Source organism: Rhineura floridana, chromosome 1 (assembly GCF_030035675.1).
Source record: "Rhineura floridana isolate rRhiFlo1 chromosome 1, rRhiFlo1.hap2, whole genome shotgun sequence".
NCBI lineage: Eukaryota > Metazoa > Chordata > Lepidosauria > Squamata > Rhineuridae > Rhineura > Rhineura floridana.
Genome location: NC_084480.1, coordinates 136,432,204 through 136,554,099, shown reverse-complemented (window position 1 = coordinate 136,554,099; position 121,896 = coordinate 136,432,204). Strand labels below are relative to the sequence as shown.

The following is a 121,896-nucleotide window of genomic DNA, read 5'->3' as shown; positions in this document are numbered from 1 at the left end:
GGAGAATAAAAAGGAACATAAAGAATTTGAGGAGCACATTGATAAAAACATAAAGACCAAACACAAAAAATTCTGTAAATATGTTAAAAGCAAAACACTGTTTCTTTCAGAAGGTGTTGGATCCTTGGATGACAAGGGAGTCAAAGGTGTGCCAAAGTAGGATAAGGAGACTGCAGAGAAGCTAAAATGAATTCTTTGCCATCTGTCTTCACAGCAGAGGATATAAGGCAGATCCTTGTCCTTGAACTAACTATTGCAGGAAGGGAGTTTGAGAAACGGAAGCAAGTACTGGTGAGAAGAGATGAAGTTGTAGGCTTCAATATAAACAAATGTAAAATTATGCATATTGGAGCAAAACCCCTTAATTTTACATATATATAGGGACTGAACTAGCGGTGACTGAGCAGGAATGAGACCTTGGGGTTGTAATCGATACCTCAATGAAGATTTTGACCCAGTGTGCAGAAACAGAAAAAGGCAAATTCCATGCTAGGGATACTATAATGCTGTTACCTAAATCTATGATGCGGCTGAATTTGAAATACAGGCATACCCCGCTTAACGTCGCTTCACTTAACGTCGCCTCGCTATAATGTACATGCTCCATATGCCTGTATTTCTCCAGAAACACAGCTAGCAAACCACTTACAGGGTTAGGGTTAGGGTTAGGGAGAGGCGTGGCAGCGCAGCAGCAGAGGCTTTAGCACATGGGGGTAGAAATAGATGTGATCGTGCCACCGCAAATCAGCTGGGAGGTGCGATCGTGATCAGCTAAGAGGCACGGCAGCGCAGCAGCAGAGGCTTTAGTGCAGGGCTTTGAGGCTCCGCGTGAAGGAGAGGGGGAAAAGTTTTAAAAGGTAGTGCTTCACTTTAAGGACATTTTCGGTTTACGTACTCGCTCTGGTCCCATTGAGTACGTTAATGTGAGGTATTACTGTACCGTGTATAGTTCTGGTCGTCTCACCTCAAAAAGGATATTGTAGATTTAGAAAAGGTTCAGAAAATAGCAACCAAAATTATCAAGGGATGGAGCAACTCTTCTGTGAGAAAAAGTTGCAGCATTTGGGGCTTTTTAGTTCAGAGAAAAGGTGAGTAAGAGGTGACATAATAGAAGTGCATAAAATAACGTATGGAATGGAGAAAGTGGATAGAGAACAATTTATTTCTTATAACACTAGAACTTGAGGGCATCCAGTGAAGTTGAATGTTGGAAGATGCAGGACAGACAAAAGAAAGTACTTCATTACACAGTGTATAGTTATTATTTTATTTATTTATTTATTGCATTCATACCCTGCCTTTTTTTTCATCATAGAAACACAAGGCGGCTTACATATGGTTCCCAGACAGTCTCCCATCCAAGCACTGACAAGACCTGACCCTGCTTAGCTTCAGCAGAGTGCTGGCCTTATGTACCCTTCAGACCATGGAATTCACCCCCACAAGAGGCAGTGATGGCCACCAACCTGGATGACTTTAAAACAGGATTAGACAAATTAATGGAGCATAATGATATCAGTTGCTTCTAGCATGCACTGCCTTCTTAGTCAGACACAGTGTGCTTCCTAATAGCAGTTGCTTAAAACCGCAGGAGGAGAAAGTTCTCTTGCACTCAGGTCCTATTTGTGGGCTTCCCATGGGCAACTGGTTGGCCATTGTGAGGATGCTGGACTAGATGGGCCATTAATCTGATTCAGCAGGCTCTTCTTATATTGTGTGATCTCAGGGTATAGCTGACGCCTTGGTTGTCCAAGATGGGGAAAAGCAGCAATGACTATTCTCTCTAATTTTGTGTTATGCCATGCCCCTGTGGCAGCCATATTGTGACTGGTGCCCACAGCACTATCTCAAAATTAAAATGCCCAAACAGGTTTGTGAACCCTGCCCTAGGGAGCTGCTGCCAGTCAGCGTACAATACTGAACTATCTTTTTGTACAACCGTCATAAATGCATGATGACACCAACTGATAATTACAAATAGGGAACTAAGGGTATGAACCTTACAATAAACTTGAATCACCACAGCTCATACACATAAACATAGGAGATGACATTGAATTGCATCCGGTTTAGTACCTTGTTTGGATGCAGGACATTGTCAAGCATGGTGCCCCTATGTCAATACTGTATTGGTGTATGGCAAGATGTACCTGATCTATATTCCATTATACTGCCTCTGTACTCGGGGACAAGAGAGCCTTCGCATCTGGTCCATCCACTGCTTGACTCACCTTCAGCCACTCCCCTTTCTCTAAACTCGGGACGTTCCCTGTGATTTCACCAACAACCTTGGAGCAGCAGGTAGGTATCTAGAGCCACCAATATGGCCTTGAATTGCTCAGCTCTCCCTTTCTGCTTTGTAAATGCTGAGGGAAAGGGAAGACCAAGCTTCCAACAAGAAGGAAATCCCAAAATTGCATGTGGAAAATCCTTTAGTTATTAAGAAAAAGGCAAATCATCAACATGCATCACATAGCTTAATTTGCATACTTTATTTCATTTGTCTAGTTCAGCAGTGTCCAACAGTTTTTTCATACACCAAAATTGTGGTGAATGTGGTTAACATTTTTCCACATAACAAGAAAGCTCACTGTGTTTTTGAGGGTAGAAAAATGCACAATAATGTTTTAAATTACTTATTGATAGAATTAGTTAGAAATCTCACATCTTTTCATTAAGTAGTAGACATTCTTGATGCCTCATCCACATCTAGAGTAGTCCCCACTGAGGTGTCCAGTGCAATGTCTGCTGCAACTTCTTGGGAACTGTTTCAGTTGATGTAGCCTGATGATGTGGACCAAGGTGCTTGCAACGATGAGGCCAGCAACATGTCCTCTCGACCCTTGCCCTTCTTGGCTTATTAAAGCTTGCTGAGGGGGTTTGACCGAGTAGATCCAGGGTCAACGCATCATTGTGGGAGGGAGTGGTTCCAGCTGCCCTGAAAGAGGCGGTGATTCGACCGCTCCTGAAAAAGCCCACCCTGGACCCATTGGTTTGTGACAACTACTGACCAGTCACAAATACCCCTTTCTAAGGGAAGATGATTGAGAAGGTTGTGGCACAGCAATTGCAAGTTCTCTGGGATGAAACAGATTATCTTGGCCCATTCCAGTCTGGGTTCAGGCCTGGTTATGGGACTGACTCTGCCTTGGTCGCCCTGATGGATGACCTTTATCAGGAGAAGGATGGGGAGTGCGACCCTGTTATTCTAACTTGATCTCTCAGTGGGCTTTTGATAACATTGACCAACATATCCTTCTGGGCTGACTTGGTGAGATGGGTATTGTAGGCATTGTTTTACAGTGGTTCCGATCCTAATTCCAGGGTTGTTTTCAGAGAATAGCATTGGGTGATTGTCTTTCGGCACCCTGGCAGTTGTGCTGTAAGGTGCTGAAGGATACCATCTTGTCCCTCATGCTGTTCAAAATCTATATGAAGCCTTTGGGAGTGGTCATCAGGAGATTTGGGGCAAGGTGTCAGCAGTACGCTGATGATACCCAGCTCTATTTCTCTGTAACATCTGAACTGGGAGAGGCTGTGCAAGCCCTGGACTGGTGCCTGGACTTCATGGTGGGCTGGATGAGGGCCAATAAACTGAGTCTGAATCCTAGCAAGATGGAGATGCTGTGGGTTGGTGGTTCCTGAGTTCAGATAAATGGTCAGTTGCCTGCTTTGGATGGGGTTGTACTCCCTCTGAAAGAGCAGGTCTGTAGTCTGGGGGTGCTCCTGGATCCATCTTTGTCACTAAAGGCCAAGGTGACCTCCTTGGCTAGGAGTGCCTTTTCCAGCTTCAACTGATGACAACTTCAGCCATTTCTGGACCAGGATAGCCTGACCACTGTTGTCCATGCACATTACTGTAATGTGCTCTATGTGGGGCTACCCTTGAGGTTGGTCCAGAAGCTGCAGCTGGTGCAAAATGTGGTGGTGAGACTGCTCACTGGGGCTGGGTATCGCCAACATGTCACCCCGCTGCTGAAAGAATTGCACTGGCTACCTATTAGCTACCGGGCTAAGTTCAAGGTTCCTGTTTTGGTGTACAAGGCCCTATACAACTTGGGACCAGGATACCTGAAAGACCGTCTTATCCCTTATATACCAAGCCGAACACTGTGCTCTGTGGCCTCTTGCAGATACCATCTCATCAGGAAGTCTGTACTGCACAACATAGGAAATGGACCTTTAGTGTAGTGGCATCTACCCTTTGGAATTCCCTCCCCTTAAATATTAGACAGGCACCATCTCTGTTATCTTTTCGGCACTTACTGAAGACCTTCCTCTTTCAACAAGCCTTTTAAGTAGAGATCTTATCCCAGTCCACGTCTGTATTGGAATTGCTTTTTAATATATATTTTTTAAAATTTAAAAAGATTCTTTAAAAGCTTTTAAGAATGTTTTTAAAGATGTTTTGTTTTAATATATTTTTAATGGTTGTTCCTTTTTAATATGTTTTAAAGTCTGTTTTATGTTTTAAAGTGTTTTTAGTGCATATGTTGGCCGCCCTGGGCTCCTACTGGGAGAAAGGGCAGGATATAAATATAACAAATAAATAATAAATAGTGTGGGGAAATCAGGCATAAAATCAGTTAGACTAAATTCATTGCCGCCTTCAAATTTTCCTTCAATATCTGTGACCTATAATCACCATTTTTATTACAGATGAAGTTGATTGCAGAGCCACATTGAACCAAATATTGAAAACAATTTTGGAATAACTGTATTTAGAACCTGAACTCATTTTGATTTAAAATACAAGTCCACACCATAATAACTGAATCATCTCTCAAATGTTGAGTGCTTTGAAGTAAGATCACATCTGTCTCAAAAAGGTGCCTTTTCAAAAGAGAAGCCTCACAATCTCTTAAGATAGTTGAAAATTGTAGATGACAGAATGTGTTTTTCAGCATATAGGGCCCAAGGACTAATCTGTGATTGCTTAGGGTGAAGGATAGACACTTTTTTGAACTTGTACATATATAAAAGACATTTATTAAAACTGTTTAAAAAATAGGTTGTATTAATGAAGCTCTAATTTGCCACAAGTCAGTAGATTTATATTTATTTATTTGTTAGATTTTTATACCGCCCGACTAGCATAGCTCTCTGGGCTGTGTACAGCAGAAATACAGATACATACAATAAAAACCCATAATAATACAAGAACACATATAAGAAAATAAAAAATCTAAAATCAGTATAGCAAATTTAAAACTAAATTAAAATTAAAAACTAGATTAAAATGCCTTAGAAAAGAGGAAGGTTTTAACTTGGCGCCGAAAAGATAGCAAAGTCGGCGCCAAGCGCACCTCATTGGGGAAACTATTCCACAGTTCAGGGGCCACCACCGAGAAGGCCCTAGTTCTTGTTACAACCCTCCAAGCCTCTCTCTGCGTCGGAACTCGGAGGAGGGCCTTCAATGTAGAACGCAGTGTACGGGCAGGTTCATATCGGGAGAGGCGTTCCAGCAGATATTGTGGTCTTGCGCCGTGTAAGGCTTTATAAGTCAAAACCAACACTTTGAATCTGGCCCAGAAGCATATTGGCAGCCAGTGCAAGCGAGCCAGAACAGGTGTTATGTGTTCAGACCGCTTGGTCTTCGTTATCAGTCTGGCCGCTGCATTTTGCATGAGCTGCAGCTTCCGAACTGTCTTCAAAGGTAGCCCTACGTAGAGCGCATTGCAGTAATCCAATCGCGAGGTTACCAGAGCATGTACTACTGATGTTAGGTCCTCCCTGCTCACATAGGGACGTAGCTGGGCTACCAACCGAAGTTGGTAGAATGCATTCTGCGCCACCGAGGCTACTTGAGCCTCAAGTGACAGGGAAGGATCTAAAACAACTCCCAAACTATGAACCTGTTCCTTTAGGGGGAGTGTAACCCCGTCCAGGACAGGGTGTATATCCACTATCTGGTCAGAGAAGCCACCCACCAGCAGCATCTCAGTCTTGTCTGGATTGAGCCTCAGTTTGTTAGCTCCCATCCAGTCCATTATCGCAGCCAGGCAACGGTTCAGCACATTGACAGCCTCACCTGAAGAGGATGAGAAGGAGAAATAGAGCTGCGTGTCATCAGCGTATTTTGCCACATCTGACAGGTGGTGACCATGTTGGACACCAGTGGAGTAGTTGAAGATAATGGGATTTTCATAGCAGCTTTCTATATTTTTGTGCTTTATAGATTACAGCAAAGCCTTTGACTGTGTAGATCATGAAAAACTATGGAATGCTTTAAAAGAAATGGGGGTGACACAGCATCTGATTGTCCTGATGCGCAACCTATACTCTGGACAAGAGACTACTGTAAGGACAGAATACAGAGAAACCTATTGATTCCCAATCGGAAAGGGTGTGAGACAGGGGTGTATTTTATCATGCTATTTGTTTGATCTATATGCAGAACATATCATACGGAAAGCGGGATTGGACCAAGATGAAGGAGGTGTGAAAATTGGAGGGAGAAATAGTAATAATTTCAGATATGCAGAAGACACCATACTACTAGCAGAAACCAGTATCGATTTGAAACGAATGCTGATGAAAGTTCAAGAGGAAAGCACAAAAGCAGGACTACAGCTGAACATCAAAAAGACTAAAGTAATGACAACAGAAGATTTCTGTAACTTTAAAGTTGACAATGAGGACATTGAACTTGTCAAGGATCAATACCTTGGCACAGTCATTAACCAAAATGGAGACAATAGTCAAGAGATCAGAAGAAGGCTAGGGCAACTATGAGAGAACTAGAAAAGGTCCTCAAATGCAAAGATGTGTCACTGAACACTAAAGTCAGGATTATTCAGACCATGGTATTCTCAATCTCTATGTATGGATGTGAAAGTTGGACAGAGAAAAAAGAGTGTAAGAGAAAAATCAACTCATTTGAAATGTGGTGTTGGATGAGAGCTTTGTGCATACCATGGACTGCGAAAAAGACAAATAATTATAATTGGGTGTTAGAACAAATTAATCCAGAACTGTCACTAGAAGCTAAAATGATGAAACTGAGGTTATCATACTTTGGACACATCATGAGAAGACATGATTCACTAGAAAAGACAATAATGCTGGGAAAAACAGAAGGGAGTAGAAAAAGAGGAAGACCAAACAAGAGATGGATTCCATAAAAGAAGCCACAGACCTGAACTTGCAAGATCTGAACAGGATGGTTCATGACAGATGCTCTTGGAGGTCACTGATTCATAGGGTCGCCATAAGTTGTAATCAAAGGGACATTACAAAAGAAAGAACAGAAACAAAACCTGCAGTATCTCCAGCCCCCCAGATGGCCAGGATTCTGTGCACCTAAGGGGGCTTTGTGTTTCTGAAACGCCCTCCCACAATAGTATATTACAAAAAGTGAAGAAGTCCAGCCCTGGTCTACCACCCCACCCCAAATTCAAAGTGGCTTGGTTGCACAATATGGGGTGTTCATAGCACAAATATCTAATAATTATAAAATATAACATTTGTGATATTGTCATGGCAACACCTTCCCAGGGTTAAGGATATCAATGGGCCTTCCTTCCATTTAATATTTAGGAGTAGGTTATCTATAATAATTCTAACTCAGCTGTTGTTTTAATCGTCCCGTTATGCAGGGGGCAGTAGTCTTCTCTTTAGCTCATCTATCCATTGGTCATATAATCGCATAAACAGAAACATACAGACAGGTTGGGTGGGTCCTAGATCTTTTAAGTCTGTATGTCACGTATATTACCGGGGCAGGAGATGGGGAAAGTAAAGGAGCAAAAGTATACGGGCGTTACTCAACAAAACACTGGCGCATGCTCTGTAGAGCGGCCCCGAAGGCTACTACTCAGCGTCTTTAGTTGCTGCGCATGCTCATGCTAGGGCGAGGCGAGGTGGTGGTGAGTTGTGGGCGGGGCTTGTCTGACGCTCGCTCTTGTGCTGCTGGGTTTGCTGCCGCCGCTGTCTTAAAGGCTGGTGCGGCGCTTCTAAAACAGTTAGGCCAGTAGGGCGGACGCTGTGCTCTCTTCTCTCGGTTGTTGTTTCCTTGGGGAGTGCACCCTCCCTCACCTGCCTGGTTAAATCCGGCTTCACCATGGAGGCGCAGAAAGTAAGTAAGAAAAGCAGATTGGGCGAGTAGCGACGGCGTTGCTTGGTAGGGACGCTCTTTTCTCCCTGCAGGTCTGGCTGAGGGATAAAGGCAGGAAGGCGTGGAGGCGGAGGTAAGCAAGGCAGAACCTTTTCTTCTAGAGAAGCAAGAGAAAGGGCTTTCCCTTGAGAATGTCTGGAGTCTTTCCGGCAGCACAAGTCCTCAAACGGTTGTGCTCCTGTTTTGCGCGTGTGTGTGTGAGAGAGAGAACTGTAATATGTGCAGAATGACTGAAGATTAGTCTTGTATTATAGTGTGCTTAAGAAGAAACTATGCGTCCACGCCCGAACAATAGCAACTACAGTCGTCTTTTTGGGCACCTTGAAGACTAACCAATTGACTGTGGCCTTTAGGCTCCGAGGCGGGTGAATTGTGCATGCTCACGGGGGGGCGGCGGAGTTGATGCTGGATTGCCTGTATCTGGTCTTTTTCGCCTAAGTAGTGATTTTCTAATGTGGTTATTAGCCTTTCCTCAAAATCATCCTTGAACTGAAATATGAGGACCACTCCGGATTTTTAAGCTGTCTTTGTTTTAACCCTGCAGACTTCTGTGTTATCATGTGGAGCAATATCTTTTTCTTTCTCCCCCTTGTCTTTTTTGATTAACATCCAGCTTAATAAAGAGTTCTGGTGAATACAAAACCTTGCTCAGCATTTTGTGGCTTTTCAGTTGACCCTAATAAAGGTATTATGTTAACTGTTGTTTCTATTTTTGTTTTCTTCATTACTTTCGGTAGACTACTGAGTGTGCATATGATTGTCGTCCTAGGCTGCAATTCTAAACACGTTTACTCAACAGAAAGACCCACTGAATTTACTTCTGAGTAAATCTATACAGACTTATTTGGACATAAGCTCCATTGAACCGTGAGATTTCTGAGTTAGGCTTCCAATCTTCTCCCCATTTCCCCTTTTTTCACCTCTTCAAAACTGAAAAGAGAAAAGAGTGGTGAAAAGTTCTTATTCAATTAAGAGGAAGGGGGCAAACTCACGGTTATAGCTTAAAAGTAAAGTATTCCAATAAAGCCTGATCAGGAGTCTCGATGCCTATATGTGAATCATAAAGTACTCGTTTGACTTTTAACACTGTCATATTTCTTAACTTACTCCAGGAGTTTACCAACATACGTTAACAGTTTAAATGAAAAACTCTTTTAACTAAGATCACACGTAAAGGTTTTATATTTTTGTAATACAGATTTTTAGTGGAAGATCATTTTGTAGCAGGATTTTGGTGATTTTCCCAGTTCCATGGAACTGCGCATAGGAGGTACATCTGTGAACCTTCCATGTGATTTAAGCAGTTATGTGAGGCTTATCTTTCAAAGTTTTTGGGAAGCTAGTGATGGGGTGTGCAGCTTCTGGAGTGGGAAGGGGGGACTCATTGGTTACTATTTGTTTTTACATTTTTATTTAAATTGATTGTACTTTTTCCTTAGTTTCCTTGAGCAAATGTGGAAAGGCAGAATACAAATATTTATATATGGCTGCAATCCTATATGCACTTGCTTGAGAGTAAGCCCCATAATGGGATTTACTTCTGAGTTGGAATTTAAAGAATTGTGCTGTAATTTGACTTGCTATTTTAATATGCTAGTTAAGAAAATGAGTTGTGAACCAGAAAGTACTCAGTTAAAATTTTACGTTTGGCATGATTGTATTGAATGACCTTAAACCGGAGTGAACCAATGTGTTCCCTTCAGATGTTGGACCACAACTCGTGTCATAGGACATGCTGGCTGAGACTGAAGAGAGTTGTCCAAAGTGTTTGCAGGACACTGTGTTGGCTACCCCTGCCTTAAAGTACTTGTTTAAAGCACTGTAAATGCTTTTAAATATTATATAGGACTTTCCCTATTTTCCCAAGTACTCCACTCACATTATTTTCTGTCCGAGGGTAAGGATCATTGTCCTTGCTATTTATTTAAGCAACTGATAGTAAACACAGGCGCTGGCCATACAGAACTTGTAATCAAAGAATTCCTACTTGGATGTGTTGTTTGAAGGCTGTGGGGTTAACTTCCAAGTAAGATCCGGTTTTACCTGGAATGTTGGACTAGCTTCATTATAGTTAAATGATGTTAAACACAAATAATGAGGGTAAAATTCTTATTTTGGGCTATGTAAAACCTAAGTAGAGCATGTATACCCCGAATAGCTGTCTTATTTGTCTATTTCTTTATTTAACAGATACTTAGGCTGCAATCCAATACACGCTGAACTGGGAGTAAGTTCCATTGAACCCAATGTAGCTTATTTCTGAGTACACGCATACTGGGTTGCAGACTTAGTCTTCTTTCAGGGTAAAAATGTGGATCACAGCATACCTTAAAATACAAAATAAATGAAAAATGGGAAATGGACTGCCTTCAAGTTGATTCTGACTTATGGCGACCCTATGAATAGGGTTGTCAAAAGCAGATAAAGTGTTTGATAAAAGCACATACAGCACACTAAAATTAACTAAATGTGGAGTGGAATAAATAAGTATTTAAAATTCTCCTGAAGGCCAGCAAAGGGGCATTATGGACTTCTGGGGGAGGGCTTTCCAAAGATGTGGGGCTGCTAGTGTTTTCTGCAGATTAAGCAATATTTTTAAGCATGTGACTAAATATTGCCTTGCTGTTGATCTTTCTGAGCCACTCTGTCTGAAGAGCAGAGCAAAAATCCTTTGAATAATTTTAGAGGTAAGTTTGATGGCTGGCAGGAGGAGTGGCTGACAACGTCTGTATTCTCGCATGGGTTAGTTTGTAATATGAACCATCTCCCTGTAATTTCACCCCATTATATTCATACTGTGGGAGTTTGCCCTGTAGTGTGAAGTTAATGTATGCTCCGTTTATTAGAAGGATTGATGGATGTAGACTGGATAACTGGAGGGGAAACTCATGAAGCATCTAGTTGTCTAAATTTTGTTTCGTTCTGAAATGCTGTACTCTGGCTCTGCAAAAAGGGAAGAGGGAAGTGGAGGTGGGGGAGGAACAACTAGATGTGTCAGCAACTCTTCGGGTAAATGAATTTGTTAATGTTGTCCTCAATCATCTGACTTCATGGATTGGGGATCACTTCATGACAGACCCTTTAATATTTCATCTGAAGCCTCTAATACCAGATTCTTTCTAAGACTTCACTTGCACAACTGTATAGCACTGGCTTTATTTTTTCTTGATCACCATTACTCATCTTGGTAGAGTGAGTGAGGGGCTGGGTATTCTAACTTGTTCACAGCAGAAAGAACATCACAGGTTACAATTGCTAGCTGGCAATTCATACATTCATAGAAAAGATTAAAACTCCTCTGATTGGTTGTGTATGGGATGATATTTCCTTGATAACAATGGCATAACACTTTACCATGCAACATATTAGATCCTGTGTTGATTAACTACTGAAATAAAACATGCTTTCTAGCTTTGCTGTGTTTGGGCAACAAAGAGCACAGTTTTTTGCAGAGAGACCTCAGAGGTAATGTTAATGCCTTAAATCCAGAGTTGGAATAAAGCTGTTATTTTGGGATAAGAAAGGCAAACTGTTACTAATTCATTTATACTTGATATATCATCAAATTGTAATTTAAAAATTAATAAACTTCTACCTGTATGGTAGCTGGTCTATTAAAAAAAATCCAAAAGCCACAGAGTAATTGCCTATAAATATAAAATAGCGCCATTTTAATTGGTCCTAAAAAGATACTACTTTACTGTGGCTTTGGGGTTTTACCTGAGTCTGATATTTCACTTGTTTAACAAGGCTGAATAGCCTCTTGGGGCTTTAACCGTCTTACCTGTGCCATTCTCCCCGTCCAAATGTGCCCCCTCTGAAGCTGTGATTGGCCACAGAAGGGACAAAAAGACAGGTGCCAGTTCTGTTCAGTTGCTCATAGTAGTTAACAGCTTCTGAGGGGCACTTCCTGCTGCTGCCACAGACCTGATACAGACAGAGGGTATTACTATTATTCATTTGTTGGTTGCCTCATACCCAATGGTCTCTGGGTGACTTACAACAGATTTAAAAACATACAATATAACACATTTTAAAAATATGCAATATAAAAAATTAAAACACAAACAAAAGAAACTAAGACAACATACCTCAAGGGCCAAAAGCCTCAATGAAAAGGCAGGTCTTTGCCTGGCACCTAAAGATGGATAGAGAAGATGCCAGGCATGCCTCCCTGGGGAGAGCATTCCACAGCTGGGGGGCCATAGCTGAAAAGGCCCGTTCTTGTGTTGCCACCCTCACAGCCTCCCATGGAGGGGACACATGAAGAAGGGCCTCTGATGATGAGCGCTGGGTCTAGGTTGATTAATAGGAGGAGAGGAGTCCTTGAGAGGTTGAGGTCCTGAGCCACATAAGGCTTTACAGTTCAAAACCAGCGCTTTGAATTGAGCCGAGAACCAAATTGGTAGCCAGTGCAGCCGTGCCAGAATTGGTTTTAGATGTACCAACTGACTTACCCGTCAGCAATCTGGCCACCAAATTCTGCAGTAACTGGAGTTTCAGAGCCATCTTCAAAGGCAGCACCACTTATAATGTATTGCAAAAGTCTAACCTAGAGGTTACTAGAGTGTAGACAACCAAAGTCAGGCTGTCCCTGTCCAGATAGGGGCGCAGCTGGGTCACCAATCAAAGCTGATGGAAGGCACTCCACGCAGCCTCAAGCAACAGCAGTGGATCTAGGAGTACTCCAAAGTACATACCTGCTCCTTCAGGGGGAGTGTAATTCCATCCATAGTGGGCTACAACCCATCCATTTGGTCTAGAGAACCACTCACTAACAGTGTCTCAGTCTTGTCTGGATTAAGTTTCAGTTTATTGGCTCTCATCGAGTCCGCTGCCGAGGTAAGACACCCGCCACACCTGCAGATCTAAAGGAGAAATAGAGCTATGTATCATCAGCATATTGCTAACAACGTACTCCAAAATTCCAGATGACCCACTTAGCAGTTTCATGTAGATATTAAATAGCATGGGTGATAGAATTGAACCCTGCAGGACCCCACTTTAAAGGTTCCATTGGGCCAAACAGCATTCCCCAAGCACCACCCTCTGCAAACAACCATCCAAGTAGGACTGGAACCACTGCAAAGCAGTGCCAGCCACCCCGAACTTGGACAGCTGTTCCAGAAGAATACCATGGTTAATGGTATCGAAAGCTACTGAGAGTTCATGGAGAATTAACAGAGACACTCTTTCCCGACATAGGTCATCCTATAGGGTGACAAAGGCAGTTTCCTTGACAAAACTGGGCCTAAACTCTGAAATGGTTCCATAAAAATGGAAAAAACTATGGCTGTGTAGTGTAGATTTTATGAGAGTTGGGTTGATAATCCTACAAAATCCTATTTAAACTGGTGTTTATATGTGAATATATTGTCCTGATAAAGTAGGGCACTGTGCTAGGGAATAGAAGAAAGTCCTATTAATAATTCAGTATATGGCAAGTTGAGCAAGGTTAAACATTGTGCAGCTGGAGGAAGAAACATGCTGCCATCAGGTCACTGGAAGAGGACGTTGCTTAGGAATGCCACAGAAAAAAGCATAGTTTAATCAAATGAATTGTTTCAGATACTAGCTACATGAGTTCCTAGAGTAGAGTTAGCAGCACTTCTGTATTCTAATTAATGTGATAACCCAAACCCTTTAGTCCTGAATGCAAGTCCTGAATGCAGATTACTTTTAAGCCTTGGTTTTAATGGTTGTGTTTGCTGCTTAGGTCATGAATAGTGTAGGATTTGCATCGGTTTTACACAGTAAATTAGCCTTGAAATTTACTGAAGCTGTCGTTCAGTGTCTACTTTCGTTTGATAAAGTTCATATTTTAGGCTAACTTAGGCTTCATTCTCAAACCTTGTTTATGGTGAGACAGTTGGTAAGTGAAAATAACACAATGTGGTATGTTTATATTTTAGGAGTGGCTGAGTAATGAACTGTCTTAGCACCTTTCAAATAGAAACCTTTGCCCTCAGATTAGCTATTGCTTTTCTGTACATGGATATAAAATTATTTCCATGTGGTAAGACTAAATGGGTTCTGATAAATCCAAATAAGAGTCTTGAGAGTTTTCTGACTTGCACAAACTGACAGTTACATTTATAGACTTAAGTGTAAGCTGTTAGACACCCTGCTCATCTAGGGTCTGGCAGGGGGTAAAAGTAGCTTGTCAGCCTAAACTAAGGAAGTGTGATCAAAATGACAGTTTTGCAGTCCTTCTCAGGTGTAGTTTATAGAGTTTGAAATTGTGACAATGTGCCTAAGACCAGGAAGTGTTAACTGTAGGCATTTTTGTAGCATACGTGAAAGCATATGGCAGTGTTGGAAAGCTTTATACAACTGATGTACATGGATTTGAACTGAATATTAGCATGTCACTTTAAGGTACAACATAAAGTTGACTTTTTGATGTGACTTTAGACATAACCTGCATCTGACCTAGGTTGGTACAAGTGAGGTTAGCGAGAGATGCTAAAAGCAACAAAAAAGCTTTCTTCAGGTACGTCCATAGTAAAAGACAGAGAAAAGCAATGACGGTGCAGCTACTCAATGAAGAAGGCAAAATGATAACAGATGACCAAGAAAAGGCAGAAGTGCTCAATTCCTACTTTGGCTCAGTCTTCTCCCAAAAAAGGGCCTATGACCCTCCTGGGAAACATGAAGTAGAAGGGGCAGGATTGGAGCTTGAGATTGATAGACAAATGGTCAAGGAATACCTAACCACTTTGAATGAGTTCAAATCGGCAGAGCCTGATAAACTGCATCCTAGAGTATTGAAGGAACTGGCTGAAGAACTCTCAGAACCACTGTCTATTATCTTTGCGAAATCATGGAGGACTGGTGAAGTGCTGGATGACTGGAGGAGAGCTAATGTTTTCTCTATCTTCAAAGCGGGCAAGAAGGAGGAACTGGGGAACTACAGACCAGTCAGCCTAACATCAATCCCTGGAAAAACTCGGGAGCAGATTATAAAACAGTCAGTCTCTAAGCACCTTGAAAACAATGCAGTGATTACTAAGAGCCAACATGGATTTATGAAGAACAAATCCTGCCAAACTAATCTCAAGTCATTTTTTGGATCGGGTAACCTCCCTTGTAGACTGTGGGAACGCCATGGACATAATACATCTGGACTTCAGCAAAGCTGTTGACAAAGTGCCCCATGATACTCTGATTAGCAAGCTTACTAAATGTGGGCTGGATGGAACAACTATCAGGTGGATCCACAGTTGGCTCCAGAATCGTACTCAAAGAGTGCTTATCAATGGTTCCTTCTCAAACTGGGTGGAAGTAACAAATGGGGTACCACAGGGCTCAGTCCTAGTACCACAGGGCTCAGTCCTGGGCCCAGTGCTCTTCCACATTTTTATTAACGACTTGGATGAGGAGGTACAAAGCATGCTTATCAAATTTGCAGATGATACAAAATTGGGGGGCACAGCTAATACCATGGAAAACAGAAACAAAATTCAAAGGGACCTTAATAGGCTGGAGCATTGGGCTGAAAACAACAGAATGAAATTCAACAGGAATAAATGCAAAGTTCTACACTTATCAGATGGGGGATACTTGGCTCAGCAATACGACATGTGAGAAGGATCTTGGAATTGTTGTTGATCAAAACCTAATATGAGCCAACAGTGCAATGTAGCTGCAAAAAGGCAAATGCTATATTAGGCTGCATTAACAGAAGTATAGTTTCGAAATTGTGCGAAGTGTTAGTTCCCCTCTATTCTGTACTGGTTAGGCCTCATCTTGAGTACTGCATCCAGTTCTGGTCTCCACAGTTCAAGAAGGATGCAGACAAACTAGAACAGGTTCAGAGAAGGGGAACAAGGATGATCAGTGGACTGGAGACAAAGGCCTGTGAGGAGAGACTGAAAGAACTGGACATGTTTAGCCTGGAGAAGAGAAGACTGAGGGGAGATATGATAGCACTCTTCAAGTACATGAAAGGTTGTCACACAGAGGAGGGCCGGGATCTCTTCTTGATCGTCCCAGAGTGCAGGACATGGAATAACGGGCTCCAGTTGCAGGAAGCCAGATTTTGACTGAACATCAGGAAAAATGTCCTAACTGTTAGAGCCATATGGCAATGGAACCAATTATCTAGAGAGGTAGTGGGCTCTCCGACAGTGGAGGCATTCAAGAGACAGCTGGACAGCCATCTGTCGGGAATGCTTTGATTTGGATTCCTGCATTGCTTAGGGGGTTGAACGTGATGGCCTTATAGGCCCCTTCCAACTTTACTATTCTATGAAACCTGCAGCTTGATAGGAATCTAGGAATACAGACTTAAGAAATTTGGTTGGAGTTGTAAGGTCTGCTGGACTGTTGTAAACTTGCCTCTGTGGATAGGTGTTTCACCCTTTATTAAATATGGATCAATGGTTCTGATTTTGATGTGGGATTTTGTGATAATGTGGGATATACTAATATATAAGAAATGAACTTGATATGATTTATATCGGTCTTCTCTATGAGCCAAAAGGTGGATTATATGAGTAGCTTAGGAACTAGGAATGACAAGGGGTCTCCTGGCTCTTCTGCTGAATGATGAGGTACTTGCAGTCACATGTACAGATATGGTGTTCAGACAAAACATGTATCTGTCCCTTTCAGTCTGGGATGGGTTTGTCTGACAAGCTGAGAATTATGTATGGGTGCTCTGAATTGTAGAGAACTTTGGGAATGTGAGGGACACTAAGCTTTGCTTGTATGCCTTTGAGTAAGACCTTCAGTACATCAAACCTCCGACTCCTCTATTTTTCTACTGTCCGACTCCGACTCCTTTATAAATGGCAAATGTATATTAATTTATTAATATTAATAAATCCTCTGTGGCGCAGAGTGGTAAGCGTCGGTAACGCAGCCAAAGCTCTGCTCACGGCCGGAGTTCGATTCCAACGGAAGGAGGAAGTCGAATCTCCGGTAAAAGGGGTCAAGGTCCACTCAGCCTTCCATCCATCCATGGTCAGTAAAATGAGTACCCGGCATATGCTGGGGGGTGAAGAAAGGCCGGGGAAGGAACTGGCAATCCCACCCCATATATACGGTCTGCCTAGTAAACATCGCAAGACGTCACCCTAAGAGTCGGAAACGACTTGCACTGTAAGTGCAGGGACACCTTTACCTTTTATAAGGTCATCTGGGTCGCCTGGTTGAAATTCTACTTTTGGTACCACATCCTACAGAATATCATAGGGCAGTAACACTGAAAGCAGCCATTTTCTGCTATTGCCCCTTTTCTGTGGAATGTCCTTCCCTTTGCCATACATGAAGCGGGAACCATCGGTTGTTTCAGACGTCTTTTAAAGATGTATCTTTTTGCCCAGGCTAAGATTGGTCCCTGTCTTCATTGATTATTCTTCTTACTTGTTTTTATATGTCTTCCTGTGTCTCTATATTTTGCTGGGTTTTAGGGTGTATCTTTTATTCTAAAGGTAATTGTTTTTGTTGTACACAGCTTATGTGGATTCTTACAGCAAATCTTATGAAGTGACATGATGTAGAAATTAGATTTATTTTCTAAAATGCTGAATCCACCACATTGTAGGCCTGTTTAGCCAAAAATTAGGGTAGAAATGTATTTAATTAAAAAAAACCCTTACTACTGGATCACCAAAACTGTAAGGTTAAGACAGCCAGTCTTTGTGTCTTTTGTCAGATATGCCAAACCATGTTTTGTGTTTTTCCCAGGAGATAGATCCATGTGTACTTTGCCTTACTGAACAAGATATATACTATAAACAGCATGTATATTGCTGTCTTGCAAGTGGAAAAATATAAAGTCTGCCTGCATAGTCCTATGTAGCTTTCATTGTTGGTTGTTCAGATTAAGTGTCCTGGTTGAACTGTTATTCACCAAACGGTGACTAACTGGAAGGCTAGCATGTTATGCCTAAAAATGAGTTGATATATATTAATTTGCTCTTTTAATTTTAGGAAGCTCTGCAGAGGATTATCTCCACACTAGCCCACAAAAATGATGAAATCCAAAACTTCATTGAAACTCTAAATCACACTTTGAAAGGAGTTCAGGTAAGTGGTAATACTTGTGCAAATTACTATGTTTAAAGCTGACGGTGCCAGTTTCTATAATACTGTATTTGAAAATCATATAGGCCAAGGCCCATACTAGATATGACTGTGCAAGCCATGTGAGTTCATTCACATGTTAGTTGCACTCACATAAGAGAGAAATGGGGTTCCAACTTGAACATAACCATTGTGAGTGTGGGGAACTGAACCCTTCCCATTGTATGTGCAGTCAATTACCCCAGGCTGCCTCCTTCTAGCTACACTGTGGGGTGGGGCCGAGGGCATATGCTTGGTGAGGATTCATTGGCTCTCATCTACATGTCTATGAGAAAAATTGAGCTCCATGCTTATTACTATTTATAATTTGTGTTGAACTAACAAATAAGTAAAATCTGACAGCACAATTCATATACATTTTTTTTTGTTTACAGGCTAATTCTTCCAGTGTAATTGCTGAGCTGGATGAGGAGTTTGATGGCTTATACTCAATACTTGATGAGATGAAGGAGAGCATGAGAACTAGTATAAAGCAAGAACAAGCTCATAAAACCCAAGAACTTCAGGTAATTAGGTTTATGATGAATTCGAAAGAAATACTAATTTCAATTAAATTAGTGGACTGTCACTTATAATTAGTTTTTATGTAGTACAAGCTTGCTTTCTGAAACATAGAACATCTGAATTTCTGTACGCTTGTGCAAGCATTTCAGCTGCTTTGCAGTTGTCCAAGTATTCCCTGTAATACTTCTGTAAAAGTTCTGAGTGTGTTCTGAATGTTGACATTCAAATAAGCACACAGAATCTTTGAGTTTTTTGGAATTCCAGGTGAGCAGGGAGTACTTGATGTGCCTTTATCCATGCCTATTAGATTCCTGGAGCTTTTATTTCTATAGTACTTCTACCACTGAGTTCAGAGTGCAAACTAAAACATTGACATTCAGATTTGGGCCTATGTGCATTGCAGGCAAGACTTGTCAGCTTTATGTGGGCAGCAAGAATTTGTAACTGGACTACAATATTGGTTCTGAATCTGTTCTAGCTTTGTGACAGACTTGTAAAATGAAGACAATTACTAATTGATAGGTACAGTATGCAAAATACTTACTCATTTTATAAATGTATTTTATCTGAATCAAATTAACTTGACCTGTGCTGCATTATTCTGGAGGGAAATGCAACAAAGACCAAAGGAGCCAAAAACGCTAACTGTCCCATACTAGATTGTACAGAGCAAGGCTTTATACCAAACACATCTTAAATCCCCATATTGGCACAGAAATGAAATGGAAGCCAGTAGGCTTGAGTAGTTTGGGCAATTCAGTTTTAATAAATGAAAAACAGCTACGTCATCCAGTCTTTGTCACTGCACTCTCAGCTTTCAGTTGGCACTCATGTTTAAGAATTTGATACATGAAACAAATTGGTTGTATCCAGTTCTGTTAATTGATTTGAACTTTGCACATGCATAGGGAGATCATTGTCTTCAATCTCCTTCACATACTATTTAATTTTCTGTGGTAAGTTCATTCTGATGCTGTGTTGGCTAGATTCACTTGGCTGTTTTCTTTTGTTTTCTTCCTTTCTTACTAAAATATTTATATCCCACATTTAAAACAAATAAGTGACTAAGGCAAAAGCCAAATAATAAACCACAGAAGGGGAAAAAGACATCGAGATGCTTGGAAAGTTTTGTACCTAGAAGTTTTTTAAAAAGCATTTTGGAATCCAGTTCTTTCTCTGTAATGCTGAATTTATACAACTATCCCAGTGTTCTTCAGAAAGGACACTCTTCAGTTTCTGACAGGGAGCCTAATACAGAGGCTGTGTGGAAAGTGAAGAAAGGAGGGACCCTGCCTCCATCTTATTCTTCAATGGTTGTGGAGACTATGGACACAGTGTTTTTACATACTCAAAGTTCAAATGTGACCTGCAGATGGAGATATGGAATTACTGGCAAATGTGAGACTTAATTAGGGCTGTGTGTGTTCTTCCTGTCTACCGCTTCACTGTGAATGAAACTGAGTATGAGAGAGATGGCATTTGACTTGCCTTTGTAGTCCTGGTGGCCTGTGGAGACTCAAACTGGGGGAGGGTTATAATGTACTTGTGTTGCTTAAGAGGTAGAGCATAGTTTTCAGGCTTTGCAAGTAGCCACTGGTCTTGTGTTCCCATGGTTGCATTAGTAACCATAGGTAACTGCTGTACCCTTCTCTGAACCCATTCCTTGAAAGAATTCCAACTTCTTTTGATAGCCTAAACCTCATGACATGGTAAAATGTGTTAAATGTATACAAACCTAGCTAGGCCAACTGCAATCATGTCCCTCTGCTGCAATTCAGAACCCAGGTGTATCAGATGTTAAAAATAACTCTGCATCTCTTAAATCATTGGCACATATGCAGCTTTCACAGAATAGATACAGCAACTGATCACTCTCTACAGTGATGAGTGCAGATATCATATTTTTTTGAAGTATAAAACACACAACATTTAGTTACATAGTAAAACTTCTGGTAATCTGCCTGTGCAGTAAGCAAGGAAAAAGAATTCTGCTTCATGAACTGACAAGGCTTTCAGATACTGGAAACCTTGTTTGTGAATGGTGTACTACTGTAGTGAGGAATGTCACCTAGGTCTTCAATATTGTATGCCTACATTGCCATTTAATAACAAATGACATCTTTTGACACTTTTAGTCAGCGAATCCAGTGCAACGTAAACGGATAGAAACACTATCATGTAGAGCTGCACAAACTTAATGACAGGCATTCTAAAACACAACACTTTAGAGTTAAGAGCCACTTTTCCAAACTCCATGCACTTGCAGGAGCAGATCATAACTTTATTGAGCCTAGTTAATTGGCTAAGATAAATAGAATACTGTCTTGACTTTGTCTTGATTTATTAGCAATGACAACAAATGACTATAGTGATTTGCAATGTTTACCTGAACATAACGTACCAAAGTACACACTACTGAGACAGATTTTTTTGTGAGTGTCTTTTTATGTTTATACTTTTATGTACAAAATTATGGGCTACTTCTTACTGAAGTGGTAAACCTGTGTGTGGGTGTACACCTGATTGCAGAGATTGAGGAGGCTCACATGACTGAATTGACTTCCATAGAGAGATTTCCACCTTATTTTCTCTGCCAGAAAGGGATTTTTTAATCCTGCATTTTAGTGTTTTTATTACTATTAAAATTTTATTTAGTTTTGGACAGCCATATCTACAAAAGCATCATGTAGGGGTAGAAGTATTCTGATATGCTTTTTTTTTAATGGCGGAGTGCTCATTAGCCTGTTAAATGGGGATGTGAGAAGCAAAAAGGGGAAGGTATTATATATAACAAATAGACAAGAGAGATTTTCGAGTGTCCTTGAGTTCATTAAGGACCAACACATTTTAGAAGTAAAACTTGATTCAGGGATACTTTATTGCCAAGAAGCTTGCTCTCTCAGATTGTCTCAGACTTCTAGCACATGTTGCTTCAGAGCTAGTCTGTCAATATCCAGTGGCAGGGTACAGGGAAGGGTGCTGTCTTTTTATAGTAGCAAAAGTATCTTGGGCGCATCCTAAGATTACCACACACGCCACAGGGTACTACCATATATTTTATTTTTATTTATTATGTAGTATATTTATATGCCGCTTTTCATCACCAGGTGATCTCAAAGCAACTTCTATAGTAATAATAAAATATCATAAAAATAATTCAAAACATAATAAAAAACAGCAACAGTATCAATAAAAATATCACAAGAGGCTCAAATCGCTGTAAACATAACCTAGCTTCCAAAAGCTAGAAAACAAATACGTTTTTATCAGACAGTGGAGCCCCACAATTATTACGACCATCCATTTCTCTCCAAGAGGAGAAAGTTCTACAACTGGGCCACTATCCTTCCCCAGGTCCTCTGGAGAGAGTGATGTAGCTGCCATCTAGTGATGGAGGTCTTTCAGGTATTCTAATGAGCGTACAACGGCAGCCATCTTGCTTCATAGTGGCCACCCAGAGAGACCTACTTATAAGCATAAGCCCTCAGTGGCACCAAACAGGCAGTGCACTCTGGCACTGCCCAAGGCCACTGCCTTGGACTTCTATAGCTAAATATCTTCTTGTTGGGCCACACCTCTGAGAGCTGCAGGTAGAGACAGTTCTGCCGGTAAGCAGGCAGTCAGGCAACAGGTAGGTGCTCACAGGATGCAGCAGATGGTTAGCTGCGTCCCTCTCCAGGTCAGACGGCTCATCCAGCTAGCCCAGTATGCTGTACTTTGATTGGCAGTAGCTCTCAGGCAGAGTCTTTCATAGCACATGCTATTTCTTCCTCTTTACTGGAAATGCCAGAGATCGAACCTGGGACATCTTTTATTCAGTGAATTATTCCACTAAACAAGGCCTCATATGTTTGCATTTAACATGTAGCTGGAAGCAGAGAGAGAAGACAGCCCTGAAATATGTTCTCTAATTAACAGACACTTGTTATAGGCTGGCTTATTGAGCAGCTTTCTATTCTTTTCCTAGAATCAACTTAGCCAATGTGGTAATGCCCTGGAGAATTCTGAAGAACTGCTAGAATTTGCTACTCGCTCACTGGGCATAAAGGACTCTGAAGAATTTTCAAAGGTATACAATGCGGCTGACGTAAACCAGAAAAAGTGCAGTGCTGCTTAATTGCATGTCGTATGCCTGCATCTACTTAACAAAATAAGGCATGGTGGTGGAGGACTTGTGGAGCAGATAAATCCGGAGCAGATTTAGGTGGTATGCAGGGAGAGGAAGGGGAAGTTCCATTGAACAGTCAAAATTGCTTGCGCTAGCAGAACAGTTTAGTTGGATAGATTTTTAATAACTACATAAGGTGAATTGGTCTGTGCCATGGTAGCATAGAGTGTTCTAAGAGTGTCTTATTGCTAATAATGTTAGAATAAAAGTAAGACAACATAAGTGTTGCATAACTCTAAGCACACAGTAAGCATTTTGTGATCAACATTAATAGGGTCATTGCTATTATCTCTAGATTGCAAGTTTGTTTCTGGGCCTAGTTCCAGGTGCTCATGTTAGTGCTTAAAGCCCTAAATGACTTGGGTCCCAAATACCTAAAAGGCTGCCTCCTTCCTTCCAGACCCTCTCGGGTGTTCAGATCAGTGGAGGGGGCCCTTTTGGTATTTCCACCACCCTCAGCAGTTGGGGGGCTTGCCTGGGAGAGGGCATTCTCTGTGGCAGCCTCTAAGCTGTAGAACTCCCCACCGCAGTGCATCTGGCAACTTCATTGTACAACTTTCAGCAAATGCTGAAGAGGCTTCTCTTTACCCTAGCCTCCCAACACCTGAGATGTATATTTTGAGGACCCACCATTTTCTAGGTTGTTTTTAACTGTGTTAAATTATGTGTTTTAAAACTGTTGTAACCTGCCCTGGGACCTTTGGTCGAAGAGCAGGTAATAAATTCTAATAATAATAGGTCTCTAATGTAGGGTTGAATCTACAGCAGGGATTCCCAAACTGGTCCGTGGACAGCCAGTGGTCCATGAGTTTCATTCAAGTGGTCCATGGCATGTCTGTGAAGAATACTTATAATTTGAATTCTATGGAAATCTGTGAAACTGAAATTGTAATACAGTAAAATGCAAGATAAAAAATAAAAGAAGCAATAAAATACAATTAAAAATCATATAGCATCTAGCACGGTGCATTACAATTGCTACAGCAGGCAGAAAAAATCATTAAAGTGGTCCACCAAGACCCTTAGCCATTTACAAGTGGTTGCTGAGGGGGGGAAAGCTTGGGAACCACTAATTTGGAGAAACACTGGCAGAAGGTGAGTTCCCTGTCCTCTCTTCCCTTGGCAGCCCCTGAGGTTCCCTCTCCCCATGCAAAAACCTCAACAGAAGAGCCTGCTGAATCAGACCACTGGTCCATCTAGCCCAGCAAGATCTAGCCCATCTTACTCTCACAGTGGCCAACCAGTTGGCTGTGGGAAACCCACAAGCAGGACCTTCCTGTGGTTTCCAGCAACTGGTATGCAGAACGTACAGCCTCCCTCTGTGGAGCCAGAGCACAGCCAACATGGCTGGTAGCCTTTGATAGCTTTGTCCTCCATGAATTTATCTAATCCACTTTTAAAGACATCCAGGTTGGTGGCCATTGCTGCCGCCTCTGGGAGCGAGTTCTGTAGCTTAGCTATGCACTGTGTGAAGAAGTACTTTCTTTTGTCTATCATGAATCTTTCAGCATTCAGCTTCACTGGATGTCCCCAAGTTCTGCTGTTATGAGAGAGGGAGAAAAACTTTTTTATCCATTTCTTCCATGCCATGCATAATTTTATACACTTCTATCATGTCACCTCTTACTCTCCTTTTCTCTAAACTTAAAAAGTCTCAACTGCTTCAGCCTTTCCTCAAAGAGGAGTTGCTCCATCCCCTTGATCATCTTGGTTGCCCTTCTTTGAATCTTTTCCAGCTATACAATATCCATTTTCCTGAATAGAGTGGCTGAGGTGGGTAACCCAGTTAGAGAAGGAGCTCCCAAAATCTGTTGGGGGCACTTTCTGTGTCTGGGTTATCCACTCGTGGAAGGTGCCTTTGTCTGGTATATGGTACTCGATTCACCAGGGTCTTCTGACCTGAGGGGAGACTTTTTAAGGTGCTGCTGGGGGAGAGTTACCTCTCTTTCACCCTCTTCTGCTGGTATTTCTCTGGATCTAAGCAATAGAATGATAAACTAGTGAACTGGGTATAACGTGGCAATAGTAATCTACTTCAGATACACAAACTTGGCAATAGAGTAAATTGCCACTGTGTATTAAATGGATTTCTCATGTTGGCTTTCCCAGTGTTTCATACCTCCAGCTTATGTGTATTAAAAATGCCACCTTGAATCCAAAACCTGTTTCTTGTAGTCTGCCAAATTTTCATTCATTGGAAAGGAAGCTGAATGCTCCAATCAAGAGCAGACAGTAATGCTTTAAAACTGATACTTGAAGAAATTCCAAAGGATAGTTCAAAATCTGAATTTGTTCTGATCGTTGTGTTAAAGTGCTGTGAAGTTAAACTGTTATTTTATACTTCTAACAAGTCTATCTGAGGTTGCCGGAGTTATTTGCCTGGAGAATAAACCAAGGTGAAAATACAATTGTAAAACTTGCTCCTCAGGTTCCCTTTGTTTTCCATTATTGCCCATCCTAGTTTTCAACTCAGGTTAACTCATGTTTTTCACTCTGATTGCAGCTCCTTTCTGTCAGCTCTACAGTGTTTCCCCTGGACTTCATTCGGATTCCTAGTCTTAAATTCTTGGATTGTTTCCATCTCACTGTGCCTAACAAATCCTGATTAGTGGATTCTGTTGCACCATGTTTTTGTGCTTGCCAAATGGTCATAGATACGAAATAGTTTGGATCTGTAAACTTTTTAAATACATGAGGACATATTTGAAAAGTTGCTCTTACAGCCATTTCTGTATTAACAAGTTATGTGCTGACTACAGCTACAGTTAGCTGTCTGCTAACAAGTTTTATTTGGCTTTCAAAATATGAAATCATTCTAGTGATGTCACACTGAGATTTTCTGAAGAAATTCTGAAAACGCCCTGGTTCAAATGAGGGATGGGGTGGGTCAGGAAGAGTAGGATCTTGATCCCTGCGTCTTTTGTAGTCAGAATAAATATTTGTTAAGAAAGTAGACTTCAGATTCCTTTTAAATGGTTTTCTATAATTTATGCTGTTCAGCCTTGTATTGTGACTAACAAAATTAATGGTTAATAAATATGCCATGAAAGTTAACTGCTGAGATAGCAGAATATACTTTGCTTATATTACAAAAGATTACTTTTCCTTCCAGCTAAATTCATTACGGGTAATATCTTCTTTGTTCTAACTTCTGTTAAATAATAATGCAGCAAGCAACTTAAGCAATCTGTGTGTGTGTGTGGGAAACCTTCACCTAGACCTTCTGTCCTGTAACCTGCATTTTAAGATGGCCTGACTAGAGACAGGAGAAGAAAGTAACTTGGAAGCATTCTCTTTATGGTGCAGAGGATAGCATTAAGTTTGAGTATGAGAGGCAAGAAGCAACAATTGCTAATCTGAAGTTCATTGAGTGATTTGGGGCAAGTTGTTGTTGTCCAACCTACCACAGATGACAGGTGTAAGGATTTTTTTCTTTTTTGTTCTGACTGGTCAGCTAAGACACTGTGTGTGATAGTGGTGGTGATGTATAAAATCTTAACCCAGTCTGTTAACATCTAAATGTCTGCAAAGTTTTCCCCTCGCCCCTGGAAGGTACCACAGATCAAATCAACAAAAAAATCAGATTTTTGTTGTCCTGCAGAGACAGTGAATTCTTAATTGTTTCTACTGTATTTTTGATAGCAGTCATGACAATTTTTATCTGTATGTTAGGCTAATGTTTAGATTTTTAATTCGGATGCTGTGCTCTGTCACTTATTAAAACTATTTTGAAATATTAATTATGTATGCTCCAGATAAGAAATCCTATCTAGCCAAGTTTTGTCCTATTTAAGAACTTTCTGGGCAGCCTCTAATAATACACCTCTGTGCAGAGCCAAGTGAAAGATAAAACGCCTTGCTTCCAAAAACTGTGCTTGGATAGGGGCTTCTGTTGAAAAAAAAATACTGTGTCCAATAAATGTGGCCGGGTGTGTGTGATGAGATGAGTCATCTCTGGCACAAATCTAACATCTACTCACTTTCTAATTGCTGATGTGCCCAACAGAACACTGAAATTTCATTTGATATTTCTGAATTGGGCTGATCACTTTTAACATTACAGAGTATAATACAGATACTTGATGACATACAATATGGAATTGGTTTAGTGTGGCTTGTTGAAATGACTTTATAATAACATTGAATTAACAATGCTCTATGAGGCAAATCTTCAGTGACAATTCTGGGTTGGTTTTGAAACCAAGCTGGGCATCTGTGAGATTGTACCTAACTCTTGCATGTTGCTGCAGATGAAGCTTGCATGAAACCATTAACTACTTTCTCTCTCTTCTTCCGGATGCACCTCAAGGCTGCCAGACAGATCAAGGATAGGTACAGTACCAACTTCTTTGTCTCTGTTCCATGTTTTTCTTAATTGCAGTTGAGGACTTTTGAGTCATTTTTCACTGTTTTTATTTAAGATTCATGCAACCAAAAGATAAAATTGAGTTCTGCATGCGAATAAGACACACTACTGTGTTTTGGCTCTGCACTTCCTTTTGTTTGTGTAGTCACTTCCATTCAGTGACAAAAGAAAATGGGCACATTTTAAACAGAAATGTGGTTGGAAGAAAATATCCACATGAATACTGATCCCTTAGAATGGGTGCCATTTCACATTTAGTTTGGAAGTTGCCCTTGTACAGAGGCTGAAAAGGTTTGTTTTTCTATAACACTTAGGTCTCACTTATGGAATATCAGAACTTGATAGGGCACTGATACATAACTCGAGAGAGATGAAGTTTAGTTTTCTAAAATAGCATGGTTACTAGGAAAATCTGAAAACGGGACACTTGTACGCTTGCCCTTAATCTGTTCCCCAAATCTGTACCCAAAATAGATGATACACTTTCACATATGTACAATTGGAACTTGGTAAAACCCAAGACATTTGGAGTACAGAAACGCAAAAATGTCCAATTTTAATTTCTAACACTCAACTTGAGGCAGGGTTACCTCATAATAGAGGTAAGCCCTGAGCAAGCCATGATATATACAGTAATACCTCGCATTAACATACTCAATGGGACCAGAGCGAGTACGTAAACCGAAAATGTCCTTCAGGCGAAGCACTACCTTTTAAAACTTTTTTTACCTCTCCTTCATGTGGAGCCTCAAAGCCCTGCGCTAAAGCCTCTGCTGCTGTGCTGCCGCGCCTCTCAGCTGATTGCGATTGCGCCTCCCAGCTGATTTGCGGTGGCGCAATCACATCTATTTTCACCCCCACGCGCTAAAGCCTCTGCTGCTGCGCTGCGTTTCTGGAGAAATACAGGCATATGGAGCATGTACGTTATGGTGAGGTGATGTTAAGTGAAGCGACGTTAAGCAGGGTATGCCTGTATAAGACACAATAGCAGCCAGTCCATTTCATGTTTCTTTGTCATACATCTGAATTATGTGCAAATTTGGGCATGGGAAGGGAAGACTTCCAAAAGCAGTCAACATGTATCTGTGCTAACAGAATAGAAGTTTCACTTTAATTGTGTTACTATAAGAAAGCAGTGCCAAGACTCCCAACTCTTTCATTTACTCACTTTATGTGTGTTAAGTTTTGCCCACATATAGATTTTTCTTTCTGAAATAAGTCTTGAGTATTAAGGGTCAAACCAGACGTTGATCACCAGAGGGATGGTGCTGAAAACTGCCTCCTGGTGGTCTGTGAGAACCACCTTGTGTCAGATACATTGTGTGCAGCTTGACTATCACATTGGGGCTCTTCATGTCTTTTCAGAGTGGGGTCATGGAAAACTGCAAAGTGACTGCTGAATAGCATGAACATGCTTCTAGAGGATACAAGTCTAATGAAGCTTCCACAGAGTGGTTTTTAAATTACATGCTCCAGCCCTAAGGTGGGGCAGGAGCAGAAGATGGTGGCTGGAGAGAGAAGGGCTGCAGAGGCGATCGTTTTCTTTTATTTATTTAATTTATTCTGCTCTTCCTTGTAGTAGGAGCAAAGTGGCTGAGAGGTCTGAGATTTGTTCTAACTCCTGATTTACCAGCAATACTCGATCTGAAGAAATGTTTCAGTATATTTTGGCAAGGTGTCACACTCTGAAATCTGCTTTACTTTCTATCTGGACTTCCTTGTGTTGAAATCCCTTCCTTCCCTATCTGCTGCTTTGGGCTCCTACTTCAGTTAGCACTGTAACGTTTCTGATTCAAGTTTTTAAGGTTGTGATTTCATAATTTGTAAGAAGTGGAGTTACCTTGTCCTAAATATGATTTGAGTTGGGTTAGTGCAGAAGGCTCTCTTCATATAAATCTCCACACTGCAAAAAATGACTTGTGGACTGTACTCTGTGAAAACTTAGCCCATCATCATTCTTTTTATTTGTATGCTGCCTATCTACAAAAAAATATGCTCAAAGGGGCTTACAACAAAGTAAACAATTACACAATTTCATAATAACAAAAATAATAAAACAGCAGTAATAAGAGTAACATCACAGCAAGCATAACCTTTTCAAAACTATAAATATAACATTACATCCATTAGCAGGCATCATCATATTACTTGGCAATATAAAAAAATAAAAGGAAACTAATCAGCTTCAACCATAATATACTTGTTGATCTCTACAATACCACAAGGCCCTTTCCCCCCCTCTCTCAACAGATTAACATAGCATGTTTCTGGAATTCATTTTCCCTTCAGCAAATCTTTGGTCCTTCAGAGGCCTTCGCTCATGGGTTTGGGCGGGGGCATGGAAAGGTGATTTATACTGATTTCCACAGCACTGCATCACACACTGTTTCAGAGGGTTTTTCATCCTCCTGAGCAGGTTTGGGAGGGAAGGAGAAATTGACAAAAATTGCTTCCCCCTTTTTTCTACTTGCAAGCACCTGGAGCACCCTTTCCATAAATAGAACTCTACTCAGAGTCCATCTCTTATGCTTTGTTTGCATAATTTGTAAGCAGTAAATGGAGATTCCCCTTACTATTAACCAAGCAACTGGATTCTCCTAATTTTATTAACCTGATGGTTAAGCTAGTAAAGATTTGGTTGTGCAATAAGTGGTCTAGGTGATGGGGGTTAAAATACTTGTGTAGAAAAAACTAGACAACTGATTAACATAGAGACTCAGGTCTGCTTGGAAGAAGAAAGCTGTGATTGCAAATCAGGTATTGTCTAGCTTTAAAAATCTGCCTGTACACCAAAATAGGTATATCAATCTCCATTTACATTAGTTGACAGGAATCTAAAATTGCTGACACTGGAATACTTGAATTCTTTTATGTTCTTGGAATGAATCGCTTGTAAAACAAGTTTTGTTCCTATGCTTACTATCTCATTGGATTAGTACACATAGAAACCACATAGCCACTGTTTGCCAGTTCCATCATGTTCCTATCCCTGGTATAAACATGAATGCTGAAAACTATACCAGTTGAAAAACTGTCACTTAACAGCTCTTAGAATTGTTCTACAAGAATGTGTAATAGAGTATGTGTCTCCACCTGAAATGCACAAGCATCAAAGTTCTATGTATCAAAACATGCTATAGACAATTCACATATTGCAGATCAGTGGATATTAAGTGAAGATTTATTTAAAGCATGATCATTGACTGGTTTTGGTGAGTTGAAGAATTTTCATCTAATTTCTACCCTTTAGAGTCACAATGGCTCCAGCATTCCGCCTGTCTTTGAAACCCAAAGTGAGTGACAACATGACACACCTGATGGTGGACTTCTCTCAAGAAAGGCAAATGCTCCAGGTGCTAAAGTTTTTGCCAGGTAAAAATAGCTTGTACAGCAATGAGCTATTTGGAATACTGTTGCCATGTTTTCAAAGAGGTACATCTTCCCTGCTTTTATAATGATGCATATGAGTGGGTGTGGAACACTCTCCTCCCACTTCTCACAATGTGTCTTGGTGATGTATATATTTCATCTGTGAGGGTGGGCGGAAGGACAACACTTTTCCTATCCAAACAGGACATACTTGAGAAAATAGAATGGTAGAGGTTAGTAGTTGTGTACATTAAACTGTATTCCTTGGTTTGTCCAGGGGTGGCTAGGTGATGGGGTGTATCCAGCCCATAAAAGATCTTGTATGGCGCCCAAGGCAACCACATTTTTTAAAAATTAACCACTCCTGTGGGCCCCCACCATCATGCCAAAAAGTTATTTTTTTAACTGACTGCTCCCATACTTCCCCATTTTTGGACACTCCCAAAATCTGTCCCATTTAAAAAAAATTAAAACTGATTGTTCCTGTGGGTTCCCTGCTGTGAGACAAAAGGTTTTCGTGATGCCCTGCAAGGCGCCCTGCCAAATTTTCCTGAACTTCAAAACTAATTTTTATTGAGTTATGAATAATGAATTATAAACGTGATTTGAAATGGAGTAGAATAGCTGATGGAAAAGCCTTAGCTAATGGAAGGCACCTTCAGAATTTCATTTCTTACCATGCCCACTTTGACATGCAGCCCCTGGAGGTTTGTCTATGGGTCAGTGCAGCCCTCTGCCTGAAAAAGTTTAGCTACTTCTGGTCTAAACTGATGGTTGACAGGTACATTACTGGAGCTTCTTCGCTAAAGCAGCCAATCAAATAATGAGGACAGAATGGGAGTCGTAGCTAAGGTATCATTTGTGCAATCCATGAAACTCAGGATATTGCAAATGTTCCTCAGTGGTTTTTACAAAGACACAAGTCTCCCATTAGGCAGACCCATACCCAGTGCTTAGTCACTCAGTTAAACTTGTTTTTTAAATGATCATCTTCTGCTTTGCACAGCTGGTTTCCAAGTAATGAAGTGTCTGTTTGCTCATGGAAAGATAATCTAAGACTTAGTATTGAAATACGAAATTAAAATGGTCAGGATATCAAATCTGATTTCATTTTGTGAATGATGAATTGCTTGGGATCTTTTGGTATAAGTTCCAAAAAGACTTAGAGCAGTTTTGAATGTTTACCTTGGACATTAATTCTGACTGATAGCTACAAACAGTGCAGCTTTAAATGATGCTGATGAAACCCCATGTGAATCTTTTCTTCTGACATTCTCAAATTTTGACATTTAAAACTGAATAACTTGCTGACATTTATTTATTATTTGATTTATATCCCACCCCTCCTCCCAACAGGAGCCCATCTTAGTCCAAATACCTAATGATACATGCAGTTGACAATTCATTATTCCTGCTTCTCTTCCTCCCCCTTACTGACAAAACAATAGTGATAGAGCCAGTCCTCTCCTTACCAATTGTAACCTCAAGTCTGGAGTTGAGTGTAACAGTCTTCTTTAAACATTGGCAATGAAAATAAAGTGTGGAAATCTCTGGGACCGATATTTAGCTAGTAAAAGCCTCCTGGGGCTTGATTTTTACCTCCAAAAATGGGGATGATCCTATTATGCTGTGTTATAGAGAGCGACTGAAAGGAAGATGTTGCCTTCCACATACATGGTGGCATTCCTGCCTTTCCTATACTCTGACAATAATTTTTTTAAAAAAACTTGGAGTACTTAGATAGTTATCTAATCATATTGTGGTTTAAATCTTTTTAAATCAGTGATTCTAGAACACTTTCTAATTCCTCCTGTTTTACCTTTCATTTGCTACCTTGTGTGCCATGTCAAGGGTATTAAACAATGATTTGATTCTTAAAATACAAATACGTTAATCCTGAGTGGGTGAAAGGGCTTTCTCGGGTTCTGATAGAAAAAATCTATTTAAATATGTTCTAAGCAATGTTACCCCCTCAAGGATGCACACCTTAACGTGGTGAGGGGGTTTGAAAGTGTTGAAGAAGCTAAGAGCAATGCCGTCAGGACTGTAGACCAAGAGGCTAGACTCCTAGCAGGAACACCCAAGGCTGAGACACCAGAATAAGATGCATCCAAACTCAGAGGAAGGCAATTGTAAACCACCTCTGAATATCTCTTACCACAAAAACCCTATGAACAGAGTATCCAAAATGAAACACGAGATAGTGCTGGAAGATGAGACCCCCCCAGGTCAGAAGGCACGAGCTACTGGGGAAGAACAAAGGACAAGTAGTGACATGACTAATGATGCAGCTGGGTCAAAGTTGAAAGGAAGCTGATACGCACAGATGTGAAAGGAGAGCTCAGAGTTGTATGATGCACACAATAGGAACGTGGAATGTGAGAAGCATGAACCAGGGAAAGTTAGAAATTCTCAAGCAAGAAATGGAGCATATCAATATTACAATATTTGGTGTGAGTGAATTAAAATGGATAGGAATGGGACATTTTCAATCGGGCAACTACAAAATATTTTATGAAGGAAATGAGAAATTAAGAAGAAATGGGGTTGCTTTAATAGTGAGAAGTGATGTAGCAAAAGCAATTAGGAGCTATAGCTCAAGGTCTGAGCGAGTGGTATCAATGAGATTAAACAGGAAACCTATTAACATAACCATCATCCAAGTCTACGCTTCATGCAAAAGTAGGGAACAGAGAAGATCTAGTAATTGTGGGGAAATGGGGCTTAGGAGACAGAAATGAAGCAGGAGAAAGACTTACTGAATTGTGTGAAGCCAATAATTTTTTTCTTGCAAACACATTTTTTGAGCAACCAAAAAGGCGACTGTACATGTGCACATCACCAAATGGTCAATATAGGAATCAAATTGATTATATAATTAGTAGCAGAAGATGGAGAAGTTCCATACTTTCTGCAAAAACAAGACTAGGAGCAGACTGGTACAGATCATGAACTGGTCATATCGAAAATCAGAGTAAAGCTAAAGAAGAACAAGAAAACAATCATAATGCCAAAATACAATTTAAATAACATCCTAGAAGAATATAAAGATCAAATAAGGAACAGATTTGAGGCTTTAAACTTAGTTGACAGAGAAGCAGAAGAACTATGGAGTGAAGTCGGAGACATTATCAGGGAAGAATGCAAAAAGACAATACAGTAGGGCCCCACTCATACAGCGGGTTACGTTCCGGACCCCCGCTGAAAAACAAAAACCGCCGAAAAGCGGAACTCATTGAATAGAATGGTGCGTGATGCCCAAAAACCTCTGTAAAAGTGAAACAAGTGCCGTATGAATGAGGCTTCAGTCTAATTGAGACCGCTGCATTAGCAAAGCACCATAAAGTGGGGCCCTACTGTACCTCTAGTTAAAAAGAGAAAGTCCTCAATGGATGACTGATGAAACTCTTAATATGGTTAAAGAGAGAAGGAAAGCAAAAGGAGACAAACATGTATACAACCCTAAATGTAACAATACAGCGACTACTATGCACGGACAAAAAACTATTACAATAGTTATGTAAAGAAATAGAGGACAACAAAGGGTAGAAAAAACGCCGTATTCCAAAAGAGAAGAGAAATGAAAGGGAAATTTAAACCAAGAATTTTGAATAATCAACGGGAACACACTGACTGCCCTAGATGAAATTATCAAACTATTACCTTAATACCCCAGGCAAGTAAAGTTATGCTCAAGATTGTACAACAAAGGCTCTTACCATATATGCAGTGAGAAATGCCAGATGTCCAAGCTGGATTTAGAAAGGGAAGAGGTACCAGAGATCATATCACAAGCATATGTTGGATAATAAAACAGACCAAGGAATTTCAGGAGAAAATCGCCCTGTGCTTTACAGATTACAGCAAAGCCTTTGATTGTGTAGATCATGAAAAACTATGGAATGCTTTAAAAGAAATGGGGGTGCCACAGGATCTGATTGTCCTGATGCACAACCTATATTCTGCACAAGAGGCTACTGTAAGGACAGAATATGGAGAAACCGATTGGTTTCCCATCGGAAAGGGTGTGAGACGGGTGTATTTTATCACCCTATTTGTTTAATCTATATGCAGAACATATACAAAAAGTGGAATTGGACCAAGATGAAGGAGGTGTGAAAATTGGAGGGAGAAATATCAATATTTTAAAATATGCAGATGATACCATACTCTTAGCAGAAACCAGTACTGTTTTGAAACGAATGCTGATGAAAGTTAAAGAGGAAAGCACAAAAGCAGGACTATAGCTGAACATCAAAAAGACTAAAGTAATAACAGAAGATTTATGTAACTTTAAAGATGACAATGAGGACATTGAACTTGTCAAGGATTATCAATACTTTGGCATGGTCATTACCCAAAATAGAGACAATAGTCAAGAAATTGGAAGGCTGCTAGGACTGGGGAGGGCAGCTATGAGAGAACTAGAAAAGGTCCTCAAATGCAAAGATGTATCACTGAACATTAAAGTCAGGATCATTCAGACCATGGTATTCCTGATCTCTGTGTGTGGGTATGAAAGTTGGACAGTGAAAAAGCGGATAAAAAAAAATCAACTCCTTTGAAATATGGTATTGGAGGAGAGCTTTGCACATACCATGGATTGCGAAAAAGACAAATAATTGGGTGTTAGAACAAATTAAACCAGAACTATCACTAGAAGCTAAAATGTTGAAACTGAGGTTATCATACTTTGGACACATCATGAGAACACATAAGTCAATAGAAAAGACACTAATGCTGGGAAAAACAGCAGGGAGTAGAAAAAGAGGAAGGGCAAACGAGAGATGGATTGATTCCATAAAGGAAGCCACAGACCTGAGCTTACAAGATCTCAACAGGGTGGTTCACGACAGATGTTATTGGAGATCACTGATTCATAGGGTCGCTGTAAGTCATAATCGACTTGAAGGTACATAACAACAAAGCAATGTTAATAGCCATAAATACCTTCTAATAAAATCAGGCTAGCTTTATTATGTTGAAATTCAGATTATATTCTTGTAGTGAGCAACAGCTAGGATTTTGGGGTAATGTTAATCCGGTCCCAGAATTATGGTTAATTTTAGCTATGGTTGGCTTGTATGAAACTAATTATTGTGTTGGTCTGGACCAGCCTTTCCCAACCAGTGTGCCTCCAGATGTTGGACCACAACTCCCATCTTTCCTGACCATTGGCAATGCTGGCTGAGGCTGATGGGAGTTGTGGTCCAACAGCATCTGGAGGCATACTGGTTGAAAAGGGCTGGTCTGGACAGTACAGCAAACGGATTAAGCAGGAGGAAGAGTGTGTGAGCCTGTGGCTTGTTCTGGCTCATACACATGGATAGCCAGTGTTGTGCCCTTCAGATGTTGGAATCTCAGCTCTCCATGGCCAATGGTCAGGGATGATGGCAGTTGTAATCCAACATCTGGAGGGCACCACATAGGCTACCCCTGATTTAGTGTGATGTGTGAACATGGCCAGGGTCTTGTGATCTAACCTATCTAAAAGGGTGGTTGCAAGAAAACCCTATGAGCTTCTGGGGAGTGGGAGAGAATGCAATGCAAAAAGATTAAGTCATCACTTGTGTCTAATTTTCCTTGGTGTTGAGTTCAACACAGATGCAAGCAGCTTTCAAAAGCGCATACAAATAAACTGAACTTCATCTTTTGTAGAAGTGATGTGCTATGTTTGTTCTATCTCAAGTGTTGGAAATGTCTTTTACATGAACATTATCTATGATATTTATGTAGAAAATACGTAGGCAATGGTGAGCTTTGGTACTAGCAATTTAAGAGACTAGTTGTTTGCACAGAGAATTTGGAGGTGGGAAAATCAGTGTTAAGTCAGATGTTGTAGACTTGTGAGAATGCATAATGTACAACTTGAAGATGTTCTGGTACTAGATTATGGTTATGTTATGATACTGATGCATTAGATTTTAGGTAGCTAACTTGTACAAATATCTACTAACGTTTAAATGTACCATTGGTCTCACCTGAAAGGTGATTTTCATAGGAAGGGGCCATCACTGTGGGTAACAGTTCCACCTATCGTGCGAAGGCAAGAATGTTTTTGAAGTCAAGACTAGGGACGTCATGCCCCTCCCACTCTCCAGTTCATTCGTAGCGAGTCTAAAAGAGATATCTAAAAATACAAGAAGAAGGCCAACAGGCCCGCCAGGAAAATAACATAATAGTCACATGCATAACAACATGACTCTAACCTAACTACATAACATAACAGAACTAAAAGTCTTGACTTCACTCTTACATTTAAATATAATATGGAAACAATAACATATAACCCATTGATAAAATCACTAGTCATCCTCCAACTGGGAGGGTCGTGATGGCCCCTTCCTATGAAAATCACCTTTCAGGTGAGACCAATGGTACATTTTCCATAGGAAGTGGGCCATCACTGTGGGATGTACCAAAGCAACCCATATAGGGAGGGACCACCCACATGTTAATCCTCATTAAGAACCTGTTGCAACACTCGTCTGCCAAAAGAAGCATCAGCAGAGGCATAACGATCAATTTTATAATGTCTTATAAACGAGTGTGGGGAAGACCAGACTGCGGCCCTACAAATATCGGCAACAGGAGCATTAGTAGCAAAAGCAGCCGAAGTGGCAGCTGACCTAGTAGAATGAGCTGTTATACTAGCAGGAACTGGCAACTTCAGGGACTCATATGCTAAGGTAATGCATGCCCTTAACCAACGGGATAAGGTAGGATTGGATACTTTATGCCCCATAGACCCTGGATGAAAGGATACAGAGACTCCGTTCATCGAATCTCTTGGGTCCTAGACAGGTAGGTCTTGAGAGCCCTCCGGACATCCAACGAATGCCAAGCCTTCTCGAGAGGATGGGTAGGATTCGGGCAAAAGGAAGGCAAAACAATGTCCTGGTTGCAATGAAAAACTGAATCGACCTTGGGACGAAAGGAAGGGTCAGTCTTCAGCACAACAGAGTCCTTATGGAAGACGCAGAGGTGTCTAGCGGAAGACAATGCGCCCAACTCCGAAACGCGTCTGGCAGATGTGATTGCAATCAGAAACAGGACCTTGAAGGACAGAATACGTAGGGGCACAGTTCTGATGGGTTCAAACGGAGGGCGTTGCAAAGCCTGCAGAACTTTCGGCAAACTCCATGAGGGGAACCGATGGACAACAGCCGGAGAGCGTAGGGCGACTCCCCTCAAAAAACGTTTGATGAACGGATGTGAGGAAATATGATCTCCAGGAGAGGACACTGAGAGAATGGATGACAGAGTCGACGCATGTCGACGTAGAGTGTTGGGTCGAAGTCCCATCATAAAGCCACTATGGAGAAATTGGAGCACCTGGTGCACATTGGCCTGGGATGGATCGTGGTGGTGGGACTGACACCACTTGGAGAAAGCCACCCAGGTATGTTGATAAATGCGAGTGGTAGATGGTCTTCTCGAGGCCAAAATAATATCAATCACAGCGTCAGACAGTCCAGCTGACCTCAAGTGTCTCCGTTCAAACGCCACGCTGTTAGATTGAGCCAAGTAGGGTCCTGATGCAGTACTGGACCCTGGGATAAGAGGTCTGGCGTTACTGGAAGTGTCCAAGGGTCCATCATTGACATTGCCAGAAGATCTGAGAACCACGGTCGGCGTGGCCAAAATGGTGCTATCAGAACCAGCTGTGCCCTCTCGGTTCGCGCCTTCCTCAAGGTTTTGGCTAACAATGGTATGGGAGGAAAGGCGTACAATAGACCGTCTGGCCACGGTGTTGTCAGAGCATCCACTGCTTCTGCTGTTGAGTCCAGGTATCGGGCAAAGTACCTGGGAAGCTGGCAATTGCGACTGGAAGCAAACAGGTCGACTGAGAGGGCGCCGAACCGACACTGGAGACGATGGAACATGGCTGGATGAAGTTTCCATTCTCCCGGGAAGACCTGTTGTCTGCTGAGCCAGTCTGCTGTCACGTTCAAAATCCCTTTGAGGTGCTCTGCTTTCAGGGATTGTAGATGTTGTTCTGCCCAGACAAAGATGAGGGAGGCTAAGTCCTGCAGAGGACGAGACCTGGTGCCCCCTTGTCTGTTCAAATGTGATTTTACACACGTGTTGTCTGTTCGAATGAGCACATGATGCAAAGGGAACAGAGACTGAAAATGACATAGAGCCAAGTGGACAGCCTTTAGTTCCAGCCAGTTGATGCTTCGAGCTCGCTCTGCGTTGGGCCAAACCCCCTGAACATACTGGGAGTTGCAGTGGGCTCCCCAACCTATGAGGCTGGCGTCTGTGGTCACGACGGTTCTGCGGGGTTCTCTGAACGACGTGCCCTTGGAGAGGTGTTGAACCTTGGTCCACCAGCGGAAGGAGAGGCGCAGAGCGGGGCTCAAACGAACTTTGCGATGGTTGGAGCTGGCAATGTCTTTTTGAAAAGGCAACAGAGTCCACTGAAGGGGCCGAGTGTGAGCTCGAGCCCAGGGTACAATGTGGATTGTGGAGATAAACATCCCGAGCGCTCTGGCGAGAAGCATGACGTCTGCGGATGTTTGTTGCATCAGGGACCTTGCGATGCTTGTGATGGCAGTGATGCGATCTGGAGACAGGAAGACCATTGCCTGCAGGGTGTCCAACATTGCCCCAAAATGTAGTAGGCGTTGGGTTGGTTGGAGATGGCTTTTGTCGAAGTTGACCAGCCAGCCGTAGGTCTGCAAAACATTGAGGGTGATCATTAAATGATGATGAGCCAGCTCTTCAGATTTGGCCCGTATAAGCAGATCGTCCAAATATGGGTAGATATGAACCCCTTGGGTCCGAAGGTAAGCCACTAGGATGAGTAGCACCTTGGAAAATACTCTTGGAGCAGAGGAGAGGCCAAATGGCATCGCTCTGTATTGAAAATGTTGGTGGCCAAAGGCAAACCGAAGAAACTTTCTGTGGGCTATGCAAATGGGTACATGGAGATACGCTTCCTTAAGGTCGATAGAAGCCAGGAAGTCTCCTTCATGCAGACTCTCGGTAATCGAATGGAGAGATTCCATTTTGAACCTGCGGTATGTTACAAAACGGTTGACAAACTTGAGGTCCAATACCGCCCTCCAAGATAAATCTCGTTTTGGCACAGCAAATAGGAGGGAGTACACCCCTTCCGATCTCTCAGTTGTGGGAACTGGCTCTATTGCCGCTATGTGCAAGAGGTGATGTATAGCTGTCTGCATGATGTTGTGCCTGGCTGGTGCCCTTGGGCAAGGAGACGGGTGGAATCTGTCTGACGGGGTTGCCCAGAACTCTATGGTATAGCCATAAGTGAAGAGGTCCCTGATCCAGGGGACCGTAGTAAGGCGCAGCCATCGATCTCCAAAATTAAGTAATCTGCCACCTATGGGGATGGCGTTAATACTACTTGTGTAGGTGAGGACCTCCCCTATATGAGGACGATGAGTTGCCCCTGCGCCCTTGGTACTGACCTCTGCCCTGGGGGCGTCGGTTCCAGGAGCCCCTGAATGCGTTGGAATCATAGGGTCTGAAATCGCGGCCTCGTCCTCCTGGTCGCGTTCCTCGAAAGGGCTGGTTAGAACGAAAGGAGGGAAATCGCCTGAGGGGCCTGTGGTCGATGTTCTTGATTGTGGCTAGAACCGGTTTGTGGGCGTCTTTTGGATCAACCAGAACTGCCTTTAGAGCTTCCTCACCGAAGAGTAGAGATCCGGAGTAAGGAGCCTTGGACAGGTTCAATCTAGCCGCTGAATCAGCTTGCCAGTGGCGAAGCCAGAGGGTGCGACGAGCGACTATTTGAGTCGTCATGGCTCGTGCCCCTAATTGGGTGGCATCTAAAGTGGCATCGGCCACAAAGGCTGCTGTCTTACGTAACTTCAATAGTGCTCTTTTGAAGGCGACAGGATCAGGATTATCGTCCTCTAGAAGGTCATCCAGCCACATCATAGATGCTCTGGAGAAGATGGAGGCTGAGGCAGAGGCACGCATGGCTAGGGCAGTGGCCTCGTGGTTCTTGCGGAGGGCGAAGTCTATTCGACGTTCAGTAGTATCTTTTAGGTGGGATTCCCCTTCCCTGGGCAAGATAGATCGTGAAACGAGGCGAGCGATCGGTTCATCTATGCCAGGGACATCTAACTTGGTGGCGAAGTCTGGGGCTAGGGCGTAAAGTCTGTCAGCCAGGTTCTTGAAGCGTCGAGCTTTGAGCGGGTGGGCCCATTCTTCGGAAGCTAATTTGGCAATTGGGTCCGGCACCGGGATGTAGTGTTCAGTAGGTGCAGGGGATTTGAGGACCTTGGCCCCTTTGAGAGTTGGAGCGGACGAAGTTGAGGGCGCAGTCTGGTGACCAAGGGTATGAAGTACCCTACGTGCGAGCGGTTGGTAATCTGAGGTATTGAACAAGCGATACGATGTATCCTCCTCATGATCTGAATAGTCGCTCCAGTCGTCTCCTTCAACATGGTCAGTGAAAGTTAACTCCTCCGCATACGAGGCTTCGTCCGTACATCTGCCTCTGGCTAAATCGAAGGGATCTGGCGAGCAGGAAGGATGAGCAGCATGGAACGCGCGTTGGTCCATGTTGAGTGGGGGTCTGGCAGGAACCTGTGGTAGTGACTACATTTGTGTGAAATAAGCCAGCATGGCTTGGAGTTGGGAGAGGAAATCAGGAGACAGCTGCAGACCAGATGTGTGAGATGTATGTGCCTGGTGGGCTATTGGAACAGATGTCTGAGGCGGTAAGCCAGAGGTAGGTTCGTTAGGCGAACCGTGAGGGGGAAAGCCAACAAACTCTTCCTCGTCAGAGGCAGGAGCAGGAGAATGGAAAATATCACTTATGTGTGTCTGTGCTGTGGTGGTTGTTGGCACAGAGACATAACGAGGGTGCTTTGGTTTACTATGGCTGGAAAGATGTTTTGTCTTAGCCAGTGCTTTGGCATGTCTGGTCTTAGACGTGTTAGTATGTTGTGGCTTGGCTGATTGTGGCATGTCTGGCTGATCTGGCACCATGTGTGTTGATGGTGACATGCCTGGCTGTTCTGCCATCTTATATGAACCTGGGTGCAGTACACTGCCACGGAGGGGGCAGGATGTAAAGACCCGAACTGGCACAGCGTACTACCACGGAGGGGGTAGGATACACTGGCAGATGGCGAATGCACTGCCACAGAGGGGGCAGAATGCACAGAGGTATCAACGTTAATATAATATAGGCTGTTTTAGAGTTGGCACACTCAGATTAGTGCTGTAGGCTGGGTTTTTGGCTTGTTCACGGCCCCATAGGGGGCAGGATATGTAATGTAAATCAGATTTAGTACAAGTCAGCCACTGATATTAAAGCTCCAGCCTTGATAATGTAATCCAGCCACTAGGATTAAAGCTCCAGCCTTGATAATGTAATCCAGCCACTAGGATTAAAACTCCAGCCTTGATAATGTAATCCAGCCACTAGGATTAAAGCTCCAGCCTTGATAATACAATCCAGCCCACTAGGATTGGAGCTCCAGCCTTAATAATACAATTCAGCCACTATGATTACAGCCACAGTAAAAATGTGTGTAAATCAGCCTTGTGTAAATTTGTCAGCAGCACATATACACAAACATACAGATAGATAGCCTGCAGGGGAGGTATCCGATGCTTAAAAAATGGTAACGAAAAAGGCGGGAATTTTGAATTTCAAAAAATGGCGCCCAGAAAAACGGGCGGGAAAAAAACGATCAAAAGGGGGCTGAGGAAGAAGGAGCAATGGCGGCCGTCGGAAGCGAACTGGGAGAAGGGCTGCCCAGCACGGACTCGCCGAAAGCCGCAGTAGCGGCTCTGGAAAAACTCTGGAAGGGCAGGTAGAGGCAAAAAACGGCAGCCGCCGCAGAGAGAGCCGCAATAGCGGTCTGTAAAGCCCTTCGCAGTGGGATTTAAGCCACGTAGCGAGGGCGATCTGCGGTAAGGAGTAAGAGCGGGAGCCGCAGCTGCAAGCTCCCGCTGAGATCGGATCAGCCGCAGCCGTGGCAACGATCGGGGGGGGGGAAGGAGGGTGGATTCCCCTTCCCTCACAAGCGATCAAGAGATCGGATCAGCCGCAGCCGTGGTAACGATCGGGGGGGGCGAGGGAGGGGGATTCCCCTTCCCTCACAAGCGATCAAAAGCGATCAAAAAGAGAACCGCAGCCGCGGTCACTGAGGGAGCCCCCTGGCTACGGATACGACAGAGCCGGGGGGGGGGAGGGGGCTTGAAACTGCCGAAACAAAGAGAGCCGCAGCCGCGGTCTCAGAGGGAGCCCCCAGTCAAGGAAATAAAAGAAATTAAATAGCCTTGAGGAAAGGGGGAAGAGAGCCGCAGCCGCGGTCTCTGAGGGGATCCTCAGTAGGCTAGACACAAAAAACGGAAAAAAGGAAAAAAGGTTTTAAAGAGAGATAGACTTAGCTAAATGCTACGTGAAATTCCAATCTTGTTCGTACGAAGGCAAGAATGAACTGGGGAGTGGGAGGGGCATGACGTCCCTAGTCTTGACTTCAAAAACATTCTTGCCTTCGCACGATAGGTGGAACTGTTACCCACAGTGATGGCCCACTTCCTATGGAAAACTATTTTTTAAAAAAATATTGTTTAGCATTGCACATTTGTTCCAATAGCTACTACAAGTTCCCTTAAGCACAAAGTTTACTGGCTTATATTTAAAGAAAGGTCAGCCTAACCAGTACTTCCAGAACAGAATAAAATACAATCAGGCCAAAATAATTTAAAACTAATGGCAGACTGAATGTACACAGTTTAGAACTGGCATGTGAACATACAATCCAGCGTACACTTCATCCCATTAAAGCCAGTGGACTTGATTCTGAATGTTAATGCATAGGGATCTGACTGTACATATACATGATCAGAGCAAGCATGAACTATAGGATTTTGTTGTACATCTTAGCTGTATTAGCATGTCCTTTTGTGCTTAAGTGTGTTCAACAGTTTGGATCTTGCCCAGAGTACAAGATGAGCATATGGACGTCAGTTAGGGTTATCAATGATCTGTTGCCTTGTCTTATTTCTTCAACAGTTCCCAGAGCTCCAGAGATAGTTCTAGCAGATTGCTTGGTAGCTGACAACTCTGTAACAATATCATGGCAAATGACAGAAGAAGACAACAAAATTGATCACTATGTATTGGAATACAGAAAAACCAATTTTGATGGGCTTCCTCGAATAAAAGATGAGCGGTGCTGGGAATCTGTAGACTACATTAAGGGCACTGAATATACATTATCAGGTAATTTTTATGTTCTGTTCAGGTTGACTTGAGTTGTATATGAACTTCCTGCTTTTTCACTGGAATATTTTACTGTCTGTTCCATCATAAATGAGACGTCTGCATTCACAAATGTTTTATACTCAGCATTATAAAACTGACCCTATATCTTATTCAGTTTCCTTGACATCAAATACTATTGGTAACCTTATTTGTCTGTAGCTGTTAGTGAGGGGCAACACTATAAAAAAATTATGTACCGTATATTCCGGCGTATAAGACGACCCCCAACTTTTCCAGTTAAAATATAGAGTTTGGGATATACTCGCTGTATAAGACTACCCCTGCTTATGACATGCAGGTACTTAGCAGGAAAACTGTCACTTATAAATTTATAAATATTAATATTTGGATTGTCCAGGTGTTTTGTTTTTGTGCCTAGGAATTACCACCAAAAACTGGGGAAAGATGTGAGAAATCTTTTTTTTAAAAGCAACATTAAATGCCTAGACTCTAGTTTCCAACACTATGGAGTATTTATTGATTGATTAAGAGAATTTATATCCTGCCCTTTTGCTGTTAAAAACAGAGCTCAGCACAGCTTACAAATATAGTAAAAACAATAAAAATACACAATCAGAGAAAAACAAGCCAAAATGTTAGGAAAAGGAGTCTTTCACACCACATGCTCAGTTCTAAATACTGTTGCAGCAAGTTTTACAAGTTCCTCCAGTATTCCACTGGTGCAGGCACTCAGACATTCAAAGTACTGTATGTTTCTTAGGTTTTATAAAAGCAGAGCTTTGCTTAACTCAAAATTTCTTCTCCCTTTGATCAACCACATCTACACAGGTTCCACCTCCATACTCAAAATGAAACTGAGCCTGGAAGTGTACAACAACCCCACACATACCTTGCTAATTCGATTATCAATGCCAGAGGATGTCTGTCTTATCGACTACTCTCCTGCTCCCCCCCCCCCCACACACACACCGGGCATCATGAAAGACCCAGTCCTGGGCTCAGAAAGAAAATAAATATCTGGTCCTCTTCAAAGTATTGATAAGCCTCTTGTTTTAATTGAAATAATAATTATAAATTCTTGTTCTTATCACTAATGGGAGTTAATTATCTTGCATATGCTGCTGTTGCTTCTATGGCTGTAATGGAGTGAGGTTAAAGATAAGTGAAATGCAAATAGGGGAAAAAAATACAGGAGGCAGTAACGCTTTCCTAAATGTAATACCATACCAACCACAACAAGATTCCTATAAGGCAAAAAACTAAGCATCTCACAACCAGTCAGGATTCCTAACCAAAAACCAAAAATATGATAAATGAAGAAATATTTATATAAGCATAACTATCAAATACATTTATTATTTACACAAACTGTAAAGATATTTATAGTGCAATCCTAAATTTATTTATTCAGAACCAAGTCCCAGCGTATTCAATGGGGCTTACTCAAACAGGGACAGAACTGCAACCTCAAGTGATAAGCAACTTCATTCACACAACCCAAAATTCCAAATCATGCCACTTTACACTGTTTTGCAACTGTTTATACTTGTTTTTATGGTTATTGGATTTTAAATGGCTTTATTTCTTGTTGTGAGCTGCCTTGGTTTCCAACCCTACCTCACAGGGGTGTTGGAAAGACTCCATACACACACACACACACTGCAGATGTATAAATACATACAGCCCATATAATAGTTTATTGTCAAACCAATTGGTCATTGCAGAAAAATCAGTATTAGTTTTTAAAAAATCAGTATTAGTTTCCTACAGAATAAAAACTGCAATACCTAAGTAAGCCCTGCCTACTTGCTTTAAAATAGGACTGGGGGGGGGGGGCAGAAAGAGAACACAAACACAATTCTTTTTTACATTCACTCCAAAGTCCCATTGATTTTCAGCACATTCATAATCATGTCTACTCAAAAGTAATTCCTACTGAATTCAATAGGATTTACTCTGGACATATGGGATTAGCACTGTTTTTACCCCCAAAAGCAACTATTGGGAAGGTAAACACTGCCCAGGATCTGACTCCCACACACAACAGGGGGAAAAACTGAAATGTACATACCTACCCAATTTATGAGATTTTCAGATAAACAGGAGGGGAAACAACCATTTTCTGGCCTCGCAATTGCAGACACTGCCACCAAACAAACACTTCACTGATTGGCTGAAATCCTGAACGGGCGGGGTTAAAGCTACGAAGTGCTATACAGTACTTTAAAAAAAGATTTAACCGGGGGGGGGGTGTGCCTGACGTTTTTATATATATCTCGAGAACCGCACCGCCTAGAAACTTAATTTTTTTTTTAAATGAAAGCTGAGAATCCGGGCCACCTAAGGGGCTAGCCGGGCGCCGGGTGGCATGCTTAGAATCCGGGTAAAACCCAGCTATCCGGGCAATATGGCAACCCTAATAAGACGACACCCGGCGTATAAGACGACCCCCGACTTTGGAGAAGATTTTCCAGGGTTAAAAAGTCGTCTTATACGCCGGAATATACGGTAGATTCCTTTCATCCTTCTACTGCTATTTTTTTGTTAATCATAATGGTACATGTCTGAAGGCTTCTGTCTTTCAGGTCTGAGGTTTGACTCAAAATACATGAACTTTCGTGTCAGAGCTTGCAACAAGGCTGTGGCTGGGGATTATTCTGATCCAGTGACATTAGAGACAAAAGGTAACATTGTATAGAACTAGCCCTGTATAGGGCTTGAATATCAGAAATGTAGGTTTAGGACTCATCTTGGCTATGAAATACACGGGTTGTTTTGGGGCGGTAGCTGTATCTAAGCATAATGTACTTCATTAGTTAGGCTAAAATGTTGATCTGAGTGAATTAGAGATGTAATAACGTAATAGTCCCAGGCTATGGTCTGAAGGCACATGAGGCCAGCACCCTGCTGAAGCTAAGCAGGGTTAGGTCTGGTCAGTGCCTGGATGGGAGACTGCCTGTCAGGATGCAGGATTGGGGTCCTGGCACTTCAGAGGATGAGGAGGGGGAGGAGATCATTTTCCCAGAGTTGTGTGAAGAAGAACCAGAGGAGGGGGGAGGAATCCCAGAGTTAGTGTTGCCCAGCAGTAAAGACCTTGAAACTCTAGCCGACACAGACACAGACTCTTCCCAGGAACTTCCCACGCTCACCCCCCTTCCCAGGCCAGAGCAGTTAGAAACGGAAGGAGGGGGAATTCAACTCCCTCCTCAGCCAGAGAAAAGCCCGCCTGATGGGCATGGCGTCCACCCCCCTCTTTCCCCAATACCAGAGGTAGAATCCTCAGAAGGGGAGGGAGCAGCGCTTCCCCCTTCACCACGAACCCGGAGAAAACAAAAAAGAGCAAGGGGGAGAGAGAGGAGGGGTGTGGAAGAGAGCACCTTGAGGCGGAGTGAGAGAATTCGTGCCAGAAATCCCCCTTTATAAGAGTCAGGGGGAGCAGGGATTCCTTGTTCTGTCAACTCTCTTGCATGTCGCTGGACACGTGTTATTGTGTTGCTTCATGAGAAGGCATAGCTTCTGTTTGGATATTACTTTAATAAAGACTGAATTGCTTTTACCAACTGGTCTGGTTCCTGAGTCCAGTCCTGGACACGACACTGGGAACCACATGTAAGCCGCCTTGGGTTTCTATCATGAAAAGAAAGGCAGGGTATAAATGAAATAAATAAATAAATAAATAAAATAATGGGAATAAAGATGAATATAGTACTTTCATTGTCTTAAGGATCACTATTTAAAATTGTTGACATGGTAATGGTACCAGGAAAAACACTAATCTTGGCGCACGTACTGCTTCTAAGCAAACTCTGGCCTGGGGATGGCACTGATTTCAGATTAAAATGCTAAATGGTGCCTCTCCCACTTAATAAATGGTGCTGGGTTTTTTTTCCCCTAAATCCCTTCACTGACTGTGCTGTGGTACATCATTGATGGGAAACTTTTGAAATTATAAGCCATCAACTCTTAGTATAAAACACTTTTAACTGCTTGGACTATTATAGAGCTATATCCATGTAATGTGAAAAGCCTGTTGGTATGTGGCAGATATCAGGCTCGTATTCTCTCACAATGTTCAATGCTTATGTTCTGATTCTTAAAATGCCGTTCCCTAGGTGAATGAATGAACACATGCATCCGTGTTTGAAAACCAGTTGCACATAGGTGGCATAATATGGCTGTATAAGTATTATCAGAAGTTTTACTAGGACCCTCCCAGCAGGCTGGTTCACACCTAGTCGATTTCTTCAGAACAGTCAGGTTGGGACTTCCGGGAAGGGTGACTTCGCTTGTGCCTGCTTTTGGGACGGGCTCCCGCCTCAAAAGAAGCTTATTCAGATATAAATCAGTCAGAACATTTTTTTTTTGACTGATGAAATTTCTCCCGGGCAGGGAGAAACGTAGAGATCAACCTCAAAAGCCTGTTTTTGTTGGGAGGACTGGATTTCATTAATTTATGAGATAAGGTCCAGCCAACAATGCCGGACGGACTTCCGAACAAGCTCTATCTGTTTAAGCGATACGTTTATCTTTTCTTTAAAGAGAGAACGGACTAACAGGCAAGCACCCTTCTTTCTATTATTTTTTTTACTTGGTTTAAATTGTTGCAGCAAAAGGAGATTTGTCAGATTGATCGGCTTTGGACAACTTCTGGGTGAGCTATAACTCTTCTCTGTTATTCACGAAATTAACAGCTTATCTCTGTTTCTGTCGCAAAAAGCTGTCCTGGAAGTGCATTCTAAAGATATAAACAGAAGAGGGATTTCTATTCCTGATTTCTATTCCGAGGAATATTATATTGTTTGGGACTATTCTCTTTTTGGTCTATTTTATTTTGACGAATCTGCTTCTTCACGACGCCACTAACTGTTCTGATGCTGGGAACTAAATTTGTTTTGCATTCTTGAACATAGAGAGATAAGGCAGGTTGCTCTGTTTATACTGTGATGTCATCAAGCCTGGAATATTAACCCAATTGTTGCTGAAATAAGAAGTGGTTCTTCTTTATTTTTGTTTTGCTTTGTTTTCGTGGTTTTAAAAATGGCAATCAAGAAAGTGGCTGAGAATCTGGAAGTAACTATGTTTCAGAAAATAATGGATGAGATTGAGATAACGAAACAAACCCTGCGACAGGGTAGTAAGGAGCTGAAAATTGAACTGAGCAAAATGACGCAGGAGCTTAAAGAAATAGGGGATCCTGTGAGAGAGGAGAATGAGATCAGAGATGAGAAAAGAAAAAATAAAGGGAAGATACAAGCCCTGGAGATTGGAACAAAAGTGGAATTGGAAAAAGATCTGGAGTTTATGGATTTTAGAAATAAAATCTACTGTTTGGAATTTAACGTTATCTCTGAAGAAATTAATGAAGATATTAGAGATAAAGTTATCAATGGCTTGGATAATCTTCTGGACTGGAATGATGTGATGGAGCTTGATATAGAGAAAATCTATGGAATTAACTGCAGCCATGTGACAATGGAAAAACTCTTAAGAGATGAGCCAGTGCATTTTGTAAAAAAGAAGAACACAGATATGACTTTACAACAGTATTTCAGCAACTTATTCAGAATGGATGGCAAGAAAATATTTGGGATAGAGGAAATTCCCATCAGACTCTTATTATATGACTATGGTTACAACAGCAAGATTATTATGGAATACTGATAATGGAAGATTGGACACTGAAATTACTGGACTTAACAGGACTATTGAAGATGGAAGATGGAACTAATAGGGATAATGGAATAATGGCTATTGAAATTATTGGACCTAACAGATTCTGATGAGATGGATTAATCGAAATGTTTATTTGGACTATGGTTATGACAATAAGATTATTATAATTATTAACGAGATGGATTAATTGACATGTTTATTTGGAGAAAAATTGATAGATATATTTCTTAAAGAATTGAAACCTCTCTTTGACTTTTTGTGGAAAGAATAAAGTAATGTTTATGAGATTTGATGATTAATTAAGATAACTACTGGAGGAAAGTGATTTTATAATATGATTTAAGAGACAGGATTGTTATATATTGTAGACCTATAACTGATTTGATATGTGACAAATGGGAAGTCAACATTTTATTTTTTTTTGTTTAATCATTTTTGTTTTGTTTTGTTTTTTGTCTTTGAATGTTATGATTTTGTTTTCTATGTTTTATGAAAATTTGAATAAAAATTATTGTAAAAAAAAAAAAAAGAACAGTCAGGTTGTTGCCTATCTGCGTACTTTCCCATTTCTGTTAACTTTTATCTTGAAAAATTAGCAGTAAACCTCATTTAAATGAAAAAGCAATACCAATGTAGCCCTGTTGCTGAAAGGCATGCTTTGTGATGTTATTGAGCAGTTTGCAAAGTGCACTACTCAAATGAAAATAGAACACTTCACATAAGGGCCAATTCTCTCAATCTGTTTTGGGGGTTATTTTCAATTTATGACAACTCTTACAAGCCTAGATTGAATGTGAACATATTGAAGATGTCACTGATTGTGGGGGATAATGTACAGATCAGTTTACCATCTGAAACAGTTGTGTGCCTGTACTTGAACTTCAGTGAAAAAAACTCTAGAAAGTTTTTAGTTGTAAATCGTTGCTATAGAGAGGATAAAAACATTCTGATTTTTTAAATTTAAAGGCATCTTTGACGCACTGGATTATAATCCTAGCAGTAGAGCCCATCTAAAAATGAAATGCTAGGCAGCAATCTTGGTAGATGCTTTGTATTTAAAAAGAACTTGGCTCATTGACAATTGAGTTTGCAGATGAATATTTGTAATTGGTTGTATTGCCACATGTTGCTCTCCTAAGATTAGAAGTACTGACGAACATTTTCAGAGAGCTACACTGCTTAGCTTTGCATCTACTATCTTTGGGCCTGCAATGGAAGACACACTAGTGAGAGCAAACTATCCATGTCTGCTGTATAACCGCCGATAGTACTGTTGGCATTTCAGCCTATGTCACTCTTTACAATTGTACCTTTTTCTCATTTTAATTATAGGAGAGCACTTCTGATTTACCTTTAAAACTGTGTGTTCACAGTGCTGTTAGTATACTGTATATTTATATTATCCAAACATCTTGTTGATGTTTCAGAGAGAAATTTCAAAGCTTGTATGCTGTGAAATACTAAAGAGCCATCTCCAGTGCATTCTAATTGAATGGGTTCTGTTTAGTAAGGAAGCTGTTGTTCTGCTTACAAAAATGAAGGCAAGCACTGCAACATAGCCTCAATCATTCTGCTTAGTTGGCAGTAACAAAGATTAAATTTACCTCCAACCAAATTCAAATGAGGAACAGTGACTCAGTCTGACTGCTGAGTTGTATTAAAACCTCCCAGCCTTACATGTAGGTTCTCCTGAGGTAGGGATTTGGGTGATCTATTTCAAGATAACTTCCTTCAGACTTTGCATTAGGGAAAGGTGTGAATAACCTTTTGATTTGCACCTTGTCTTTGGGCAGCTCTTATATTTAATCTGGATGGTTCATCATCTCATCTTAACTTGAAAGTTGAAGATTCCTTCGTTGAGTGGGATTCCACAGGAGGCAAAAGTCAAGAAAACAAAATAAAAGGAAAAGAGAACAAAGGCAGGTAAGGAAAACTGAACCCCTTCTCACATAACTTGTAGATGTCTTATAAAAGTCTGACATAGTAAACAGAAATTTCATTTATCGGGTGTGGTGTCTACATATGCAGAAGAAATTAAAAGTCGTATTGCCTTAAGTGTAATGAACCAGCTCGCACTAAATGTGATTAAATTGATAGTAAAGCTACCATTTTAGTGGTAGTAAACTTGGTAGGAAAGTAGCCAGCAGCTACTTGCTGCTAACATTTTGAGGCAGCCGTTGAAGCAAATAACATTGAACCTGTGTTAGAAATGAGGAATTCACTTGTTCTGGAAAAAAGTAACATAAACATAGCAAGGTTATTAACGTTTGATTTTTCCCCTAAAAGGGTACATTACTAAAAGTGATTCCTCCTCTGCTGCAAAATAGGGATATAATATTGGTAATCATTTCAAGAACATGCCCCTTAGGTGATTTGGTCATGTGGCTCATGCTTAAATGATTTACTCCCTAGAAGCATCTTTTTCTGCATAAGCTAGAGGTATGAAGGAGCACAAATGAAGTTTCAATCAATTAGGAATTTAAAAAACAAACATTAATTTTATACTTCCAGTGAGATAAAGTCTGGACTGCAAAGAACAATTTCTCTTTTGGAGCTTTTCTGAGATGTTATGGTAAAAAATGAAATTCTTAAACTTCTTTTAAACAGTTTTGCATCTAGCACATTTGTGAATGGCGGGTATCTGTCATCCAGCAAAACAACCCCAAAATTGGACTTGCTTGGCATACCATATATTTCCACAAATGCCAGATTCCAAAAATAACCAATTAATTGGTATGAGGAATGTGCCATCCTGCACTATAGGAATAGCATGGTTTGGGAGCAAGCAGATGCGTTCCCATCGAAATACCAAGCCATTGAAGCAAGTGATAGGATGCTTATGGAGAAAGTGGAAGGCAATCTGGGAAAACCACTGAGGGAGGGGAGGGTACGGATAGTGATCTGCATATGTATGTTCTAGTAGTGCAACTGCAGGCACTGTTTGAGAAACACTGGTTTGGTCAGTGTTTTTCTGTTGAGTGTGTGTTAATTAAACAAGCCTTTTCAGATGCTGAAAACTAGTTTTGTGTTGCAAGTATGACTCAGATCTTAGAGGGCATACAATGATTGCAAAGACCAGTGTTCATAGGCTGCCTAGAAGAGTTCTGTGAAGTTCAAATTGTACTTTTACCAACAATGGGTTCTGTAAAAGGCACTATAAGCAAATGGTGCATGCTCTACTTCTGTGTAGTTTTATATTCCTGACATTACTACTATGATGACAAACTTTCTGTGATGACTTCTGTGTCCATAACAGGGGGTTTATAATAGATGCTATTGGAGGTTGCTGATTCATAGGGTCGCCATAAGTTGTAATTGACTTGAAGGCATATAACAACGATGCATGACTTCCATAATCATAGGAACAGTATATAGAGTCAGATTAGTAATGCCTATAGCTCAGTACTATCTACATCACTATTCTTCAGCCTTGGGTCCCCAGATGATGTTGGACTACAACTCCCATCATCCCCAGACAGCATGATCAATTGTAGGAGATGATGGGAGTTGTAGTACAACCTTGGGTCCCCAGATGTTGTTGAAGAATACTGATCTACACTGGGTGATGGCAGCTTTCCTACATTCAAGGCCTGTGTTTTACCATTGAGCTACAGCTTACTCAAATGTTTGACCATGTTTTCATTTTCCAGAAAGTGTTTTCTGTATGAGGGAGAAGGCTCCATGCTTTAGGAGCATTATTATTATTATTATTATTGTCTTTATTTATACCCCACCATTTTCCCAAAACTGGGACTCATGGTGGCTTCCAGATAAAAATACATATAATTAAAAACATACAAAGTCTACATTAAAATAAGATTAAACTATTTCCAGTATTAAAACCATACACACATATAGCTAAAAAAGTTCAAACTAGTTTAAAAATTATATATTAGACATTAGCAATGCAGCACCCTTCACGCCCTATCCTTAGCCTTCAATTCCAAAGGCTTGTTGGAATAGGAAGGTCTTTGCTTGTCGGCGGAAGGACTGCAAAGAGGGGGTCATTCTTACCTCCCTAGGAAGGGAATTCCAAAGCCTAGGGGCAGCCACCGAGAAGGCCCTCTCACGCGTCCCCACTAGTCGTACTTGAGAAGATGTGGGTATCGAGAGAAGGGCCTCTCCTGAGGATCTCAGGGCCCGGGCAGGCTCATACAGGGAGATGCGGTCTGATAAATAGCCTGGACCTAAGCCGTATAGGGCTTTATAGGTCATCACCAGCACTTTGAATTGTGTCCGGAAACAGACTGGCAACCAGTGCAGCTTTTTTAACAGGGAGGTAGTATGGTCCCTGTAACCAGCCCCAGTTAGAATTCTGGCTGCAGCACATTGTACCAACTGAAGTTTCTGAACAGTCTTCAGAGGCAGCTCCATGTAGAGCATGTTACAGTAATCTAAACGGGATGTAACTAAAGCATATGTCACCGTGGCCAGATCAGACCATTGCAGAGCTCTGGTCCATAATAACAGGACCTTCATCCTTTATTTCTCACCTACCCCTCCCCAACTGTGCAAAAGGAGCCAGTAATGCAGTGAGTTAAATCAATAAAACTGCTGTAAAACTCAAATAAGGTTTAACACATACAAATATATTTTTAAGGAGATTTCTCCTTAAAATATTTTCCATTAATTTGTAAGCAAGTAGTGTTTGTTATTTGAATAGCATGCGGATACTGTAGTTATCAGAAAATAGTTTTGAAGTGGTTTTAAATACTAAGGATTTTTTAAAGAGTCTGTATGTGCCACAGAGTAGCTTTTTAACTACCTATTTTTGTCTGACAGTTGCCAGATTACCCTTCTGAAGAACAATACAAGGTGACAGTGTGCCTCTTCGAGCCATAGGGTTCAGCCTCCAGCTTTTAATCTCTAATATTTTCCTTTCAATTCTTGCTCTCCTCTGAAGTTAGCATGAATCAGTCCAGCAGCCTTTACCAGTAGACGTGCCACTGCTTCTGTGTAAATGCATCCAAGCCAGTATATAACTTCCAACAATTTACAAAATGAGAACCACTGACACTAAATGTAGAAAATTGAAAATGCACTATTCTTTCCCCCCAAATAGATAATACTGATGCCTCCAAAGTATTTTGTAGTGTGTAGTGGGTCATATCCTCCGCTGTGATGGGACTGTAGGCCTAGTCTGTCACTTTCCAGTTTGTAGTAAATGGATACTTTTCCCTATGAGTCCGGCCATCACAGCGCGATGTGTTAGCTCCACCTATCGTGCAAAGGCAAGAATGTCTTTGAAGTCAAGACAGGGGCGTCAGGCCCCTCCCACTCCCCAGTTCATTCTTGCCTTCGTACGAACAAGATTGGAAAACTTATCATTGAGATCCTATCGCGTTGCATTTAGCTAAGTTGTTTTTGTATTTGTTTATTTGTTTTGACTGGGTGCGAACCCAGCGTCGCTTGTGTGTCTTCCCAGTCCTTCTTTCCCTACTTTCACTTACCTCTGTTGCTTGTTAGAGGTTTTTTCCCTCAAAGACCGCAGCTGCGGTTCTCCCTGATTTGGCTTTAACATTTTATTTTCGTTCTCTCTCCTGCTTGTCTGGCGACCCCCACAGAGACCGCGGCTGCGGTGTTCTGTGTTTTTTGGCCGTTTTGAGCTTCGGGAGATCGCAGCCTTTTCTCTCCCGTAGCGGTTCTGCTTTTACTCAAGTCACGCTCTGTGGAGCCCTTGAAGAGACCGTAGCTGCCGTTCTCTCCGAGGCGGGAGCCTGCGGCTGCGGCTCCCTCCAACCTTTTTTAACCTACCAGGGTTCTGCCTCACAGGCTTTTCTCGGCATGTTAGTTTCGCCGCGGCTAACCCTGTTCCCGGCAGCGGCTTGCCTCCTGCTGCCTTATCCCTCACAGGCTTCTATCTGCACTTTCTTTTTGGGGGTTTTTTGGAGCCGCTAGTGCGGTTATCGGCCCCGCGGCTCCCCCTGCTAGTGTGTGCTGGACAGCCCTTCCCCCCACTTCGTCCCCAGATGGCCGCCATTGCTCCTTCTCTCTCTGCCTTTTTTTATTGTTTTTTCCCGCCCTTTTTTCCGGGCGCCATTTTTTGAATTCAAAATTCCCGCCTTTTTTGTTACCCTTTATTAACCATTGGATACCTTCCCTGCAGGCTATCTATCCGTATGTGTGTTATATACGTGCTGCAAACAGACTTACACAGGGCTCACTTGCACACAAATTTACTGTGGTGCTGCAAACAGACTTACACAGGGCTGACTTGCACACAAATTTACTGTGGCTGTAATCCTAGTGGCTGGATTATATTATCAAGGCTGGAGCTCCAATCCTAGTGGCTGGATTGTATTATCAAGGCTGGAGCTTTAATCCTAGTGGCTGAATGGTATTATCAAGGCTGGAGCTTTAATCCTAGTGGCTGGATTGTATTATCAAGGCTGGAGCTTTAATCCTAGTGGCTGAATGGTATTATCAAGGCTGGAGCTTTAATCCTAGTGGCTGGATTGTATTATCAAGGCTGGAGCTTTAATCTTAGTGGCTGACTTGTACTAAATCTGATTTATATTGGTATATCCTGTCCCCTCTGGGGCCGTGTACCACACCTGAAACCCAGCCTACAGCACTAATCTGAGTGTGCTAAGTCTAAATACAGCCTATAACATATTAACGCTAATACCTTAGTGCATCCTGCCCCCTCTGTGGCAGTGCACTCCGCCATCTGCCAGTGTATTCTACCCCCTCCGTGGTCGTACGCTGAGCCAGTTCGGGTCTTTACATCCTGCCCCCTCCGTGGCAGTGTACTGTACCCAAGTTAATATAAGATGGCAGAACAGCCAGGCATGCCGCAATCAACCCATATGGTGCCAGATCAGCCAGGCATGCCACAAACAGCCAAGCCACAACATTCTAACACGACTAAGACCAGACAAGCCAAAGCCCTGGCTAAGACAAAACATCTTTCCAGCCATAGCAAACCAAAGCGCCCACGTTACGTCTCTGTGCCAACCACCACCACAGCACCTCAGGCACACATAAGCGATATTCTCCATTCCCCTGCTGCTTCCTCTGACGAGGAAGAATTTGTTGGCTTTCCCGCTCAGTATTCGACAAACGAACCTTCCTCCGATTTACCGCCCCAAACATCTGTTCCAATAGCTCCTCAGGCACATACATCTGCCACATCCGGGCTGCAGCTGTCTCCTGATTTCCTCTCCCAACTTCAAGCCATGCTGGCATTTTTTACCCAAATGCAGTCGCTACCACAAGTTCCTGCCATACCTCAACTCAACATGGAACATCGTGCGTGTCATGAAACTCACCCTTCCTGTTCACCTAACCCCTTTGATGTAGCCAGAGGCAGATGTATTGACGAAGCCTCGTATGCGGAGGAGTCAACCTTCAATGACCACGTTGAAGGAGATGACTGGAGCGACTATTCAGATCATGAGGAGGATACATCATATCGCTTGTTTAATGCCTCAGACTATCAGCCCCTGGCACGCAGGGTAGTTAATACTCTTGGTCTCCAGACAGCGCCTTCAACTTCGTCCACCCCAGCTATCAAAGGGGCCAAGGTCCTCAAATCCCCTGCACCTACTGAACACTACATCCCGGTGCCGGACCCAATTGCCAAATTAGCCTCTGAAGAATGGGCCCATCCACTCAAAGCTCGACGCTTCAAGAACCTGGCTGACAGACTTTACGCCCTAGCCCCAGACTTTGCCACCAAGTTAGATGTCCCTGTCATAGATGAACCAATCGCTCGCCTCGTTTCACGATCTCTTTTGCCCAGGGAAGGGGAATCCCACCTAGAAGACACTACTGAGCGACGAATAGACTTCGCCCTCCGCAAGAATCACGAGGCCACTGCCCTAGCCATGCGTGCCTCCGCTTCAGCCTCCATCTTCTCCAGAGCATCTATGATGTGGCTGGATGACCACCTAGAGGACGCTAACCCTGATCCTGTCGCCCTCAGAAGAGCACTATTGAAATTGCGTAAGACAGCAGCTTTTGTGGCCGATGCCACTTTGGATGCCACTCAATTAGGGGCACGAGCCATGACGGCTCAAATAGTCGCTCGTCGCACCCTCTGGCTTCGCCACTGGCAAGCTGATTCAGCGGCCAGATTGAATCTGTCCAGGGCTCCTTACTCCGCATCTCTACTCTTCGGCGAGGAAGCTCTAAAGGCAGTGCTGGTTGATCCAAAAGACGCCCACAAACCGGTTCTGGCCACAGTCAAGAACAGCGACCACAGGCCCTTCAGGCGATTTCCTTCCTTCCGTTCTAACCAGCCCTTTCGAGGAACGCGGCCAGGAGGATGAGGCCGCGGCCGCGACTTCAGATCCTATGATCCCAACGCATTCAGGGGCTCCTGGAACCGACGCTTCCAGGGCAGAGGTGAGTACCAAGGGCGCAGGGGCAACTCATCGTCCTCATATAAGGGAGGCCCTCGCCTACGCAAGTAGTCTTAACGCCCTCCCCATAGGTGGCAGATTACTTAATTTTGGAGATCGATGGCTGCGCCTTACTACGGTCTCCTGGATCAGGGACCTTTTCAGTTATGGCTATGCCATAGAGTTCTGGGCAACCCCATCAGACAGATTCCATCCGTCCCCTTGCCCAAGGGCACCAGCCAGGCACAACATCATGCAGACAGCTATCTACCACCTCTTGGACATAGCGGCGATAGAGCCAGTTCCCACAACTGAGAGGTCGGAAGGGGTGTACTCCCTCCTATTTGCTGTCCCAAAACGAGATTTATCATGGAGGGCGGTATTGGACCTCAAGTTTGTCAACCGTTTTGTAACATATCACAGGTTCAAAATGGAATCACTCCATTCCATTACGGAGAGTCTGCATGAAGGAGACTTCCTGGCTTCTATCGACCTTAAGGAAGCGTATCTCTATGTGCCCATTTGTATAGCTCACAGGAAGTTTCTTCGGTTTGCTTTTGGCCACCAGCACTTTCAATATAGAGCGATGCCATTCGGCCTGTCCTCTGCTCCAAGAGTGTTTACCAAGGTGCTACTCATCCTAGTGGCTTACCTCCGGACCCAAGGGGTTCATATCTACCCATGTCTGGATGATCTGTTAATACGGGCCAAGTCTGAGGAGCTGGCTCATCATCACTTAATGACCACCCTCAATGTTTTGCAGGCCTACGGCTGGCTTGTCAACTTCGACAAAAGCCATCTCCAACCAACCCAACGCCTACTACATCTAGGGGCAATGTTGGACACCCTGCAGGCAATGGTCTTCTTGGCTCCAGATCACATCACTGCCATCACAAACATCGCAAGGTCCCTGATGCAACAAACATCCGCAGACGTCATGCTTCTTGCCAGAACGCTCGGGATGTTCATTTCTACCATCCACATTGTGCCATGGGCTCGAGCACACACTCGACACCTTCAATGGACTCTGTTGCCGTTTCAACAGGACATTGCCAGCACCAACCATCGCAAAGTTCGTTTGAGCCCCGCACTGCGCCTCTCCTTCCGCTGGTGGACCAAGGTTCAACACCTCTCCAAGGGCACGTCGTTCAGAGAACCCCGCAGAACCGTTGTAACCACAGATGCCAGCCTCATCGGTTGGGGAGCCCACTGCAACTCCCAGTACGTTCAGGGGGTTTGGTCCACTGCGGAGCAAACTCAAAGCATCAACTGGCTGGAGCTAAAGGCTGTCCACTTAGCTCTACGTCATTTTCAGTCTCTGTTCCCTTTGGACCATGTGCTCATTCGAACAGACAACACGTGTGTAAAATCACATTTGAACAGACAAGGGGGCACCAGGTCTCGTCCCCTGCAGGACTTAGCCTCCCTCATTTTTGTCTGGGCAGAACAACATCTACAATCCCTGAAAGCAGAACATCTCAGAGGGATTTCGAATGTGACAGCAGACTGGCTCAGCAGACAACAGGTATTTCCGGGAGAATGGAAACTTCATCCGGCCATTTTCCATCGTCTCCAATGTTGGTTCGGCGCCCTCTCAGTCGACCTGTTTGCTTCCAGTCGCAATTGCCAGCTTCCCAGGTACTTTGCCCGATACCTGGACTCAACAGCAGAAGCAGTGGATGCTCTGACAACACCGTGGCCAGACGGTCTATTGTATGCCTTTCCTCCCATACCATTGTTAGCCAAAACCTTGAGGAAGGCGCGAACCGAGAGGGCACAGCTGGTTCTGATAGCACCATTTTGGCCACGCCGACCGTGGTTTTCAGATCTTCTGGCAATGTCAATTATGGATCCTTGGACACTTCCAGTCAGGCCAGACCTTCTATCCCAGGGTCCAGTACTGCATCAGGACCCTACTTGGCTCAATCTAACAGCGTGGCGTTTGAATGGGGACATTTGAGGTCAGCTGGACTGTCTGACGCAGTGATTGATATTATTTTGGCCTCGAGAAGACCATCTACCACTCGTATTTATCAACATACCTGGGTGGCTTTCTCCAAGTGGTGTCAGTCCCACCACCATGATCCATCCCAAGCCACTGTGCATCAGGTGCTGCAATTTCTTCATAGCGGCTTTATGATGGGACTTCGACCCAACACTCTACGTTGACATGCGTCCACTCTGTCGTCCATTCTCTCAGTGTCCTCCCCTGGAGCTCCTATTTCCTCACATCCGTTCATCAAACGCTTTTTGAGGGGAGTCGCCCTACGCTCTCCGCCTGTTGTCCATCGGTTCCCTTCATGGAGTTTGCCGAAGGTTCTGCAGGCTTTGCAACGCCCTCCGTTTGAACCCATCAGGTCTGTGCCCCTACGTATGCTGTCCTTCAAGGTCTTGTTTCTGATCGCAATCACATCTGCCAGACGCGTTTCGGAGTTGGCACCTCGACACCTCTGCGTCTTCCATAAGGACTCTGTTGTGCTGAAGACTGATCCTTCCGTCCCAAGGTCGATTCAGTTTTTCATTGCAACCAGGACATTGTTTTACCTTCCTTTTGCCCAAATCCTACCCATCCGCTCAAGAAGGCTTGGCATTCGTTGGATGTTCGGAGGGCTCTCAAGACATACCTGTCTAGGACCCAAGAGATTCGAAGAACGGAGTCTCTGTTTGTATCCTTTCATCCAAGGTCTATGGGGCATAAAGTATCCAATTGTACCTTATCTCATTGGTTAAGGGCATGCATTACTTTAGCATATGAGTCCCTGAAGCTGTCAGTTCCACCTAGTATAACGGCTCATTCTACCAGGTCAGCTGCCACTTCGGCTGCTTTTGCCACTAATGCTCCTGTTGCCGATATTTGTAGGGCTGCAGTCTGGTCTACCCCACACTCGTTTATAAGGCATTATAAAATTGATCGTTATGCCTCTGCTGACGCTTCTTTCGGCAGACGAGTGTTGCAACAGGTTCTTAATAAGGATTAACACGTGGGTGGTCCCTCCCTGTATGGGCTGCTGTGGTACATCCCACTGTGATGGCCGGACTCATAGGGAAAATGGACCATTGGTCTCACCTGAAGGGTGATTTTCCTATGAGTACGGACATCACGACCCTCCCAGTTGGAGGATGACTATATATTTTTTAATGTGTTGTATATTACTGTTACGCTATTATATTTAAATTTAAGAGTGAAGTCAAGACTTCTAGTTCTGTTATACCGCTATGTTGCAGTCATGTTACTATGCATGGTACTATTGTGTTATTTTCCTGCTGCCAGGTCTGTTAGCCTTGTTCTTGTATCTTTAGATATTTCTCCTTAGACTCGCTGCGAATGAACTGGAGAGTGGGAGGGGCCTGACGCCCCTAGTCTTGACTTCAAAGACGTTCTTGCCTTCGCACGATAGGTGGAGCTAACACATCGCGCTGTGATGTCCGTACTCATAGGAAAATCACCCTTCAGGTGAGACCAATGGTCCAATCTGATTCAGCCAGAACTAAGCAGACATAATTGCTCCTTCAAAACCATCTTGTATAGTCTATTTTCTTAGGGAAAATCTAAAAATCTGACATTCTCTTCATTAAGTAATTTTCCCTCATGAAGGAGTACTTCAGGCTGGAACTAGCTGTTTGACACATAAGGGGATGTCGCCAAAAAACCACACCCTCATCTAATTACCCTCTTCCATTGACTTCAGTTAATGTGTAATGTTGTCACACTGAGAGCAGTAGCCAGTCAAGTGAGGTGGATATTCTTGCAGCATGATGATACATTTTTCGGTCATTACTGGAGAAAGGGACAAGAAGACCATGGGTTATCCGTGTATCTGCTGCAGTGTGGATTTCAGCCTTGGTGCATTCTGCCTTCTGGAGATGTAGCTAGAGTTAGACATACAGAATTGGTAATTAATCTGGCTTTCCTGACCAACCCTGACCAAATGAATATTTTGACTTTGCAATTATAATGCATGTTTTCTCTGAGAATGCATGTTGGCTAAAGAACTACCTTATTCTTTTACTTGACTTGAACAAATAAAATGCTACAGAAATGGCAGTGGTACTTATACAGTCTTATACTTACCAAATCAAAACCCTGGCATAGATCGTGGCACTGCTAAAGTACAATTAAATACAGGGAATTTGGTTTGTATTAAATCATGTAGGTGATAAATGGCTTCAAATGTACCAATATAAAATACAATAAATGCAACTGTGTGCTTGTAAAGGCTGCTAATATCAAGGACATCTCCTGGGTGAAGGGATCTTAGAGCATTTACCTGAAAAATAGCATGTCACAATTTGGGTAGATCTGGTGGGGGGGGAGAGTTAATCTGAGTCTGTGCCTTTCTTGTATCAAATGCAGCAACTTTTGAATGAACATGCTATTTTTCAACATTTAAAACATTGGCAGCAAACCTAAGGTTTCTTTCATGGTAGAAAACAGAAGGTAGCAGGCTTCATAGTAACAATGTACTTGGAGTAGGCTCAAATGTTGTTGTGTCACCTTTCTTTCTCCCCTGATTATATGCTTTTAATTTCTTGGCTTTGCTGTCTTTTCATGCTTCACTTATTTCTTTTTTCTTTTGGTAAGTAACTTTCTTTCTATTTGTTTGATCCAAAGCCTTTTCAGTGTTGTGTTAAATAAATGTCTTCAGGGTTCACAGTAGAACTTCATTTTGAAACCAGAAATGATACATCTGCTTAAACATCTCATGCACTTGGGCTATCCACCAGAAAACTTTTTAAACTGAGGTATATTGACTGCAATCAGTGCAATTCCAAAAGCTATAAGATTACACCAGAGGCACAGAGAAGACTGCTAATGTAATATTGGGATTGCGTGTCTGTCTGGTTTGAAGATACTCAGTTCTAATCAGACCAAACTTGGGCATTTTTTTTAAGGATACTCTCTTTCAAAATGACACTCCATACTCATTCATTCCTGCCCTGCACATATCCCTCCCAGACTTCAGTAACTTTTCTGTTGCCTTAGTATGGTTTTTCTACTGTCCTCCTCTTCATGGCTGTTTGTATGAATATAGAGACTTTCAGCATGGCTAGCTGAATGAACCCCTCTAACAGCATGTGAACATACATGACTATAAATGCTTCTGTGAAACTTGGCATTTGTTTGTTTAATCTAGTGTTCAGACTAACTTATTACCATTGCCTCTGTTCTGTTGTATACAACAGTTCAGTACAAACTCATTTTTTGTCATCTTACAGAAGTGGGACTCCATCTCCAAAGCGGTCATCAGTTAGCTCACGCTCACCTTTGATAAGGGGCAGCAGAGATAGATTTACCGGGGAATCATACACAGTATTGGGTAAGTGTCGTTTGTAAGCCTTCTTAATTTTTATGAGAACCTACAGAATACCAAAAAGAGTGGAGATTTTCACTGGCAAATGTAATCTGTTCTCATGAATGATGTTTCTGATTCTTGAACAATTTGGGTGCGCTCTTAAGCTTTGGGCAGCCTGAACTTCCTTGAAGTGTTCATTGATGCTTCTCTGTTTCGTTTCAGGAGATACTACTATTGAGAATGGACAACACTACTGGGAAGTAAAAGCCCAGAAGGACTGCAAATCCTACAGTGTGGGAGTAGCATATAAAAATTTGGGGAAGTTTGATCAGCTAGGAAAGACTAATACAAGCTGGTGTGTACATGTAAATAACTGGCTGCAGACTACATTTGCAGCCAAACACAACAACAAAGCAAAATCGCTAGATGTCTCTGTTCCAGACAGGATAGGAGTCTATTGTGACTTTGATGGAGGTAACTGGAGTCTTCAAAACTGTGAATGAGAGAGCTAAAATAACATTTGTGAACCAAGTTTTGGAAATGCTTGGATTTACAGGCTGCCTTTTTCAGAGTACAACAAGAATATTGTGCTTAACGAAGATGGTTATAACATAAAAACCATGCAAATTCCTCACAGCTTTCCTCCTCATGGTGGAAAACAGCTGATGGGTGATTTTCAGCAGAGGAGACTTGCATGCCAGATTGCAATGTCCACATAAATTTACATTTTGTTTAAAAACTGGGTAGGAGGGCACTACATGTGGTTCGGAGTTGCATGCAGTTTGACCCTCAACGGTTTGAGAAAGTTTTGTTTTCTAAGGGCTAACCCGCTTAGTCACTGCTAGAATTGGGGGGGCAGGGAGGTCGGGGGCAGGGGAGTTAATGGCATTCACACACACCACCCTTGACCCCCCCCCCCCATTTTTACCGATTCGTGGCACCCCTTAGCTGGAAAGGTTCTCGGTATGGCTTACAAATATCCCTGCCCCAGGTTTTCATTCTAAAAGACATGATGCACAAAGAAAGGGATGAAGTGGGAAACGGCAAGAGATGGGAGCAGTTTAGATAAATCATTCTGCTGGCCACACAGAAGGAAGGGGGTGAAGCATGTGAGGCCAATGTTTCTGGTACTTACTGTTGTTTGTGCACCTAGCACTAAATCTGGTTTAAAATTACATGCAAACTAAGCCAATGTTGGACTAGACTGATTTTTGTTTTTATAGAAACAACTCCTTGGAGAATTACTTAGGAGTTAATTCTGTATTCAGTAACCTTTACTCTGTCCTACACTTCTCTTTTGGAAGCAAGACTTCCTAGAATAACTTGTTACTTGCTGATGGTGAATGAGGGCTGTCAGCAAATGTTCTTCTGCAGGGACTGAATCTTGTTCCTAACTATAAAACCCAAACTGTTGAGAACTTGTATTAATAAATATATATATATATATTACATATAAGCTGAACTTTATTAGAAGTATTAACCTGCTTTTCTCTCTTCAGGTCAGCTTTCTTTCTATAATGCCAGCTCAAAGCAGTTGTTGTATACCTTCAAAACAAAATTTACCCAACCACTATTACCAGGCTTCATGGTCAGTACTTACTTAATGTAACCCTTTTCATAATTAGTGCCTCAAGGGCTGTTTTCTACACTTACTCATCATTTTCATAATGTGGAAAACATACACAATAAATGTTGCAGATGCTTGGGCTCCTTTCAAGTTCATGACATGCTGTTGTCTCATTTATGAACATGCATACATGCTTAGAAGATAAAAGCTGATTACTTCAGGAAGAACTGGTAGTCCTTTCAATAACTAACTCCAGAGTTCTGTGTCCGCCTCTAATAGGAAAACGCAGGAGTGCTGACCTGTGGCCCTCCAGATATTGCTGGACTACAACTCCCATGATTCCTGACCATGCTGGCTCAGACTGATGAGAATTGGAGTCCTGCAATACCTGGAAGGTCACAGGATGCACAACTCACCTTCCTGAAAACCTATAGCTTACACTTCTTAAAAAAGCAAATGTATAACTCTTCCCCTGATATTTGAAAAACAATGTGTGTATTTTATACAAAATTTGGATTGCCTTGATACAGAATTTTGTTTTACTTTAGATTTTACATCACTGACTTTCTCCTTTCAAATAAACATCAATGGGAGCTGAAGCAGTATAGATCTGCATGCTTCACAACGTTCTGTTGAAGCATGGCTATTTTTTGTTTGCTTGCCCTGTACTAGAAACTTGAAAGCGATAAGTCATTATTTATATATAGGGCATTTCCCTGCCTGAGATTTATTTTTGTGTTTACACCAAATTTTGTAAGTAGAAAAGGTAACACAAATGGTTCAAAGCCGTTTCCTCTTCTCCCAGGCATTTTAGCATGTTTTTAAATTGTTTTTTACAATGTGTTTTTAAATTTGTATATATGTTTTTAATTGTTGTAAACTGCCCAGAGAGCTTCAGCTATGGGGCGGTATACAAATGTAATGAATAATAATAATAATAATAGTTTTAAAATGTAACTATTGCTAATTTGGTTTTGAGCCTGTAGCTTTTCAAAAAGCAACAAGGTGGCACTTACTGTTGATCATCATTTTTATTGGTCTTTCTGTCAGCTGTATGGTGAAACAAGGCCAATTATAGATAAGACAGGGGTTTCTCCATATGCGGGGGATGCCTCTTTATATAGGCATAAAATTCAGCTTGTGAAAAAATGTTAAGACCCAAAACAGTTTTTCAAGAACCCATGCTCGGTGTTTTCCCGGGCCTACAGAATGTTGCAGGCAGTTGAGTAACAGTTTGTTGAAGGAAAAACATGAAAGTGAGAGGACTGGAGGAGAGGAAATTTGCCTGCTTGTGTCCTAAGACTAGGATTAACGTTCAGGAATGTGTGCTGTCCCAGTCCATGGTATTTCTTGTTTTTAGGAATCTAAAACTCCCACAGCAACTAATAGGATTGGAATCAGAGTGCTTCCTTAGATTCTAATTGACTCCAGAAAGACTTTCAGCTGTGAATAGTGCAGATCCCCAGTGGTTTTTAAAGTACCCAAGAATGGGGATGAAAGTAGGATCTGGGAAGGTGCTACGAGGCACACATTCCATAACCCCAATCTTTCTCAATGTTTCCATACAGCATAGGAGGGAGGTAAAAATACCTTCTGTTATGTACTACTTGGGGTTGGGGTTGGGTGAAGGAAAGAGAAGATTGGACCTAGGAAAGCACAAAATTGCTTTATCTAGACCCATATAGTATGGTCAGCTAAGCTGTTATGAAGCCAAATCTGGTAGCTTCCTTTTAGCTCTGATCACTACAGACATAAATCAGTTCCATCTGTGTCTTAACCTCTTTCCTTCCATCCCTGGAATCCCATGAATTTATACCCCTACAGCATTACAATTGGGTGACTTGAGGGAAGGTTCTGATAGCTGAACTTGTTTACAGCTGGCCCAGGTTGATAGCTGCTTAAGAGTCAATATACAGGTAGTCATCGGAAGTTATCAGTATTCTTATTTTTGTTATGTGTATTGTATGAAATCTCTAGCTTGTTTAGAACATACACTTGATTCTAAAAAATAAAATCCTGCCTTTGGTACTGCATTAACATACATAGCAGTTCATTCCTGCTAGGAAAGTAAATGTTGCATTTGTGAAAGCACACAAGGCTGTTCTTGGATGTCACAAATGGTGGTTTATCCTGATAGGAACAAACCTAACCACTCTCAGGCTCATGTGTTCCCCATCCCTCTTCGTCGTTAAGAGGCGCTTGAACGCTTTTGCTTCTGGTTTTGATCAGCCACAACTGGTTTTGCCCAAACCCAACAAACTGTGGTTAATTTTACCTATGGCTTGTTTCAACAAATCATAGTTAAGAGTAACCAGTTGGTTATTTTAAAAAATGGAAAATCTCGCGGCTGCACCAGAGGAGTAGAGGGTAGAGCAGACAAGCCCAAGATTTGCTGCCGTTTGTTCCAGTTAGAATAATCTATGGCTTATTGTGATGTCCAAACATAGCCATGGCCTTAAATTGGCTTGAAGAAAGAACAGAACGCAGCTAACTCTTCACCTTTCGTATATTGGTTTTCTAGGTCTGGTGTGGTGGTCTCACATTGACAACAGGGCTGCAGGTGCCGACGGCTGTGAAAACACTGCAGAAGAATGAAAATGGATTAAGCGGTTCAGCTAGTAGCCTAACCAATGTTACCCAATGATGTTTCCACTTCTTAAGTTAACTGCTTTTTTTTGCAGTTATTACTCAAAGAGCTTGTGAGCAGTGGTTTAATGTATTCTTGCTACTTCTAAGGCCTGAGCACCACTAGTGGGGCTGAACTGAAATGTTAGCAGGAGTGTACTGTGAATCTGCAGTGTAATAGGAAAATAGACTGTTCTTTTTTTAAAGAGAATTGGATATTTGAGGTTGTAGCTTTGTACTACCGTTAGACTAAGTTTGACTACTTGTCCTATGGATTCTTGACAGATCATTTCAGTAAAACATGGAGCAAAGACAAGTACGATCTTAGTCTAAAGGCCCTCATCGTTTTTCTTCTCTCTAGGTTTCTGACACTCACTCCTTGACCTTGGAAAAGGAGATGAGCTGGTGGGTAAACGCAGGAGCTTTAAAAATGAAGACCATCTAAAGCTAGTCTAATTTTCCAGAACTCATTGTAATGAAAAGGTGGGGTGGGGGGTTAAAATACTTAGGTTTTGTTTATTAATTCAAGGTAGCTTTTACACAGCTGGGCACCATGGCTAATGTTACCACGGTCTACATAATCCCAAGAAGTGCATTTTAAACTGGTGCTTGGACACAGTGTCCATTAACTATGTAAAATGCTTTGAGGAATGGAAGATTTCACTTTTAGTTAACTATTGTGAGAGCAAAGTATTTCTGACCAGTTTTCCTCTGTTAAATCTCCAGCATCTGTGTTTAGTAATGAGGAAATTTAAGACAATTTTTGCAGTTACCCATGCTGATAAAACAGTCCTCCAGCTTTTCTGAATGTGTAGAGTTCAGTACACTTATTTGAGGTAACTGTACACTCAAATCAAGTCATATTTATCCCACTATTTTTATGTGTAAACTAATGGCTTGTGCCACATCTTGGTTTTCAGATTGGGTCATGAATTACTCAGTGGACTCAAAACTATGTATCTGGTCAACTCCTGATTTGTAACATGGTAAACATCCAGAATGATCTTACCTTCAAATCTCTAAAGCACTTTTCCTTATATGTCAAAAGTGGATTGTACATTCCAGTTTTAAAGGCTTCTTAACTTCTGAGTTCCTTCCGTGATGTTAGAAGTATATCAGGCTATAGATGGCATGTTCACGTTTTATACTAACATTTTGAACTTGGCATCCTATTCATTTATCCATTGTAGGACTTGGTATTAGGTTTTTCATATTCTGTGATCTGCTGGCTCACTCTTGAGAAATTTCACAAAACAGTATGAAGCAAACTGCTTTTTTATTAAGGACATTTGAGTGTTTTCACTTTTAGAGAAATGGATACATGCAGTTATCTTCAAAATGTCAAAATTCAGTTTGAATGTTCAACTTTTCAACTGAATAATGTAAATTGCTTCATCAGAATTCCTGTGGCTACTTTGATCTAATCAGTTTTCTCAAAATGTTCCTCTTGCAAAAGAGTTCCCTAGCAACAACTCAGAGTAAAATTTCTCAGATCCCTTGAGTATCATGTTCTACCCAGTCTTATATTTTCTAACAAACAATGAACCCATTATTTATCTCATTGTAACATTCTATACTGGAAGAATCGTCCTATCCTTCTGATATGTATAGCTTTGTAGTTGCAGCACTTAAATTAACTTTTTTATTCTTTGCACACTTGACTTGTGAAATAAAGATGTTTTGATAACTGGTTGGTTATGCCCAGTGAAGATAAATGCCACCATGCTGCTTGAGAGAAAATAGAAAATGCTAAAAGATCTTACTGATGCTTTGAGTACTGTAAATGAGCATCAGATTACTCTGAATCATGCTGCTATACTTGTAAAATTGGAATTACATGTTGAAGGTTGTTGCTCTGTCTATGAGCAGTACTGTCTTAATATGGCTTGTATTTGCTAACTGAAGTGATCTAAAATCAGAGTTGACTGAATAATTTACATGCACAAGGTCTACTGAATTATGCAGGCATCTGTGTAAATTTTCCACAAATCAACTGATATGCAGTTTTTATTCCAAGTGTAGTACTAGTGTTTAAAGATTTGACATGTATCAGGAAGCATAAACTTAGAATGGTGGGTTATTTTTACCCTTATGGAAGGATCATTACTGTGAAATCTGAGGCACAGGTGCTTAGTTCTGATGGCTGCTCAGCAGGGTAGTCCCATATCACTTTAATGAAATAGGGTATGTTGACAGAGGAAATGGCTTAAGCACTTTAGACATTGTTTATGAAACTTGAGCTAACACCACTGATCGGTTCTAGTTCTATGGCAGGCATGCAGATATTAGTGCAATAGAGCAAAACGATTACTTGATTTGATTGCATTAACTCTTCAGGTAGATACGCTAGATAACAAACAAGACATAGTGTGTATATAATTTGCCTGCTCATCCCTTGTAAAATTAAAGTATTTTTATATTTGTAGCGAATTAAAGTTTGTTTTGTATATTTACAGGAAGAAACAAATATGTATTGCTAACTTAGTTTACAGAAATTATGGAACCATCTACTGTAACATAATTATGTAACAAAATGTGACTCCCTTTTATGTTATAGAGTAGCAAACAGAATACACAATTGAACTTAAATCCAAAACTATGAGCTTGTTTAGGTTTCAGAAGAGCAGCTAAAAGCCCAAGCCATACATATGGTAATATGAATGGGATTTTAAGGGTCTAATATTTGGAACTTATACTATGACTATATGAGATAGTCTAAGAATTCAGTTTAAGTTTGAGGACTATGTAATGAATCCATAATACATCCTTATCCTTTAACTGAATGAAGCAGAAATATTCATATAAGATCGCCTCTGTTCTCTACCTTGTCTCCTAGGACCAGATTCATTTATGTGGTGCAGAACAGTTTTGAGGCAATCTGTAATCTAGCAAATACTGGCATTTTAATTATGCAACTTATAACTTAGTGTGTGGTGTATCAATAAAGTTTATTAGTGTGTGACTGCCACACTTGTTGACCTTACATTTTATGGTCATTACTTTTGTCCTTGGCATTAAACTGAAGTGTTCTGGAACCTTACTGATTTAAAAGGGAAATCTAAACCTGTATTCTCAGTACTGTACAATGAGCAGTTTCTCTCCATAAGTGGACTGTTCATTTTCACCACTGATAAAAACATGTCTGCATGTGCCTTCTCAAAGTGGCTCCCTATCATTGCTCCGGCATAAAGTATTGAGATAAGAATGCATATTAATTTTACATTCACACTGATCTTACTAAATGTGGACACTGCATTGACAGTACCTCAGGTATTCAGTGCTTCATTCTTTATCCTAGCCAAGTATTCTCAGACAACAGGCCTACCTGCCATAACACTGTACAACTGGGGTGCTTTAGAGCCCATGGGGTGTTTTTATTTGCTGTGTCTTTAAGTCAAATACGTTTTGCAGGGGTTTTGTATTAATAAACTTATGAAAACTCGTAAATCTTTTGCTGTGTTTTTTTCCTGAGAATCATATAGTACTAAGAAGTGTAGGGAACCACTTTTCTTTGGCAAAGGAGATGTTTAACCTGAACACCAATGTAAAATGAACTGTAGGAACACTAAACCTGCCCCCCAAACTTGCCATAAAACATTACCTGTAGGCTATATAATCTTCTGTAGGGTTGAAAGTAGGAAGTGCTATAACTGGGCTCCTGCTGGGAGGAAAGGAGGGATATAAATCAAATAAATAACTATCCTAGACAGTATAACAGGCAAATAAAACCTTGTCTAATAAGGAGGGGATGGAAATGTTTTGTTCACCTATTGCAGATGGCAATGTTATCTGAAGATGGATGGGCAATGATGCTGTATTTTTAATTTATGGCAATTATTCATCAGGGACTTACTATAATATGCTAGTAAAATTGGTAGCAATGAAAAACTACTGAAACGTTTCCACGGTAGTGGATATGCTAGTCTTTTCAGATCCAAGGCCCGCTTTAACTCAGCTATGTATTGGGGGACCCATTTCTTAATTTTTAACCATGTATTTGTATGGTGGTGGTGCCGTTGCGACCCACTTTACGTCACGCCACGTCACGGTATTTGTTCTCTCAAAGGCTGATAGGCCAGCGTGTTTTTTTCTTCAAACGGAGCTTTTGTAAGGTAGAACATTCCCTCTACTGTTTGATTTAGAGGTGTAGTTGTCCGTCAGTCTAAACGTGAGTGTTTCCTGGGGAAGTTTAATCGATCTAGCTGGCCTAGGAGCAGGGGCGGTGCGGCAGGGGCGGGCCGCACCAGGTGACACCACGAGACGGGGGTGACACCCAGAGCCGCTGCGCGCTTTAGGCACCGCCGCCGGCAGGCGGAGATCTGCCCTGCCCCCCGCCGCGCTAACAACACGTGGAAGGCGGAGGGGGAACAGCAGGAAGCCCGACTTCAAATACCCCCCTCTCTCCCTGCTGAGGTAGCTACTCGGCATCTAATTTTAGTGGTGTTTGTGCCAAAAGGCCAGCAGGGGGCGATGCAAGCAGGCGGAACTGCCTGAGACGCAGGCGTTGGGGTCTCGCCGACCACAGCCATGGGCAGCTCAGTGAGGAAGGGCAAAGTGGTCCTCCAGGTGTCAGATGCCGCCGCTAGCCAAAAGCAGAGAACTAAAGCCACGCCCTCCAAAGGTGGGTAAAGCCACGCGGACCTGTTGCTGCTCTTAGAACGGAGGGAAGGGGTCCTTCCACACTTAACACGTTTAATTAATTAATTTTTATTGGTAGTGTGGCTACGTTTATATGCACTTCATTCATGACTTTAAAAAAATTTCTGTCCTTCCTCTCTAAGTATATTTGTTTTAATGGTATTGCTTATTGTTTTTATGTTGTGCGCCACTTAGCGTTTTTAAAAAAATATTAAGGGGTTTAGAAATGCCTTTAAATACACTTAAAATATATATGTTATATTTATTATTTATTTTTTTAAAATCCTGTTCTTCCTCTAAGGGGCTCAGCGCAACATAGAGTTCTTGTTCTCCCCCCCCCCCCCGCGTTTTTATCTTAACAACCGCTGTGAGGTCACTCAGTGAAAGCTTCATGGCTGAAAAAATCAAAATAGTGTTTGATTGAGGCTTCTTTGTATAGCGCAGTCTTTGCCAGCGTGGTGCCCTCCAGATGTTTTGGTTTACACATGCTGGCTGGGGCTGATGGGAGTTGTAGTCCAAAATATCTGGAGGGCACTAGGTAGGCAAAAGTTGGTACAGCAGTTTTGCAGTACAATCCTATGTAAGTTTACTTGGGAGCAAGTCCTGCTTCCTAGGGAAGGGCACCTGCTTTACATGTAAAAGATCAGTTGCCAGCTAAGGCTGGGAATGTCCCCTGCTGAAATCCTGGAGAGCTGCTGTCACTCATAAGAACATAAGAAAAGCCTGCTGGATCAGGCCAGTGGCCCATCAAGTCCAGCATCCTGTTCTCACAGTGACCAGCCAGGTGCCTGGGGGAAGCCCACAAGCAGGACCCGAGTGCAAGAACACTCTCCCCTCCTGAGGCTTCCGGCAACTGGTTTTCAGAAGCATGCTGCCTCTGACTAGGGTGGCAGAGCACAGCCATCATGGCTAGTAGCCATTGATAGCCCTGTCCTCCATGAATTTGTCTAATCTTCTTTTAAAGCCATCCAAGGTGGTGGCCATTACTGCGTCTTGTGGGAGCAAATTCCATAGTTTAACTATGCGCTGAGTAAAGTACTTCCTTTTGTCTGTCCTGAATCTTCCAACATTCAGCTTCTTTGAATGTCCACGAGTTCTAGTATTATGAGAGAGGGAGAAAAACTTTTCTCTATCCACTTTCTCAATGTTGAGAACACTGAACTAGATGGACCAATAGACTGACATGGCATATGGCAACTTCCTTTGTGTGTGATTGGACTTACTCCCAGGTAAGAGTGCATAGGATTGTGCTGTTTAGCATTAAACATGTTGTTTCACATAAATTAGTTCATTCTAATCCTTCCAACAACTTTGTAAGGTAGGCCAGACAGACAGCTGAGGACAAGAAGGACTAGTGAATTCATGACAGAGGTGAGCGTCAAACCAGGAGCTTCTAGATTTGTAGCTCAGCCTCTTAACTGTTATGCTACAGTACCTTTCTCAGTGGCATGATAGGCAGAAATTTAAGAGGTGCAGTTCTCTATCACTATATCCATATCACAAAAAGTTTTCCTTGCAAACTTCCTGCAGCTTTAGAATCATATAATAGAATCATAGAGTTAGAAGGGGCCTTGTAGGCCATCAAGTCCAACCCCCTGCTCACAGCAGGAAATCCACAGCTAGAGCATCTCCCACAGATAGCTGTCCAGCCTCTGCTTGAAGACATCCAGCGAAGGGAATCCCACCACCTCCTTAGGAAGTCGGTTCCATTGCCGAACTGCCCTTACTGTCAAGAATTTCCTTCTAATGTCCAATCTGAATCTATGCTCCTGCAACTTAAAACCATTAGACCTAGTCCTACCCTCTGGGGCAGCAGAGAACAAATCTGTACCCTCCTCTATGTGACAGCCCTTCAGGTACTTAAAGAGTGCAATCATGTCACCCCTCAGCCTTCTCTTCACCAGACTGAACATGCCAAGTTCCTTCAACCTTTCCTCATAAGACTTGTTCTCCATACCGGCTATCATCCTTGTCGCCCTCTTCTGAACCCGCTCTAACTTGTCTATATCTTTCTTAAAATGAGGCGCCCAGAACTGAACGCAGTATTCCAGATGAGGCCTGACTAATGCAGAATATAGTGGGACTATTACTTCCCTCGACCTGGAAACTATAGCTCTGTTTATGCAGCCCAAAACCGCATTTGCCTTTTTTGCCACAGCATCACACTGCTGGGTCATGTTCAACTTCCAATCCACTACAATTCCAAGGTCCTTCTCACACACACTACTGCTAAGCTGGGTATTTCCCATCCTGTACCCGTGCATTTTGTTTTTGTGGCCTAAATACAGAATCTTGCATTTGTCTTTATTGAATTTCATTTTATTAATTTCAGCCCAATTTTCCAGTCTATCCAGGTCCCTTTGGATTTTATTCCTGTCTTCCATTGTGTTAGCTATCCCTCCCAGTTTTGTATCATCCGCAAACTTCATAAGGCTTCCCTTCACCCCATCATCTAAGTCATTGATAAAAATGTTGAAGAGTATCAGCCCCAGGACAGAACCCTGTGGCGTTCCACTCGAAACCTCCTTCCAGTCCGAGGCAGAGCCACCGATGACCACTCTTTGAGTACGGCTTTCCAACCAGTTGTGAATCCACCTGACAGTATTTCCATCTAGTCTGCATTTGACCAGTTTGCTAATCAAAAGGTCATGGGGGACTTTGTCAAACGCTTTGCTGAAATCTAGATAGATGACATGTACAGCATTTCCACCATCTACTAATGTAGTGACCCGATCAAAAAAAGATTAGTTTGACAGGATTTTTTCTTGACAAACCCATGCTGGCTCCTACTAATCACAGCATTGCCATCTAGATAGTTGCCAATGGACTCTTTTATTATCTGTTCTAATATCTTTCCTGGTACTGAAGTCAGACTGACCGGCCTGTAATTCCCCGGATCTTCTTTTTTACCCTTTTTAAAGAGCGGGACGACGTTTGCCCGTCTCCAATCCTCCGGCACCTCTCCCGTTCTCCATGATTTCTCAAAGATGATGGCAAGAGGTTCTCAGAGTACATCCGCAAGTTCCTTCAATACTCTGGGATGCATTTCACCAGGCCCTGGAGATTTGAACTCATTTAGGTTAACTAGGTATTTCCTGACTATCTCCTTATCAATCTTGAACAGCAATCCCGACCCCTTACTGAGATTGCTACCGATGCAAGGTTGCACACTGTTCCCTTTTTGGGAGAAAACGGAGGCAAAATAGGCATTGAGCATTTCTGCCTTTTCCTTGTTATCTGTCAACATTTTGCCATCCTCATTGAGCAGCAGTCCCACCGTTTCCTTGGTCTTTCTCTTGCTTCGAACATATCTGAAAAAACCCTTTTTGTTGTTCCTCGCTTCCCTCGCCAGCCTCAGCTCGTTCTGGGTTTTAGCTTTCCTTACGCTATTCCTGCAAGCCCGAGCCGCTCGTCGGTACTCTTCCTTGGTGATGCGTCCTTCCTTCCATTCTTTATACATGCTCTTTTTTACTTTTACCTCCTCCACCAGAGGAAACACCAGGAACTTGACAGTAACAAATGTGGCTACTCTAATATGAATGTACTAATTTGCATTTATTAGATGAAAATACATGGCTTAGCCAGTGCCGGCTGGTAACCACTAGACCTGGTGAGGTGGCTGGGTGTGTGTGTCACCGGAGACAGGGTCAATTTGTTTTGTTTTCCCGCCATCCTCCTTCCTTGTAAAGATGCTGTGGACACTTAAGCAATGCAGTAGTAAAATTACTGATAGGGCTGCCCTGGTGGCCAGCTTCCCATGGGTTTAGCAGTGTGAAGCTGACTGAGAGTTGGTGACTTCCCAAGCTCACCCAGTGAGCTTCATGGTGGAAGAAGAGCTGGGAGTGGGCCATTGCTCAGTGGTAAAGCATATGTTTTGCATGCAGAAGGTCCCAGGTTCAATCCCTGGTATCTCCGGTTACAAAGATGAGGCAGCAGGTGATGGGAAAAGACCTCTTTCCAGTGGTAGCTGGTGGCTCCATGCCAGTGGGGCAGTGGAATCCACTCTGGGCTGTAGTCTGACTTTGGACAGCTCCTTGAAATTTCAGATTAAAACCCGGAATGGATTCCACTGTCCCACTGACATGGAGCAACCAGCCTGAGACACTGGACATCCACTGCTGGTCAGACTAGACAGTGCTGGGCTAGGTGTATAAAAATAGTCTGACATGATGCAAGGCAGCATCTTAACAGAAATTTGAACACTCATCTTACCAGTTCCAAATCTGGCACTGTATTCACTATGCTGTAGTCACTCTTGTTTGTGCATACTGGACTCAAGAGAGAAAACAATTATTATGCAAACAATAATTGAAAATTATTTATTATTTTATTTATATCCTGTCCTTCCTCCCAGCAGGGGCCCATAAAATTATTATTTTGAAGCCATTGAAAATGGCTTCCAGACAGTGGTGTGTCTGTGCAGTTGATAAAGGCTTATTTTGTACTATTCCAGAGGGCAGGAGTAGATCTAATGGGCTTAAGTTACAGGAGGATAGATTTTGGCTGAGCACTAGAAGAAACCTCTAAACGGTAAGAGCAGTTCAACAACAGAATCAGTTACCTCGAAGATGGAGAGCCATCCAAGGGTGTATGCAAGTGGAAGGGCAAGCCTCCCCCAGAATTCTAAATGGAAAGGTGGGTGGAGTGAGTTGCCAATGGCCTGTCGTAACAATTCATAGACCTTCCCCCTCCCCCAATATTTCTGCAGACACTCTTGCAGCCATCTCTTGGATGTTCTACTTCTGAATTTCCTACACTGAGCAGGGAGTTAGACTAGACAGTCTTCAAGGTCCTCTCCAACTCTATGATTCTATAATGCAGGTGTGGAGAAATTTTGGCCCTCCATTACCATGCGTAATGTAATGCATTTCAGTCATGACCCCCCTTAGCTTAGTTGCCCTTTTTCTAAACTAAAAAGCCCCAGACATTGTAAGCTTTCTTCATATGGGAGTTGATCCAGCTGCCTGCTAAATTTTGGTTGCCCTTTCTTGCACCTTTCCATCTCTACAGCCAGACCATCTCCAAATTAATATGACAGCACTCTTACAAGAAAGTTAGAGAAAATGTAACCCACTATATGCATCTCACTTCCCCCCAAATAGCAGGGGATTTTGTTTTACTGTAATCTAGTGTGTTATATATTAAAACAATTATCAACAGCATGAGTGATCCTCTTATATTCCTGATGTCACAAAGAAAGTGTGGAATCTTCATCCCACTGACTCTCAGTATGCAAATATTAGTGTGTGCATTTATCCATGAAAATATCTCCATCAATCAACCATTTCAGTATAGTTTTTTGGATGAATACCAGTTTATCCAAATTTCATGTGCCGGTCTTATCGAGACTTTTCTGGCCAGTCTGCTGTAGCCCTTGGGCTGAAAAAAGGTTTCCCACCCCTGCTTTAGAGTAAAGATGATGATGATGATGATGATAGACCGCTTACTGTCTAAAAGATCTCAAAGTGGTTTACAATAGAATACAGCTTCATGACACTCCCAGCCACACCCTTTTTGCTGCTGGGTTGAGAATGAGATCCTTGTTAATACCTTCTCCCACAACAACATACATCCCTAGGTGCCAGTAAGCATGAAAGGGGGGAGTGTTGGCTACTGAGAAGGGTCTTCTCAGTGGCTGACTCATCTCATTTCACTCTGCTTGTCTCCAATCAGCAGGCAAGGACAAGGAAGCATGTTAGGAGACTCTTCTCAGTAATTTACACTCCTTTCAGGCTGATTGGCTTGTAGGGTGCTGGAGACATAGGGACCCTGCTTCCAAAAATCAATGGGTCTAACCTCCCCCCCCCCCGACCAATGGAGCACCTGTGAGCTTTGGCACTTTTTTTTTTAGAAATTTACCATTGCTGTTAGACTTGGTGCAGTATGATACCCAGTGCTTCATTCTCAAAAAAAGATAGGTTTCAGTTCAATTCTGTGTGGAAATGACATTGCCTCTTCTGTCCCTGTAATCCTTGATTTGGAGATCCTCTGAAGCCAAAACAAAACTGTGTAGACTTGGGAAGGGGACCTATTGAATCAGGATTTCTACACCCCCTGCCCTGCTTCACTTGTGGCTGCTCATTAGAATGGGGGGGGGGAAGGATAGCTCAGTCCCAGAGACCAAATGTGGCCCTCCAAGCCTCTCTAACTGGCCCTCAGAATTATCCCCAGGCCAGCAGAACAGTGAGTGCTTTTCTACCCTATATCTCAGTGGTAGGCTGAGCATGTGCTTTGCATGCAGAAGGTCCTGGGTTCAATCTTTTGCATGTCGTTGTGAAAGGGAAAAAATGTTCTAGGTTTGTGTGACGATCCCACAGCCGGCTCTGTGTGTGTGTATGTATGTGTGCTATTACATTCAGTGATATACGGGAATTACAATTTACAAGTAACAGTACAAAAACATTATTAAGGATTCTGTATGGTCTGGTACTGGAGGAGGTCCATGGGGGTGACACCATGAGTTCCTGCACCGGGTGACACCAACCCTAGTGACGCCACTGCCTAGGAGTGTTGATTCCATAATAAAGATTAAGCCTTTTTGAGGAGCCACGGGACGCACGAATAAATGTTGACTTCACCACGATCACTCCCTCACAACTCGGGGAGGAGGTGTGTGGCGTTCCTCTTTTGTAACACAAGTTTAATCCGATTTTTGAAACTACAAGTGTATTAAATGGCCACCTTGAGCAAAATAACACAAAAATTAAAAAAGAAACTGAACACAATCTAGTCCCCCATTTACTGAGGGATAGTCTAAATAACTTCAGCTATTCGTCATTACGTAGATCAGAGATGCTAACCTGTAGCCTTCCAGATGTTATTGGACTGACTCCATTAGCCCCAGCACAGAACCCCACTGATGAGAGTTACAGACCGACACTAGCTCTCATCGGCGTGAACAGCCGACATCTGAACTGTTGCGGGCGCAATATTTCCCCCCTTCCACCCCGAAGCAAGTCGTTCGTACACGCCGTTTTTTTCTAGAGGCGCAGTTTCAATGAAACCATAAGATCTTCGGTTCCCAATTGAAGGTGCAGCACAGGACTTCCTCCTGGGTTATGTCCCTCCCCGCATACGGAGGCATTCGAACAGCAACCGGAAGTGAGGCGAGGGTACTGTGTAACCATAGATTTGACCGTAGGGTCTATCTTTGTAATTTAAGCGGCCTTTTCCTCCCTGTCTCTATGCTCTTTTCGCACCACCCCAAATCAGCTACCGCCGGCAACGTAGCAGAGTGGCCTTGTCTTAGTGCTGCAAAAATCCCATCCTTTGGCTTTTAAAAGGCTTCTGCGGGCGCCCGGCCAGTAACAATAACGGGGAACTGAATTGCGAAAAGCGGTGCAGGGACAGAAGGGGAGGAGGGAGCGGAGGTTGCTTACTTACCTTCCCTCGTGTTCAGCTTTCAACATCGCACCCCCATGACAATCATACTACAGGGACTGTGAGTGTACAGGCGGTTAAACGGAGTGGCATTTATTTAGGTACCTGCATTTGCTGGGTTTTCCCCCGGTTTTCCCATTTTTGTGTTTCCTCTTATATCGCATTTGACACAGTAGACGTTGTGATTTTATAATGTAAACCTTTTTTAAGGCATCGGTGGAAATACGATATGCTGTTATGGCGACTAAAAGTTAAAAAGGAGGGTTCTACCCCGATGACCTTACAGTCTTCATTTTGAGAGGGTTAGGGAATCACGGATGTGCGTGACTACAGCGGGGCTTTCAACTGCGGAATTGCGCCACTGGGATTGTGAAGACAGCGTCTCTCTGACAGGCTTGGGAAGAATGTATTTGCTTAAGGATTTCTTTGTACCTTTGATGGTGTGTTGCAGGCAGGCATTCAGCAGGTGTATCTCCCTTATTACTCAGTCTCTCCATGTTTTAAAACAGGGATATCCAACCTTTTAGCCCAGAGGCCTGATATGACCGACCCACCCTGAGCAAGACCCCCACTGATTTTTAGCAGCGGCTGCAAAAGGGGGGGATTAACACAGACATAGCGCTGGGATTCATCTTGGTTGAGAGGTTTATCCCTCTCTGCCCAGCCCAGCCCCCTGATAGCGATGCAAATTATCTGCTCCCTGGTCACTAGGTTGATAATTTGGTGAGTAATTATAGCCCATCTCCTCAACTGATCAGTGCAGTTCAGCTGAGGAGGAGGACCATGTGTGTACAAGGGTGTGAGGTGGCAACACCCAGGCGGTTGGCCAAAGGTGAATTCCATGCTCGGGGGGAAAGGGTTAGCCACCCCAGGTTCAAAAGTTCTGGTGGCGAAGAGGAAAAAAATATTGAGAACCCTGACTGAGTTATATTTACTATCTGACAGGGATTAACACAGGCAGTTCAATGTTTCTCTTTGTTAGGATGACCTAAAAGCGATTTGAATAAATGTTATGCTGTAGTTTCCACAAAACAATTATTCTTTTTTGTATAACTTGTAAAGCCATTACAAGCACTTCACTGAATTTTTTTACGTTTCTGCAGCTTTAATTTCCATAGCAGAGACCTAAGCCTGCTGCTTGAAAAGATGAGAAGAACCAAGCTCCTGCTTTCAAATGACAGTCAAGAGAGCCCTGAAGACTAATGCAGAGAATTAACAAGAACGTGGTTTTGGGCCTTCTTACTTTGACAAGTTCAGTCTTTCTCCTTTTCCAGTTGTATTATTACAAGTATTATTTATCTCCAAAGGTAAGAACTGTTGCAATTCACTTAGAAAACAAACAAACTTACACTCAGCAGAATAAGTCGAAACAAGCATTCCTAGTGATTTTAAATGGTTTGTTAAATAGACGGCAGAATTGAGGTCAAGGCTTCATGCTTGCTTGATAGTAAATCCTATTGAAATCAATAGGGCTTATATCAAGTAAATGTGGTTCGGCTCAGGCTTCAAATATTAAAGTTACAGTTTGGCCATTTGCTGGTCAAGTGGAGTGGAGCTTTGGTACAAATTTTGCCACATTTCTACCTTGGCTACTGTCTTTGTGGTTCAGAATCAATCAAACATAGACATCTACACATTGAGATTACGAAGGAGGACCATAGTTGGTTTTGAATCTAAGGTTGGATTCCTGTGCACTTAACTAGGAGGAAGTCCCACTCTGTCCAGTGGATCTTGCTCTGAGTAAACATGCACAGGGTGAAATTGAATTAATGTTGTAAGTCTCCTTGTAATGAATAGCCTTCAAGTTTTGCCAGCCCTTTTCAGGATATTTTATAGCTGTGGTGGCAGAATGAAGGGAAACCTACTTTGCTAGTTCTGTAATAACCGTGGTTGCAAGTATGCTCTTCCCCTAGAAGCAATTTTTAGCCATCATGTTTTTTTACTCTGTTACTTCCATAATTTTTAGATTGGAAGGCATCTGCCTTTAAAAAAAAAAAAAGAAAGAATAGCACAACCTCCCCAGGTATGGGTTTTATTTTATGATTACACTTACATATATATTTTTTATTTTCGCAACAAACCTTTGAGGTTTGTTGTCAGGGAGTGTGACCGGACCAAAGTCACCCAGTGAATTTCATGGCTGAGTGGGGATTTGAACCCTGGGCTTGCAGGCCATAGACCAGCCCTCTAACCATTATACCATGCTCTTCTGTTCTGTCTGTTCCAAGAAGCTGGCTTCACCATAAATATGGGGGCAGGTGAACCTATTGCCACTTCCCACACTGTCCAGCTTGGTGCCCTTTGTTCAAGAGGTACAGGAAGAGGGCAAACGACAAAGTGCTGAGGGAAATCTGCTAGGAAGCCAGCAGAAACTGTGTTTAGGAACATCAGCTTTAAATTTTTTATTTAACAAAATTTATATGCTGCTTAATTAAAAACCAAAAACTTTCTAAGTTTGTATTAAAAATATAAAATGTTCGTAAGAAAATACCAATAAAATCCATAGTTTTTTAAAAAATACATAATAAAACTGCATGTCTAGGTAAACAAACAAGTTTCTTGCAGGCATTGAAACCGATACAACAAAGGTGTCTGCCTAATGGTAACGCAAATAATATTAAAACAATTTCTTTTCATATACACGATTGAGAAATTCAGTGACCCCCAGAGAGTAAGCGGAAGACAATTGCTAATTGGAACACATCCTTTCCCCTCTATTTTGGGTTGCAGAGTCCCACTGAAGCTGCTGCAGGGTTTTCAAGCAGTTTTTAAATTTTGAAGCAATCAGATTGGGTCTCACTTGGACTCCCCCCCCCCCCAACATAGCAGAAACAAAGCCAAGAAGATCCTTGTCTGATTTTGACTAAATGGCTCAGGCTGGGCTAACCAATGAGCAGGAAGAGGCAGAGCAGAGTTGGCAGGGTAGGATGTTCTCAGGGTACGATCTCTTTGATCAGATCACTGCCTTTAGACTCTTCTTTTTGCTGTGTAGCCCAGCCTGAGCCATCAGCCTCTGGCAGAAGACTGTTCTTCACTTTTCATAACTTTATCATGATGGTAGAACTTGGATTTGACTTGCGAAGCCTCTTCTCTCTTGTTTGGTTTTGTTAGAATGCTGCTGTTTTCCCCAAGGTTAAAGGGAGCAAAGCTGGACAAGACAGTAGTCAGTGGGTAAGTACTACTACTCTGATGTTATTAGTTTTTTAAAAATTCTTACCGGTCCTAAAGACCTCTTGCAGAACTGCATTTGCTGGGTCTTATTTATTCCAGCTGAAGTCATTGTAGCACTGAAATACAATGTGAAAATCACTGCCCTAAACGAAAGAAGCATTCATTGCTCCTTTTCCAAGTTAAGACCCGCACACGGTCTCTTACAGATAAAGTTATGCCCACGTGTGAAGAATTTTATCCCATTGCCATTTTGTGTGTGTGTGACATCTGCTCTTACTTAAACTCCAGTTTGTATATGGTGCAGATGCAGGACACTCCCAGAATACAATCCAGTCAGAGTGGCATGGATAACCTTCAGTTGGTGCAGCCTGAGGATATGGATCGAGTGCATAGGGAAAGCCTGTATGTTTGACTCTTGCCCATCCAGGCCAGTGTTAGCTAGCTGTGTGGGGGCAGTCAGGTGGCTCTGGGAGCTGCTTAATGCCTCTCCAAAGGAAGGGCTTGCCCCAGCTGCTTTTCCCAGGTCCTGTTGATCATGCATCTTCCCTTTGTTTAGGCATGGTGTTTGAACAGGTGGTGGTTGCTCACCGGCATGATAACGACTTTTCTAGACTAATGTCAGTCTGGCTTTGGAATTGAAACAGCTTTGGCCATCCTGTTAGCTGACCTGTACCAGGAGAGTGATGGTGGAGTGTGCCCTTTTGAGTCCATCGGTGGTTTTGATGCCATCAGCCATGGTAACTTTTTGGACTGGCTGTCTTGGATGGGAATTGAGGATGACTGTATTCCGGTGGTTCCACTCCTACCTGGTTTCAGAAGGTGATGCTTTGGGACTGCAGTTTGGCACCGTGACATTTGTGCTGTAATGTGTGTGCTTCCCATGCAGTTCAACATCTGTATGGAACTGCTGGCAGAAGACGTTTGGAACTGGGTGATGTCAGTATGCGGGATGACATCCCACCCTTTCTTTCTCTTTCATTGCCTCTGGATGTAGTCATGGAGGCCCAGAGTCAGCATTGGGCTGGATAAGGGCTCACAAACTGAAGCTGAAACAGACAAGTTAAATGTTCTTTTGGATAAATGACCTGTCTACCCAGGAAGGAAGTGTTCAGCCAGTTCTTAATCGGGTTTTACTCTTTAAAGATCATATTGGCATCTTTGGGGTGCCCTTAAACATCTGCTTTGCTGCTAAGTGCATAAGTGACGTTTGTAGCATGCAATGCCTTTCACCAGCTTTGGCTGGTGGACCAGGTGCATCCATTCTTGTAGTCTGGATATAGTTATCCATGCTGTGGCTAAATTCAGGTTAAACTACTGAAATGCATTATATGTAGGTCTGCCTGTGAAAAGTGTTTGGCAGCCACAACTGATACAAAATGTGACAGCCAAATGGTTTACTGAGACTGACCACGAACACATTATGCCAGAGAAAGCTGTAGTAACTATTGGTTTGCTTCTGGGCCCAATTCAAAACAGTGGTCTTAAATTTTAAAGTCATAAACAGCTCAGAGTGCAAAGAACATCATTTTCTACAGGAATCTGCCTACAAATTAAGATCTGATTCAGTGGCCCTCCTCCAGGTGCCTTCTTTTAGTCTAGTTACGCTATTAGAGAAAAGGCCTTCTCAGTGGTGGTACCCAAATTGTGGAACTCCTTACTAGAGTCTTCCTTCTTTCCTTTAGGCACTGGACAAAGTCAAAACTGTTGTCTTCCACCTTTAACAGCTTTTGAGATCTCTGTCGCTGCTTTGATTAGCATGATACTGGTTCTTAACACTTAATTGGCACAGATTTTTAGTTTTCCTAAAGCTTTAAGATGGTTTTTTCCTCCCTGTCTCTTTAAGCAGCATGCGGTTAAGAAATTCCTTAGTTTGGTGTCCAGCTACAAGGTACCTGTGCATCTGATTGACCCAGTGCTTCTGGGACTAATAGACAAGGACTTAGAGGAGCTCAGGTCCTCTCCTGATGGCAGCCGCTCAGAATGCAAGTACTTCTGTGCTCCACGAGACTTTACTACGTTTGCACTACTGGGCAAAACCTGGAAACTTGAGGCAAGTTTGTCTCTTCTAGATTTACTTAACCATGATTAAGTTTACAACTCTTTAATGTAATAAGCGCACAGGTTAAGGGGTTCATCATTTATAGTGAATTTCCCAGAAATCTTTGAAGCGAGGGAAAGTCTCAGAATGACCTGACCACAGGACAAATTATGCCTAGAAGGTCTTCCCTACCCCTGGCAACAACAGATTTCTTAGCAGTATGTCCCAGAAGCTCAAATTTGAAGATGACACATCTTCTATTTGGCTTTCTTATCTTATAGATACTAGTTATTCCTCGGAAGGAAAACTGGAGAAAAGCATAAAAGAACAAGTCATACAGAAACAGATCAGATAGATTGTATATGGTATCCAGAGAACTGTGTAAAGCAGCCTTTCCCAACCAGTGTGCCTCCAGATGTTGTTGGACCACAACTCCCATTGGCCTCAGCCAGCATTGCCAATGGTCAGGAAAGATGGGAATTGTGGTCCAACAACATCTGGAGGCACACTGGTTGAGAAAGGCTGGTGTAAAGCCTAGTGAGTTGTGTATTAGAATTAAAAGGAGGTTGTAAGAATGATTGAATGTCCATAGAGAGGGGTTTCAATTTTATTTTGGGTGTTGAGAGGAGGAAGGTTTGAAAAATGTTTAAAACAATTGAAGTGTGTGTTGGGGGGAACACACTTATCGAGGAGTAAGTCCCATTGAACATAATGAGATTTTTAATTGAGTAAATATGCAAAGGATTACACTGTTAATAACTTGGTAATGTCAGCCCTGGTTCCCCATCATGAACCTCCATGCAAACCTTAATTTTTTATTCTGGTTGAGAGTTTGATATATGGGGATATTTGTCTAAGAATATGCTGAATATAATGCAACACCAATGGGGTGTAAAAGGGGGAAAAAACATTATTCAGACGAAAGGGTCAGTCTTTGCATTTTGTTGTTCACAGGACGTTTGAGCTAGTGATTTTATTTATTTTATTTATTTGTTTCATTTTTAAACCGCCCATAGCGAGTGGCTCTCTGGGCGGTGTACAAAAAGATTAAAATACAGAATATCACAATAAAATCAACCTACCAACAGTAAACATAAACAGCAAACAAAAAAAGATTTAAAATTATAACATTAAACGCTTAAAATGCCTGGGAGCATTGTAATGAAATCATGATTAGCAGTGAAGTTTTCCAGAGTTCCTTAAGGAATAAATAGGAGAGAGGGATAAAATTGGCTCACATGTGTACTTGGCCTACTAAAAATGATGAAAGGCACTATATCTGGCCAGGGAAAAGAAATAACAAATGTCTGCTTTTGTAGGCATGGGTTTCCAGACTCTGTTCAAAGGAATCCTGGGGTCACTTAGATTGCAGAGAACTAAACCAACGAGAAGTGTACAAACCTTCCCGAAAGACACTTTGCTCATCACTGCTGATTCCCCCCCCCCAGACACACACTATTAAAGGAGTATATTAAGGAGGCATCCTCAATTTGTGTAGGGTGAAAGTGAGACTAAAGTGACCTGGCCCCACATGAATTTTGTGTGAGTCCTAGAACATGTTCCAGAACCTTTTGCAATGATTCCATGGTAGTCATGTTAAAAGTGTGAAAACCCCTGGCTTAATGTATGCTGGATTGATGTACTAACATCTTTGTACTCGTATCTGCACCAGTGGTTTTCTTAGAACATTTTTGAGTGGTTCAGCTTAACTAACTGAAAGAGGAAATGGCAAACTCAAAAAGAACAGAGAAAAGGTAGAATCACTATATGATAGTTGTATTCTGACTGGCAGGGCCATTGCCAGGCATGACTGGACCCTTGGGCACCAGCCAGCCCCAGGCCCGCAGCGCCATAGCCCAACACCCCCCACCCCCCACTTACCTCTTGCGTCAGTGTGCATGATGTGCATGCATAGCACGTACACCAGCCATTGACCAAGATAGCGGCACGGATGTCAACCCCTTAGGGAAACCCCCACTTCCATCTTGGGTGATGGTAGATAGGCATGCATGCGCAGCATGCACTTTGATGCAAGAAGTAGGTGGGGTATGCATGTGGGCGTATTGAAGCCAGTGCTGCCTGTATGAGGGAGTGCTAGGGAGCTCCCACTCTGTGATCTGTGGCAACATTGGTTTGCAGGATGTGAATGCAGCCCTCCAACCCTAAGGAAGGGCCCTTAGCTAGGGCCCAGCCTGACTGCCCTCTGGTGCCGGGCCTGCTGACTGGGCTTGTTTTCCATGCAAGTCCTTTGTGAAGCAGAACTCTTTAGTGTGTTCTTTTTTTAACTAGACTGGAACAAATGCACTGTGTCGATTTCAGGTGGGCTTGTTTCAAGCTGCTGAGAGAGCAGGATTCCAGTGGCTAAAGATTCAGAGCAAAGACCCACGTCTAGAGGGGATGGAGGACCTCTCTGGGACTGAGATTCCCTTGCACTACATCTTCAGACTGGCAGCTCATGCTGTCCATCTGGTGGTCTTCTATGAGAGGAGTGGGAACTACCTCTGGCATGGACAGTTGCGGTTGAAACAACACGTGGACCGGAAATTTGTACCTTTCTGGAAGCTACAGTTTGGCCGCTACCCTGGTGCCTATGACAAGTAAGAAACGGCAGAGAAATAGTTCATTTATAGTTCATTTATAGTTCTGGTCACCTCATCTCAAAAAGGATATTATAGAGTTGGAAAAGGTTCAGAAGAAGGCAACCAGAATGATCAAGGGGATGGAGCGACTCCCTTATGAGGAAAGGCTGCAGCATTTGGGGCTTTTTAGTTTAGAGAAAAGGCGGTTTAGAGGAGACATGATAGAAGTGTATAAAATTATGCATGGCATTGAGAAAGTGGATAGAGAAAAGTTTTTCTCCTCTCATAATACTAGAACTCGTGGACATTCAAAGAAGCTGAATGTTGGAAGATTCAGGACAGACAAAAGGAAGTACTTCTTTACTCAGCACATAGTTAAACTATGGAATTTGCTCCCACAAGATGCAGTAATGGCCACCAGCTTGGATGGCTTTAAAAGAAGATTAGACAAATTCATGGAGGACAGGGCTATCAATGGCTACTAGCCGTGATGGCTGTGCTCTGCCACCCTAGTCAGAGGCAGCATGCTTCTGAAAACCAGTTGCCGGAAGCCTCAGGAGGGGAGAGTGTTCTTGCACTCGGTTCCTGCTTGCAGGCTTCCCCCAGGCACCTGGTTGGCCACTGTGAGAACAGGATGCTGGATTAGATGGGCCACTGGCCTGATCCAGCAGGCTCTTCTTATGTTCTCATGATGTTTGAGATTTCCTTGAAAAACATAGCTGCCAGACTTGCTTCATATCATTGCTGAACTACAGATGAAGTCAGATGTGTAAGTTTACACATTCAATCAGGCTTCATCAGTAGTTTCGTGTTTTGCTAAGGCAGATAATGAGATGACATCATTCTTCTCCACCCACATTCCCTGATGCATAATACTAGAATTGGGAATCGTGCAGTGGTGTTGTTTGGCAGTAGAATCAGAACAGAAAAAACAAAAAACTCTCAAACTTAGAAAATTCTTCACAAAGATGTGGTTGCTGCTGGCTTTTGTTGCTTCAAAGAGGACTAGACAAATTTAATGAAGAGTGGTGTCTACCAATGGCCTTTGGCAATGATATCTTAATGGGACTTCCATGTGTGGAGGAACGTCTACCTCTGAGTATGGGTGCTGGGGCCAAACAGAAGAAATGACTGGGAGAAGAACAGATTGTTGCTCATCATGTCAGACTATATCTTTAAATGCTAGTAGCTGGAAATAGCTATTATTCCTTAGAGGCAACAGCGCTCAAATACATCTGTCATCTATGGGACTAGTGTACCTCTCTCCTTATAGCTGATGGGCTGATTCATCCAGTTAAAGGAATTCAACTGAATGAGAGCATTCCCAACTTTTTCATGTTTACCTTTTGGTAGTCTGCCTTTCATCCCTTAGACATTTATGACACAGTTTTAAATAATAAAAAACTGCACATTTATAAGCACAGCATTGAACAACAACAGAATAATATTGATTTAAAAGGTTTAAGTTTGCCTGTACGATGTGGGCTTTTCAAATTGCTTCGATTTTGGTGTATTTGGATGAAAATAGACCATTTGCAATCTATGGATCTGAAGTGACTGCAATTGCCATCAATGTTTTGTTTTGCTTTAATGATCTTACAAATATGAAAGTTGCTCTTGTTTTCTTAGTTTTTCTGACCAGGATAATGTAACTTTTTTATCCTTCATAACAGGCTAGAGCTACTAAGTGTTTCCATTGATGGGTTAACAGTCCAGATTCCAAAAGAGCCATCTCAGTTCCTAGAGGAATGGTCCCACTCTAGATTTATTGAATGTAGGTACAGAGAAGCTAGATCTTTCTTCCAGGTTAGTGGTTATCAAGTAGCATTTCTTCCAAAATGTGAACTCTTTTCCAGTGTTGGTTGATGTCCCACCACCACTTCAACCCCAGGTTAAAATGGCAATGTTTGTGAGAATTAATATGCTTAAATGGGAATGCTAGTACAGTTAGAGCGTGTGGATAGATGCCTTTGTTCCCAGACTGTAGAATCATATGAAAATATGTTAATGCAGATTTGTACAACGTATGACCCAGCAAGCCCAATGCAGCTCATCAGCCATATAGAGTGACCTACTGGGCCACTTGCTTCTAACTGCAAAAATGGAATGAAGGAGTTGTATTTGGGAGCTTGGTGGATCATAATTTGTACAAACCTGATTTAACTCACTCTGTCTTACTGATTTATATTTGCTATCCGGATACTACAGAGACAAGTCATGGCGCTCAAACTGGTTTCTGGTCTCAAGTGGTTCATATTTATGTAATTATCTATTAAAAGTCCAGCCAACTACATCAATCAGGTACCCCTCTGTTGGAAAAATAATTTGCCACAAAGCATGGAAGGATGCTGTTCAAGAATCACAAGTCAAAGCTCTCTTAGCAATAACTGCATGGTTCTTTGGATCTTGATTTAAATTGTAATGGAATCAGCTACAAACCTTTTAACCTTTTCCCAATCCAGCTCACCAGTAGCTTAACATAGCAGTCCAAAACCCAGCCACAGTGCAATGCTGATAAATAAGATTTGCTTATAAGCCTTTAACACTTGGTGGCGCCAAAGAATGAAAATCCAGTGCATAGAAACCATAATGAATCTATTTGCTGCCCTGGGCTCCTGCTGGGAAGAAAGGCGGGATATCAGTCAATCAATCCATCAATATGTAGGAAAGCAAGAAAATAATATTATCTTCTGAGCAATGGCAGAAACATAGAAATAATCTGCTGCGTTAAAAATGATTTGTTTCATGGATTTGAACATATCTTGAAGTTTATGAAAATTATCACGAAGAAATACTTTATAATTGACTATCATAGTAACCCCTATGATTTAGGGGCCAAAGTTTGTGAATTGTATTGTTATAATCTCACTTACTTATCTGTCGTGCAACTTTTGATACAATATCTTGTAAACGTTATGGTTACATTTAATGTGTAATAAGTTCTTCAAAGTTGGCAAAGATGCCATTTAAAGTAACGGTTACATATTTTTCTTACGTTCTCTTTTTTGAACCCATTGCTCGATATTTCTTTTCCAAAATCTGTTCAAAGCAGCTTGCAACTGAGTAGGAAGGAACCCATTCCATCTGAAAGACACCCTCCAGCTGCATTGTCAGATTATTTACACACATGCCTCTGAAGCTTGAGATCAGGCAACTCCCAGGCTGCAGGGCATGTGCATGTGTGAAGGTGTGTCAGGAGTGGGATTTGAAATATGGTTAAGATGGGAGGAGGACATTGATTCTGCAGAGGGGAGGGGCAATGGAGAAGTAGTATATAATGAGGCCCACTCCCTCTCTCTTAGCCATGGTTGCAAAAACACATAACAATAAGCATTAGTATTATATACTAATAGCAGATTCATTCTCTGTGAGCTGATCCTTCCGTAGCCAAAACGGTACCCATCCACACACAAGAGGAAGGTATTAGCAGGCTTGGGAGAACCCCAAGGTTTTCAGAAATACATTTTTTATGTTTAGGGGGGGGAAACCACATGGGGTGGGGCTTAAAACAGCCAAGGGAGGAATGAGCATGCTTGTTTGTTACAGAAGACCAAGAGGAAAAGGGGATTAAGTATCATAAAAGGCATGGCTGGCTGGAACCCTGAGCAAGAGCACTCCACACAGCAACATTTTGTTCTAGGTAGCCTTGGTTCTTATTAACACCTCTTAGGAACCACTAAAATTTTATCAGCAGAAACAAGTAGTTGGGAGTTAAAGAGATGCCAAGAATGGGCTCCTGCTGGGAGGAAGGGCGGGATATAAATCAAATAATAAATAAATAAGAATAATCATGGAAAGCCAAGGTATGGAAGGTGGTGGTGGGAGCCATCAACACTTTAAAAATGCAAGAGCAATTTATAATGTAATTACTAATTTCCCTTTTAATTTTCTAGCTGTACCCTGACGATGTATCTCTTGAAGCAGTGGAATTCAGGAAAAAAGCCAAGGCATTGCTGCATCTTGCTGCTCTGACATTAAACAGTTTGGGAGTGAGATTCTGGCTGAGTAGTGGAACTTGCCTGGGTAAGAAGCCTCTGATCACATTTGGAACTGGAAGCATTCTCCTTGGCTCCAGTGTTGGCCACTAAGATTGAGAAATGAATATATTAAATTAGTCACTTGTGTCTATACTGGTGTGGTAGAGGAGGTTCAAAATCCATAAACACAATATTGATACAGGACAAGGAATCTGGGAATGCAGAGTGGTGTCTACTAGGCTAGGATTTAAAGAATCATCAAGCTAATAAGAACGGGGGTGGTTTTGACTTGCTTTTTCTCCCAATCCCCTTCCCAGTCACTGCCCGCCTTCTGCATAGTTTAGGCTTGCACATGGGGCTTGGATGAACCAAGTGCAATTTTTTGCATTGGGATCAATGCTGGGGATCGGGAAGTCAAAATTGCTCAAGGTTCATGCCAATCTTGGGTACGCCTAGGCAGCCCTTTAGGCAGCCTACTGTTTTCGGAAGACAAAGAGGTGGTCTCTGTCAGGGCAGGGAGTGAACCAAATGTTGTGAAGTAATAGAAGCCATCTTGTGTTTTGAGCTTTTGGTTGTAAAACATGATCTTTAAAGTGTTTTGCTTTAAGGACTCATGCGTAAAGGGTCAATAGTTCACAGGAAGGTTAAAAGTTCGAGGGGATCTTTTGCTCAGGAAGTTTTCCACAGGATGGTAAAAGCTCATTTGAGGAACCTGGCAATTAATGTATAAACAGAACATGTAGAATATAGGATCTTTTAGACAGAAAATTAATTTAGAAAGTAAATCTTAACCAAGACCCTCTCCTCCTCTTATTAGCTAAAGGTTTGAGAGCAGGAATGAAAAGGTATATGAGTCAAGCTTAGAAATAGGGTAGAGTGTCAGAAAAAGAGCTGCAAGACAGAAAGAGCTGAAACGCCTTAAGAGAGCTGGAACTTTGCAATGTGTTAGAGCACAGTTCGGCACTACAGTAGGAAGAGCCCCGAAGAAGCTCACGAAGGGACCCAGAAGCTGAACTGAGGGATGTAAATGGACAAGTATTGGCTTGATTAGGGAAACAGTCTAAAATAGGTGGAGCTGGATGTGTATGTCTCCGTCTATTTTTATGTGTTTTTATGGATAACTACTAAAACTGTAAAAGTGGTTTTTTTCTTTAAAAAATAACAACATGGCCTTACTAAATCCTTAAGTAAAAGCAAAAAAAGGTCTGAGGCCTTGTTATTTACCCCACACTTAAGAGCCATACTATTCAGTACAGGGAGTACAGGGAGTAGGTTTGGTCAGTTAAAATCCAGAAGCTTATAGTTTAGTGGCGGCAGTGAGGGAATAATGAAGAGATCCACGTGGTGGAAGGGGTGGTGTTAATAAGGAGGAGGGGTCGATGTGGCTAATTAGCTTCCCTCCCTCCCTTCTCAAGGTGCAGGTTACAGCCCATGCTCTCACACCTGGATTGTGTCCATACCTTTCCAATGTTTGATTAAAACCTCATCTCTTCATTGTAGTTTGTAAACAAACACACTAATCTTCTTTTCCGTCCACTACTTTTCCCTTCTGCGTCAGTGTTTCTCACTTAGACTGTAAACCAGAGAGCAAGGCCTGTGTCTTATTTCCATTCTCTAGTTGTAGGTATTCTAAAACCAAAAAAAACTAATGTCTCAGTGATATGTTGCATACAGTAGAACATGAGATAATTTAAATATTTGCAAGGAAAATATTGTTCAACAATATAGGTAGTAAGTAATATGTTAAAATAAAACCAGAACATAGGAAGCGCCCTGCTGGCCACCAACTTTGATGGCTTTAAAAAGGGGTTGGACCAGGGCCGGCCCCAAGCATGCCAGGGCCCTTGGGTACCAGCCTGCCCTGGGCCCCTCTGCGGAACTTAAGCATCCGTGGACCGCAAGACAGGAGCTTCTGCTCTGCCCGCCATCCCCCCACTATCCCCACGCTTCACCTACCTTTCCATTGTTTTTTGTGGCGCGCGCAGGTTTGCCATCAGTCAAGATGGCGGTAGAGGCTTCAGCCCCTTAAGGAAACCTCAGCTGCCATCTTGATTGATAGCAAATCTGCGCACTGCAAAAAACAATGGAAAAGTAGGTACAGCGTGGGGATAGAGGGGGAATTGTGGTCTGCGAATGCTTCAGCTGATCGCGGAAGGAGAGCGGAGGGCCCCCCGTAGCTCCAGGGGCCCTCGGGCGAGTGCCCCACCTGGCCACCCCTTAGAACCAGCCCTGGGTTGGACAATCTCTTGTGGGCTTCCCAGAGGCATGTAGTTGAACACTGTGAAAACAGAATGCTGAACTAGATAGACATTTGGTCTGATCCAGCGGGACTCTGTTCTTATGTGCAATAATGGGTCTAAAACCCATTTAGATTCTGTGTTTCTGTTAATCAGACATAAAAATATGAGACCTTGACAAAGGGAATTTTTTTGCTTATATGGTTATTGTGACTAGGAGACTGTGTGTTGAGGGAAAGGTCGCCTACAAAAAAGGTATGGTCGTCCAAACTTTGGAAAAAATTGCATCATGAAAAGGAGGTAAAGATTGGACCCACTTAATCAGAAACGGTCCTGTATAGATCTTACAAAAATGTGCTTGGTGTACTAAATGAATATTTATATATTTATGTGTTAACAATTTTTTAAATATAAGTTAAAAATGCAGTAGGAGCTCCACCTTTCAAATTGCAGGTTCCTGTTTTTAGAAAGATGGGGGAATCTGCAATTTTCAGTGAAGGTGTCAATTCCCCCTGGTGTTTTAAGTACTTGCCTGGAGTCACCATAGGTGACAAGGAATTGCATGCAAGTGGGGTGGTGGAAGAGGAATGGCCTGCTCTTGTGCCATCCCCACTCACTCTGCGCCCAAACAGACTACCAAACAGACTACACAAGGCGAAGGAAAACCTTCTCCATGCCCAACACAGAAATGCACCAGGGGTTAGAGCTCATGCTTTGGGTGCAGAAGGCCCCAGTGTCTCCAAGCAGAGCTGGGAAGGAGTCCCGTCTGAAACCCTGGAAAGCCACTGTCGGTGGGTGTAGACAATGGTGAGCTAGACGGACCAGGAGTCTCTTTGGTATAAGGCAGCTTCCTCTGTTCCAAAGAAGGGACAGTGTCCTCCACCCTTCCTCAGCAAGCCTCCAACAGGCTAGTAAACACCTTTGTAGGCTAGTAGATTTAGTGGACTTATTTACAAGGCTGGTCTATACTGCACCAACTGGGGAGCTGCGTGATCTTGACCTCTTTGCCATAAAGCTCATGGATCTGTTGTATTTTTAGGTTGGTACAGGCAGTGCAATATTATTCCATATAGCAAAGATGTGGACTTGGGGATTTTTATTCGAGACTATCAGCCGGATATTATTCCAGCATTTCAGAAGGCAGGATTACCACTAAAGCACAGGTTTGGCAAGGTTGGTGGATAACTCGCCTAACTTTGGTACTTTGCCCTCTTTGTAGTCCTCCTTTCAAGTGTCTGCAGTGCCAAGCTTTCACAGGAAGAATGTACTTTGCCTTAGTATGGAGAGAGTGTAGCTCTGGGAAGACTTGGGTTCAAATCTCATCTTGTTGTAAGGATAAAATGGGAAGGAGGATAGAGCCATATATGTTGCCTTGAGCTTCTTGGAGGAAAGGCGGGATATATATAATCTCCTCATACCATTTATCTAACAGACATGAATAAATGTGTATATGTGTATGAATGAGGTGATTCCAAACATGCCATTGCCTTGTAGTATGATGGAGAAACACATCCCAGGATCGGGCTGCACAGATAGGAAAAGGCTGGTTAGGGTGAGTAGGATCAGGTGTAGCTGTTAACCCAGGGTCTACTGGGTGTGTCTACTGTACAAAAACCAGTTACAGCTTAACAATATAAAGAAACCCACCATGCTTAAACTAGATCCTTTTATTTTGAAGAAGCATCAGCTGCAGGGTTCCAATCTGGAGCAAGCTCCCAATTGGGCTCTTATTTTCTGCCAAAACTTACCCTCTTCCCCATGGCTGTTAGTTTTTCTTTCAAGGGTACCATTTACTGCAAACTGTACTTTTGTAGGCAAATAGCAGACTGGGAAGGGTTTCAGCGGGAAACTGGTACAGGATCCCTAATGTGGATTGGGAGCATGGTCCAGACTGGGACACCCCTCTCCCCAGCTGATACTGCTTCAAAAGAAATGACCGGGTTTAAAAAAAAAAAAGAATGGTGCAACATGTCATTTGTCCCTTAAAATCATTGCACAAAGTTCTGGCGTCTGTCAGTCTTGCATATTTACAATGCTTGACTTTGTAGCCTCAATGATCTGTGTCCTATAAAATGCATGTATATATTTTGGTCTCCTTTACAGGTTGAAGATAGCTTAGAGCTCTCCTTTCAAGGAGAAGATGATGTGAAACTTGATATTTTTTTCTTCTATGAAGAGGATGACCATATATGGAATGGAGGAACTCAGGCCAAATCGGGCAAGAAATTCAAGTATGAGTCAGACTTGACATCTGTGAGAGACATGAGATAGCCTTACCAAAGAGTGTAGTGCAGCTCTATTCTACCACCAGTATAGAAGTAATAGCCCATCAGGGAACAACAACAAAAAAGCATCCTTTACAACTGGCTTTAAAACCATGTTTTGCGTAATGCTGTGGGCCCTTCCAGACATCCTGTTCCTTAAGCATGCGTCCCCATTTGTTTTCAGGGATATTTGACGATGTTAGTTATTTCATGAGCATTCAGCCTTATCTGGTTGCGGGGAGGCTAGATGACATTGTGCCAAAGCAAGTGTTATTTCACACTTCCCAGTGAATTTTTCCATCACTTATTGGAAAATAGTCCGATATTTTTGGGAAGCAGGTTTGTTGCGCAAGATCTCCCAATCAGTTGTAACTGTGCAACCTGAATTTGCTGGTATGTGATTGCATCCCACCCAAAAATAGCAACAGTCTGGAAGTGCCCTGAGATTCCTAAGAAACTCCTCAGGGATTCCTCAATAACACTAGTAGGATGGACAGGTTTTCCCTGAAAAAGAGCTGGCTCACCCTTACCATCCTTATTTTGCAATATGTATCTGCAGGAGAGTGTGAGATGCGTTCTAGGTTCAGGTGTCCATCCAAGTTGGGGAATGGTGAAACCTAACAAGCCTGACCATGAGCTGTATGCACTGTAGAACATTTCCCAGAATCCTCTGCAGGGCACTCGGGTTCCATGGCGCTCACACATAAAGTTCCTTGGCAGATGATTTTATGTGACAAGGGTTTCCTGACGGTGGAAATCCTGCCTTAAGTAAGCAACTTACTAAGGGAAGGGGCGAAATCTCCCAAGGTTTAGTTAGGAAGGTCAGTTAGAAGGAAAGGAGAATATAAATGAACAAAGCACCTTCAAATGAGAAGACCTGCAGTTGATATGAAATCTAATATGTTGTAACAGGCACTGCAAAATCTAACCACTCACCTGTTAAAAAGAAATTTCAAGGAGGGAGAGGTGAAAAGTCAGTGTTTTTTCCCCTTCTTAATTCTTGCCTGAGATTAATGCTTTTGTCTTTTTTACCTTCACAGTTTTTAATCCACAAAAGGGCTTGTAATCATTCCATGGTGCAGGAAAGAGTTTGATATTGTGCTAGGTGAATGAGTGATTTATTTTCCTCAAGGAGGAATAAAGAAGAAACAAACCTTAGCACTCTTTTCTAGCAAGCTGTTCTGGGCATCCTATCACTTTTCTTCACTTGGGGCCTTGCTCAGTTATAGCTGCAAGTTTTGTCTCAGTGTTGGCGGGAGGAAAAATAGTCCCTGTGATGACAACCTGCTGGAATAGGACAGCTGCACTGTCTGCTGTTGGTGGGGAGACTCGAGGAGTCCGTGGCAGCTTGCATATTTCTGGGCTCAGCAGAAATTCAGGGTGATACCAAGGAGGAAAATGTGTCTTCCTTTCTGCAAGCTGCTGGATGCCATGTCTAATCAGAACCGTCACTATGGAAGCTTTGGAGCGATATTTAATTCATTTGTAGCCCCTTCTTCCTCCAAGGGCCGCAGGATGCTGTTCATGGGGGTTATTCCATTTTATCCCCCCAGAACAACTTCTGGGCTTTGTGCAGTCTGTTCTCAGGAGGCAGCCTTTCTGCTCCTGAAGGCAGCGCGAGAGGTTGGGAGGTACACGCCAGAGGGCATGGCAGGAGCCGGCAGCCAGTGTGGCCAGTGGTAGTGGTGGCTGAGGGCATTCTCTCTCACATGCATTCACCACCACCACCCTCAGCCTTCTGAGCAGCAAGTTACAAAGGCAGGATGGTAACGCATGCTTGAGAAGTGGCAGAGAGGCAGCAATATTTGGGGTAGCTTGGGCATCCATGTGGGCCATCTTAGCATGCGGTTCATGGGATGCACACATCTGCCCCAGCGTTTTCAGACCCAGATTCACCTTTAACCCAAACACTGATTTGGGGATTCATTTGTTAATTTTTTACCATGATGGTGGTGGTGCTGTTGTGACCCACCTTTGATCACACCACAGCCCAGTAGTGGTTCCCAGCTCACCAGCTGAAGACCACCCAAGGTGTATGGGGGGTGCTCATAGATCCAGCTGCAGTTCAAGTGGCACAAAGCATCTGTCACCAGTTGCAGCCGGTGCACCCTCCTGGACAAAGAGGTTGTCCACTAGGATGAATTAGTCAGGTTTTGGTCCAGGCCACTTTCATGTCTGCTCACTCAGAAGTGTATTCTATTCTAAATCGTGCATTTTAATAAATTTTTTGAGCGAAGAATTGCATTGCAGAACTCAAAGAACATTTTGATCCATGCATTAGTCTGTATGGGAAGTGCAGATCAGGTCAGTATGTATCGGAATTAACAAAAATTGAATTCCTCAAGCATCTGTAGTGTGGCCCCAGTTATTCATTTTCTGGTAAGCACCAGGTTAGACTACTGCAATGCATTTATACATAGGGCTGCCTTTTGAAGACCCCTCAGAAGTAGCAGCTAGTCCCAAATACAGTTGCTACGCTGCTAACTGGGACTGGCTGAATGAAAAACCCTTTGCCTATCCTTAAACAATGGCTCTCAGTCTCCTTCTGAACACATTTGAGAATGCTGGCACTTACTTTACAAGACCTAAATGGCTTTGCATTCGGGATCTGAAGGACTCTGTCTTACAAGCCTGCCCAAATATTAAGATCATCATCAGTCCTCCTCAGAGGTCCTTCTCCCCATCCCTACCTACTGAAGTTAGAGGGCCTTTTTGGTAATGGTGCCTGCCTGTGTGGAATGTCCACCCCCAGGGACCCACTGCTGAATTGTCTGTCTTTTCAGTTCCAGGTTAAGACCTTTTCCCAGCCCTTCCTGCCCATCCTTTGATCTCATTTCAGTTTTTATGGTTTCTGCTGTTCTAATTTTTTGTTAAGGCAGCATGTTAACTCCACTTACCTCTGACCAGAGCTGTTTAACCTTTGGTGACTGGTTGTACTTTTTCCCAAGTTTTATCAATGACGGAACCTTGCTTTGGTTTCTAGGGATCATCAGATTATCCTGAAAAGTGTGTGTTTATGTTGATGGTTTGCAGCAGATTTGTGTTCTAATTGAGAAATGTCTTTAGGGTCAGGTTACAGCAAGGGTCCCTCTGGATGTTGTTGGACTGCAGTTCCCATCGTCCCCAACCATTGGCCATGCTGACTGTGGCTTATGGGAATTGGAGTCCAGCAACATCTGTAGGGTCACAGGTTCCCCAGCTTTGAGTTACAGAATTCAGCTTCCTGCTGTGCTGGTTTGCCAACAAAAAGGTTCTAGTCCTTATGATGATGTGCTTGAAAATGGCTGTTGAAATGTTAGAGGCCTGAGGAGTTGCTAATGTAGATTTGCAGATTTTGGAGTGCCAGATTTTAGTGTCCTGAATAAGTCTTTGCCTCTCGGCAATGAATTATACAAACTCATATATATCATGCAAAGCTGTTTAGTATGTTTAATTTATGCCAGCTGTAGAAGCCATCTTTGCATATTGCAGAATTTGGCCTCTCTGGATGCAGAATTTTTTCTTCAGCACATAATTCATATAGTACTGCCTATATGAAAATTTGCCACATAGTCTGAGAAGTTGCACCACATTGCATTCATTTTATTACTTAGTGCCTTTCCTTCATCATGTTAATAATAATAATAAAATTTTATTTGTTAGTCGCCTATCTGTCCGAATTAACGGACACTCTTAACGGTCTTGTTGACCGTTCTGTTCTTTTTTTAACACAGGTACCTGTTTCCCAAATTTACACTATGTTGGACTGAGTTTATAGAACTCAAGGTACGTGTACCATGTGAAACTCTCCATTATATTGAAGCCAACTACGGTAAAGAGTGGAAGATACCCATGAAGACATGGGACTGGAAAAACTCTCCAACCAATGTCCAGCCCAATGGGATCTGGCCTATCAATGAATGGGAAGAAGTCATTCAACTCTACTGACCCACCTATAAAACAATGGAATGCATTTATTGCCCAGAAGGTGTCATCAGTGTTGTGTCATGTGCAGCAGCCCACCAGAGCTCTCTCTAAATGTGTTGCTCCCTGTCCAGAACTGGAAAAATTGAGGGGGGTGTCAAACATATGGCAAGCTGCTGAACTTTTGGTGGTGGCTTGTGACACTTAGTCAAAAAGTAAGGTGGGTTGTTGTTTGAATCTGTGTGGTCCAGTATTGCTCTAGCAATTAATGAACCCAAAAGTAGTCTCCTCACCCCACTGAGTGACAAAAACAAGACAATTAGGTTTGCTAACAATGTGTGAGTGTACATAAATAATATAGGAGTGGTGAATTCTGGAGGAATCAGCCAGCCAGTGTCAGAATCATTCTGTTGAGGGGTGGCCACCAGTTTCAAAAGTTGAGCAACGTTGTGTACTTCAGTATTGCATCTCGCAAGGTTTAGCACATAATGGTCCTGGTCCTCTAGGTACTTATAGAATCATAGAATAGTAGAGTTGGAAGGGGCCTGTAAGGCCATTGAGTCCAACCCCCTGCTCAATGCAGTAATCCAAGCTGGAAACATGATTATAGATGGTGACATGCTATGAGGGACTCTGATTGCTTCTACCCCCCAAGCCACTGTCTAGACAATAAGGTGCCCTTAGAATTCAGATGTTGGACATGTTTGGTCTATTACAATGTCTGTGTATGGTGGATTATATAAAGTTTCAGCTATGGATCTTATTTTAGTCTTGTACCTCACTATGTGTGCAGCTGGGCCTGGTTCATTTTGTACTGGAATGGCATTATTTCCACTTTGCTATAGCTGGAGCTAACCTATATCCTGAATGGGATCTGACCTCTGATGGTGACTAACTGGGCTTGTTATGGATAACTCCATGAAAATGTTATCCAGCTGTGAAAATAGCAAATACCATGCTTGGGGGGTGGGCGGAAGTGGATTATTAGCAAAGGGACTGAGAATAAAACCGCCAGTATCATATTGCCCTTAACACAGTCTATGGTGCTGCCAAGCTTAGAATATTGTGTAGTGTTCTGCTTGCTCCATCTTACTGTAAAGCTGGAAAAGAGCAACCAAAATGATCAGGGGGCTGGAGAATCTTTCCTACAAGAAACAAGTACAATACTTTGGGATTTTTAGTTTAGAAATTTTTTTTGGAGGGGATATGAAAGTGGATAGAGAGAAGCTTTTTCTCCCTTTTTCATAGTACTAGAAGTCTGAGTAATCTAATGAAAGGGGCTGGAAGAAGAATAAAGACAGAAAAAGAAAATACTTCACACAGTGCATTTTCTGCCACAAGATCTGCTGATGGTCACTTGGTTAGCTGACTTTAAAGGGTTTTTTTTGCAAATTTATGGGGATTAGGTCTCCATAAATAGATCTGTCACTGACTAGTAGTCATGATGGCTATGTGGAATCTCAGTGTTCAGAAGCAGCATGCCTCTGAATACCAGTTGCTAGGGGGCGATGGCAGAAAGAAGGCTATTGTGGACATCCCTGAGGTACCTGGCTGGAAAACAGGATGCAGGACTAGGTGAACCATTGGACTTTAAGAGCAGCAGCTCTAATGTTTTTAGAGTATTGGCAGGGGCCACATCACGCTTTGGCTCCTTTCTGCAGATATTACCTGTGGGTTTCAGCCACAGGTAACATCTGCAGAACATCCACACCACTTTTAATAATGTGTTATTGACCCTCACTTACAGTTCAAAACTAACTTTGTAACTGTGGAGACATGGCAGGACATTGTTTTGAATTGGGCAAAAATTAAAATATTAATTTGTCACATCCCTTCTTGTGGACAGTTATTCAAGAAGTTTGAAACTGAAGATCAGGATGAAGCGAAATACTGTATCTATGAAGTTCTCATAGTATATATTATTTATACATTATTTACACATGGTTAACTATGACCTGAAGTCTGTTTTAAATTATTTGGAGCTTTGTTATACAAAGCACAATAATGTAGCACTTCTGTTTGGGGACCAAGAATGGAATAGATTTTTGTTTTTTATTGTATGATTTGTATAGATAGGGGAAAAAATTAATAGAGAGAACTAATGCATGCCTCCTCACTAAAACGGTATTTAAATGATTCACATAAGGTACTGTTTTTAACTTATTGACAAGGATGTTGATCGTATTGTACAATGTATAATGTTCTAGTCAGTGGCTCTAGTCAAGAGAAAGTTAGCTGTGCTGAACTAACTTCTCTGAATCGGGACCAAGATTTTAATGTACTGTGTACATTTGTCATGTAGAGGTACGCTCCTGACTTACGCTTTAGGATACTACTTGCCACAAAATAATCTGAAGGAGCTTGAGGTTTTTAAAAAAGAATATATACTTATTGAACTTTTCTTTGTAATAAACTTATGAAACAAAATTGCAACATTTATTTAGAATATCAAAGATCAAGGTTTGTGTCTTTGGTGAATATATAATGTATAGTTTAGTGCTAAACAATGAAGTTACTGTTTTAAGGTTAAGTTTGTCCTCTATACCTCAAAAAGCCTAAAAAATAACAGGACAGTTACAACTCAAACATACTGTCATATGCTTACAGCGGAATCTAAACCCAAGAGCCACTGGGATGAGAGAGTTTAGATTCAGTGGATGTGGGGCTTTCCTAGATGAGCTGGGGCTCAATTAGGAGTACATCATAAGTCTCTCAGCTCGGCTCAGCCACAGATACACCAGTGTAAATCTCTCACCCCAGCTCACCCGGGCCTCAGCTGGCAGAACTTAAGGCGCAGTAACCTATGCTGTTGTAAGTCCTGCAAAAAGGGATGGGACTCTTTCAGCTCAGTCACCTAGCAACCTGGCAAAAAGTAGTGTAAGTCAAATTCCTCCTCAACAGAGTTTGGAATGGGAGTAATTTATGCCATCGTAAATTACGCTGGCTTTCTGTAGTTTGGATTGCTCTGTCAAATGTTTACACACACCCCAGCCATGACCTATGCATTTTCTTCTTAATATCTGAAAACATAATGTCTTGTGTAAGATTGGACTGTTTGTATTATCACAACTCTTCCTTTACTTTTTGAACTATTTGTACCAATTCAACGGCAGTGCTAAATTGCTGTTTTTGAAAATATTATAATTTCTTAATCTGTTTTAAAACAAGTTAGTTTTTTTTATTCCTAAGAACCTGTCGAGGCATAGTACACAAATCTTGCTTTTCTCAATTCAGTTTGTTAGGAAATATCCATAATTTCCCATGCTACCATCTAAGATACAGTTATGTGCAAGGCATTGTTTTTTAGCTGACCAACTCTTGTTGGGAATATACAAGCTTTTGAGCTTCACAGAGTTCTTTAGGGAGAAATAAGGCAGAGAGAATCTCTTGACTAAAATAATAGCCCACAAACAACAGAAAAAATGAATTCCTTTTATGAAATACAATAAAATGGCATGAACAGCAGATGACAGCATAAAACAATTTCATGCTTATAAAAACATATACTCAGATAATCCTAATTAAAAAGTAATTGAACAGTGTCTTCACTGAATTTTCCTAAACTTACTAACAAAGGCACATGGTTTTTGCAATCTCTAGTCTTGTTACAAGAAATACAGAAAGCAATTTTTAAAAAAATCTCTAGGCCCAGATAGATTTCCAGCAGAATATTATAAACAATTTCAGTATATATATTGCTTCAACTGTTATTAAAAACAATAAATGAATCTATGACAATAGGAATACTACCAAGATCCTGCAAAGAATCCTTTTAGATGTTTTAATGCTTTTTTAAAAATACATTTTTAAAGATGCACTATGTACATTTGTTTTAATGTTTAAGACGCTTTGTTGTAATATTTTTTAAAATATTTTTTGTTTTAATATGTTTTAAAGTATTTTGTTTTTAAGATGTTTAAGAATGGATTTTAGTGTTTTGTTTGCCGCCCTGGACTCCTTCTGGAAGAAGGGCGGGTTATACATTTAATAAGAAAACCACACTATAGTAATTGTCCAACATTAGCTATGTTTTACCAATCAACAGCTTTACTAAATCAGGATTTTACATTTTGGCCCTCTATACCAGTGAATAAATTTGGCAAAGTTATTCAAGCTTACATTAATGAGGATCAAATGGAATTTATGAAGGATGGACATAAACATTAAATGTTTAATAAACATGTCATTTTAGTCAAATCAAGGTGCCATTTTGTTCCTAGATGCTGAAAAGGTATTTTTTAGTGTAGATTATCAATTGGGTGGGGGTGGATTGAAAGTATCTATAAAGCACCTTTATCAAGAATTATAGGAAACAGCACCATACCTGATTTTCAAATGCAATACAAGACTGAGTTGCCATTTCACCCCGAGTAGTCACCACCGCAAAAAAGCCTTTCACTGTAGTGGTCAGAACTTCTAAGAAGATTAAGGGTGTTAAATTAGGCACGTAAAAAATGAAGACAATATATCCCTTGCATCTCTATGCAGACAATATGTCCCTTACATTGTTTAAATCTGACAATTCCAGCATCATTCCAGTTTTAATCTAGATTTAGTTTCATGTCTGGCTATAAAATAAATCTAATCAAATTTGATTAGATGGATGTTGATCTACATTCATCAACTTGAGACAACGTGCAAAGTAAATCAGACATATTTAAAGTGACTATCTGAACGATATCAACTGTCTTATGTTGCTTCCTGTTAAAACAAGATCAGCACAGCACATGTCCTGTTTCTATTATTTGGGCTGATTGCAGGTGTTGCCACCACTCACCATATGCTCAGAGGCACATGTTACCAAATTCTTCCAAGCTACACAGGAAGTGGATAGGACTCTGAAAGACCAACCCAAATTGTGTTTGCATTTTGACAAATTTGTGGGGCAATACAATATCTCAGGAGGTCAGGTCTCCTGCTTCCCTGGTGCATAGTTGCCCAATTTCCCTGCTTTTTAAAGTTCGATAGAAATATCTGTGGGCTATAGGTACGTTCTTAAACTGCAAGGGTTTTTTTTGCCTATTAGTGAATTTTCTTTTGTTTTCTTGAATATACTGTTGATGCATCATGGATTGGTACTGAAAAAATGGCAACAGACTGTTATGAAGTATATTTGGGATAACAAACCATCTAGAATTGGGGAGGGGGAGCACTAATGACAACCAAACATCAAGGAGGAGGAGCTTTACCTAGAAATATGTCTGAGTTCACAGACTGCAATTAGCAAAACTGTAGCTTACCAGGACCTTGTAAATATGTGGGCTCCTTGAGAGGAGGCCACGGTTGCTTTGCTCCTCCCTGGTCTCTTTTACTTCTGCACCACATTGAGCTAGGCTAAGGTTTTAATGTGTTATCTGAACCCAGGCACATGGTGAAGCTCTTTCCTCACTAACCATGAGCTGTAGCCAAGAATAAACCTTTAGCACAGATTATGTGTCATTATTCCAGAATCAGTTTGCAGTTGGTCTATCATTGTAGACCAACACCTTATACTTGGGGAGCAACCCTTGGAGAGTGGCCAAGAGCCAATAGGATGTTGCAGGCCTCCCTTTCCCAGTTGGAGAATGAGGTCTCTGATTGGAGTGGGAGGAGATCCATAGTGCAAATGCTGAAAGTTCAGCTGTCTTTGCTGACTCTCCCATTGGAGCCAAGTGTGGGAGGGGAGAGAAAAGGCTGCCAATCACATTCTCACCTGGCTTCTGTCCTTAGGATGTGGCTGTCCATCACAGTTCCCCCCCTGCCCAATAGGAGTGCTCTGTCTTTATATATATTCTCCAGTATAATCCTCCAATGTCCCCAGAACAGAGGCAAATGCAGGTGGTACAGTATTGCACCACCCACAGGAACTCGAAGGATCAACCAAAAAACCCCCATTAAACTTTTTTCACAGTATAAAAAATGAAAATACAAGGGCAAATGCCAGTAGTTGCAAAGTAAGAAAGGAAGGGGCTGTATTGCAGGGCACTCATGGCAGAGGTGCAAGGAAACTGTAAAAGTTTAAAACTCCCCAATCATTTGTTTGAGGAAGACAGGAAGAGCTGGCCAACTGAATCTCATCCCCTGTTCCAAACAGCAGATCTGCAAAATTTAAAGCATTTTCAAAGGCTCCATGGATGTAGGATATATAATGGTGGTAGGAAAATGGTGGAGGAAAAGTAGTAAACAAAATCACAGGAAACCCCTAAAAACAGAAATTTCCAGACCAAAACTTACTTTCTTCAAAACATGGGAAAGAAACAACAGAACAAAAGAACAAACAATATCATCGCATCTCTGCTCCCCCCCCAAAAAAAACCCCAATGGAAATTGTGTATAAAAATGATTTCTGAAATAGCAAGAGAAAACTACATGTGAAATCAACATAGATATAATAAGTGATAGCCAACGTTGTATAACAATTACAACCATTTCTCCACACACTTGAAATGGTTATGAAAAGTTTCTACGGAGGTTTCTCAAATCTTTGATTGTAATATTATTATGGCTCCCCACCTTTCATTGTGAAATCTCTGGGATAATCATATGACCAACTTTCGCTCTAAAGAACTTTTCACATGGATGCTGCCAGACTTTCTATAGACCAGGTATCTGAGCAAAATTTGGATATATATTTGTGGTACAAAAACTTATGGAACTTGGAAAAAATTACCCACGATTTGAGGGTCTCTACAGGAACAGAGAACCCTGAGAATTTTTTTGCAGTATGGTGGGACTTTATATATTATGTTGACGTTCACAATATTTTGAATTCCCTTCCTGTACCTGTGTGCAGTATGGACGTTGTGATAATATTTTATGCATAACTCTCTTGATTTTGATTTAGAGCTATATGTTCTTATTTTGGTGATGCACCTCAGATGCTTATTTTCTCTATTCTGCATTGATTTTTGTTCTGTTTGTTTATATATTAAAAAAAAAATTTTTAAAGAAATTGCTGAGATTTCCTGGATTGCATCCCATTGCATGCTTCAGAACAAATGGAGACATTCTCATGTGTAGTTGTGTCTTGCTATTTCATAAATAATTTTTATACATGGTTTCCTATGATTTTGTTTCTTTTCCATATTTTGAGGATCTTACCTGTTTGGGTCTAGCAATACAATGAGGAAATGCAGGCAAATGATGCTGACAGGTGAGGCTTCACCAACAGTATGGTGGATCATTCCCCTGACAACCAAACAAAGATGAAGGTCCCCAGTGTGAGAACGAAAAAGAAAGGAAATTACAGGAACCAATTAGGCAAGAATAAGGGGCTGTTAATATAAACTTGTAGAGAAATTACATGCAAGGAAAAGTCAATCCATGAAAGAAAAAAACCAATCCATGAAAGATTTTTTATTTATGTACTTCCCCCCTCCCCACATGTAATTTCTGTACAAGTTCGTATTAACAGCACATTCTTGCCTAATTAGTTCTTGGGATCACTCCCCTGAGCCAGGTGGGTTCAACTTTGGTGATACATACAGTGCCTTGCAAAAGTAATCAGACCCCTGACCAGTGCTCTCATATTATTGAATTACAAATGGTACATTGTAATTTCGTTCTGTATGACATATTATTTTGAAATACTGAAACTCAAAATCAGTTATTGTAAGGTGACATTGGTTTTATGTTGGGAAATGTTGGTAAGAAACAAAAAACAAAAACATGTTGGGTGCATAAGTATTTAACCCCCAGACATTAACATTTGGTAGAGCTACCTTTCGCTGCAACAATAGCTTTAAGTCTTTTGGGGTAGGTATGTACCAGCTTTGCACACAATGTCGGAGGGATTTTGGCCTATTCTTGGTAGATTCGCTCCAGGTCCTTCAAGTTGGTTGGATGTTGCTTGTGGACCACAATTTTCAAAGTGTGCCACAGGTTCTCAATGGATTAAGATCAGGACTTTGACTGGGCCACTGTAGGACATTCACCTTTTTGTTCTTGAGCCACTCCAATGTTGCTTTGGCCTTGTGCTTGGGATCATTGTCCTACTGAAAAGTGAAGTTCCAAGCTTCAGTTTTTTAGTGGATTGAAGCAGGTTCTCTTGCAGTATTTCCCTGTATTTTGCTCCATCCATTCTTCCTTCAATTTTAACAAGATGCCCAGTACCTGCTGATGAGAAGCATCCACACAGCATGATGCTGCCTCCACCATACTTCACTGTAGGGATGGTGTGTCTTGAGGCATGGGCAGTGTTAGGTTTGTGCCACACATAGCAGTTTGAGTTTTGGCCAAAAAGCTCTATCTTGATCTCATATGACCACAAAACCTTTTCCCACATCACAGCTGGGGCACTCTCATGCTTTCTGGCAAACTCCAGATGTTCTTTCAGATGGTACTTTTTCATTAATGGCTTCTTTCTTGCCACCCTCCCATACAGGCCAGTGTCATGCAGAGCTCTTGATATGGTTGACTGGTGCAGCATTACTCCACTCCCAGCCACTGAACTCTGCAGCTCCTTCCAAATGATTGTTGGTCTCCTTGTTTGAGGACTGAGTTTTGAGGGACGGCCTTTTCTTGGCAGTGCCTAGGTGATGTGATGCAGCTTCCACTTCCTGATTATCCTGATCCAACTGTGCTCACTGGGATATCCAAACACTTGGATATTAGTTTGAACCCTTTTCCTAATCTATGCATTTGTATTACATTATCTCTCACTTCTGCAGCATGCTCTTTGGTCTTCATTTTCCTTCAGATCCACAGCCTGACCAATGATCCTTCAACAGTGAGGTTTTTATCCTGACAATATGACAGCAACTTTAATGATTCACAGGTGGAGGCCAATGGTAAGGTAACTGTGTCCTCGATAGGGCAGTTTCTTTCATCTGGGTAAACTGGGAGCTTCCACAGCACAGGGGTTGAATACTTATGCATGCAACATGTTTCAGTTTTTTATGTTTCTTACAAATGTTTCCCAACATAAAACCAATGTCACCTTATAATAATTGATTAGGAGCTTCAGTGTTTCAAAATAAAATGTCATACAGAATGAAATTACAATGTACCATTTGTAATTCAGTAATATGAGAGCATTGGTCAGGGGTCTGATTACTTTTGCAAAGCACTGTATGTGAAAGGCTAATTTAACAATTATGCTAAAATTCAGAGGAAAAAATGCAAACTAGACCTTTCACAAAAACAGAAAGAAAATACTGGAATGCAATGTTTTGGCAGCAACATAATCTGGATTCTCGGGAACACCTAACTGAGGAAACAATCTCGACACTAGACTAAAGTGTGCAAGTATCTAAAATCTAGACAGTTTGGCATGTGCAATTTCTTCTGTTGCTCCAGACGTGTATTGGGACAAACTAGCACAGGCAAGGCAATATTTCCTTACATAATTTGAAAGCAATTCATTTCACTGTTCTCAGAGTTTAAATGTTTGAGAGTGGTATATAACAAATATTTAAATAATCCAGGTATCATGGCTTCAGTTTGCAGCAATTTTTTCAGTATACAAATTTGCATTTTTGCTTACATCAGATCTGAAAAGGCTTTCCTGCTTGGAATGTCAAAATGATGGTCCAGAGAGGGAAGAAGTTATGCAAAACACACAGTGCCCAGCAGCAACTGCATCTGTCATGAAACAGCAAATGCTTTAGACAGCCTAGCTATAAATGCAAATCTGAGTCCATGATCTAAATATATGGCACTGCTTGTGTCTTCTAGCATGTCACTAAAAATACTTCTACCTTCAGTAAAGACCAAGCAAATGGACTGAAAGGTGGGTGATCCAGGAGCGGCTTATTTAGGGCAAGACTGCACATCCCAATGGCACCCCAATACCAAGGTTTTCCCCCTCCACCTCCAATAATGTGTAGGAATTCTTACCCCTATGGTGTGATGTCATTAATATGTTTCTCCGCCTGCACCGACCAATGATGTAAAGCAGTCACAGAGGAAAGCTCAAGGTGATTACATCACATTTGGGGTGTTCACCCTGTCAGGTGGCACATGAGTAAAAACAGCTGCTGCAGATGTATGCTACAGTTAAGGGGGTGGAGAGGTCTTTTTTTGCAGCTCGATAAACCAGTTGTTATTCAGTTCCTCAAAAATGGGGCAGGACTAAGACTGTCTTGTATGGCCCTCATTAATTTCAAAGGATTTGAGCTGACGTTCCTGGTGCATTCTCTCTCATGGACCAGATTTGTCTGTCTGTCACTCCCCCCCCCTTTAATAGCATCCAATATCTACTGCCTAAAGTAATTGTCCTACTTTAGTTTATGGTGGGGCTACTTCTACTTAGAAAGTGTTGCCTTTCTTTGCAAGACATTTCCTGGAGCACTATAGAAGCTCTCTCTTCAAGTAGTAATGCCCAAAGATGCCATTTTAGGGAAGGCAAATGAGACTCCAGCCACCATTGCCACAAATGTCATGTGATTATTCCTCAGGATCACCTATATCTTTGGTTGTTATGAGGTACTGAAAACTATACAACAAATGCTTTTCAAATACATTTTTAATTTTCATTATATCTAAACGTGGATTCCCACCCTCACACAAAGATCTCTCCATCCCTACGACGAAAATTGAAATGGCACTCCTAATAATGTCCCTATTAACTTCCTTCCACTCTTAGGCTTCCTTCAGAAATAAATAGCCTCTCTCTCTCTCTTCTAAATTAGATAATTAATGCTGCTTTTGGCCTCTCAGGCAGTATAGAAAAGTCAAGTCTCTTAAGTACAGTTATAGTACCATCGAACTGCTGTTTGACTTTTGTAGCCTCTCAACTTGAACTGACATTATACCCCACTTAGAGTGGTGCTCTATCTGTTGGCAGCCTCATCTCCCATTTCTGTAGCAGCTTCTTTTGGATGAAAAGTCTCCATGTTTACATTTTAGACTCCCATAATTGGCCTAGGTTGTCCGCTTTGTCATGTGTGGGGAACAACGTTGCCCAGCTGCCTGGGAAGAGGGAGTTCTGAGCAAACATTGGAGAGCTGCTTTTCATAGTTGCCGCCAAAGACAAAAGCCAGGCCTGGTGGTGTCGGCAGGTCTAAAGTTTGGCTCCGTGGCTGTGATTAGGCATATGGTGCCAGGTCTCCTGGGGAATTTGTTTGCCTTTCAGCATCTGTTGACAAATCTTCATCATAGGAAATCGGCAGAAAGCATGATGAAAAGGAACAAAAAGCTTCAAGGTGGACAGCTAGCATTGTTGACTCTGGCGTTGCTTGTATGTTCAGTTCACAAGGCAGAATACAGTAATCTGTTGGCTGGTTGGTTGATGTGGTTGGGTTGAAAGTTTAAAGCACCAAGCTGTGTAGAGTCTCTGTGAAGAAAAAGTAAAAAAAAAGTATACATCCATATTCTACATCAAGAAAAGTTGGATTCTGCAAACACTATTTGTGGGTTTCCTATGGGCAACTGGCTGGCCACTGTGAGAACAGGATGCTGGACTAGATGGGCCATTGTCTTGATCCAGCAGGCTCTTCTTATGTTTGTACTATAAATTATGCACATTTGTACTTCTCAAAATTCGTCATGCCAATTTATTTTGCATTGTTTTTCCTGATTTTGTTAGTTGATGATAGAGCCTTAACTTCCTTTTCTCATGGCCACTACTAGGAAACGTAGGATGGAAAACGGAATATCGGTGGACAGCAAAAGAGGTTTAAAGATGTTCTTAAAGCTAATCTTTAAAAATGTAACATGAGCATCGAGAACTGGGAAGCTTTGGCCCATGAGCGTCCCAATTGGAGGTCAGCCATTATCAAAGGTGCTATGGACTTTGAAGAAGCATGAGTACAGGGTGAAAAGGACAAATGAGATAAGCAGAAGGCACGTCAAGCAAATCCTCATCGTGACCATCTTCCATCTGAAAACCTATGTTGTCACTGTGGGAGGCTGTGTGGATCCAGAATTGGCCTCCACAGTCACTTACGGATCCACTGTTAAAGACCTTACCCTGGAAGACAATCTTACTCAGCCATGAGTGATCACCAATGAATGAATGAATGAAATGAATGACAGTTAAAGCACATGATTTCCCTCAAAAAAAAAAAGGGAACTGTAGTTTACCCCTCACAGAGCTACAATTTCCAGCACCCTTAATAAACTACAGGTCCCAGGATTCCTTGAGGGAAATTATGTGCTCTAAATGTGCTTTATATGTGTGGTGTGTACACCTTAGGCTGCAGTCCTAAACACGTTTGCTGAGGAGCAAGTTTCATGGAACTTCATTAGACTTATTTCTGAGTAGGCATGTATAGGATTGCACTGTTAATCAGCCATCCCTCTGGTTTCTGAGATTTCATCAGGTTTTGACCACAGACACTTTTCAAGCACACTTTCACACTCATCAGGTCTAGAAATGTGCTTTTCTTTTTAAAGAAAACAAAGGGTCTCGAGGCTGAATTCTGCACCCACTACCACATTCTGCACTGCTGGGGTCTCTTCACAGGAGCTTTTACAAACTACTGTCCATTTGCAAATACTCCCTTTTTAGGGAAAGTGATAGAGATGGTTGTGGTGCAGCAACTGCAAGTACACTTAGATGAAACAGATTATCTTGACCCATTCCAACCTGGGTTCAGGCCTGGTTACAGGACTGAATCAGCCTTGGTTGCCCTGAAGGATGACCTTTATCGGGAGGACAGGGGAGTGAGAGCCTATTATTCTTACTTGAATTCTCAGTGGCTTTTGATACCATTGACCATGGTATCCTTCTGAGCCAACTTGGTGAGATGAGTATCAGCGGCACTGTTTTACAGTGGTTCCTATCCTATCTTCAGGGTCATTTTCAGAGAATAGCATTGGGTGATTGTCTTTCGGCCCCCTGGCAGTTGTGCTGTGGGATGCCATAGGATACCATCTTGTCCCCAATGCTGTTTAACATCTATATGATGCCTTGGGAGCAGTCATCAGGAGATTTGGGGCAAGGTGTCAGCAGTACACTGATGGTACCCAGCTCTATTTCTTTGTAACATCTGAATCAGGAGAGGCCATACAAGCCCTGGACCGGTGCCTGGAGTCAGTGGTGGTCTGGATGAGGGCCAATAAACTGAGTCTGATTCCTAGCAAGATGGAGGTGCTGTGGGTCGGTGGTTCCCAAGTTCAGATAATTGGTCAATTGTCTGCTTTGGATGGGGTCATACTCCCTCTGAAAAAGCAGGTTCGTAATCTGGGGGTGCTCCTGGATCCACCTTTGCTGCTAGAAGCTCAGATGACCTCCGTGGTTAGGAGTGCCTTTTACCAGCTTTGGCTGGTCAGACAACTGTGGCCATTTCTGGACCAAAATAGACTGACCACTGTTGTCCATGCCCCACCAGGCTGGATTACTGTAATGTGTCCTACGTGGGGCTGCCTTTGAGGTTGGTCCAGAAGCTGCAGCAGGTGCAAAATGTGGCAGTGAAACTGCTCACTGGGACAGGGTATCACTAACATGCTACCTTGCAGTGAACGATTGCACTGGCTACCCATTAGATTCCGGGCCAAGTTCAATGTTCTAGTTTTTGTGTACAAAGCCCTACACAGCTTGGATACCTTACCAGGATACCCAAAAGTTTATCTTACCCCTTATATACCCAGTCAATCACTGCGCTCTGCAGGTGAGGGCCTCCACACAACATAGGAAGCGGTGTGCCTGTTGAAGACCTTCCTCTTTCAACAAGCCTTTTAAGTAGCGGCCTTATCCCAGTCTGCGTCTGTGCTGGGATTGCTTTTAAAAAAATTTTTAAAAGATGTTTTTAAGATGTTTTGTTTTAATATGTTTTTAAATATATTTTGTTTTAATATGTTTTACAGTCTTTTGTTTTTAAGTTGTTTTAAAGTGCTTTTAGTGTTTTTGTTTGCTGCCCTGGGCTCCTTCTGGGTGGAAGGGTGGGACAGAAATGTAATAAATAATATAAATAAATAAATATGTTTTGAATGTGCTGTAAATGCATGGTACGGATCTGCATGCTGTGCATTTATCAGTAAATTGAAAACAACAATTTTAAAAGATAATTTTTAAACAAGGGAAGAGCTGAAGCTCAGTGGTAGGGTACACGCTTTGCCTGCAAAGGTCCAAAATGCAATCTCTTGAAAAGACTATTGCCTGGAATCCTGGAGAGCCAATGCTAGTCCATGTCATCAGTACTGAGCTATATGGCCAGTCAGTATAAGGCAGATTCCTCTGTTCCTAAAATTCAAGGGCCACAGTGATTCTGAAATTTATTTATGTATTTTATTTACAATATTTATATACCGCTTTATTGTAAGAAAACTCAAAGTGGTTTACAGAAGGAATGAAAACAATGAAATTATTGGCAAAAACTGTTAAAGACAGGTATTTAAAAACATTCAAAATAATAAAACCAACAATGAGTTAAAAACAGATAAAAAACATTATAGCTTATACATGCCTAGGTAGGCTTGCCTAAACAAAAATGTTTTTAGCAGGTGCCCAAAAGAGTACAATGAAGATGCCTACCTAATGTCAATAGGCAGGGAGTTCCAAAGCAGAGGTGCTGCCACACTAAAGAATCAGTTTCTTACAAAAGTAGAGCAAGTATTATGTGGCACCCGTAACATGGAAAGCACACCTTGAACTTGGCCTGGTAGCAAATCGGCAACCAGTGCAGATTCCAGAGCAGTGGTATTATGTGCTGACAGGGTATCACTCATGTCAGCAATTGTGCCACAGCATTCTGCATTAACTGCAGCCCCCGAGTCAGGTTGTGCTGCATGGGGATTTCTGTGACCTTGACTGACTGGCTGCCAGGATTCTTTTGGTTTTGGATCTTGGTTAGGAACCCTGACTGATTGTGGGATGCTGAGTTTTTGGCCTTGCTCATAGGAATCTTACTGTGGTTGGTATGGTATTCCATTTAGGAAATCATCACTGTCTTTTGATCTTCTTTTTCTGTTTATAATTCATTTGCCTTTTTCCTCACATCCACAGAAGCAACAACAGTGGTTCCATGGGCTCAGCTAAACCCCCTTAAACCTACTCATGATGCACCTTGTTGGTTACATGACAGTTTGTTTCTTGCCCAATAGTGGTAAAAGGGAATTCACATACTGGGAAGTGTGGCTCATTGTTCCCAACTACTGCCTCTGAAGGTAGACCAAACCATGTGTGTTTTTTCTCTGTCAATTATTACTCACTGGAATTGGGTTGGCTGTCAAAGTGAGTTTATAGCAGCCCACAGGACAGGCAGGAAAGGGCAAAGAATCTTCTTACTCATTTCTCAGATCTCTTTCTCAAGAGAAGGGTCAAATCTGTAAAGAAATTTTGAGCAGCCATGTGAAAAGGTAGGGGCAGGGCATTCCAGGCAGGGGGTTGCCAACCCTGCTTTGATATGGATATCTTTGCAGAGGATCCCTAGTCAAGCCTTACCAACAGCACAATCCTAACCATGTCTACTCAGATATGGCAGGGTGGAAGACTGAGAGACCAATGGTACGTGGAGCCAGAGCCAACAGTAGGCAGAGCCAGCCCCTGGACTGGTTGGAAGTAAGAAGGCAGGCATGTGGGCTGCAGGGGGCAGACTGAGGCTGATGGGGCAGTGCCCCATCTGCCCTAATTGATCAGCCTCCATCAGCTTTGGTAGCAGCTGATGCTCCATGTTGGCTCTGAGACTTTGAACCCTCAGGGAAGCCACTTTAAGTGGAACTCCTTGAACGGTAAATCCTGAGGGTGCAAACTAAGCATAGTCTCCTGCTAGCTCTGTTCATCTTAGCTCTCTGTGCAAAATGAGAACATCAGCGCTGTGGAGCAGTACTCAGCTTTGCAAGCCTGTATAGCTGACTGCTGCTCCCGATTCTCAATGTTCAGTACTGATATATAAACACATATTGCAAAATGCCACAAGTCCCTAGTACTCTCTCTCATCACTAGGAAAAGGCTGCCTCTGGAACTACATACCACTCAGAAAAGGGAACAGTGCAAGGCAAACTTCTGCTTTTGGTAGCTCTGTTGTTGAGAAGCATCACAGATGAACAAGGGGTTAAGAATCTGGCCTTTTCTAATAAGAAATTGGTTAAACTTGAATGACTGGTTCAAACAATGGGACAAATGGCTGTGGCTAAAGGATTCTAAGTGTGTGCTCATTCTTTCTTCCCTTCTCCATCTCTGGTCCTCCCCCACACCCACCAATGAGTGTATCATCCTTGTGTTGTTCAGCTACAAGCAGATGATTTGTGTTTATAGAAAAATTGGTGATGGTGTGACCATGTGTGTAAATGGGTAATGAGTTCCAGCGATAAGGCGTTTGACTGTATATTTTACTCTACCGAGGTTCTTAACAAATAATCTTTCTGCAATGCAAGCCGTCCTTATCAGGCAAAGGCAGATTGTCTGAAATCCTTATCTCTCTGGGCCAGTTAGCTGGAGTGATCCCCATTTCACAATGAATAGGGAATGAAGAGCCAAACACAAACCCTCACCCGCCTCCTCCAGCCCCTCATTTTCTCCCTCCCTCCTCCTCTCCCCGGCTCCTCTCCAAATCCCCTAGCAATTGCTGCCGTTTTTACGGGCAATGAGTTGAATGGGGATTTTGATTTCTCAAGTCATATAATACAAGGGCTGCCCTAATGTTTCTGAACAGTTGCTTAGCATTTCCAGACAAGCTGACTGGAAGGAATGAGGCAGAGAAACATGGAAGCCAGCCATATAAATGTGCATAGGATAGAGCCAAAAGGAACCATTCGAGGAAACTTTGTACTAATTTCACAATTGGAAAATCTCCAAATTCCTTTTCAAGCTGGAGATGGCAGTGTTTGAGAGAAGCTTTGCTTTCCAGGCTGTTTCCAGACATACCTTTTTTGCCCCACTGCTATCTCTGCTCAGACATAAGGCCCCTCCTTGGTGGTAGTGCTATTTTTTGGTGGGTCTATTCTGCAACGTGCTGTGGAGAGATGGGTGTTGCACCCGCATCCTGCTTTTGGGCTTCCATAGGCATCTGATTGACCCCTGTGAGAACAGGATGCTGGACTAGATGGGTCAATTTCATAAGCCAGCAAGGCTCTTCTAATGGTCACATCTACAACATCTTTTTGAAGCATGTGGCTTCCCCTAAAGAATCCTGGGAACTGTAGTTTGTTAGTGGTGCTGGGAATTGTAGCTCTGTGAGGGATAAACTACACTCTCCAGGATTCTTTGGGAGAAGCAATATGCTTTAAATGTATGATGTGGATGTGACAGAAGTGCATTGGGTTGGATTTATACTGGACTGTCCACACATGAGTTGTTCTGCATTGTTTCCCCAGTGTTACTGCATTATTGCTGTCTGGGTGGGTGCTTTTGTGCTACAGCACGACAAACCAGGAAAAAAAATAAACCACAACATCTGTGGTATAAAAAGTTACAGGATTTCAGCAGAAAGTTATGGGACATCCCCTGATTAGAAAAAAACAGTATCACTCTGAATTTTTGCAGGTTCAAAGAGTGTTGAAAGTGAGGTTGTGTTTTGCAGGGGTTGGCAACCTTTTTGGACTGGAGGGCACACTTCAAATTTTGAGAGAGTGCTGGGGCAGCAGTCAAAATGCCTGCCTTGTATATTGTTTAAATACCATCCCAGAAGAATATAAAGATCAAATAAGGAACATATTTGAGGCTTTAAACTTAGTTGATAGAGAACCAGAAGAACTACTGATTGAAGTCAGAGACATTAAGAGGGAAGAATGCAAAAAGACAATACTTCTAGTTAAAAAGAGAGAAAGACGTCAATGAATGACTGATGAAACTCTTAAAATGGTTCAAGAAAGAAGGAAAGCAAAAGCAAAACGAGATAGAAGCACGGTCAGAACCCTAAAGGCAATAATACAGCGACTTGTACATAAGAACAAAGAGAACTATTACAAGAGTTATATAGAAATAGAAGAGGACAACAAAAAAGGTAGAACAAGAACCCTATTCCAAAAGATTAGAGAAATGAAAGGGAAATTTAAACCAAGAGTAGGGATGCTGAATAATCAACAGGGGAACACACTGACTGACCAAGATGAAATAAAAGGAAGATGGAAGCAATACACTGAAGAACTCTATAAAAGCGATGCCAGGATGACAGATTCATTCACGGAGGAACCGTATGATGAAGAACCAGAAATGTTAGAATGCGAGGTGAAAGCTGCTCTTAAAATACTTGGAAGAAACAAATCACCAGGAACAGATGGCATACCAACAGAGTTGCTACAAGCTACTGAGACTGAATCTGTCCAAATTTTGACAAAAATTTGTCAACAAATACGGAAAACTAAACAATGGCCCACAGACTGGAAGCATTCAATATACATTCCAATTCCAAAGAAAGGGGATCCCAGGGAATGCAGTATCAAACTATTGCCTTAATATCCCATGCAAGTAAAGTAATGCCCAAAATTCTACAACAAAGGCTCTTGTCATGTATGGAGTGAGAAATGCCAGATGTCCAAGCTGGATTTAGAAAAGGAAGAGGTACCAGAGATCATATTGCAAACATATGTTGGATAATGGAATGGACCAAGGAGTTTCAGAAGAAAATCACCCTTTGCTTTATAGATTATAGCAAAGCCTTTGATTGTGTAGATCATGAAAAACTATGGAATGTGTTAAAAAATGGGAGTGCCACAGCATCTGATTATCCTGATGCACAACCTATACTCTGGACAAAAGGCTACTATAAGGACAGAATATGGAGAAACCAACTGGTTCCAAATTGGAAAGGGTGTGAGACAGGGGTGTATTTTATCACCCTATTTGTTTAATCTATATGCAGAACATATCATACAGGTAGCGGGATTGGACCAAGATGGTGTGAAAATTGGAGGGAGAAATATTAATGATTTTAGATATGCAGACGATACCATACTACTAGCAGAAACCAGTAATGATTTGAAACGAATGCTGATGAAAGATAAACAGGAAAGCACAAAAGCAGGTCTATAGCTGAACATCAAGAAGACTAAAGTAATGACAACAAAAGATGTATGTAACTTTAAAGCTGACAATGAGGATGTTGAATTTGTCAAGGATTATCAATAGCTTGGCATAATTAACCAAAATGGAGACAATAGCCAAGAAATTAGAAGAAGGCTAGGACTGGGGAGACCAGCTATGAGAGAACTAGAAAAGGTCCTCAAATGCAAAGATGTATCACTGAACACTAAAGTCAGGATCATTCAGACCATGGTACTCTCAATTTCTATGTATGGATGTGAAAGCTGGACAGTGAAAAAAGTGGACAAGAGAAAAATCACCTAATTTGAAATGTGGTGTTGGAGAGCTTTGCAGATACCAGGACCACGAAAAAGACAAATAATTGGGTGTTAGAAGAAATTAAACCAGAACTATCACTAGAAGCTAAAATGATGAAACTGGGGTTACCATACTTTGGACACATAATGAGAAGACATGATTCACTAGAAAAGGGAATAATGCTGGGAAAAACAGAAGAGTAGAAAAAGAGGAAGACCAAAGAAGAGATGGATTGATTCCATAAAGGAAGCCACAGACCTGAACTTACAAGATCTGAACAGGGTGGTTTATAACAGATGCTATTGGAGGTCGCTGATTCATAGGGTCACCATAAGTCGTAATCAACTTGAAGGCATGTAACAACAGCAACAAAAAGGTAAAGTTGTCCCCGCACTTGTAGTGTGAGTCGTTTCCAACTCTTAGGGTGATGTCTTGCAACATTTACTAGGCAGACCGTATATATGGGGTGGGATTACCAGTTCCTTTACCCCCCAGCATATGCCGGGTACTCATTTTACCGACCACGGATGGATGGAAGGCTGAGTGGACCTCAACCCCTTTTACCGGAGATTCGACTTCCTCCTTCCATTGGAATTGAACTCCGGCCGTGAGCAGAGCTTCGGCTGAATTACCGCTGCTTACCACTCTGCTCCACAGAGGGTCTTACGACAACAACAACAACAACAAAGGGCAACCAAAATGATCAAGGGGATGGAGCGACTCCCCTGTGAGGAAAGGTTGCAGCATTTGGGGCTTTTTAGTTTAGAGAAAGGGCGAGTTAAGAGGTGACATGACAGAAGAGTACAAAATTATGCATGGCATAGACAAAGTGGAGAGTGAAAAGTTTTTCTCCCTCTCTCATAACAGTAGAACTTGTGGACATCCAATGAAGCTGAATGTTGGAAGATTCAGGACAGACAAAAGAAAGTACTTCTTCACACAGTGCATAGTTAAGCTATAGAACTCGCTCCCAGAGATGGCCACCAACATGGATGGCTTTAAAAGAAGATTAGACAAATTCATGGAGGATAAGGCTATCAATGGCTGCTAGCCGTGATGGCTATGCTCTGCCCCCACAGTGGGAGGAAGTAAGCTTCTAAATACAGTTGCTGGAAACCGCAAGAGGAGAAAGTGTCCCGGCACTCACATCCTGCTTGCAGGCTTCTCATGGACAACTGTTGACCACTGTGAGAACAAGTTGTTGGACTAGATGGGCCACTGGCCTGATCCAGCAGGCTCTTCTTATCTTTTTGTGGAGCCATGGCATAATACTGAATGGGGTGTGTGGCATAACACAACATTAGAGAGTAATCATTGTGAAGCTTTTTCCATAATTGTATTTCCATACTAGAAAAGGCTTGACCTGTTGAGGTTCTGCCTGCTGTACAGTTGTTAAATGCATAAGTACCTTGTTTTTCACCAATGCCAACCCACAGCCTAGGCTGATGTCCTATACCCAGTTACCTCAAAGTAAACCCCATTTAAACACAAAGAGAATTATTTCTGGGTAGACGTGTACCATTATAGCATAAGTTAACTCTACAGTGAATTACTCATAAGTCCCTGTCTTTAGCTTCGGCAAAGCAGGAGACACGCCTTAGCCTCTTTGCAAAGTTTAAACATTTGCCTTGGGGGAGGGAGGAGGATTCTTTCATATTCACCCACACTTATTGTGTAGTAATATTTGCAGAATATAACTTCTAGGCACTACCTGATCTCAGGCGAACCCAATACAGGAAAGATGCATCCTGATTGCTAGGGAAAAAGGAAAGGCAAACCATGGAGATTCCAAAGACTAGAAAAAAAGACAAATATAGCAAAAGTGCACTAAAAGGGAGTGGAAAATAGCAGCTCTTTAGGACCCCACCAATTCCTATTGCCTGGGGTCCAAACAACTGAGTTATCAATCATAGCTCTAACTTTATTCATTGGCTAATAACACCTACAGGTGGGGGCAGCCAGGTTAGCTCATTTTACATAAATCACTTACAAGAATACGCACACATTTTGCTGTATAACTTTATTTCCTGGACGGTTAGAGACTTTCTTTCTTTTTAACGGAAAGCTCAGATTCTCGGCTACCTTCCGGGGGCACCAGTGAAGGCCTTTGTGGGCACCATGGCGCTCACAGGTGACAGGCTTGTGACCCCTGGTGTATAGCCTCCTGATACCATCACAAGCAAAAAACATCATGAAGGCACAATCTAAAGGATGCCTGGAGGAGCCCACAGGTTTTTTTTAGTGAGGTGGCCACCTCAAGCGAGCTGATTTTGGGTGTAATGACGGGGTAGGGCAGCAAATTTACTTTTTATTGTATTTTTACTCCCAGGAAGGCTTTAATGGGATTGTCTGCCTCAGGTGACAAAATAATTTGATTGGTTTTGGGTACCACACACTTTAACTTTGTGTGTGTGTGAAATGCCATTTGCTATTCTGCTTCAGACAGCAAAAATATCTTGGGGTACCCCTATGCATAAGCCTCCAAAACTGTTTATCAGAGGCAAAAGTGGGATAAATATAGGATCTATTAAAATCACCTTCAATTCTCATAAAAACAAAACCTTGTTGTCTGTTTGAGTTTGAATTTGTATCATAGCTGACATTTTGCAAGATTATTTTTTCTAAAGAGCCGCAAGCTTTAGCTGATTTGTTGATTAGGAATCCATGTGGATAGTGCTGGATTTATGCACAAACTAAGTAAACTACAGTTGCGGGGCTTCTAAATACAAAATATTACTAAATGTAAAGGTATTTCACATACAAATAGGCTTATTATGAGATATATGTTTTATTTAGATTGTTAGTTTTTAGTTGCATCCTCGCCTATGTACTGATATATATGCAAATATAAACATCTATTTTTATTTTCATTGTTCTTTCTGTTAGAATAATTCATTTTCTATGGTAATGCTATGGGGCCTCTTAAACTTGACATAGTTTATGACCTCCCATGTCTTAATCCAGCCCTGAGTGTTGGTTATAGTTAAAGGCACACTTGCTTTTTTTCTACAAGTATTTTGGTTCTGGTATGTAACAGAGAATAAAAAAGCAAATATTTTAAAAAATCAAGTGGTGTCTTTTGTTCATTTAACTGTTATCTACAGTCCTAATATAATTGTTTCACTATCTCATACATTGGTATACTTGGTAGGATGTTTGTGCATTTTCCATTTGCCAGTTTCCCATGAAAATCCCTGTACTTTAGAGCTGACAGCCTCATCACC

General features: G+C 42.0%; 3 protein-coding genes and 1 long non-coding RNA gene across 9 annotated transcripts in view; 3 read left to right on the top strand and 1 right to left on the bottom strand.

Annotated features, from left to right (window-relative positions):
* The first annotated feature begins 7,899 nt into the window (after window positions 1-7,899).
* Window positions 7,900-70,791, top strand: FSD1L (fibronectin type III and SPRY domain containing 1 like). Of its 3 annotated transcripts, none has more exons than XM_061633100.1 (14): window positions 7,900-8,077; window positions 18,056-18,151; window positions 18,583-18,714; window positions 22,680-22,781; window positions 27,190-27,212; window positions 30,497-30,618; window positions 43,628-43,837; window positions 46,426-46,524; window positions 51,307-51,436; window positions 54,296-54,328; window positions 63,076-63,176; window positions 63,375-63,626; window positions 64,652-64,740; window positions 67,241-70,791. In XM_061633100.1, exons 1-14 carry the CDS (start codon window positions 8,063-8,065, stop codon window positions 67,361-67,363), a joined length of 1,527 nt encoding a protein of 508 aa, XP_061489084.1. In that variant the 5' UTR covers window positions 7,900-8,062; the 3' UTR covers window positions 67,364-70,791. The 3 variants fall into 3 exon arrangements, with proteins under 3 accessions (XP_061489084.1, XP_061489094.1, XP_061489104.1); XM_061633120.1 differs by lacking the exon at window positions 7,900-8,077 and adding an exon at window positions 8,101-8,189; XM_061633110.1 differs by lacking the exon at window positions 54,296-54,328.
* On the top strand, window positions 57,799-63,017 carry LOC133387734 (uncharacterized). Its single transcript, XM_061633135.1, has 2 exons — window positions 57,799-57,862; window positions 58,622-63,017. Exons 1-2 carry the CDS (start codon window positions 57,812-57,814, stop codon window positions 59,816-59,818), a joined length of 1,248 nt encoding a protein of 415 aa, XP_061489119.1. The 5' UTR covers window positions 57,799-57,811; the 3' UTR covers window positions 59,819-63,017.
* Window positions 70,792-71,615: 824 nt separating the features above from the next.
* On the top strand, window positions 71,616-101,913 carry FKTN (fukutin). Of its 4 annotated transcripts, none has more exons than XM_061633067.1 (10): window positions 71,616-71,965; window positions 80,466-80,669; window positions 82,474-82,533; window positions 84,377-84,583; window positions 86,891-87,168; window positions 88,824-88,956; window positions 91,044-91,173; window positions 94,404-94,537; window positions 95,468-95,595; window positions 99,342-101,913. In XM_061633067.1, the coding sequence occupies exons 2-10, from the start codon at window positions 80,565-80,567 to the stop codon at window positions 99,553-99,555; spliced, it is 1,389 nt and encodes a 462-aa protein (XP_061489051.1). In that variant the 5' UTR covers window positions 71,616-71,965; window positions 80,466-80,564; the 3' UTR covers window positions 99,556-101,913. The 4 variants fall into 4 exon arrangements, with proteins under 4 accessions (XP_061489051.1, XP_061489061.1, XP_061489071.1 ...); XM_061633077.1 differs by lacking the exon at window positions 71,616-71,965 and adding an exon at window positions 79,184-79,423; XM_061633087.1 differs by lacking the exon at window positions 71,616-71,965 and adding an exon at window positions 79,184-79,463 and having other exon boundaries at window positions 84,380-84,583.
* Window positions 101,914-109,957: 8,044 nt separating this feature from the next.
* Window positions 109,958-121,896, bottom strand: part of LOC133381224 (uncharacterized) — a 19,747-nt gene continuing 7,808 nt past the window's right edge. Inside the window, exon 2 of the long non-coding RNA XR_009761646.1 lies at window positions 109,958-110,785. This is a non-coding gene — a long non-coding RNA (uncharacterized LOC133381224). The remainder of the gene's footprint in view (window positions 110,786-121,896) is intronic.

What these genes read in the sequence shown, in the direction of transcription:
- FKTN (XM_061633067.1), top strand. Translation starts at nt 80,565, where the DNA reads ATGCAGAGAATTAACAAGAACGTGGTTTTGGGCCTTCTTACTTTGACA. An exon ending in AGTATTATTTATCTCCAAAG is followed by an intron (nt 80,670 to 82,473) that starts GTAAGAACTGTT and finishes TGGTTTTGTTAG; the next exon opens with AATGCTGCTGTTTTCCCCAA. An exon ending in GACAAGACAGTAGTCAGTGG is followed by an intron (nt 82,534 to 84,376) that starts GTAAGTACTACT and finishes TGTCTCTTTAAG; the next exon opens with CAGCATGCGGTTAAGAAATT.
- FSD1L (XM_061633100.1), top strand. An exon ending in GGAATCATACACAGTATTGG is followed by an intron (nt 63,177 to 63,374) that starts GTAAGTGTCGTT and finishes GTTTCGTTTCAG; the next exon opens with GAGATACTACTATTGAGAAT. An exon ending in CACTATTACCAGGCTTCATG is followed by an intron (nt 64,741 to 67,240) that starts GTCAGTACTTAC and finishes TTGGTTTTCTAG; the next exon opens with GTCTGGTGTGGTGGTCTCAC.
- LOC133387734 (XM_061633135.1), top strand. Translation starts at nt 57,812, where the DNA reads ATGATCCCAACGCATTCAGGGGCTCCTGGAACCGACGCTTCCAGGGCA. An exon ending in CCGACGCTTCCAGGGCAGAG is followed by an intron (nt 57,863 to 58,621) that starts GTGAGTACCAAG and finishes AATGTTTTGCAG; the next exon opens with GCCTACGGCTGGCTTGTCAA.